This window comes from Cupressus sempervirens, chromosome 3 (genome assembly GCF_028749045.1).
Source record: "Cupressus sempervirens isolate cs-2001-9-10 chromosome 3, ASM2874904v1, whole genome shotgun sequence".
NCBI classification, from domain to species: domain Eukaryota; kingdom Viridiplantae; phylum Streptophyta; class Pinopsida; order Cupressales; family Cupressaceae; genus Cupressus; species Cupressus sempervirens.
The window spans coordinates 785,051,102-785,195,280 of NC_143120.1; the positions used below are offsets into that span (position 1 = coordinate 785,051,102).

General features: G+C 33.5%; 1 protein-coding gene and 1 long non-coding RNA gene across 2 annotated transcripts; one reads left to right on the top strand and one right to left on the bottom strand.

The window, feature by feature from the left end:
* Positions 1–69,500: 69,500 nt before the first annotated feature.
* On the bottom strand, positions 69,501–70,671 carry LOC149569142 (uncharacterized). The gene is made up of 2 exons (XR_016361723.1): positions 70,595–70,671; positions 69,501–70,512 (listed from the first exon to the last, which is right to left on the bottom strand). It is a non-coding gene; the product is annotated as an uncharacterized LOC149569142 (long non-coding RNA).
* A 4,526-nt stretch (positions 70,672–75,197) lies between these two features.
* LOC149569143 (uncharacterized) lies at positions 75,198–118,382 on the top strand. Its single transcript, XM_089821916.1, has 3 exons — positions 75,198–75,429; positions 116,859–117,066; positions 117,186–118,382. Exons 2-3 carry the CDS (start codon positions 116,883–116,885, stop codon positions 117,986–117,988), a joined length of 987 nt encoding a protein of 328 aa, XP_089678042.1. The 5' UTR covers positions 75,198–75,429; positions 116,859–116,882; the 3' UTR covers positions 117,989–118,382.
* Positions 118,383–144,179: the final 25,797 nt, after the last annotated feature.

Here is a 144,179-nt window from a genome sequence, read left to right on the forward strand (position 1 = left end):
ATGTGTGCAAATAATCCATCTGAGGACAACAGACTGATAGGAACCAAAATAATTATTTTAGGCACACAAAACCCTATAGAATAAAAAAATAAATATGTATAGAGTCTTAAATCAATCTATATTAACACTTCCAACACAAAAATTTCAAGATCTTATCTGTCTACATGCAAAGAATACTCAAAAACATAAAACTGCTTTTCAGATCTTACTGCTCAGTCCATACAATGCAAAAAATCACCTCTCCAACCCCTTGAACAGGTTGAGAATGGCCTCATATAGGCTTGCCACCCACACTCCTAAATTTTCCAGATAGTTAAAACACTCTAACTGAAAATTTTCTTCACGGCAAGAAAAGTTGTCAAAATGTTGTCAATGACAACATTCACAATTTTGAGCAATTTTTACAATTTTGATCGCTTGACCCTCAAACTTTCTCTAAATGATGTCAAACCATTCCAAAGGAATTAAATGGTTACAAAAAACATAATAAGGTCCTCCAAAAACTTATTTGACCTTTTTAGCCTTCAAAACCCAAAAATGCTCTATGTAACCAAATTAGCAATTTTGAGCAACTATGAACAACTTAGCCTATACAAACTCACCTTATGACTAAACTAGCCCTATTATTTATCTAGTGGTGTGGCTAGAACCACTACAAGCCAAAATATCAAAGGGATCCCTAGGTCTTCCTTAGCCACCTAGGTGCCCTTGCACCATAATTCCCTATAGAGAAAAGTCATGTCACTCTTGTGGACAGTATGTTTTTGTTGATGCCCAATTTCTTGAAGTCTTCCTCAAAAATCCATGTGGCTTCTGTGTCTAGTCTATTCTTCCAGTTGAGAAGGTGCTCAATGTATCCTTTGTTTCTAGTAGTTTTCTTGACTCTAGAGTCTAGCACCTTGTGAACCTCCAACTTGGTAGTGGAAGGAAGTATGGTAGGGTCCAAGTCATTCTCAAATCCTTGACTACTAGTAGCATCAATAGGCAATGCTCCTTTAAACTACACCAAATCTTGCACATTAAATACTAGAGATATGCCCAATTTTGATGGAAAATCAACTTTGTATGCATTTACCCCATATTTTTCTATGATCTTGCAAGATCCTACTCTCTTCATCTGCAAATTAGTAGGGACACCCTTTTGCAATTTGTTCTTGTTTAAATGTACCATGACATAATCCCCAATAAAGAGCTGAACATCCTTTCTCCTTTCATCTATCTTGGCTTTGAGCTTCTGTGTATTGTGTTCTATAGTTCTTTTGACTTGGTCTTGTATCTCTTTTGTGGTGTGGGAAAAATCTTCATCTTGTCCACTCCTATGCTCCATTCCTCCAAGATCCTTCAACTCACACACACCTCTAGGATGCATGCTCACACACTCCCTTGGGAATTACTACTATGATTTCCATGATCACACACTCCCATGGCCTATTAGGGACTGGTAAGGGCTGATAAAGACCTGCATTACTCATCCCTCCTTTAGCTTTCATACACACTATGCATTGTTCCACATACTTGCTCACATCTTTGACTAGTTTAGTCCAATAATAAAATTTGTGGACTATTTATAAGGTTTTCTTAACCCCAAAGTGTCCACTTAGACTCCCATTGTGTTTCTCTTGTATTAGGCTCTCTCTTATGGAGCCCCTTGGTACACACAATTGATTTCCCTTAGAGAGAAATCCATTTTCCAAAATAGATTCATAATACTTGCTATGAAAGTGGTTCTCAAAATTTGAACATACCTTGTATACCTCTACAAAGTCTTCATCCTCCTTATAAAGACTCTCAAAGCTTTCTATTCCAATTCTATGCAACTATGCTTCTTGAACCATCAACACTCTCCTACTTAATGCATCTTCCACTATATTCATTTGTCCTTTCTCATGCTTGATTGTGAAAGTGAATGCCTGCAAGTACTCCATCACTTCAAGTGCCTATTACTCAATTTTTCTTGAGTGTTGATGTAGCTTAATGCTTGATTATCAGTAAATACAAAAAATCCTTTGGGTAATAGATAGTGCCTCCACTTCCTAAGGGACTAAACTAAGGCATAGAGTGCAAGGTCATAGGAAGAATATTTCTTTTTGGCCTCATTAAGTTTTTCACTAAAGATGGCTACTCACCTACCTTCTTGACTCAACACTCCCCCTAATGCTAGGCCACATGCATCACATTTTAGGGTGAAGAGTTTTTCAAAGATAAGTAGTTGCACATTAGGTTGGGTAGCTACTTGTTTCTTGAGCATTTCAAATGATTTTTCAACTTCTAAGGTCCACTTAAACTTAGACTTAACCCCACCCTTTATGGTCTATAACAAAGGTGCACATATGCTACTAAAGTGTCTAATAAAATTTCTATAGAATTGAGTAAAACACCTAAGAGAGAGCCTATTGATTAAAATAAAATAAAATTTCTATACCTTTTGATTTGACTAACACACCTAGTACTCTCAGGAGATTGATGAATGAAGTTCTCAAGAGATTTTTGGGAAAGTTTGTGATTATATATTTGGATGACATTATGATATTTAATAAGACTAAGGAAGAAAATCTTGAGCATGTTAGAAAAGTATTGCAAAGATTGAAAGAGGGGAAGTTGGTGATTAATTTGAAAAAAATATTCTTTTATTCAAGAGGAGATTGTATATTTGGGATTTGTGATTTCAGTTGATGGTTTGAGAATGGATCTTGAGAAGGTTAAAGAAATTTTGGAATGGCCTACACCTAAGAATGTGGGTGAGTTAAGATCATTTCATGGTTTGGCTAGTTTCTACATAAAGTTATAAAGAATTTCAGTTCTATTTGTAACACTATGACTAAGACAATTAGAGGAGATAAAAATGAATTCAAGTGGACACATGGAGCTGATAAGAGTTTTGAGAAATTGAAACAAAAGGTTGTTGAGTTACTTGTATTGGCTTTTCTTGATTTCAATAAGGTATTTCAAGTTGAATGTGATGCAAGTGGTAGTGCAATAGGAGCTATGTTAAGTCAAGAGGGTAAATCTATTGTTTTATTTAGTGAGAAATTAAATGATGCTAAAACAAAGTATTCTATGTATGATCAAGATTTTTATTCTATTGTTCAAAACTTAAAGAAGTGGAAACATTATTTGATTCCTAAGGAGTTTGTGTTCTATACTAATCATAAAGCTTTATAGTACTTGGGAAGTCAACATAAATTAAACCAGAGACATACAAAGTGGGTTGAGTATTTGCAAAATTTCAAATTTATGATCAAGCATAAAAGTGGAGTTAATAATCAAGTTTTTGATGCATTGACCAGAAGATGTTCTTTATTGACCAAGATGAAGGTTGAAGTTCTTGGTTTTAATGAAATGAAAGAGTTGTATGGTGCTGACCCTTTTTTTTTTTTCTAAGGTATGGAGAGAGGGCATAGCACCAAATCTATTAGATCATATGAGTGAGTATGATGAATATTTCATTCAAGAAGGTATGTTGTTAAAAGGAATTTAGTTATATATACCAAGAAGTTCCATGGGAGTTAAGGAAAAAAATTGTGGTAGATTCGCTGGACATTTTGGAGTTGATAAGATATTGAGTTTGCTGAAGGATAAGTATTATTGGCCATAAATGTATAAGGATATTTAGAAATCTATATAGAGTTGTGGAGTTTGTCAAGTTGCAAAAGGATCAAGTCAGAATACTGGATTGTATAAACCTATTTTTGTTCCTGAGAAACCTTGGAGTGACATCAGTATGGATTTTGTTCTTAGATTACCTAAGACAACAAAGGCGTATAATTCTATATTTTTTGTTGTGGATATATTTTCTAAAATGGCTTAGTTTATACCATGTAAGAAGAATCAAATGATGAGCATGTTGTTGAACTTTGCTTCAAAGAGATTTTTAGATTGCATGGATTACCAAGAAGTATTTTTTCTGACAGAGATAGTAAGCTTGTTGGTTATTTTTGGAGAACTTTGTAGAAGAAGATGGATACTAGATTGAGATTTAGTTCTACATTTCATTTGCAAAGAGATGGATAGACAAAAGTTGTGAATAGAAGCTTGGGTAATTTGTTGAGATGCGTAGTTCGAGCTGAACCACATAATTGGAGATGGTACTGAGAGAAGATGAGTTTGCATATAATAATTCTATGAATAGGAGTATTAGAAAGACACCTTTTGAGATTGTTACATGAATGAAGCCTAGAGGAGTATCAAATCTAAGAGATGTTGCTAGTGAAAAGAAGAGAAATATTGTGCAGGGGAAAAATTTTTGATTTTATGGAGTCTTTGCATAAGGAAGTGAAGTTGAAGTTGGAGCAAAGTAATCAAAAGTATAAGAAGAATGTTGATAAGACAAGAAGAAATCATGTTTTTGAAGTTGGCGATGAGGTGATGGTTCATTTGAAGAAAGGAAAATTTCCTATTAGAACATATAGCAAGTTGAAGATGAAGAAGTTTGGACCTTGTAAGATCTTGAGAAAATTTGAAAGTGAAAATGCTTATGAAGTTGAGTTACTTGATGACATGGATATACCTCCTATATTCAATATTGCTGATTTATACAAGTACCATGAGTCAACAAATATGATAAACTGAATAGCATAGCAGTATAGCATCTATGATACTGAAATCAAAGTATAACATTTGACCCTCAAGTCATCTCAAGGTACATATAATAAGAGTATCAAGTATCTCTCAAATCAAAATAGACAAGATACAAACTACAAAGATGAGAGGCACTACAATAATTATAAATTATATCGAATCTTTTTGTTAACTGAAAAATTAATCACTTTATAAAAATAAATTTTAGAACTTATAAAAAAAATATCTCAATAAGATTTGATGAGGTTTTTAAAAGTTATTTTACTTGATTTTGGTTAGTTCGTAAATATTTTTAAATTTTATTATTTATATTCATTTGATTTAATATTTCAATATAGATTATTTTTTCATTTTTTCACTATTAATAAAACAAGAACCAACCATTAGATTTATAAATTTTAAATAATTGAATTTAATAAAATTAATTTTAAATATTTTTATAAAAATAATTTCTTAAAATAATTTAAATTAATATATTTTTTGATTTGAAATCTCACTTATTTTAATTATTATTCTAAGAACAAGAAGGGTTTATCTTAGATAAATATGATTTATCACAACAATGGTATTTTTTTTTTCATTCTTATATTAGGCTCGTAGTCACTAGATATAACCCTATGAACCATCAAGTTGGCCAAAACATTGTCTCATGTCAAGGGATTTCCTTTCTCCATAGGCTTCCTTCATTGAGAGATCAATTGGACAGTTTACCTTGTTTAGGTTATTCTATTGCTTCTCCAAAGGTAACACATGCACTATGGTCAAATCCCCTCTATTTTCACCTATAAATTCAAATTCTAAATGTTTAATTAGAGCTATCAATGTTAAGATTTGAAATCATCAAGCTTTTTTGATACACCAAGATATTGAAATTATCTACTAAACTACTAGTTTGTATTCGGTAATTAATATTTTTGTTTAATGAAAAGTCATGTTGAGGTTTAGTCCTAAAAAAATTAGGGAGCCATAGATCAATGACCTTGATTAAAATATTTTAAATTGATCTCACATTAAAAATAATCATGATCTATTGATTTACATGCAAGTTTTCCCAAATGTTTTTGTCGGTTGTACTATAAGTATAATTTAGTTTTGATAAGAAAAGTCAAGTTGATAGTAAGGAAGTTTGTCAAAGTCGTGTCAAAATACTCTCCCAAATATGGTGAAGCTCATTGTCCAAGGGGGTATTATCAAATGTTAAGGACAACTATGTTATTTTCGAGAACCCTTCTAGTAAAGGTTAAGTTAAATTGACATGGAGTTGTGAGATTCAACTTTTAACATGGATAAGGAATCAATAATGTGGCAAGTTCAAGCAAGCCAATGCCACAAGATAGTTAAATCAAAACAAATCTCAAGCATAAATCTCACTTATTTCTAAACAAAATATTAAATATACCAATGATCATACTTCAACAGTTGAATCCATGGGTTTGAGACTGAAATTGGAGAATTTCTGTTTAGGTGTCCAAGCTGAAGAGATTAGAAAAGGAAGTTTGATGACACCTTACTTAATTGTGCAAATTTGAAGAATTTTTACAAAACAAAGCTTATTAGATCATTCCTTCAACTATGAATACAATCTTTCTCACCCATTTTTCTAGCCAAATAAATAAATAAATAAATATATATATATATTATATATATGTATGTATATATGTATATGTATATATGTATATATATATATATGTATATATATATATGTGTACATATGTATATATATATATATGTATGTATATATATACATATATATATATACACATATGTATATACATATACATATATAAATACATATATATATACATATATATGTATATATGTATATATATACATACATATATATGTATGTATGTATATACATACATATATACATATATATGTATATATATATGTATGTATGTATATATATGTATATGTATATATATGTATGTATATATGTATATGTATATACATATGTGTATATATATATGTATATACATATGTATGTATATATATATGTAGGTATATGTATGCATATACATATATATAGGTATATACATACATATATATATACATATGTATATATATATATATATATATATATATATATATATATATATATATATATATATATGTATATACATATGTATGTATATATATATATATATGTATGTATATGTATGTATATACATACATATACATACATATATATATATACATACATATGTATATACATATATATATGTATATGTATATGTATATACATATATATGTATATATATGTATGTATATACATACATATACATATACATATATATACATATACATATATATGTATACACATATACATATATATACATTACATATATATATATATGTATATGTGTGTGTGTGTGTGTGTGTGTATATATATATGTCCCTTTTACAAAAAAGGACGGGTAGCTCTTGTAAATGATATTATCACTTTACAAAAAATGCATAAGAAAAATATGTAAGAAAAACAAAATTAACAAATGCATTCCTTTTGACAAAGAAAGAATTGCACTTACATACCATAGGTAGATCTTTATTCCTCCGTAAAAAACTATCATTTTCCATTAATTATTGATAATGCTTCAACTGGACAATACTCTCCTTTATGAATATCACACCATCTTTTACAGTTATATTCTTCATATAATTATTTTTCTGTTGCAACTGAAAAGGTTTTTGGCAATGCCCATTGGAGTCTCAAATTTAAGTCTGGCTTTTTCTACTCCTCTATTAGTAGATCCATCTATAAAAATGAATATGAACTCTGCAAATGATAGGAAACCCACTAATTATTTCGCAGATTAGATCCTTTGAAAGAAATTATAGGTCAATTCCTTCATTCCCTCTTGTTGATGTACTTTTTTTCTAGGGAAGAACATGAAAAAACTAGATATAGTATTACATTTAATGTGCTTAACAGTCGTAGTACATTATTCTTTATAAATCCCATTACCTCGTCCAACTGATAATAAAAGATCCAAAGTAGAAAACTAAATTTGATAAATTCAATAAAGTAAGAGGGGGAGAAATTTATTTTATTTTTAAAGAAAATAACTATAATTTAATTTTTGAACTTGAAGAATAATAGAAACACCATAGTAGGACTCAAGATAGAGTTGAAACCTCTTTGATATCTATGAAAAAAATTGACTTGTTTAAGATGAAATTTTTTACCCCACTGGTAGATCTAATGAAGAAAATCCATCTTTTCACATCCTTTTAGTTCCTCCATTTTAGTTTGCTCTATCTTAATTCTTCTTTACAAAATGATTACCAATTACAAGACTAGTTGTTTAAATTAAAAACATGCTTCTCTTAAGAAAATGAAAACCCTGATGAACTTTCACATTTAGTTGTTGCATCATCCATCTTTTAGCTAGATCCATTAAGAAAAGATTAGAAGTTCTCTAAGGAGAATAATTGGGCATAAGAAAATTCTTCTTAGAACAAGGCCATCAAAGAATATTTTAATATGTTGGGATACTCTTTAAGAATGGCAGGTGAAACTTTCTCTTTTGTGGAATGATGTCTTGATCTTGATATTTAAAAGTTATGTAAGTGCTTTATGTCATTGGATCCTTCTACTGATTTTGGGTTCTAGAAGGAAATGAAATTTTGTGATTATTTTTCTATCTTTGACTTATCCTTTGAAATGCATCTTGATAACTTGATCTTGAACTTGGATTTGCATCATAGATTTTGCCTCAAACCTCATCTAGATTTTATTCTTGATGTAAATGGTGGACCTCTATATTTTCACCTTATAATTCCTTTCACATGCAACTCCTTACCTTTTCCTTACTTGAAATCTCAAAATGAAAGGCCTCAATTGCATCTTCTCAATCCCTCAATCTTGAATCCACACCACCTCCTTTTGTTGAGAACCTTGTGAAAAAAGAAAATATTCTTATGCTAAGTTTGCAAGTGTCAAATACAATAGAGGTAAGGCCTTGTTATGGAAAATTTAACTTGATACTAAAGTTGTATCTATGTAATCTCTATATTGATACCTAACAACTTTCAATTTTTACTCGATTGGTATTACGTTTACTTCCTCTCACCAAATCCTACTCTAAATTCATCAACTTCTATTTGTTATTTTCCTCGTTTGTTACTTTATTGATTTTGACTTGAAATGATTGAGATTGACATGAAGTTTGGATTGCCTTCACATATTGTGAGGCCTCGCCCCGACCCTTCGTAGCCTTAGATGTTACTTTATCATTTTGATACTCACAACTCGAGATGTCGAGACATTATCTAATACTTAGAACATATTATATTAAAACATGTTGTGTGATGCTATTTTTAGATATTTGAGTTCATCATTTAATGTTTTATGTATATGTATGTTGATGAAATTAGTAAATGTAGGATTGATATTTTGGTTTAGGATATTTTAAATGGTTAAGAATTAAGTAGGATGAAAGAAACCCTTATTTATGTATGTTTCAATTTATGTAAATTTTTGATATGTATATATGTACATGTGAGTCTCGGGACTACTGATGTGTGCAATGAGTGTGCAGATATTTTAGTTGAGGAAACCGACGGAGGAATAGAACTAATCGCTATGTGCTAATTTTGGAAACCTTGTTGTTCATAATTCTAGTATTGTATTGTGAGATGTATGTATATATCTGTCTGTGTTCAGTGAATGTTAATGTTCGTAACTATGTTCTTTTAGTGTCGCTTGACACTCATAAATTGTTTATGTTCTTCAGTATATTGATTTGGGTTAGTTTTTTAACCTTTGGACCTAGGTCAGATTTAAGTTAGTGTCAGTTTGCTAATTGGGTTCTTAATCGAGTTTAGTCACCCTTAATCTGGATTAGTGCTTAATCTGCATTGTTAGAGTTGTTAGACGGTCCTATTTTATTCCTAGATTTTTTTTGGCTCTAAACCTTTTTCCTAAGGCTTAAAACATGAAATTATTATACCCAAAGGGTATGGGTATGGGTTAGGAGTCTTTTCCAACCCCTAAGCCCCTTTTATTGACTTTTGAGGCCACTCAAAAAGTCTCATTTTTCCTTTGTGCGAAAATTGCAAGTGGTTATCTTGAGTCACCTCACCTCACCTCCACTTAGTGTTTAACCATAGCATGGGTTGAGTTAGGAGTTTCTAGAATTGTAAGTGGGTGGGAGAAGTTATTGATCCTTTTAGGTGGTTGAGCTTGAGGCTTATTTAGAGGCCTTTCTTGGACTAGTGGAGGTTGTTACCCAATCTCTACATTTAGAGAAGAGTTCTTGAAGATTGAAGGAAGGAGAAGGAAACTCTACTCAAACTTGTTCATTGCCATTACCTTTTGGTCAAGGCAGGAATTGTCATCTCCCTTGTTAAGATTTCATTCTTGTTTCATGCTTATGCTACCTTGTTGTTGTTTCAATGTTTGTATGTTTTTGGGTATGTTGGGAAGCTTTGAAAACCTTGTTATTTTTGGATGATTTCCTTTCATGTTTATGTTTGCAATTTTGAGATTTTTCTTGCATGGGTGTTTTGGTATTACTCACCCTTGGAGAGGGCAGAAGTGACCAATTTTGGGAAAGGTCTGTTTAGTCGGACTCCAACCAGTGTACAGTCTCTTCTCAGGATGAGAAGAGGGAGAAAGGGTAGGGTGTTATGGGCCCCTACCTGTCAGCACAAACCTTGTATGATTATGGTATGTTGAAATGGAAGAATGGAAGTTCTTTGTATATAGCCCCGATTGGGCATCTATTTGGTGTTGTGCTTGACTTCTCCTAGTTGGAAGAATCCACCTTTCCCTAGTGCTGATTCACTGTGAATCATATAGTGATAACCTTGTATGATTTTGCATGTTTGATTTGTTTCTTGGTCATGCTTGTTATCACCTAATCAGATTTTGTTTACTCCACGGTTCGTAGAAATGTGTTGTTGAATTGGATATGGAACCCTTGTTCAGGGTCATGAAGGAAATTTCATTTAAGTGTTGTAATTCAGGATTGAAATCCTATGTAATTTGTATCTCAAAAATTTGTTGGTTTGGCAACGAAGTCAAGTTTTCTTCCTGATTCTTTCCCAGCTGAGCCTTTGAATCAGGTTTGCCAATAAAATTGGTGTTTGAGTAAAATTTTTTATCTTGTGATTTAATCATAATTTCAAAATAGATGGATGCACAATAGGAATAAGATGTTTTGATGATGGTTTAATTGAGAAAATTTTCAAGTTTCCTTATATGTTCAAAATGAAAATTATGTTAAGAAAAAGAAAATAATGGATATGGTTGATATAATTTAATTCAAGTTTGTTTAGGAAATCAATTTAATCATGCATTGTTGTGACACGATCATTAACTTCATGTTTAAATCCATTCAATTCTACTCCCTTGTATAAATGATAGAAGGATATTGCTCAAAGTATGATCTGTGAATGCTCCTACATGAGTTCAGGTATGAATTGAATGACAAATTTAGTCCTTGGTTTAATCTATTTTAGATGTGATAGAAAATTGTATTGAATCCTACCTTAATCATCTAATAGATTTAAGAGATGCACTATTAGTTTTGTAAGCCATAAGAAAACTTTAGGAATTAAATTATGGGGTAATATTAGCAATATGTTAGCTTTTCAAATTTTGATCCAACTTAAAGAAGATTAAATTAACTTTACATACCATCCCTAAGAGAAATTCATTTGCAAAAAAAAAAGAGAACAAGAAAAAAATTTCCAAAACACCCACCTGCAGGATGCTGGAAATTGTATGAGAGAAATAATTTATTCTCTTGTTGAGACAAAGAATATTCCTTTTGATTTCTTTAAGAAAATAAAATAAAACATTTTTTTAATTTAAATAATCTCTAAATTAGTTATGGGAAATTAAATGGATATCCTAGAAGACTATCTTCTTAACTTATACCCTTACCTTTAATATCTCCCTTTCACCTAATAAACTTTATGACTTTATTTCTTAACCATCTCTTCCAACTTGGACGTCAGTTTTGGAATGATTGTTTAAAAAGGTTTTGATGCAAAGTTTGAATTGCAAAGTCAATAGTCATCATGAACGATGATGTCACTGCCTCCCATGTCCCATGTCCCATCTCCTTTCCTCTTTAAGTTCTCACCCTTTCTTTTCCTTTATGGAAAACTTGGGCATGTTTTGTTTTATTTAAACCTGCGCTTCTCTTCCTTGGGGGGGATATTACTGACGCAGGTCAGTACACTCGGGCAGTGTGCAGGATTTGAGCGCTTGGGGAAGCACATGGCCTGAGAGTTGACGTGACATTTGGGGGGGGTGTGGTAGAGTAGGGAAGTAGGATTAATGTTAGAGTTAGGTTTAGTTAAGTTAGTAGAGTATGTTAGTTTTTGTTTAAGTTTTTTTTATTATTAGTAATATTTTGTAAGTTGTTTTAGTTTTAGCATTGTTAAAATTTTAGTATATATATTTTTCTTTTTAGTAGTACTCTCTAATAACATTTTTTTTAGTTAATTAGTTTTAAATTTTAATTAAGATTTAAAGTTGGGTTAGATTAGTTAGAAAATTTAGTTTAAGTTTAAGTTTTTAGTTTATATGAAAGCTAGATAGTTTATGTTAAATTTAGTTAGTAATTTAGGTTAGTTGAATTATTATTTTAATGTTAGTTGTGTGTTAAGTTGGGTTAGTAAGTTAGAATATGTTTTATTAAGAGCTATTTTTGTAATTTTTTCTTATATACTTCTAATTAAGTAAGTTTTAAATGTAAATTAAATTAGTTAGTTGATTAATTAATTTTTAGTAGGGTTTTGATAGTTAATTCTTATGTTAAAGTAGTCGAAATGTTTAAAGTTAATAAAGTTTAGATATTTATATTCAGTTTTAACTTTAGTAAATTGTGTTTTTCTTTAAGTGACTTTTTAGATTGAAAATTGATAAATGTTGAAGAGTTTTATAGTTGATCTTGATTAGATATTTTTTAAAATTAATTTTAACCCGTATTCATGAACATTGTTATTTAAGTCATTTTCGCATATCTTTATAAGTTAATGTAAGAACATAATTTTGTCAATATCAACCTAATAGCGAGAGCATCAGATTTTAACGATGTATGCCTTCTCAAAATATGTAACTTAAGATGTAATGATGAGAATCTTTTCTTGAGATGTAATTTTAACTTATCAATGTGAGCATTATAATAATTTAAAAAATTTAAAAAAAAAAAAAAATTGTGTGTGTTTTTGCCCTGTAGCTTGGGCATGACACATATGCATCTTACTCAAGAGGTAGGTCTCTTCGAGCTAGGCAAACTTTGTTAGAAATCAAATTAATTACAAATTACAAATCTCATCATGATGTTGACTTGATTAGGCATTATGATTAAACAAATAATAAATTGCCCTTACTATTTTTGGATATTATATATGAGTTGGGTCATTGTGTTGGGCTTATTCATCCTTATGATTTTCATAAATTGACTTGGCTTGGAAAATGTTGCTTATACATTTTTGGAAGTTGACATCTTTGTTGGGCTCAATATATGGAGCAAAATTTGTCTATTTCTTAGGTGCCTTGTCTTAGCATTTTTCATAGTTGTTTACTTGTTGGGCTTCATGCACTTGGAGTAGAATATGAATAGTCTTTGAACTCCAAAAATTTTGGATTTTGCATGGTGGTTGTGGTTGTGCCTTTGTAATTTGGGTGGAATTTGTTCACCAATTTGGTTCACCTACATGCTTGGTCTAGGTGGACTATATACTTGTGCTGGGCTTCATACTTTTGATGAAAATAAATTTGTTTCTTCAGTACAAGGCTTTTGCATAGAAGGAAGATCAAAGATCACTCTCTTGTAAGGGACATTGATTCAACCTATAGCTATAGCTTTTGTTTAGTAGATATATATGCCCCGTGAATACTTTTGAAATTTAAAATTTCTAGAAATTTTGAGAGAGGCCTTAATAGTTATCTTGTAATAGCACATATCAAAATTATACACAAATGTTTATCATACACATTTCTTGTCTTCTTTATTTTATCTAATAAATCTACAACTTCTTCTGAGAATGGATTCACTGCTGACCATTTTTATGTTCAATTAAGGCCTATTAATTGGTGACTTTTATAGTGCATTAATAAAAAAAGATATTGATATTCATGACATGTCTAGTTCTATCAAATTTTTACGACCCATTCTATGGAGTATCAATTATATGGAATTTCATAAGGAAACATTTTTTAAAAAACATTTTGCCATGTATTTTGCTTGGTGGAACAAATTTTTCACTTGAATGTTTAGCTGACATTCTATAGCTTCAAGAATTTGGGTTCATGTATTAATTACAAGTATGCCAATTCCTAGGCCTGTAACAACTCTCAATCTTCTCATGTCTTTGGCATATATTTCTCATCATTCAAAGTGCTACAATGAATTTTCAATTTATACACTAGTAAATAAATGTTTGGCATTCAATGTATAGTTTGATTTGTAAGATGATTCATAACCAAAGCAATACCAGATGCTAGAGTGAATGCATACCGATGAGTTTCAGATGATGTGAGAAGAATTACATGCTTTCATACACAAGAAAATTATTTGGTGTCACAATCCTTCACAATTCTTCCCTTGGTTGAAATGTTGAAGTTTTTCTTCATAGGTGATAAATATTCACCACTTTGTACAACTCTTTTGAAGATTGTCACATCATCATAAATCTCTTTTTCAGTTGCTAACATAACACAGAGACATTGGGCTCCTAGGATTGGTCAATGACTTTTCATCAATGCATTGACCTTGTTATAGCTTCCCTCCTGATGAATGTTGCTGAAATGGAAAGGAACTCCTAGATGCTTGGATCATGCTAGAAACTTGGTTAAGACTATCCCAAATTTCCTTATATCTTCTTTCAGTCTCCTATATTTATGTTCAAGCTTGCCAAACTATCTTGCAGTGTTCCAACTTCTCAAAGTAATAGGACATCTATTCTTTCCATAATTTTATGAATTCTATAATGACTTCGGAGTGTGATGGAAAAAATATTGGCCATTTAAGACCCCCCAAAACTATACCAAAATGAATCATAAAATCTTCAAACATCCTTTTAAACATACATATCCATTGTGAATCTCTACACATCTCAAATGACATTTATGAGTTCCAAAATTTCTACTTTTCTTTGTCAAACTAGTCTCCTTCTTACCTTTGAAATTTCCATATCCATCTTTATCTTTTTTATATGGCTATCATCTTGTTTGCACTCTCATGACTTCTTTAAGTGTTGGCCACTCTTTGATGCATCTTCTCCTAGTTGGTATTTCTCTATGACTAGCTGATTTTAGAAGGTCAATCTTTAATCTCTTTTGTCCATAACTTATGGTCAATATTATTTTCCACTATGATTTGAAGAGACCATCCCTTTTTATTTGTATCTTTTCCTATGTTTTATTGCATACTAACACTCTTATATGTTTAATTTCCTCCACTTTATGGCTTCAATAAATTTCAAGAACATTTGCAATCCTATAATTATAAAGAAACCTTAAAAAAAGGCTATTGAGAAAACATGTCTAGAGTCTTTGTGTTTTCATTAGAATGCTCACCAACACAACATGAAAATTACTTTGGAATATTGAAAAACAAGACTGATAGAAATAGTTTTCTTTGTTATTGTCCATGAACTAAATTTTCTTTACACGTAGTAGATCTTGGACTATCAAACTCTTAAATATTTATTTTCATTGTCTTTGCATATTGATTGTCATTGTCATCTTGAAATCTAACACTTTCTAATAGCCCAAATGGTTGATATCTTATTGAACTATGATGAGTTTGGCCTAGTAGGAGATTTAAAAACATGCATTCTATTATTATTGAGGTATTAAGAAATATAGATGAATATATATAATCTCTTCATAGGAATAATTATATCCTTTCTCATTATTCTCTATAATTGTTTAGATTATTTTGTGGTATCCAACCTTCTGATTTAATTTATCATTTGAGAATTTCTACAATAAATGTAGTCTCATGGACTACAATGATCACCAATGACTTACATTTTATACTTTTGTTGAAGTTATTTAGATCTACTTTGTATGTGATTGAGTAAAATATAACTTACCATATCGAGATGTATAGTAGAATATAACTTATTATAAGTTCTATAGATCTTATGTACATTCTTCTTGTTTATTAATCATTTCTATTATGATTTGTTTGATATAAGTTTGAAGTCCACACAATAGAGGATGTTTTGTATTTTTACCATGATGGAATATGAAGAATAATTAGAATTCATAGTTGAGAACTTTTGTGTGGAGAAACATCATGATATTTTCTAGATTTTTCAAATGATGAAGCTACACATAAACCAATTCCTCTTACCAAAGAAAATTAAGAACTTGGAACAACAGTAAATTATCATCCAAAAAATTTAGACTTAGTTTTCTCCCTTGTTTGCACAAAAAATTGTCTTTTTTTTTTGTGCAACTTTATTCTAATAACTAGAATAAACCACATGTAATGAATTTGATAATGAAAATATTGTCTTAATCTTTATATTATGCATTTGATAATATCACTACTCTTTAAAGGGTACTAGTTTAATGTAAGAGCACCTACTTTACAATTAGGAGGGTGGTGGTTTAATTCCATCATGTCCTAGTATGATTAAATAAACTACCAAATAAACTACTGCATAAACTACCAAATATACTACTAGATAAATTACCAAATATACTACCACATAAACTACCAAATCAACCACCAAATATACTACCAAATAAAATACTATTTAATAACAATCAACTACCAAATACATTACCAAATATAACACCAAATAAACTATCAAATAAATTACCAAATAAACCACAAAATAAACCACCAATATACTACTATTTATTAACAATAAACAACCAAATAAATGACCAAATATATGATTAAAATAGTTTAGTCATGAATTTAGTTGTGATATTAATGACTAGCAATAAACTACCAATGGTCACATAATCAAGATTGGTCATACATCTACAAATTTTAGTGGTTTATTTAGTCGTATATTATTATTTTTGTACTAGTGGATGTATGGGCTCCATTGTTGATTGATGGAAGTATAAACAAAATAACAAGATACTGAGAGGTGGTGGGGTGAATTAGAATCTTAAGCAGTTTTAGTTTTCACCAATTCATTCCCACATTCACTAGTTAACTTATGCATGTAAAACTTGTAATAGTAAACTTGTTGTAACATGTACACATGATCTATCACATGTATGAAAATTTAATACATAACACAATATTTGTTACTCAGAAACCCTCCAAGGCGAAGGTAAAATTAGAGTGGGGATGACACCCATAAATCTTAACTACTATAGTAATAAAGTTAACCTATTATGGTTGCAATATTTGATCATAAAATATGATCTAATGTGTGAGGTATCTACCCTGTTAAAAGATTAAGAGACTTCTAGGTCTCACCTTGTTAGAATACTTAACACTTACAATAAAGTAAGCACTTTTTTAGGAGATTTACAAAGATCTATTAGGACCACTCTATTAAGAGATTTACCCTAATTCAAGTTGGTTAGAAATGATTTAGTACTTGACTCTCACTATGCTCTGTAAGTTAATTTTGAGTCTTCTCCTTGGTAACTAGTCCTCTCCTCTGATATTATAATACTTTTCATTTCCTTTTTACTACTATGATTAGGTCATTTTCTCTAGTAAGAGATAACATAACACTTTCACTGACTTCTAATTTGATCTTGATCCTTCACTTCACTATTTGCATATTACTCCTTGTTCACATGCATACTCTTCACATCTCCATTCCATTTCCTCTCTGTCTTGACCTCATTATATGATGTAGGTTAAGATCTTTTCTATTTAAAGAGTTTTCTAGATGCTTCCATAATTAGCCTCTCCATCTCAATCATTGATCAAAAAACACAAGGATATGTAATCCATGTCATTAACGCATAAAAATATCTATAAAAACCTCTACAAATATTAAATATTCTGTAGTGCCTTCCCCTAGTTCACATTTTGTTTTAATTGCCAAACTCTTTTAGGCTAGTTTTATACTTGATGTTTAGTAGCATTACTTTCAGATTATAAGATATTATTTTACATTCAATTTATTATATAGTGAGATTACTTGGTACTCTATATTTCATGTATGTATATTCAGTGTTTTCAATTATCGATGATGATTAGTTAGATGGTTTATTATCACGTGTCTTTTTATGGATACTTACCCCATGCTACATGTGTATGGTGTGCGTGTTTGTTTTCTTTATGTATGGTGTTTCTGATGTGGTTAAGGAAGGGAGTCGTAGTCACCTGCTAGTCGGGATCTACACGATGCACCACTTCCTGCCATTGCTTATTTAGCTTAGAATATTGTGTCTGTACATGCATGGATTTTATGTAGGTTGCAGGTACCAGGTATCGACTTCCCTGAATTGCCAGGATGAGTGTACCCTATCGCATTATCTCAATGGTAAGAGAGGGGAGATAAAATCTTAAGTCCAAATCCTAAACCCTTTAGCCATTTGTCCTAATTGATAATTAGGACAAGTATCCGAGTTGAGTACACTCCGAATGCGTCAGATGATGTTAATTCGTGATTATAACCCTTTGTTTTATTTAGTATGTGTCTTTCTATGATGGGTTTTCGTATGTTGCTTTATGAGTCCTTGGTGTATTTTCTATTAATTAAGTCTAATTAAAAAGATTAATTAATGATTTAATTTAATGGAAAATTATTATGACATTTTCATATTTTATTATATTTAATTAATTGAGAAATTAATTAAATAAAAGAATTAAATTTGGAGATAAAAGTTTAAAGATAAATTTAGAACGTGATAATATTTATTCAATTTAATAATAATATATTTAGAATTCATTTTTAAATAAATGCTAAATATTATTGTTATTTAAGTTAATTAAATATTCTATCAATTAAGTTTCTAAGATAAATTAAAAAGTGAAAATATATTAATTATTAAAAAGTTGTAAGATTGCATGATGCGAGCATGAGTTGAAAATATAAAAGAAATTAATTAAAAAGATAAAATAAGAGAAAATTATAATGTTGTTTTAATTTCATATAGTGCGCATGGGTTTAAAAGTAATAAAGATTAAAATAGAAGTCAGTGGAATATTAAATAAATTTATTTAATAATTCATTTAATGTGCATTAAAAAGATAAAGCAAAGATTAATACAAGTTAATTTTAGACTTAACTCAGTTGATCAAAGAGTCCTCTTGGGTGAACGCACAATTAGTGCCCCGATTTGAGTAGAAAACTCCTTATCACAACTTGGGGGTTCATTTTTCAAGGGACCGTGAATTTTGGAGACAGGAATTTTGGGGAAGAACTTTGGAAGCAAATTTCAAAAGGAGAATTCTAGGAAAGATTTTCAGAAGAAAGTTATTGAAGAGGAGCAAGTTCTCTTATAGTTTTTGGGGATTGCGTATTAGCATCAGATTTAGGTAGGGTTTGGTATCTTGACCCCTAATTGATTTAAGAAATTTAATATGTTCTGTCTACTTCGTGATTGTAAGAACTTGTCTTCTCGAATGTGTGAATTATTCGTTCTAGATCTGTTGCTATTCGATTTCATCTGTAAATCTTGATTGGAAAACTAATTAGAAAACCTCATTCATAGGTAAAAAAGGGAATTTGGATTAAATCGGGTTTTGGGTTGAATTAAAATTGAATTGAAAAATTTAATTTTTAAAAAAAATGTTTGATCTTGGAAATGAAAATCTTAGAATGAAGATTCGATTGGTTCGATTTATTTTCCTATCAGATTAAATTGTAATCTTTTATAAAAAAATTATATATATATATATATATATAAATAACAATAATAATAAATTAATATTATTGGAGAAGCTTGAATTGTTATTTAAATAGATAAGAATCATTTTATAATTTTTTTTTTTTAAAATTTAAAAAATATAATAAAATAAAATATTGTATATTTATGGGGGGGGAGGGAATTACCCCGTACCCCACCCCCACTACCGTGGCTCTGCGCAACAGTACCTGCATCGCAAGTACTATGATGTTAGGTACCAAGTACCTGCGCCGCAGGCCCTGCGACCGCAGGACTGCGGCAGGCCGCAAGCGGTCCTTTGTTAAGCCGGCGGGCTTATTAAAAATCCACTTTTTTTTATATATATATTTGATTTTTAATTAACATATAAATTAATGTTATTTATAAAAAGGTTTTATTATTATTTAAAATTTTTATTAATAAATTTTAATATGTTTTTTTTAAATTTAATAATGTTTTAATAATAATCTTTATTAATATTTAATAATTAAATATTAATGCATTTAATATAGTTTTTGTAAGTATTAATTTATTAATAATTTTTTGTTAAATATTAATAAATTAATAATTAACAAAGATATTAAAATAAGTAATTAGAATAGTAATTATTGATTAATTTAATTAAAATTAGGTTAATTAAAGTAAATTAATAATGGATATTATTTGATTAAATTGTAGATTTAGATTATTGATTTAATGGAAGTTATTATATAAATGGGTTAATCGTAAGGGGTAGTTGTAAAAACTTAGTTACTTGAAATAGACGTTAAACTGGAACATAAACCTTACCTTAACTCAACAATATATTATCGTTCAGACCCAACTGTGTGATGACTCTGTTTTTCTATGAGATTATTTTGTTGTCTATGTTTTGAAGTTTTGGAGTTTGTTCTAGTATTAACTAGTTTAGGTTGTTACTAGAGGCTCGGGGTTGTGAATGTGATGTTATGATGATTTGGTCTCGATCTTTCTTAACCCGACCATGGTAATGAGATGGAGTGCTCTATGATATGGATGTTTTTACTAGTTGTTATTGCTTTCCAGTTTCCTTGTGTGAAGCAGAGGTGTATGTATTTGAGTTACCTGACTTGACCATTTTGGAGTCTTCGATCGATTTTGTGTTCTATTAGTGGGATTCTTTCTGGTTACTCATTGGAGAACCATTGGATATTGTGATTTATCATTGATGCCTTCATTTGCTGATAGAGATTTGTTGTGATCATTATGATTATTATTTGATGCTATTTAGTTGCTCATGGAGAACTGATGTAATGATTGTGGATTATAATTATGATGTTTTCAGTCGCTTGTATAGGATTGAGGTGATTTTATTATGATTCTTTGATTCGTGATTTCATGAGCATAGGGTAGGTTATCTATGTGTAGTGTCAGGAAGTGGCTTGCAATGGGGGTCGGGGCCCTAAGAGGCTACCTAGAGAAACCCATTGTAAGTTGTTTTAATAAGTGAAAACATCTCACCTAAATACTGACTTAAATGAACCTAATAAGATAACTGCATGTTCTCTCCCATGCCTTGAGTGCTAGTATAGACTAGGATGGGGTAGAGAGAACGCTTGGTTACAACCTTGCATTCCGTTGTATGCCTCATCAGTACGAGAGGATACTAGTGGCCGCAGGATCACAGGGGACCCGAGATTCCTAAGGGATTGCTCAGGTAACTTTCGACGTGACTTTTGTGATGACACTTTTTCGCTTGCATAGCAGGTTTCCTACGTGTCTTTGTTGTGCCTCTGGGTCTAGATGTCTATCTATGTTGGAACCTTTGAGTTAGTGTACTTTTAGGATTTCCCAGACTTAGAGAGTATTTGTGCTTTGTGTAATGTGATTTGTTATCCTATTTGGGACTTGAGACTATCTCCTCAGCGCGGTGGGAGTGGGCCATTTAGGTTCCACGCGGTCAGGTGGTAGTGCTTTTTACTCTTACCATTGAGATCCGTCCGTGGTCACCATAGCTGAAGCTTTCTTGGTTGGCATTTACTTTCATTCTTTTCATGGATTATTATGATGGATGGTTAGATTTTGTGATGGATGTTATATCATTATGGATGTATGGATGTATCATGTATATTATTAGTTTCATTTATTTTACTGCACTTTGTATCATGGATTCAAGGATGATTTATCTTTATTTTTATATATGTATATTCTTTTAAGCCTTTCATACCCTGTGACATGTGCAGTGGATGATTGAGCATTCCGAATTAATTTGCCAAAAGGCATTCGGAACAAATGTATATTATGGACATTGGACTTTATTATTATTCTTTCATGTGGATGTGGTAGTTGTTAGAATTAGAATTAATTAAATTTAAAAGTGACTCAATGTCTTGGGATCCTTAAGGAAGGTAACCTGTTATGTATGTTTGTTGATTATTACATGTTGTTGCTCCGCTACTATGTGTTTGATGTGTATGTTATACTTTCTTACTTTAAAAAAAAAAAGTTTAGCAAACTTAGTAAAAAATTTAGGTTAATTCTTTTGGGTCCCTTGGTAGGATGTTACATATTCCTTCCATATTGGATTGAAATCTATTTACCTCAAAATATGTTCCATTCCTAACTTTTATGTAAAATCTACATTTCTCAACTTTTACTATTTTCTAACACTCGCCATTATTGTTTCTCAATCTATATTGTGCTTGACACATACTATGTACCTTGACATTTGTGTGCTTGAAACTACTTAGTTGATACTAAGATTTACTCATATAGAAAATACTATGTGACCATACACTTACTCCGTTCCTATAGAGCTTGGTACATACTTGTGTACATGATGCAACCTATATAGAGTAGCTCAGTCCTAGTGATGACTGTCTAGCTCTAACTTGTAAATGACTAAATGTTTGACACTAATAGACAACAATAGTTAGAGATACCAACAATCACCCCCTTTGACATTAATAGAAAAAACACTTTGTCATATTTACATCATTACAAATACAGTCTGATATAAAATCTCCCCCTAAATCTTATGACTTATGCCAAATATGAATAAAAAATAAACATGATAAAAAATTCATTTCCCCCTTATTTTTGAACACTTATGTCACAGCTACTTGGGTCAAATGGGTGGAAGAAATACATATTTGTCAATGAATGTCTTATGAACTTGGGTGATCATGGACGATGCATGATCCCATGTGGTTCTTGCTACTTCCAAAATATGATTGTGCAAATATACTCTTGCAACTAAATCAGTTAAGTTTCCAGCCACTTAAAGATTATGATCTTCTTTGATAAGATCCTAGGCTAGTTGCAGCTCCCTTTGCATGGCCTCCAAATGAGGTTTCAACATTGCTTGAATAGAGATCAATTTAGATCTAATGTTTCTATTAGTTGACTAAATCTTGGTCAATGTGCCTTGAGCATTCAGTAAATTATTGTAGTGACCAATGCTAGATCTTGCTAATTATGAAATAATGTGGCTAGATCTCTTAATCTCATCTTGAATCGGGTTGATTTGTTCCTGAAAATCACTTGTGAATCTTGGCACATCTAACAAAATATTGTACAAATGGTGTACCTTCTATATTATTTCTATCATAACCTATATATTCTCTTGCAATTGCAGTTTCTTCTCAACAATTGTTATGGAAACTTTGTCTACAACCTTATTCTCAAATTTTCTTGCAAACTAATCCATCAATTTTGTATTTGACTCCATATTACCGTAATTGACTTATTCAACAATATTTACAAGCTGGGTAATGATTGGGGCCTCTTCATCAAGATTTTGTATATCAAAAGAATCAAGAATAATTTTGTTTTACTTCATACAATACCTTCTTTTTCTTATGTTCTCTTCTTAGTTCTTCTTGGTGTTTCTTCTTTGCCAACACCTCTTGTAACAATTTTTTTTCTCCAAGGTAAGATTTACCAAGTCTAATTGTGGCATATCAATTATTTCATCTAGACTAATTTCAATATCTAGTGAAGTATCCTTTATTACTTTACCTCTTCTACTCAATGAAGAAGTGTTGTTGCTTGACAGTGCTTTAGGAGTTGGTAAAGGAGTTTCACCTCTCGGTTGTGCTAGTACTTGAGTGCATAAGACAATAATGGTCACACCTGGTTCAACTCTACTTATTTCTTTGTTTTCCTCAATGTGAGGTGTTGAAACCATCTGACTAATTATACTTGTATCTTTGAGCCTTGATTTCTTAGCCTCTGGAATGTCAAGGGTGTTAGCATATGCTGGTGATATGCTGCCTTACAGACTTGGCACACCTCAACTTTCTCCACTGTTGTAATCATCTTCAATGTTTATAGTTCTAATTTCTATCTCTGCTCCTTGGTTGATAATACAAAAATTATTTTCCAAAGCAATTCATCCTATTGTGCTACAACTTCCATTTTATTCTATAAGATAAAAAACATTCTATATTTAGGAACAAATATACTCCTATACTTTACAAAAAATGCTGCCTATTGATCCTAGGATAGATCAAGCATGACCGTGACCAATGTGTCAGTCCTTATCTTTTTCTCTTCTTCTTCTTCTTACTACCATCTTCTTTCCAATCTCTCATATAAGTCCTTATGTATATTATTCTCAATTTCACTAGTAGCTAGCTTGTAATTAGAAATCATATCCACAATAGCCTCCTCAATTTTGGTTCTATCATCATTATCCAATGTATCATAATTTACAAATCTAAAGCTGGATAATCCTAAAGATCTTCTTAGATCTGTACATATCTCCTCAATAGTCATATATATCCCTTTAGGTGGTCCTTTGACCAATCTTCTTCTCTTAGGTTTAGGGGCACTCAGCTCAGTAGTCTATACTACTATCTATTTTGTTGTCTGCTTGACACTAGTAGTTGCCTTGGTTCTTGGCTTATTTGGTGGTGGAAGAGAGAGGGGTGTCACTACTGACTTCTTCTTAGTTCCTTGAACCTTCTTTCTTGGTGGAATGACAACAACTAGGGCTTTACCTTTGTCTCCTTCTGCTTCTTCCTCTTCCTTATCACCACTATCTTCATCCTCTCCAAGACCTTGTATTAATTGTAGTGTTTCCTTTCCATAGCCTAGGGTGCCTAATTTTGCTTCTAGGTCTACAATCATTTTTTTCCTTTTCTTCTCCTTAGAAGCTATCTTGATATTTATAGTTATTCTTTCTTTAGCTTCCTCATATTTCCCAAAAGGTTCAACCTTAGTGTCTATCTCTTCAATAGTACAATAATGTTTACACTCACCAAATCACGATCAATTTCATAGTCAAAAATTTGTAACTAAGCCTTCCTTAACTTCACTCCCTGCACAAATTGTTGTCTATATCTACAAGAAAACATATGTCATTGTAATACCTTGTGACTAATTCTTCAAGTATCCTCATCCTCATTTTTATTCTGTTCTTAAATTCCTCAAAGTAAGCATCCATTATATTCTTAAAATTTTCTCCTAATTGAGCAATGTATTCATTTATCAATCTCATTACTTGTTTTTCTTGTTCCCAAACAATATCACCAACATCAAGAAAATACTTCTGGATATAAAAGAAAATATACACAATAAAGGATCTACACTTAACACATTGAATTCTTTTCTTTTCTTATAGATGACAAGTTCTATGCTAGTTAGTTTTTGCAGCTCAACAAGATCATGTTCATGATCTTTCATCACTATCTTCCATAATTGATCTACTACCATAGATGACACACTAATCAATCTTCTTGACTAATAAAATTCATGAGTAGTAACTCTCACTGTAAATTTGATTAGTAGAATAGAAATGTTTGTAATGGATAGACCTCGTCCATTCCACTTAGCTCCTATATTTTCCTCAACTTATTCTTGACTCAAGCATCGCATGGTTTTCTTCTTATCTAGGACTGAATAGCCTCTCACTCTATGAATCATCTCTTTGTGATCTCCACGGGTCCATTCTCTAACCAATACTTTATATCAAGGAATTTTCTCAAAATAATCTTAATCCATTCAATCTTGAAATTCTTCAAAAATTCTAGGGCACAAGTTAACCCTTTCCTATCAACAACTTTATATTCATCCTTCAAGATTCCTCCTTTGCATAACTTTTCATATGCCTCTTTGATCTCATAGTCTTCCACTTCTCCAATCTTACACATATAACAACTCCTAACATGATGGATCATAATAACTTTGTGTGGTATTGAGGATAACACACCCATTGAATATCCTTTCATTGCAATTTCTAGAAAAGCATGAAACTTTTGTGGAGGATAACCATCACTCTTCACTAATTTAATTTTACTAACCTCTTGGCTCATTATAGTGGTAGATGAATCTATTAGGGTTTGAACTCTTTTATTTCTTCTTCTAAATTACTCGACCCAGTCCAGATCTTCACTTTGTTCAAGCTTCTCTTCCAAATTGCTTTTGAAATGTTTTGTTAGTCACTCTAATCGCTAAATCGCTTTGTGCACTTTAAATCTTAATGCAAGGAATGAGATAATATCTTCAAACTTTGATATATACCTTATGTTGATCATTTTAGGGTCTCCATTAATGATGTTACTCAGGTAGGTGGAAGCCAGTTGTCTTGGTCGATATTGGTACCTTTTGAACTAGATCTTTGCTTTACAACTCAGTCTCTTCCATATCACTTGGTCTCTATTGTTTCATCTAATCTCTACCATTTCACTATAGAAGTTATTGGTCTATGTTGCAATGCTCAGTCAACATAAACAATTTTATTGATGTTCGACAACCCTCCATAAATATGTTCTTATGCATCTTCATATATGTAAATATGAACTTTGGCACATTTCATGTAAGGAACTAATGTATGATATATCAATTAAATATAAAGTTCTATACATACATATCTTGCTTATTTTTAGATGACACAATCAACCTCTCCATTGGATTGGATGACCTCATCTCCCTTCGCTCCATTATTTCCATCTTCTTCTTCTTCTTTTCCACTTTTGATTCATTTCCTTCTTAATTTGTTGAATGTCCTACTTGCCTTTACCTTTGTCTTTTTTTAATTTGTGGAATGTACTTAAGTCCTACAATTCTTTCTTATATGTCCAAACTTGTGACATTTGGAACATGTATTGTTAGGTACATTACTCTTCCTCTGATTTTCCTAGTAGGGTTCTGTCTATGATCTACATTCATATGCTTTATGCCCATACTTTTGATAGTTATAGGAATATTCTTCAAATCTAGGTGTAGTAGATGCATTAATCATTCTTGACTTACACTCATGTATTTCATGTCATTTCTTCTTGCAGTAAATATAGTAACAAGTAAACTTAGGTTTAGGATTTTGCATACCGTGTTTATTCTGAAAAATGTTTGTAGTATGACCAAGTTTTCCATAATGATAGCATGTTGATTTGTCCTTTGGATTTGCATTCCTTAGCTCTCCATTCCTAGATGATTCTCCTTGTTCAGTACATGAATGTCCTGGCCCATCAGAACAACTAGATGACTTCATAGGTTCTTCAAAATGCTTTATTGTATCTTTTGGTTTGTTGAATCTCTCCATAGATTCTTTCTCATTTTTTAGTTCATTCTTCAGTATGTCCTTCTAAGATTTGATATTTTCAATTTCCACATCCTTGTGATTCAATTCCTAATTTGTAAGCATTAGTTGATTCATCATGTCCAACTGTGTTTTTGTGAGCTTGCACATATGATATCCTTTCTCCAAGTCTGGTATCCATTACTCTTTTTTCTTCCCCAACCATAGTCATGTCTTCCTCAAAATTTCTTCTTTAGTTCAATCACTTCACATAATCTTACTCATTGGATTTCATGTTCTCTTTTTAGTCCTCTTATTTCTTCATTCAAGAGTTTGTTCTTTTCAAGTAGATCTGTAGATGATTTTTCATTTGGATTGATTGATTCAAATAGTCCTTCAGTCTCAACTTCTTCATAGGAAAATTTATTTATCTAGATGGCCAATTCCTTTCTCCTTTTTAGAGAATCCTTCAAATCTTTTCTTTCTTTCTCAATTTTTTGTAGGATGAGTTAGATGTCAATCACCTAATTTTCAATAACCTTGTCCAATTTAAAAGCTTCCATCTCCAAGATATAATCTCCAAGAAATTAAGCTTCTCTTAGAGAACCAATGCTCTAATACCAATAATTGATTGATGGAATTATAAAAAAGATATCAAAATACCAGGGGGGGGGGGGGGGGGGGTGTTGGGTGGGTTAGGATCTTAAGCACTTTTAGTTTTCACCAATTCATTCAAACATTCACTAGCTAACTTATGCATGCAAAACTTGTAATAGTATACTTGATGTAACATGTAAATCTAATCCATCACAAGCATGAAAATTTAACACATAACACAATATTTGTTACCTATAAACCCTCCAAGGTGAAGATAAAACTAGGGTGGGGATGACTCCCAAAAATCTTCAATACTGCGGTACTAAAGTTAACTTGTTATGGTTATAATGTTTGATCATTAGACATGATCTACCCTATGAGGGTCTACATTTTACTAGGTCTCACCTTGTTAGAGGATTTAACACTTATAATAAAATAATCACTTTGTTAGGATATTTACAAATATTTGTTAAGACCATTTTGTTAAGAGATTTACCCTGATTTAAGTTGGTTAGAATTGATTTAGTACTCGACTCTCAGTATGATCTATAAGCTGATTTCGAGTCTTCTCCTTTCTAAATGATCCTCTCCTCTAATATGATAATACTTTTCTTTTCTCTTTCACTGCTATGATTATGTCACTTTCTTTGTTAAGAGATAGAATAACACTTTCACTGACTTATGATCTAATCTCAATCCTTCACTTTGCTATTCGCATATTACTCCTTGTTCACATGCACACTCTTTACATCTCCATGCCATTTCCTCTCTATCTTGACCTTGTCATATGATCTAGGTTAAGATATTTTCTATTTAAAGACATATGTAAAGAGATTTCTAGATTATTCCATAAATAGCTTGTCCATTAGAATCATTGATCACAAAACATATGGTTCTATAATCCACCTAATTAACACGTAAAACTATTTGTAACAACCTCTACAAATATTAAATATTCCTTCCATGTTGGCTTGAAAAATATTAACCTCAAAACATTTTCCACTCTTGACTTTTATGTAAACTCTATGTGTTGCTCGACTTTTATTGTTTTCTTACACTAGGCATTGATGTTGCTCGGTCTGTATTATGCTCAGTAAAAACTATGTGACTCAGTATTTTTTATGCTTGAAACTGCTTGGTTGATATTGAGTTCAACTTGTATAGAAAATACTTGATGATCATACACTTACTCAGCTTCTATATAGATTGGCACATACTTGTGTACATGACTCAACCTATATAGAGTACCTTGGTTGCAATGATGACCATCTAACTCTTCTTTGTAAATGAATAAGTGTTTGACACTAATAGACAAAAATAGTTAGAGATACCAACATCCATGTGCCATTATTCTTTTGATAAAATAGGGGTCTTAAGGGGAGTATGGATACCTAGCCAATTGGGAGGCATAAGGGTGGTTGTTATATAATAGCAAGGATGAGTTTTTGTTGGTTGCCTTGTAAAGTCATGTAGTGCATTATTTACTTTTCATGGCATTCTCCCACACCTTCACCCATTTTTAGAACTTTGTAGGTCTTTTGTGGATCCTATCCTTGGGTGGGAGTTTCATGTTAAGATTTAAATTTTTTTTGGTCTCTAGGATATTCCATGGATGATCCTACATTGTTTCCTTTTATTTATGTTGAACTGCAAGTTGTCAAATAGTTCATCCTTTCTATCTTACTACTATCTCTCCACCTTTAATGTATTGGGACATATTATGTACATTATTGCTGTACTTTTGTAAACTAACTTTGATTATTAATACAAATTATATGCTCAGTGTGGACATAGCCACAATTATGGTGAACCACGATAAATACTTGTGTCTTGTCTCCTTGTGTATTATTTATGTTTAAATCATGCAATTGTATATTGTGGTTGTGTAATGATTACATGATCTCATGGATGCACCTATGTTGTATAATGAATTTCTTGAAGTGACAAACATATTAGATGTACATGAGTATGCTATTTATGAAATAGAGATTATTTGTGTCTTTAATTATAAACATGTATATTTATTATTTTTGAGGTAGTGTGTATAAATATATTACATGAAGAGCCTTGATTTGCACTTATATAGCTAATCATTGTTGCTAAGTTAATGAGTTGGTGTTGTATGTCATTGTGTTTAATTTTATGTTGCATTTTGTCTTTAATTTTTTAATAAAAAAATTGGTGTGTCTTCTCAAGAATTTTTGGCATGACATGAAGAACAGAGCTGAAAATGAATCTAGATTAAAGATTAAGTGTTTAAGATATGATAGAGGTGGACAGTTAAGTTTGAGTGAGTTTAAGAATTTTTATGAATTAAATGGCATTAAAAGACAAATTTCAGCCTCTAAGACACCTAAGTTGAATGGTATAGGAGAAAGGAGAAACATGTCAATAACCTAGGTAGCAAGAGCTATGATGTTTGAGAATAATGTCTCAAAGATATTTTGGAGAGTAGTTAATACAATAGTATATACAATGAAAGAGTTAAGATTAGACAAGGTACTAGTAAGACCCCTTATGAGATTTGGTTTTGACATTCATCCTAAGATAAGTATTTCAAAATGTTTGGAAGTAAGTGTTACATTAAGAGAGAAGATGTCATTTTAAAGTTTGATGCTAGAAGTGAAGAAGGTATGTTTATTAGTTATTCATTGAAAAGAAAATCATACATATGTTTTAATCAAAGAACTAATACTATTGTTGAGAGCACAAATGTTAGAGTTGATGCAAAGTTTGGAATTCAAGAAAGAATACTTGATTTTGATTCTAATGAAGAGACTAATCCAAAAGCTAACCAAGAGAATGTTGAGCTATTTTATGAAACTGAGACATAATTGTAGAATGATATGCAGATTGTGGAACAGAGAGAAGAACCAAGAAGTGAACCTACAAATGAAGCAAAAGTTGAGATAGTGACACCTAATAAGAACCTGATAAAGAATCATCGTCGTGATCATGTTATTGGTAGCAAGGAAAAAGGTGTGATGACAAGGAAAAGGGTACACAGAGAAGAACTATATTTGATTTATCAAGTAGAGCCTAAAAGTGCAGATGAAGCTAGTAAAGATTACGGTTGGATTTAGGTTATTAGAGAAGAACTAGATCATATTGAGAAGAATGACACATGTGAATTGGTTTCTAGACCTAAAGACAAGATTGTTATAGGAAATAAGTGTATTTTCAAGAATAAAATAAATGAACAAGGTGAGGTCTTGAGAAATAAAATAAGACTAGTATGTAAAGATTACTCATAGTAAGAAGGTGTTGATTATGAGGAATAATTTGCACTTGTTGCTAGAATAGAAGTAGTTAGAATGTCTCTAGCATATGCCACTAATAAGAAATTCAAAGTGTATCAAATGGATGTGAAGCCAACATTTATGAATGGAGAACTTGAAGAATAAGTTTACATTGACCAACCTGAAGGTTTTCTTTTGACAAAAGGAGATATGGTCTGCAAGTTGAAGAAAGCATTGCTTTGATTGAAACAATCACCTAGAGCTTGCTATGTGAGGTTGGACAAATATTTGGAAAAATTGGTATTTTCTAAAGGTAATGTTGATAGAAACCTTTATTTGAAGGAAAATGAGAATGGTTTACTGATTATTAAAATTTTCTAGTGAAATGAAGAAGGAATTTGAGATGATCATGATTGGTGAGATGAAGTATTCCTTGGGATTGCAGATTGTGCAGAATAATGAGGACATTTTCTTATAAAAAACTAAGTATTTGAAAGACCTATTGAAAATATTTGGTTTGGAAAGTTGTAAACCTATTGGTACACCTATGGTGACTAGTCATAAGCTATCTAGAAAACATGAGACAGCTATTGTTGAGTAGAAGAAGTATAGATCTATAATTGAAGGTTTGCAATATTTGACTCATACAAGATTGGATATAGCTAATGAAGTTAACATTATTTCAAGATTGCAAGGTGACCCTAAATAATCCCGTTATGCAATAGTAAATAGAATTTTCAGACATTTGAAGGGTACACCTAAATTTGAGTTATGGCATGACAAATCAAATGACTTTACCTAATGTGCATATACCAATGTAGATTGGGTAGACAATATGGATGAAAAAAAGAGTACAAGTGGTGGATCATTTTTCTTAGGAGGAAGATTGGTTTCTTGGCTAAGAAAGAAACAAGGTTGTATCTCATAGAGCACATAAGAAGAAGAGTATTTATCAATAGTAAAAATTGCAATCAGATCATGTAGATGAAGAAGATGTTGAAGAATATTGGAGTGGAGTTTACCGAGCCTATTATCATGCATTGTGATAACACAAGTACAATGAGTATGTATAAGAATCTTGCATTACATTGTAAGAAAAAGCACATATCTATTAAGTATCATGTTTTGAGAGAGAAAGTTATAGAGAAAGAGATCAAATTTTTGTATATCAGTACAATGGAGAAGATAGTAGACATATTTATAAAGCCTTTTCCAAAAGGATACATTTGAGTATTTCAGAGGTATGATTGGTGTTATGCCATTGCCTACTTCTAAATGGATGATGTAGAGATTGCATTAGTCTAGAGGTACATATCACCATTTTTCATCTAGATTGGATGCTAGATGCTTCCTTTATGGGGGAGTATATGTGTTTGAGTTGAGTCATGGAGTATTCTTAGTAGATGGTATTTAATAGTATCTTTCGACACTTGAGAATGTTGAAGATCTTATGCAATGAATTAACATAATGATACCTTTTTCATTGATGTCAATGAGGGACATAAGTACATGACAAACATCTTCTGGTCATCATGAGGGAGAAAAGTACATGAAACCATCTCCTAGATATGGGGGAGAGTTTTAAATGAAATGGATAAATTATTGATGTCAATGGGGGAAGTATATTAATGGAGGAGAAACAATATTGATGGAGAGTTGTTCCTGAGATTCAGATTTGATTAATGAAAAAGATTTGAAAAGAAAGAGTATAACAATAAAGCGGCATGTTTGGTATTTTTAGAGCTTATATGGTTTTCATCTATGTTGTCATAAATGCTAAATGGGGATATTGTTAGCATGAATGCTAATGATATTCCTATGGGGGAGTACCCTAGCATTGTTGGAAAATTTTGAAGATTGTTAGTATAATCATATGTTGCATTTATGGTAGTATTTGTCATTGATGTCAACATACTGGTTATTTTTATGAAGACTAATAGAGTGTAAAACAATGATTGAGATCATGTGGTTTAAGGATTGGAGACGAGGTCATGTGTAATGAAGTACATGTTCTACAAAGTGTCTTCATTCCATGGTCAAGTGCACATGTAGAAAGTTAAAGATTGACGACATTTATTCAAGATTTACGAAAGATAGTATATAGACAGAGTTCTTGAGAAGTGGTTTATGCTAATTGGATTATATCTCCTAGCAAGGATAGAATCTGGTTGAGCATAGGTAGACAAAGGTAGAAGATATCACATTAATGACATTGTTGAGCGTACAAAGTCCAAGGTTGTAGGTGTGAAGATTTGTGAAGACTATGAGCTGACAGTATTATGTAACTATGAAAAGATGTAATGTAATGTGTATTGTTCTATCTTAATGAGGTCCTATTGTTATTGTAAATTGAGAAAGAATCAAGGCTAGATCAATAAATTAATTTGAGGACTTCATATAAAGGAAATTTATTTTCCTTGTGATTAAGTACACAATAAAAAAATTGAATGTAAGTGAATTGAAAGTGTGAATTACATGCGAGTAAATGATCTAAGGGATTTATGAGATGCAAGTTTGTGGATCTGGTATCTATATTTGAGAAGTGTTTGGTGCAATAGAGGCATAGTGAAATAGAGAAATAATTATATTTGGTATAGAGTGCTAGTGGACACTTGGTCATATAGTATTGTTTTGAAAAGAATAATCTAAGGACAATTGGACAGTGAGTTTTGTGGTCTTGCCCCTGAATTTGTTTGGATAGTGGGTCCTTCTACCTTCCACACCTCCTAACAAGGTTGGAATCTCCTCATAGGGATTCAAAGTCTCATAACAAGGACTGATATGTACTAAATGTATTTAGTTGACTCCTAACAATGTCTACCCTTTTGTAAAGAACTTATATATTAGTACATCATTTTGTGGGTACCATCCAAACTAAGGTTTTCCCTATAATCAAGGGTTTCCCTAGTTAACAAATATGATGTTATTATATTTGGTTATCTTCTCATGGTTATTTCTCTTGATAATTACATGTTTGAGATTTATAAGGTTAATAAAATTTAGTTTGATTGGATAACAAATTCACCCCCTCTCTCATTTATCTTGTTGGAATTTACTTTCTAACAACTTGTGTACAAGTTACTAACAACATGTAATACAAAAATGATGTCCATAGATAATGCATAAGTCTAGAATTATTATATTACAATATGATAGAATTTATTATCACTCGATTAGAAAATTGGGATGTTAATTTGTCAAATAATGGTCTTTCTTATCCCCTGGTATTAAACATTGGGATGATTGTAAAATATCTTCCATCATTGTTCATTATTTTTAGGGCAAGATTGAAGGTTTCCTTCACCCATCTCTTTCCTATCAACGCCTCTATTAAGTTTGGTTGTATATAAGTTTTAAATAATATAATATTTTGACAATTACCTATTACCTACCATTTTTTGTGTGGATATTATTGAAGAGATCCAAAATGAAGGAACAATAATGAAAGATCTAAGTGTACCCCCAAGATATTCATAAAATGATCCACTTTTTATTTTAACAGGTAAAAGTATAAAGTTGTGTTACCTTTCATGTTGACTTATCAGAAAGGTAGAATTTGAGCATTTCTATCTAAAAATTAATTTCGTTCAAACATATGATCTAGATAAATTCATTCTAGCTAATTTATATATGTTCTCACAAATTGGAAATGTCTATTAAATACATGTTTTATACTAGTTTGTGTTCAATTACTAAAGGAATAAAATTATGTCAAAAAAATGACATTTCAATAACTCTTAGTCATTTTAATGATATTTTTTTAATAACATATAAAAACTATCTTATAGAGCTCAAATTTAAGAATATTTTATAGTGTTTTACTTAAATATATATGTTGTAATTAAAAAATACTACATGTATTTTAACACTTGAGAAGGTGGTGATTTTGAGAAAGAAAAAAATAGTAAATCTTATCTAAAATATTTAAAAGGAATATGACATTCTAGAGAAGAAAGTATCCTTCCAAAATATATAATTGTTCTTTTGGTTAGAATAGCTTTGTTTTGAAAAATGTGGTGGGAGATGAAAACTGTTGATTTTGGGTGAGTTGAAATTTATATTGTTATAAAAGAGAAAACATAGGTAAAAAGCCAATTTTATTTTTGATTGATCTAACTATATATGGTATCTACAATATAATGTGATATCAAGTGAAAAAAAAAAGTTTATTTCCATATAGTTTTGTGAGACCCCTAATTTTCATCATTTTTTATTAACTAAAAAATTATCCTTAAAAATAGGAAAATATTTCAATTCTTATTTCAAATAATCATTAAAAATAATAATCCTAAACTTCATTTATTTCTACATATTTCATTAGTTTACTTCATTTTCAAATTCTAAATAATAATATCAGTTTTAAGTCATTGAAATTTAAAAGTCATTCTTTTTTTAGCCTTTTCCTTAGTAAAAGAGTGACACAGCTTTGTGCTTTTACCCTTGGAAATAATCTATTTTTGCAAAACATACATCTATTTTATTTTTTATTCCTTATTTGGGAACTTCTCATGTTAACATTAAAAAATATCTTAGATAAGATTGTAGAATTATCTACTTTTTACTTGTAGGAATAATATTTTGTTTTAAAAAAACATCTATTTTTTCCATCCTTGTGAATATATCATGGCAACATTTAAAAATTCCTTAGATGAGATTTTTAGATTTATAGGGTTAAAGCTCTACTTGAGAAATCCTTTATATAAACCATGTTATAGTTCTTGTATAACATTTCACGAAAATAGTTACCAAAAAGTAGACATGTATGATGAATAATGATTCTTTCTTCCTTAGAAAATTAATATTTTACCGTCGATTTCTTTTTTTTTTTAAATCATGGGTTTATAGTGCATGTTGAATCTTTAAACACAATAAAATTAGTAATAACTAAAAACATTTGGAAGTTAGACTTGCAAAGAATATTTTAGACGATAGGAGTTCAAAATTTTAAATTGTAAAGCTTTATACAAAGCTTAACTGACTCAAGATCAATTCTAATATACAAAAGACTCATCTAAGAGTGAAGAAAGTGTCTCGTGATAAATAATTGTGTGGATATGGGTGACAATGTAAGATAATAAATTATGTGTAAATGGTGAATAAATAGACATTTCAATCAATAGAGATGAGTGAAGTAGATAGGAATAATCATCAAATTTAGCATCAAACATCATATTAGTGTATTGTAATATAACTATATCAAGACATTCATATATTATATATGAATTTCTTAGATTACTTTCTATAAATGGAAAAAAATTATTGATATAACAAATATACATAGTGCCCACAAATGAATATGAATATTTATTTTGAATGTATGTAGGAAAGAACCAAACATTTCTTGGTGTTGTCATTTATGTGTGATTTATGCATTTGCTTGAATGGATTCAATTTTTCCACTTGATTGAATGAATTCAATTTTATACTTGATATAACATTTATTTTTATGTGTATTAGGGAGCCTTACACCATTTATTATATGTTGAGGTACTTGTAGTAGATGAAGTTAAAGCATAAAGATCTAAGAGGAAGTGTGGGAGAATGTGTAAATGATATTCCATAAAGTTGATAAGGGTTTGACACTATGACAAATTAGGCACCATTAATTGTGTGTGTGTGTGTGTGTGTGTGTGTGTGTGTGTGTGTGTGTGTAAATATGGAAGTATAATGTGTGCTGAGTTTTAGGAAACTTGAAGTGATAATTATAGAAATAATTAATATATTTTTATTAAAAATGTAATTAAATGTGCAAGTTGTATTAAAATAAAGATGTATCACTAATTGCTTAGTTTGATTGGTCAAATACCCTCACATGTGAACATGTATTGGTGCAAGATGAAAAATTTTGTGGGTCTCTTTAAAGTTTTATAACAACTAAGGAAAAACAATTTTTTTTGGAGGGTTAGGTGTGCATGAAGCAAACAATAACTATAACTTGGGTGGGAAATTCCCCTAAAACATGACCAAGAGTTGGGTTCCTTCCTTGAACCTTCACCAACTTGTCTTGTTTTGGAAAGGGAGATGTATGAGTGGTTGTTTAAATTTACATTGGTCAAATGTACCTTCACGTGCTAACATGTATTGATGAAGTGTTAGATATGCATGGAATTTATGAATCTTTTTAATGTTTTTTAATAGCTTTTTTTTTTGTTGTAGGATTATATATACATAAATTTTATTGGTCATTTAAAAAAAATTGAGAAGAAAACAATAACTATAACATGGAGGGGTCCCATCCCCTAGAACATGGCCAAGAAATAGGATCCTTCCTTGAACATTCCCCAACTTGTTTTGTATTGAAAGGGATATGTATGAGTAATTGTTCATTTACATTGGTCAAATGTACCTTCATGCGCTAACATGTATTGATAGATTGTTATATATGGATGGACATTGAGTCATTTTAAAGTTTTTTAGTATTTAAAATACAATTTTTTTTGGGAGGATTAGTTATACATAATTTTTTTGGTCCTTTTAAATTTTTTTTATAACTACAATAAAAAACACAATTTAAAATGTTATGAATTGATTAAACATGGATTAATAATAAGCCTCGATTCTTAGAACCCATCTCCTTAAAAAATCAACTTTAATTGGTGTATTCAATTTTATTTTTCATTATTACTAACTGACACATGACACCTATGTCACACCACACATTAGGTATTATTGAAAAAATCTTGCTTTCAAAGTTGGCAGCTAAAACATCTTCGCTTATTGCCATTTACATTATTAATGAGTATTAATAAGCCACACATTCATGGTCATTAATGATAATTTCCTTCTATAAAATGGGACAAGCTGAGCTCCAGACAATATGTCCATGCCTAAGTCTCATCCATACCATACATAACCTGTGCTTAAAAGGAGTTGTCTATCTTGACACAAAAAGCGACATGGATGGGCATAGAAAATAGATGATCGTACTGAATAATATGTTATGTTATGCATGATCCCATTCTAGATATGGTGTGTGCCAGCTAATGACTACACTAACAGAGTTAATGGAAGTATTTCAAAATAGAACTTTGATTTTTCACTTATTTATTCGGCCAACAATTTAGATTATGGATGTCCTTAAAATATATATATTTTTAAATACTTTACTCAAGAGCTACTGCTAGCACTGATTATGTTAATTCGTCATTTGATGTAATATTTTTTAAATAATTTTCATATTAACAATATTTTAATAGTGTTTTAATTTAATTTTAAATATAAACAATAATTTATATACATAATATTTTATGTATATGCATAAATATATATAAGTATTTAGTTTTTACATATACAATTTTATGTTATTTAATAGTATTAATTGTATTTATAAAAATAAAATAAAATTAGTATGGATATTATATTCTTATTATAAATTAATAATAACAATAAAAGTAATTAGATTCTTGTATATTTGGTAATATTATAATATAAATATTTATTTGATATTTTTTAAAAAATTAATTTTATATATCATAAATAAATATTTTTATATATTTTATATTTATAGTTATTATCTATATGAATATTATATTATGTATATAAGACTATATCATATAATTGTGATATTGCTATCAGATTTAAGTGTGTAGTTTTTTAGTCTAACTCATTGACCCAAAAACTATAGATCATATTTTTTTAATATAAATTTACCATTAAATTTCAAAAAAAAATTGAATATATATTCAAGATAAAAATAAAAGTATATAATGTGAATGAAAGTAAATATTCAAATGATGTTAAATTAAAATAAACTAACTCTTACAAAATATTAATAAGTTTTCTAGTTATATGATATAATTCAACTAATATATCTTATAAATAATAATGATATATAAACTATTGGTGTTATTATTAAAATTTAGATTAAATTATTGAGTACAATTTCTATAATTAAAAAATAAAGTATAAAATATAAATACAATATAATAATGGTTAAAATAATTCATAAAATTGTTGTTTCAGATGTGGTTAAGAGTGGCAAGTCTTCTCCTCAACTCGACATTCTGCAAAAAGATGGCAAGAAGGGGGTTTCAGAGAAAAGCGATAAACTTGGTAGGAAGAAAGATTTGGAAAAGATTAAGATGATAGGGGAGACTTTGGTAGAGGTAGGGTATGTTAAGACCTTGGACTCTCATTTTTTGACTCCTTTTAAATGATCATTATTTCATGGAATGTAAGGGGCTTGAACATCAACCATAGACAAAAAGTTGTTCATGAGTTGGTAAGAAGTCATTCTCCTAATGTTCTTTTTCTTCAAGAGACCAAGTTATCTGTTGAATGCAAGATGGGTATAGCACCTAAGCTGTGGAAGAATGGTCAATGCCAGTGTGTTGGGGTTCATGGATCTTTGGGGGGTGTGGCTTGTCCCTAGAACCCTTAGAAGATTTAGCCTCTGTGGTGGTTATCTTTTAAGTCCTCTTTATCCATGGCCTCTCCATGTCCCAAGTCGAGAGAGTCTATTCTTTTCTCAAATGTCTATGCTCCTATTGAGTTCCAAGGTAAACTTCTTGTTTGGAATAATATTTATCTTTATTGTAGCCTATTTCCTTATCTGCCATGGATCATTGCTAGTGACTTTAATGCTACTACTGACTTAGCTAAGAAACAGGTGGTAATGCAAGACTTGAGCCTTCTGTGTTGTTGTTTCAAGATAATATTTTGGCTCTCAATCTAGTGGACATCAAACCTAGCAATGGTCAATTCACTTAGAACCATAGAAGGGTGGGAGATAGTTGCATTGTTGAATGACTAGATCGTTTCTTGGTCTCCTACTTTTGGGTTGGGGGACTGTGGTCCTCTAGTTCTGAGATATTAGATTGGAGAGGTTCAGATCACTGGCCTATAAAGTTGGTTATTTCTTCTGCCCAGATGCCTTAGAAATTACCCTTCAAATTCTAGCTTATGTGGCTGCAAGACCCCGACCTTTATGATTGTGTGGTTGTTTGGTGGATGAATGGCAAGCCTGCTTATGGTACTGCAATGTATATTTTTGCTAAGCTCCTCCAATATGTGAAGTATCAACTTAAATGGTGAAACTAACAATGCTTTGGAAACATTTACCATGTGAAGCATGATGCACAAGAAGAATTGTATGGTATTATCAGATTGATTAGGGAGGATGGGGTGTTCGAGAATTTGTTGCAGGATGAGGCTAGGGCATTGAAAGTTCTGGAAGAATGGGAGATGAGGGAGGAAATATATTGGAAACAAAAGCCCAAATTGAGTAGCTTTAGGAGGGAGACAAGAATATTGTCTTCGTCTTCAATTCGGTGAAGGCCAGATGACATGGTAATTGTATATCAACTTTGGTGACTGACAGGGGAGAGGTTCTCTCTTCAACTCAGGATATCTCAAATGAAGATGTATAGTATTTTGTGTCTTTATTTAGGGAGGACTCACAAGGGGACTTAGTTAAAGAGGTTCAAGTCCTCTCTTGTATTCCTTCTTTAGTCTCTTAGGAGATGAAGGAGCATCTATGAGTGTTATTTCATTGGAGGAGTTGGACAAGACTATTTTCTATATGAAGAAGGGTAAAGCTCCTGGTCTGGATGGTTTCTTGATTGAGTTCTTCTAGGAATTTTGGGAGATTATCAAGTTGTATTTATTGGCAATCATTCAAGAGTCTCAAAAGAATAAGAAAATGCTTTGGGTTCTAAATTCTACCTTCCTTTCTCTCATCCCCAAGGGTGAGGGGGTTGATCGGTTGAGTCAATTTTGCCCCATTTCTCTTTGCAATGTTATTTATAAAATTATCTCTAAGTTGATTGTTGATAGGTTTAAAAAGTGGCTTGTGTGGATGATTTCTAAGGAACAGAGTGGTTTGTGGCAGGCCATCAAATTTTGGATAGGGTGGTTATTGCTATTGAGACTATTCATTCTATGGCCAACTCCCTAAGGCTTATGACAGAGTTCAATGGTCCTTCTTCCAAAAGGTTCTAGGGGCCTTTGGTTTTGAGGAAGAGTGGATTTGTTGGGTTATGAGTTGTGTGACTTCAGTTTCTTTCTTTGTTTTGATTAATAGGGAGCACTCTAAACTCTTTGGTGCCTCTTAGGGTTTACGGCAAGGGGATCCCCTCTCTCCTTACTTGTTTGTTCTTTTGTTGGAAGGTTTGGGTTGATTGATAAAAAGGGATGCAGAGGGGGGTTCCATTTGGGGTTGGCAATGGGGAGGTAGCTTACCTATGCAATCTCACTTACAGTTTTTGGATGACACTGCTTTGATAGGCATGGCAACCATTAGGGAGGCTTCTAACATGCACAAGGTGTTGGATGTTTATCTTGTTGCATTAGGCTAGTCAATTAATGAGGGAAAGTCTTCCATTTTTTTCTTCAATACTCGCACTCCATTAAGAGAAGAATTGCTCATATTTCAGATTGGGGACCTCTTGTTGACCTACCTTGGGATTCCCATTTTAGTTGGTAGGTAGTCTAAGGAGTCTTGGCAGGTTATTCTAGAAATCTTTTGTGTTAAAGTCACTCATTGGACCCTTTGCTAGTTGTATTTTGTTAGTCTGGTGCAGTTGCTCAAATTTGTGGTTCAGGCCCTCCCTCTTTAAAGGAGTATGATTTAGGTGGCATCGATGGGCTTTGTTAAGGATCTGGATTCCTCAGCAAGATAATTTTATGGGATGGTAGTCTATTATCTTCCAAGTGGAGTCTTGTCAGATGGGATGTTGTTTGTAGCCCTAAATAGTTTGGTGGCCTTAGGCTAAGGCAGTCCTTGATATCTAGTATGGCTCTAGCTGCTAAATTGTATTGGCACTAGTGTGTGGAATAGGACTAGGCATGGGCCAAAATTTTGACTCAAAAGTACTTTCCTAGAATTCCTTCGAGTGATATCCCTCGTTATAGCTTGATAAGGAAGGGTTTTGTGATTTGGAATACTCTCAAGAAAGGGGCTATGCTCATTAAGGGTGGCTTATTCCGAATTTGCAAGAGTGGGTCAAAGGCACATTTTTGATATGGTTCTTAGGATGGCCACCTTCCCATTGTTACTCAGTATCCTCATTGTCTTACATTGTGCTAGTGGTTCTATGAAGTAGGGTGGTCAAGGGTGTGCGAAATTAAGTTTCTTTCCTTTCAAGGGCAGTTGGTGGAGGTGAGATGGAAGAACTCAAAGGAATGGCCTATTGTTGATTTGGAGGAGGAGTGCACTAAGCTTCATTGAATTATTTCTTGTTGAAGTTGTAGCACCCTCATGGATGAGGATGTGATGGCTTGGTCTCCTAACCCCAAGGGTGCCTACACAGTTTCTTTTGGGTATCAAGTGTTGCTATCCCAACAGTTTGCATAGGAGGAGGTTATGTGGTGGAAGAAAGTTTGGAATAAGTTTTCTTGGCCAAAGTGTAACTGATTTATTTGGACCTTGTCCTGTAATATGTGCTTGGCTTGGGATAATATATAGAAGAGGGGTTTTTTTGGTCCATGTAGGTGTGTTCTCTACAAATGTGGGGAGGAGGACTCCCCTTACTTGTTCTTTTGATGTTCCTTCACCTTACAACTCTGGCATTTTTGGTGGGGTGTTTGGAAAAGCACATTCTTACATGCCTCCTCCTTGGTTGAGTTTTGGACTAGTTTGGGGAGGCCCCACTCCTCAGTCTCTTTCTTAGAGGATGTGTGGTATGTTGGTCCCATCTTTTTGCTTTGGCAAGTTTGGTTGGAAAGGAATTAGAGAATCTTTCGTGGCAAAAATATGGGGGTCCAACAGGTTTGGTTTAGAATTGTGGGAATGACCCAGGATACTATTGAAGCTAAAGGAGAGCTTGTGTTGTCGTTAGAGAAAGGTGATATTGAGATGGTGGATCAGTTAGGAATTCAGGGGCTATCGTCAACATCTGCTTGTGTCAGGAGAGGTTGTTTTGTCGTTAGAGAAAGGTGATGTTGAGATGGTGGATCAGTTAGGAATTCAGGGGCTATCATCAATGTCTGCTTGTGTCAAGAGAGGTAGGGGTGTGAGGAAAAGAGTTCAAAGGGAGGGGATTTGAATGGCCCCTCCTATTGGCTTCTTGAAAATTAATAGGGATGGATCTTCTAGGGGAAATCTTGGACCTGCTAGGATTGGCAGCATTGGTAGGGATTCTTCTGGATCAATGATTTTTATTTTTTCTGCTTATGAAGGGATACAAACTATCAATAGGATGGAAGGCATGTCTATCCTCTATGCCTTGAAGTAGGCGTATGCTTTAGGATGGAAAATGGTTACTTGTGAGTCAGATTCTCAGGTCTTGGTCAATCTAGTTCTTGAGAGGAAGACTTCTGGTGTTAACTAGTAGCTGGCTATAATGGTGCAATATATATTACATGTTAACTCTTTGATGGAGTTAGTGTCTTATGTCCATATTCCAAGGGAATGGAATAGGGTGGTTGATTGTTTGGCCAAATGGGCATCAGAGAATATAGTTGGTGGGAGGATTGATGGGTGGGAGAAAATTTCTAGCAAGTTATGCCAAGATTTGGAGAGGATTCTTATGGAGGATGTGAGTGGTATTGGGGAAGGGTGATTTATTTCATGGTTTTTCTTGTGGTTCCTTTTGGTTCTTGGGGCTTTGGCCCTTTGTTGTTTTGTAATGTTCTATTTCGATTTTCAATAAAGTTTTTACCTGCTCTTTTGAAAAAAAAAAACATATTAAAAAATTCATAAATAGAATGATCATTAAATAGATCAAAAAGTTTAAGATTGGTTTAAATTTGTGTAAAATATTTATTATTATAATATTCATGTAATGATTAGATCAAAATTTGATTCATTATTTGACACAAAATAGTACTTTACAATACAATTCAATATGATACAACTTAAGAAAATTAGGATACATGTGAGCTAATGGTAAATAAATAATATGGGTAAGTACACTATAGTATAGATTCAGATTATCCCATATGGATATATGTGCCCCAACAAAAGTTATTCTTCATTTTGTGTTTTTGTAGGATAGAGTTTCAGTGGACTAGGAGGGTTTCTATGTATGGCATAGAGCTAACTCCTCCCTCTTGAAGGGACTATGAATGTTAAAATTATTAAGAGAGTATTCTAGATGAAATATTAAGAGGTAATTACAAAGATGATATTTACTCTGGATATAGAAGTCAACACCTTACATCATGCTATTTACAAGAATAATATGGATATAGAAGTCAACACCTTACATCATGATATTTCCAAGAATAATATGGATATAGAAGTCAACACCTTACATCATGATAGAGCTAAATTTGTGTATCTTGGAAGACATAAGATGTAGTTCACCTTAGTAATTTGTATTTACAACCAAAACTGATTGAGGTGCGCATACCTCTTTTATCTAAAGAGGAAGGTTGTGATATCAAACTTTTAATATGAGTTAATATCAAATGAGCAGAAAAAGTACATATTACCAACCAAGAAATAAGTTTTGGTATGATGAAAAATATGTCTTGGAGTATAATAAATAACTTCATATTTATAATGAAATCATGTCAAGGTATGCATAATTCATTTCCTTGAAGATAAATGTTTGATATCTAACAGTTAATTTTAGACATCCTAGTGATTTGGGGTTCTCTCTTCTTTGGCACTTTCAACCAATGTTGAGAATATTAGAAAAGCATGTATATACCAAAAACCCTATAACCATAATCCCTAAAATCTAAGTCATCTCTCTCTCTCTCTCTCTCTCTCTCTCTCACACACACACACACACACACACACACACACAAACTCTACATCATCCAATTTTTCTCTCTCTATATACCTCTATCCCTTTCCTTTCTAATATCTCTCTCTCTCTCTCTCACACACACATGCACACTTACTCCACATCATCCTATTTTTCTCTCTATATATACCTCTATCCCTTTCCTTTCTAATATATCTATCTTTTTGACCTTCACTAGTCATATAGGAAACAAAATAAGAGATGATGATAAGGAGTCTATAAGATATCACCTATCAAAGGTGGAATTACATGTCCCCCAATAGTTGATCCTCCTTCATTTTTTTATTTGAGATAACATCCAATAAGAATAAAAAGTACATCTCACCAACCATAATATAATTTTGCATAGGTTGTACAATACAATGTACGTAGTTCAACCTAGTACTTTATATTTATAATGAAATATCATTGAGGTGTGGATACTTACCTAAAGAAAAATGATTTAATATCCAACCTTCAATATCAAGTGAAACCAGATGAGTGAGTGGTACATATTACCAACCACTATATTTCAAAATATATTATTTTTCAAAACACATCTCTCTCTCTCTCTCTCTCTCTCTCTCTCTCTCTCTCTCTCTCTCTCTCTCTCTCTCTCTCTCTCTCCTATTCTCAACTTAGATCACATTTTCTCCTTCTTTCCCCATTTCTCTATGTATGTGTAATAAGATAAAGCTACAACTTGGGGGGGGGGGGGAGACAGAGAATAAAATAAAGAGAAATGGGGAGATAGTGAGAGGAAGAGAAAGAGTGGAAAGAATATAGGGAAGAGGGGTAAAATATTTAGGATTTAGGGTTTACAATTATAGGGTTTTGGTTTTAAGCAATGTTATGGATTATGGATTAAGGTTTAGGGTTGAGAGAGAGGTGTCTATGATGTATTAATTTGAGTCATCCTTTAGCAGGTGTATATATTTACTTGTATTGTATTCATAACTTTTTGATTCATTATTATTATCTGTTCAACATGTGCAGTGGAAGTTGCATTATTGTGTATACTGTGATGTATCAATATATCTTATTTGTTCTATCTCTATTTACATTTCTGATGAAATCTAAAGCTAAGATTAGGGTCAGGTATGGGATTATGATTAGGGTTTGTTATTATGGTTCAAAGTTTGGTTATGGTAAATCTAATCTACATGTATACTAAAAGAATCTCTTTCTATAGGATGTCTCCACAAATACAATAGATCTACTATTGCCAAATCATAGACCCATGGATATAATTATACTCTTGAAAGCTTGAAGGGTTGAATACTTGAATGCTCATGCCTAGTTGATGAAGATCTAATTCTTTGATGAACCACTCCACTAATGAAGAAATAAGATAGATCTTTTTCTTCCTCTCTTATTCTTCGTATTTATTTTCTCTCATTTTTTTCTATCCCTCTCTCCATTTGTATATATCTATCTCTACTTATTTATGTTTTCCTATCCCTCTACCCATCTCTCCCTTCAACTTCTCTCTATATCCTTCTCTCATTACCTCACACTTCCTTCTTGCACTTACTTGGCCTTACTATATTTGATGTCATACACTCTTTTAGGATAATATAGTATATACTAGATTCTCTTCTCTCTTATTCCTAAGATATCATATAGGCCTCTATCATAATTGGGTCTAGAATTCAGGGTTTATGGTTTGTGGAGAGAGAGAGAGAGAGAGGGAGATCTACCTACCTCTCTCTCTAAACCTAGAACCCTAAGACTAAGACCCTAAACCTTATAACCATAATCCCTAAAATACAAGTCTTTCCTCATTTTCGCCTATTTATTTATTCCTCTTGCACTCTCTTCCTCTTCCCTATCTCTCTCTCCCTTTTCCACTTTATCCCTCTTTCCTAGCCTCTCCACCTCCCCCTCTCTCTTTACATTTCAATCTTCTTGAAATGGGCGAGTCTACTATCACATATATCTAAGATACAACTTCCTTCAAGTTAAAAATCTCCAATACATGACCAAATATAGCCATATTTGGAACTATTTAACAATTTGGTTTTCTTAAATGATATTTGGGCACCTTTATTAGAGTTGGTTATGAGACCACCCAACCATTTCACTTTCCATCTCTCTAGCCTCCCTATATCTCCTTATATATCTATATCTATCACTCTATATCTTCTAGAAACTCCTAAATACACTTCTATTTCACTCTCTAGATACATATAAGTATCAACATAGGGAAAATCTGCAACCTTGTGCACCTTAACTCTTGTACCCTAAACCATATAAAAAAGAGGAAGAGAGGGAGATATAGAGGTTATGAGATACAAAAGAGGAGGAGAAGGGTAAGGGGACATGAGAAGAAGATCTAGAGAGAGGGAGAGAACTAGAGAGGGGAAATAGAGAGGCGAGAATCCTAAAGGGAGGAAGGGGGGGTACTTAGGATTAAGGGTTTCGGGTATAGTTTTTAGACCTACCTCTTCTATAGGGAACATTTCTTGTTGTGGCACCTATCTCTCTTGATGAGTTATTACTGATTTCTTTGTTATTAAACAAGAAAAGTTTGATCTCTTTCAATTGCCAAACGATAGGGATCTTAGTACTTCAAAATTACAACATAAAAGTTTTAAGGGTTACTAATATAAGTTTCAAAAAAAAAAATCATAACAAAGTCAATAACCATCCTATGACTTTCAAATAAAAAGGCTTATTGGATTTCTATTACCATTAAGAATTATTTATATGCAATATCAAATAAGAGAATTGTTTATATGCACTAACCTTGTGAAATTAACATTAAACCCTAAACCCTATCAAGAAAGGGTGAGGGAGATATAAAGAGGTGATGTGAGAAAGAAGAGGATGATAGGGATAAGGGTTTTGGGTAGGTAGGTCTAGAGAGAGGAAGATAAATAAATAGGGGGTAGATAGATAGGGAGTTCTATGTGGATCTATCCCCCTCTACCACTCTCTCCTTATTTTCATTTCTCTCCCTCTTCTTTATCCATTTCTCCCTCTTTTCTATCACTCTCTCCATCTCTTCATCTGCCCAACCACTTTACTTTCTCTCTCAACCAATTTTACCATTGATTTGGCATAGAGAATGGAGAGAGTGGGGGGGGTAACTAGTGTTAGGGAGATATATAGGGAGAGAGTAATAATGGGGGAGTAAAGTTGGAGATGGAAGGGGGTATATTTACAAAGTGTATTACATGATACTCCCCATAATCCTAACATATACTCCCCCTTCCTCCAAGATCCCTTTACACATGTTAACAAAGTGTATTACATCTCCCTCCAATCAGATTTCTCCCATCTCTAGGTTTCTCTATATATAAAGATGAAAATATGATATGCACTTGTGTTAATTGGGTTTGAATCTCCATAGTAAAAATAGAATGGAAGAGTGTATGGAAATTGTTTTCTTCAAAGAACGAGGAAATGTTGGTAATCAAAGACCAAGAAATGGAAGTAAGTGTGGAATAAGTGAACTTTCCTATGGAGTTTAAATTTTATTACCAATGCAAAAGAAAAAATAAGAAAGAAAGAGAAACTTATAGAGAAGAATGAAAAGGTTACAAAGATGACTAGATAGTTCAAATTTTTTGTGGATTCCTTCTTAAAGAGAAAGGATTTGATGTCCAAACTTTAATTTTTGGTGGAATCAAGGTAAGAGTATGCGAGAGGAAAAGAGAGAGGTGTAAAGGTGGAGGGGAGAACTTGACATTGGGTGGGGCCTATCTCTTTTCACCTCCCTCACTCAGTCTCCTTTTCATTCTATCCTTCTTTCCCACCTCTCTCCCGTGTCTCAATCTCTATTTATATATGTCTATGTCTAGTTATTTATGTTTTCCTATTTTTCTATATCTCTCATGATGAGTTACTATTGGTTTCTTTGTTATTAAAAAAGAAAGTTTTGATCTATTTCTCTTGTATTAAATGACAATATTTAACAATTTTGTCTACTTCTTCAATAGAAAGGATAGGTAGGGAACCTTTCTTGGAGTTGGTTATGAGATATGGTTAGAAAGATGGGTATGTCATTCCCTCCATACTACTCTCCCTCTATGTCTATTCTTTGCCTATTTACTATCCCTCTCTCCTCTTCCCCATCCCTCTCTCTCTCTTCCTTTCCCCAACCTCTCTCCCTCTTTTCTTCTCTCCTTCTTTTCCACATAATTTATACTATCCCAATCTCTCCCTCCTTCCCTTATCTACCTCTTTCACACCCTTCTCCCCTCTCTCACTCTTTCCCTCTCTAACACATCCCTAAATCTTAAATAATTTCTCTATTTTCCCTCATCTCTCTCTCACACTCACTTTCTCCTAATTTCCATTCTAGCATTAGCTCCCTCTCCCCCACTCCTAATTATTTCTCTCTCTCCTATCATCCCACTCTACATATTATTTAGGATTATGGTTGATGGTGCAAGGTTTAAGTACATAAGGTTGAGTCTCTCTCTCTCTCTCTCTCTACCATTCTTTTTACCTCACTCATTCTCTCCCCTCTTCCCAATCTCAAACACCCCTTTATCACTCTTTACCTCCAATCCTCATCTCTCTCTCTCTCTCTCTCTCTCTCTCTCTCTCTCTCTCTCTCTCTCTCTCTCTCTCTCTTCCATTCTTTTTACCTCACTCGTTCTCTCCCTCTTCCCCATCTCAAATAACCCTTTATCACCCTTTACCTCCAATCCTCATCTCCCTATCTCTATATCCTCTTATTCTCTCTCTCCCTTTCTTTCCTCCAAGCTCCCTTTCCCTTCTCTCACTCTCTCCCTCATCTCTCTACAAAAATCCCTTCACATCCTTAGGCTTATGGATATGTTCCTACCCTCATTATATTTATCTCTCCCAATACATCTCTCTATCGATCTCTTCCCCTCTCTGTATACCTCTATCTTTGTTTATGTCTATCTATCCATCTCTCTATTACCGACACTACATATTCCTATCTCTTATTATCTATATTCTCCCAATACCTTTCTCTATCTATTTCTTTCCCTTTCCTAATAGATTTATCTACATTTATATCTCATTATCTATCTTTATCTCTAGATGCAATTTGTAATTTGACATCACAACATGGTAAATAATATAGCAAGGATTGCATTCATACAAATGAATGATAAATGAAGCAAGGGGGATAGAGAGAGGCTTGAAGGTGAGGGAAGAAACAGAGAGTCATATGGGCCTCTCTTTTTTAACCTCCCTTACTCTCTCCCTCTTCTGCTCTCTCTCTCTCTCTCTCTCTCTCTCTCTCTCTCTCTCTCTCTCTCTCTCTCTCTCTCTCTCTCTCTCTCTCTCTCTCTCTCTCTCTCTCTCTCTCTCTCTCTCAATATCCAAAATATAAAACCTAATTCCAAACCCCTAGTTAATCATAATCCCTAAATTTTAAATCCATTATCCCCTTCTTCCTTTCCTCACTTTCTTTTATGTCATCCCTCTTTCTAAACCTTAAACCACATAGTCATAGGTCCTAAAATTTAAATCATTTCTCTCTTTTCCCTTGGCCACCAAGAGTCAATCATCCTCCATTATATAATGAAGTATGTGTCATATGATGAGGATGATAATGGGATATTTTTACTAAAGGTGGATATTCTTAAAACCAAAACCCTATAACTATAAACCATAAACTCTAAATATTTTACCCCTATGTAGAGAGTATTTTCCTTCTTCCCCCCTCTCACAGTATATCCATAATTTTGTGTAGGTAGTACAATAAAATGTGTAGTTCAACCTAGTACTTTATATTTATAGTGAAATATCACTGAGGTGTGGATACTTACCTAAAGAAAAATGATTTGATATACAACCTTCAATATGAGGTGAAACTAGATGAGCAAGGTTAACATGTAGGGAGTGAGGGACCTTCAATAATCTCTCTCTCTCTCTCTCTCTCTCTCTCTCTCTCTCTCTCTCTCTCTCTCTCTCTCTCTCTCTCTCTCTCTCCATCTCCATGTACCATAAATATGTATCCTAAACCCTACATAGAGAGGGAGATGTCGAGATAGAGAGGTGATGGGAGCAAGAAGAGGAGGAGAGGGATAAGGTGGATGGGGAGAGATGACCAAGTACAATCATCTACTCTCTCTCTCTCTCTCTCTCTCTCTCTCTCTCTCTCTCTCTCTCTCTCTCTCTCTCTCTCTCTCTACTTGCCTATCTCTACTTATTTATGAAATTTTCTATTTCTCCTCTCCATTCCCACTATCTCTATATCTCCTTATGTCTCTATATATCTATAACTATATCTTACCATATATATATACTATGGAATTAAAGTGTTAGGATTATAGTTAGAATTATGGTTAAGGTTAGGGTAAGGATTGGATTTAAGATAATTATTGTGTTTACTGTAAGGAATGGGGTTAGAATGAGGATTATGTTTAGAGTAAGGGTCTATGTTATGGTATATCAAATTATAGGATGATATACATGTTCCCAAAACCTTGTACCATCAATCTTTTTCCCTAAATAATATGTAGAGAGGGAAAGGGGTATATAGAGAGCTGACAGGAGAGAGAAGATGAGGAGAGGCTAAGGCTTCAAGAGATGGAGGTGTAGAGGGAAAAGAAAAAACAAAGAGGGGTTCAATAGAGTGGGATATCTATATGGTGTTGGAATGTGAGGTTGATGGTTATTGTTGATCTTAAATCTATTTTGGTTGACAAGTTTATGGCAGGTGTTTGAAATATATGTAAAATCAATTCAACATGGATGCATACTTATCAATTTATAACATTGTATTTATGCAATAGAAATGTAAAACTACTCAAACAATTGATCAAGGAAGTGAGGATAGTTTACAAAGTCTTGACAGTATATTTTATTTTTGTTTCATTTTCACTTTGTTGGTAGTGAGCCAAATTATATTGACAATTAACCTTGTTATATTTCAAGGCATAGCTACTTAAGCAATTGGGCTATTAGTAGTACCCTTGTTCAAGTAGTTGGCCTTGTTGTAAAAAATTACTCTCTCATCCCCAACTTTATTTCTCTCTCATCCATAAACCTATCATACTCTCTCTTTTATCCAAGATCCATTTCCCCTCTTTCTTTCTCTCCCTCTCCCTCTCTTCCCCCTTTCTCACTTTTTCCCTAATCTCCCTACCACTTTACTTTCTCTATCAACCAATTGTACCTTTTATTGGCATAGAGAATAGAGAAAGAAAAGTAACTATTGTGGGGGAGATATAGAGGGAGAGAGAAATAAGAGAGGAAGATAGGGAGAGGTAGAGAGGAGGAGAGGGGGAGAATGATGTATAGAGGGATACATTGACAAATAGAGGGAGAGATGCACAATCATAAAAAATACTAGATGAGGGGAGAGAATGAGTTGCACATATCCTTGTTTCAAATGTATATGGTATTCATACAATAAAGACACCTCTCCATGTATCTATCAAGTTCTCTCTCTATTACCAACACCTATATTCCTATCTCTTATTATATGATCTCTTCAATTATTTCTCTCAATCTATCTCTATAAATTGTAAGTTTTTTTAGAGGGAGGTCTAGATGGAGGCAGAGAAATAGGGAGGGGGTAGATAGTAGTGGCTATTTTTTTATCCCATTCAACTCATCTACATAACCTTCTATGTCTCACTCTCATGCCTCTATCTCTACCTCACTCTATTTATCTATATCTAATTATGTCTAGGTCTTGTATTCAATCCATCTTTCCCTCTATGTATCCATCTCTCACTCTATCTTTTATCCCATTCAACTCATCTGCATCACCTTCTTTCTCTCACTCTCATGCCTCTATCTCTTGTACCATGGGTCTTGGACCCTAAAATATATGAAGAGAAGGTGAGGGAGGTATACATAAATTATGGGATATAGAACAGGATGATAGGTGTAAGTGTTTTTAGAGGGAGGTCTAGATGGAGGGAGAGAAATAGGGAGCGCGTAGATAGTATTGGCTATTTTTTATCCCATTCAACTCATCTACATAGCCTTCTTTGTCTCACTCTCATGCCTTTGTCTCTACCTCACTCTATTTATCTATATCTAATTATGTCTAGCTCTTGTATTCAATCCATCTCTCCCTCTATTTTTTATCCCATTCAACTCATTTGCATCACCTTATTTCTCACACTCTCATGCCTCTATCTCTACCTCACTCTATTTATCTATATCTAAATATGTCTAGCTCTTGTATTCAATCCGTCTTTCCTTCTATTTATCCATCTCTCCCTCTATCTTTTATCTCATTCAACTCATCTACATCACCTTCTTTCTTTCACTCTTATGCCTCTATCTGTGCAACATGTGCAGTGGAAGTTGTATTATTATGTATACCATGATGTATCACTATATCTTATTTGTTGTATCTCTATTAACATTGATGATAGAATTCTAAGGTTAAGATTAGGGTTAGGGATGAGATTATTATTAGGGTTTATTATTATGGTTCAAATTTTGGTTCTAGGATTAATCTAATATAATAAATGACCTAATCTACATATATACTCAAAGAATCTCTTTCTATAGGATGTATCCACAAATACAATAGATCTACCATTGGAAAATCAAATGATAGAAAAGTAAACACCTCTCCCTCCTTCTAAACTTCTCTCCCTTTCCTTTCCTATATATATCTATCCCACTCTCTTCCATGCAAGTCATACTTTCTCCTATTAACAAATGTCTTAAGTTTTTATTGGTTTTTTTAATCTTATTCAACGCATCACAAATAATCAATCTATTTTACTTTTAGCCTACAAATCTCTCTAGATATTTATACCTCTCTACCTTTCTCTTCCCATATATCTATCCACATCTTTCCCCCTCTACCACTCTCTCCCTATTTTAGTTCACTCCCTCTTCCCTATCCCTCTCTCCCTCTATCTCACATCATCCTAGCATACACTCTCTCTTTCCTCCATGATCCTGTTATGCTATTTCTTTACCCATCTCTCACTCTCTTGCTCTCTCGCTCTATACCCCATCATACTACTAAAGAACATATAAAGTTAATGAATATCAAATGAAATAGGACTTTATTGCATATGTAGTGTTAGTGCTTATATTTTTCTTGCACCCTAGAATGTTTTAGTCCCAAGCTTTCTTTTCCTGAAGTTGAACTTGAAGTTTTAGTTTACTTCAACTTCAAGTTCAGGTCTGCCTCAGTCTTCATGTGTCAAGTCTGATCTCTTTCCTCGAGTTGTTCTTAGTTAATTTGAAGTTGAAGTTGAAATTTGGTCACCCAAATCTTCAACTTCAACTTCAGTGTCAATGTTGTACACTAATGAAAGTTGTATGCAGGCTTTAAATCTTCGAACCAAATCAAGGTGGGTCCTAGTATAGCATTTCTTAAGACATACAAAGTTATGAATGGAAGGATTTAAGGCAATATGTGTTTGGCTATGGCAAGATTTGATTGAGGGATAAATTGTCATGTCATGATCACTTAACATACAGCATACGTGTGAATTTGATGGAGTATTTAAAACAAAGCACACGCGACATCTTTTCCAATTCACGCCACATGAATGAGTAATTATTGCACTTACTTGTCAAATCTATCATGCGATCTCCCACACAAATCATTCCTTAAATGCATTCATTTTAGCCCTTTCCCACTCATTCCACTTTCTCCAAAGAAATTTCAGCATTCTCGGGTAAGAAGGGCAAGTTGCAGGCTTTGTCTCTATCAAAATGTAAGTGCATTATCATAACCCATTGCATTTCAAATTGTATTTGCTTTGTTTTGAGATATTTCAAGCCGTATCTTGTAAACCTATCTTTATTAGAAATCATGACGCTTTTCTGCCCAAAATTGCCTAAGTTAGAGAAACCATCTTTGCTCAGTTCACTACCTGAAATTCGTGACATGTTTTTGGTAAATAAGAATTTATCTGAGGTGATTGAACGAGCCAAGAATACCCAGTCAAGCCCTATTTACCAAAAGCTATTTGATAGTGGATTATTAGAAGCCGCCGCTTTTCTCGCTGCTATCACATACCCTAAACTTATCCTTGAATGTGCAAGCCATTATGACCCTATTTCTAGGTGTATTAGGAAAGCCTTGGGGGAAGTGATGGTTAGAATCAATAGAACCAGTGTCCATTCGGCCTTTAGGATTCCTCACAAGGAACCCTATGAGCCATGGATGTTCAAAGAAGCTGAGTGCCTGTACACTGAAAACAAAAACAACTATGACAACAAGATAACTCAATCCTGGCTTTTGAAACCAGCAGAGGGAGGTTCTAGACTGCCTAAGCCATTAACTATTGAGCATTTTATAAAAGAAATTGTAGATATTGTTCTTTTGCTGAATAGGGTTAAGGGAAATGAGCACGTATTCCACTGGGAGTCATGGATGTACTTTTTCATACAAAATATCATTGAAGGGGTTAAATTCATTGATTGGTCTAAATTGATAGCAGAAAACCTGCATAGGGGTTTAATAATTGTTAACAATTGTGGTCCATTTTACCTATCTTCCTATCTAATTTATATCCTAGTGGCATCTAAAGAATGGGACTATCTTCCACATGCACCTTGGGTTGAGGACATGCCCATTTACCAATATTACGATGATCTTCAAGAGAATATATTATGCAAAGAGTTTAAACGGGTAAATGATGTTTTTCTAGGAAAATTGGTATTTGAACTCCAAGGTCGGGAGAATGATAGGATGTTAGAAGAAGCTATGCAGGTTGTGCAAATCTATCGTTTCTATTACATTCAGTTCCCCAGATTCACATATATCAGAGTGGGTGGTTTTTCTGAGGAACCTTTAAAGCTACCGCGTTATTGTTCATACTCTATTGTGTTATTTGAGATGTGTAGAAAATTTGTTTTTGTGATTGAGTCTTTTCAGATTTCAAAAAGATCTTCTTTAGTATTCTTCCCAATTGAGATTGGACACTATAGATGCCCCAGTCTGAAAGAAGCCATATTGTTAGCAAAATCATTAACTCGCTTATGCTTTAAGCCTTTCATTCTTCAGTTAGATTTTGACTATAATGGCTTTTTTAGAAACAATGTTAAGAATGCGGTATCCCTGATTCATTCCCCTCAATTAGAAGATTTTTGGACACGATTAACCATTAAATAGATCACTATGTTTAATGTAGAATTGGATACTTATGGATTAAAGGATGATGATTCTGAAGAAGTGCTTGATCAGTTTTATATTGACCAGATTGAATGCATGCCCATTCCTCAAATTGACTGGGAAAAGAGGGAAGAAAATGATGTCTATGCCTGTACTAAAGATGTAATAGCTAGAACCACCAAGTGGATAAGGTTAAAGGCCATGGATACTCCAGATCTTTCTGGGAAGTTTTCAAAAAGCAAAGATAAAAGGATTGTTAAAAAACAAACTAATCGAGATGTTCTTGATTCTGTTGAAGGTCTAGCTGAAGTTGAAGTTGAAGCAATTCCTGAAACACTTCAACTTCAAATTCAAGAGGCAACTCCAAAAGGAAAGAGAATAACCTGTTCAAGCACAAAGAAGGCATCAGTTGTCAAAAATAAGAACACCATAATCGTGGACCTGGAGGTAGCAGAAGACCCACCTATAGCGGATAATGTACCCGAATCCCAAAATTTGCTAGTAACTACTGAAGGTCAGGAGAGTAGTCTCTCCTTGGTCAAATGTTCCCCTGCTACCGTAAAAGATCAAGCTACGCCTAAATGGCTAGATACATGAATGGAGAAGAAAATGAACATAGTCCCAATATCCATGCTTATTGACAATTTGGTTAGTAAGTGTCTTGGTAAGGCACCTAAAGTAAAGAAAGCAAGAATCGAGGCAAGAATCAATTTTGATAAGAATTTAGGATGATGGGCAGCAGAGATAGTTACACCACCAGATGGAAGCTCTTATGATTCCGTGATTCCTCAAGACTTCTAGATAACAAAGGTTGATCTGGGAAAAGGGAACCACAAAGTAGACATGGAGTTCTTTGAAGTATCTAATAAAAAGATCATGCACAAAGTATGGAAAGATGGACAGGATAAGCAGGAAATGAAGGAAACAATAAAAAACATGGCACAATATATCAATGCTATCCTGCACCCTGAAGCAAAGCTAATCCATGAGATGTCAACCATCATTAATGTGTCCTCTGCGACCAATTAGCAATCATTGGAGAATCTACATATGTGCAAAGCAGTAGCTAAGGTAGTAGATGAATGGGTTTAGGATGTTCTACATGATACTGTGAAACACATAGGTCACTCGGATCATGCCTTAAAGGAAATATTGAATATTACTAAAAAGGTAGACTCAAGCAATGAAGGATATGAAAAAGAGAAGAACAACTGGACAAAGGTGGTGATGTGGTTGGAAGATGTGTAGGAACTTGGCCTATAGAAATTCCAGGCTGAATGTCCCGTAGCTGGTCTAGACGAAAAGGGCCTGTATGTCATCAAAGATTGCATCGAATGGAGGAATGAAGCACTGACACAAGGAATAACTAAAATTAAAATGTGTCGCAAGAGCTTAAGGTTATACACCAAATTATTCAAAATGACCTTAAGTGGTTTGCCAAACAGTTCATGGGAAAAGAAGATGACTCCATTGCCTAATCAGATGAAATAATCAAAGAAGTTCAAAAGAAGTTCCAGGAATGGCAAGACAAGAAGGTGCCAGTTAAGCAAGACTTTTCTAACATGGCACATACTGAGGCTATGTTAATCATCAATCTAAAACACTTGGAAATGCACAAAGAGAAGGTTGCTGAACTGAAAAAGATGAAAGAAATCTAGAAGCAAAGGTTCGCCTATATTGGTTTACCTCATCAATCTGTTATCTCAGCCTTTTCGATTGCCTATGAAATGTGGAAGATGATGAAAGGCATGGAAAGTGGAGACAACGCTACCTGATCAAGACAAGTAGTTACACTTAATTGTTTACTTATATTTTCTTTTCCTGGTTACGTTTTTCTTGCATTTCAGTTAGCAGTTACTTTAACAAAAGATAATTAACTCCTAGCGGGGTAATTTTGGTGATAGTCCAGCCCCATGCCTATATATATGTAATAATTAGTATGATAGAGGGGTTAGAATTCTCCAGCAGATCGATAGAAAAAACTATTTTTGTTTGTGGTTTTATTCCAAGTTAGAAGTAGCATTTCAGAATTTCTGCAGATACAATGAAACTCTACAGTTTGATTTATGGTTAAAAGCTCTGTAAGTGGATACTATTGTCTTCCTATTTAAATCAGTGTTTCTAAAGATACTATTTAGGCTTTTAGCTATGTTTGTTATTTGTTTTGAAATTGTCAGTTCAAGACTTGGGATGCTGTGAGAAGTTAGTTTTATCGAATTTGCCTACTCGATAGTTTTAATTTTCAAATATGTGGATCATCTTGATAATTAAAATCGAGTGGTTCTTTTGTATTAAAATTTATTTTGTATTGATGAGATAAAATAAGTTGATTCAACACTTTTAGCAGATCATTTTCCTGAAAGGTCATTCTATTGAGTCTATTAGATCAAAAAAATTCTCATTATAATAAAGGTAGCTGCGCTTGTTTTCAGTGAAGAAACATCAAGCAGAGAATTCCTGAGCCTCTTCTATAGGAATTCATTTGTTAGTTTACACGCTTTTCTCTGTTCTTACACATGAACATTTATGAGAAAAATTGTTTACTAACATGTAGTATAATTTAAGTCTAGTATTGGCTAATCATAGGATACTCTGTTACTCTATTTTTTAGAGGTTCTCCACAAATTCACTAATAAACCAGCCAACAACCCCAGAAAACATGTCAACCTATTGACAATCATTTGCATCCTCACACTTGAAAATATTGTTAAGGCACATACATAACCAATGTCTTTAAATGATATGTTAAGTCACATGCATAATCAATATTAACCTAAAGAGAGATGAATAAGGGAGAAAGAAACCTAGATATGGAAGGGAGGGAGAAGAGGAGAGACAAACAAAAAAAGATATAAAAGAGTAATAAGAGATTAAGGAGAGTTATTATTTAATTTTGAAAAAAAAAAACTATATATGATGTCATCCACTTCCTCTTCCCCAACTCTCTCTTCTCTCTCACACACTTCCTTCTTGCACTTACTTGGCCTTACTATATTTGATGTCATCCACTCTTTTAGGATAATATAGTATATACTATATTCTCTTCTCTCTTATTCCTAAGAGATCGTTTAGGCTTCTATCATAATTGGGTCTAGAATTTATGGTTTATGGTTTGTGGGGAGAGAGAGAGAGAGAGAGAGAGAGAGAGAGAGAGAGAGAGAGAGAGAGAGAGAGAGAGAGAGCAGGGAGTGGGACATGTTAGAAAGAGGAGAAAATAGAAAAAAAGGGAGATAGGGAGAAAGTAAGAGGTGGGGGGGAGGAAGAGAGAGACGGAGAAAGGGAGAGGGGGGAATATAGAAGGGGAGGAGAAGGTAGATATAGGAGAGAGAGATAGTGAGAGAGGGGAAAAGAGTGGAGAAGGGAGAAAAAGAGAAATGTTTTAGGGTCAATGGTTTATAGTTATAGGGTTTATATTTAGAGAGAGAGAGAGAGAGAGAGAGAGAGAGAGGGGGGGGGGGGGGGGGGAGATGTTAGAAAGAGGAGAAAATAGAACAAAAGGGAGATAGGGAGAAAGTAAGAGGTGGAGGGGGGGGGGGGGGGAAGAGAGAGACAGGGAAAGGGAGAGGGGGGAATATAGCAAGGGAGGAGAAGGTAGATATAGGAGAGAGAGAGATAGTGAGAGAGGGGAAAAGAGTGGAGAAGGGAGAAAAAGAGAAATGTTTTATGGTCAATGGTTTATAGTTATAGGGTTTATATTTAGAGAGAGAGAGAGAGATCTGCCTACCTCTCTCTCTAAATGTAATATTTGAGTCAATAATAGATTTCACTCATACTTATTAACTTAATCTTATACATTATGCTTGGAAATTATCATACATCTTCTCTTTCATCCATACTTACACTTTTCACTACACAAATACTTTCATATTTATTTAAAATTCATTATCCTTAATCATGCATAAGGTCAACCTCAATATTATGTCAATTACATAAGGTGTCCCCCATTAGACACCTCTCTCTCTCCTCATTTTCTACTATCTCACTTCCTCCCAATTCTCCTATCCATCTCTTTATTCTTTTTAGTTAAATGTAAAAAAATTAATATTTAAATGTATTTTTAATAAATATTAGAATTTAGAGTTGTTTCTACAAAAAATTAATTTTAAACAAATATTTCATTTTTTATACTCCCCACCTTTCCCCCTCTATCATTCTCCCCCACATTTCTCTCTCTCTCTCTCTCTCTCACACACACACACACACACACACACACACACACACACACACACACCTCTAAGGGTCAGGTTGAGGGTTTTCATTATGGCTACAAAAAGGATTGGGATTAAGATTAGGATTATGGTTAATGTAAGGAATGAAATCTGAATGTGGATTTTTGTTGGGGTAAGGGCCTATAGTATGGCTGGGCTATCTAAAATTATAGCATTATTTATATGACTTAAACCTTGTACCATGGATCTTGCACCCTAAAATATATGTAGAGAAGGTGAGGGGGGTATAAAGAAATGATGGGATATAGAAGAGGAGGATAGGTGTAATTATTTTTGGGAGGGAGGTCTAGATGGATGGAGAGAAATAGGGAGAGGGTACATGGAGAAGGAAACTACATGGGTCTATCCATATCTTTCTCCCTCTCCCGCTCTTTCCCTACTTTCCTTCTCTTCATCTTCCCCATCTCTTTCTCCCTTACTCCTTCTCCCCAACCTCCCTTTCTCTCTCATCCACCATCATATCATACTCTCTCTTTTATCCAAGATCTATTTCCCCATTTTCGTTCCCCTCCTCTCACTCTCTTCTCCCTTTCTCACTCTATCCTCAATCTCCCTTTATCACTCTATCGCTTCATACACCTAAGATAACATATAAATAATTTACCAATTCAAGATAGTATATAAATAATTCTCAATGGTAACATAAAGCCATCAAGCCTTTGTATTTGAAGGCCATAGGATGGTTATTTCCTTTTTTATGAGAATGATCTCAAAAATTTATTGTTGGCCATTTTTGCCCCCATTCAACCTATCCCTGACAACCGATCTGAGAAATCTTTAATGGGTTGGATTCTTTGTTGTAGGTTAACACGCGATTTAGGGGTTAACATTGCATGTTAACTAATTTTGCTATTTCAGAAAGTGATTGTCATGCCCTTTCTGAAATAGTAAAATTTTCTATTTGAGAAGGCTTCCTTTCTTTCCTTTCTAAAATAGAAAATTCCCCTATTTCAGAGAGCTTCTATCCTCACCTCCACGAAATAGAGACATTAGGGTATGACAAATGGGCTTGTGGCATGTAGCGATGTGCAAACTTGCGTGTTGTCCCTATTTTTGCCATTTTGCAAGGGTAATTTTTGGCGACCCGCAAAGTTGCAAAATTGATGCTACCTCTTCTACTATGCATTGGGAAATGTGCCAACCAATAGGTTTGTGCCACATGGCATTGGGAAACAATTTCATGTTATCCCATTAATGCTCCTAGTGAAATGGCAAAACTAGTCAGGCTCTTCTTTCCTTATATGTCATAGGTGGGTTAACATGCACTATTGGTGGTTAACATGTTGGGTGTTTGATTTTCTCAATTTTGTAGTGCTACTTTCATGGCCTTTGCGAAATATAGCAAAAATTTTCTCTTTCATGAAGCTTCCTTTGTTGCCTTTTTAAAATAGCGAAGTTTCACTATTTCACAAAGTTTCCTTCCTTATATGTCATAGGTGGGTTAACACGCACAATCGACGACTACCATGTTGTGTTGTCTATTTTCACTATTTTGCAATGCCACTTTCATGTCCTTTGTGAAATAGAATTTTTTTGCTATTTCGCTAAGCTTCTTTCCTTGCCTTTGTGAAATAGTGAAGTTTCACTATTTTACAAATCTTCCTTCCTTATATGTCATAGGTCGGTTAACACACACAATTGGTAGTTAACATGTCATGTTATCTGTTTTCGCTATTTCATAGTGCCACTTTCATGCCCTTTGCAAAAAGAATGCCAAAATTTCACTATTTTGCAAAGCTTCCTTCCTTTCCTTTGTGAAATAGTGAAGCAAAGCTTCCTTCCTTATATGTCGTAGGTGGGTTAACACACACAATTGACAGTTAACATGTCATGTTGTCCATTTTTGCTATTTTGCAGTGCCACTTTCATGCCCTTTGTGAAATAGTGAATTTTTGTTATTTCACGAAGCTTCCTTCCTTGTCTTTGCAAAATAACAAAGTTTTTCTATTTCGCAAAGCTTCCTTCCTTATATGTCATAGGTGGGTTAACATGCACGATTAGTAGTTAATAGGTCGTGTTGTCCATTTTTGCTATTTCACGGTGCCACTTCCATGCCCTTTGCGAAATAGTGAAATTTCACTATTTTGCAAAGCTTCCTTCCTTGCCTTTGCGAAATAGCAAAGTTTCACTATTTCTCAAAGCTTCCTTCCTTATATGTCATAGGTGGGTTAACATGCACAATTGGTAGTTAACATGTCGTGTTGTCCATTTTTTCTATTTCACAATGTCACTTTCATGCCCTATGCAAATTTTTCTATTTCAAGAAGCTTCCTTCCTTGTCTTTGCAAAATACCAAATTTGTTTCGCTATTTTGCAAAGCGAAATTTTTCTATTTTGTAAAGCTGCCTTCCTTGCCTTTGCAAAATAGTGAAGTTTTGCTATTTTGCAAAGCTTCCTTCCTTATATGTCATAGGTGGCTTAACACACACAATTGGCAGTTAAAATGTTGTGTTGTCTGTTTTTGCTATTTTACAATGCCACTTTCATGCCCTTTGCGAAATAGTGAAATTTTTTCTATTTCGTGAAGCTTCCTTCCTTGCCTTTGCAAAATAGAGAAGTTTCACTATTTCGCAAAGCTTCCTTCCTTATATGTCATAGGTGGGTTAACATGTACAATTGGTGGTTAACATGTCGTGTTGTCCATTTTTGCTATTTTGAAGTGTCACTTTCATGCCCTTTGTGAGTTTTGCTATTTCAAGAAGCTTCATTCTTTGCCTTTGCAAAATAACGAATTTGTCTCACTATTTCGCAAAGCTTCCTTCCTTTCCTTTATGAAATAGAGAATGGGTTAATATGAAAGATATGGAAGATAACCTAAAATGTTAACCCAGATGCTACAAAAATCTCAAATGAATGATTAAAACACAATTGTTGATGAAGGAACCTTTGAAATATTATGATTGGCACATTTAGAATTATTTTTTGATAATTTTATTTAGTCATTCAACTTGATCAATTCTACACATTATTTTCAACTACCACTAAATTAAATCTATAAATGTTTGACAATATTATGTTTTTAAATTTAATAGTTTAAATTTAATCTTTGTTAAAAAATAATTTAACTTTCACTATTAGATATAAAATATAAATTTTATTGTAAAAAGTTTACACAACTCTAAAATATTTATACCTATCAAAATCTCTTTTGTCGATTGTGTAACTACCTCTAATTAGTAGAAGAATTTTTGGGATGTGATAGCATGCAATGTTAACCTTACCTAGAATAAACAATGAAAGAACAAAATGCATATCTTGGTCCTCCATTAGTGAAAAATCATACAAATGTGTAGAGAGGACCATGAATGCATATTGTACAATATCTCTTTATATCACCCTCTCTCCCTCTACATCTCCTTTTCTATATATTGAGCTATGTTTCCCTTTATCCACCCCCATCTTCTCTATTTCCCTCTCTACCTATCTCTATCATTCTCAACCTCCCCACTCTCTTTCTCCCTCCCTCGCTCCCTCGCTCCCTCTCTTTCTACCTCCTACCTCTTCTCTTTTTATCTCTCTCTATTTCCCATTATTTCACTTCCTCCCTGTCATCCTATATATCTCTCTCTATCTATATAGGTCTCTCCCTTTCCCTTCCAATATATCTTTATCTTCCTCTCTTGTTCCTCATATTTATTTTCTCTCCCTTTTTATCTATCCCTCACTATATTTGTATATGTCTATCTCTACTTATTTATGTTTTCCTATCCCTCTACCCATCTCTTCCTTCAACTTCTCTCTATATCTTTCTATTTATTTATCAATTCATCTCTTCCTCACCCTCTCCTCTTTAGCTATTAACCACCATGAACTAAGTTTTTGTAGGTCATAAGTATGATTTCTAAAGGTAAGCCCCAAACTTCTTACTTATAATGAGATCATGTTTAGCACACATCTATTTACATAAGAGAGAGGTTGTGATATAGAACAAGTTGAATTTGAGATAATTTAAAATAAGCAGAAAGTATATTTAGCAATCCAACAGTAAGCTTTTCTACATCTATTTTAATATCTAATTTTAAATTACAATCATAAGAATTTACTATGTCACGTCTAAGTACATAGTAAGATCATGGCTAGTGAAAACATAATTAGAACAAATAATTTAGTTTAATGGAAAAAAATCTACTTTAATACAATTGGATACACAATTTGAAGAACCTTTTTTCCCATTATTATAAAGATATAATATTCTTGAGGATCTTCTAAAACAAAACTAAATTATTTTCTTTTCCAATTTCACAAAAATCATTTTTTTTCATTTCACATGATTTTTTGGTAAGTTAATAGAACTTATCCCAATGTGTTTCATTTATTATGTGAAATATTGCATAATTAATTGATAATTTTATGCTATGAGAATAGGGATCACATATGGGTCAAATATGTTGGAATAAGGGTGAATAAGAGAGGCTATGTGAATGGACAAAAATTCACATAAGATTGTATTATTTTTTATTATGTAATTGAATTGCACAACCTCTTTAAAAATGTAACAAAATTAAATATAAAAATATCATAAATATCATTATTTAATAATTATGAAATTTTAGATGTCATATGGGTATCTAAATTTAATTGTGTAATTTTTTAGTCAAACTCATTGACCTATGTTTCATGAATTAGTTCACAAGTATCCATCTACTTATCACTATAACTTTAATTTATAAATTATTTCTAACTTCATAAAAAATAAAATATTTAAATATTGATTAACGTTTTAAAATTGGTCAAAACTATTTTTAATAACTACACAATTAAAACTTGATGATAAAATATATATTTTAAAACAGTTTGTAATTCATACTTCAACTTTTAGAGAATATTGTTGAGTTAAGATTAAAAACAAACTTCAAATAGTTTTTTTTGAAAAAATTGTTAAATAGTTGCCTTTAGACGCTTCATTTTATGATTTTTATAACTCCTTCCTCTCCATCCTTCACTCTTGAAAATTAGTTTTAAATTGAATGGTAACTTGATGGAAACAAATAAATTAGAAACATTGAGTGTCCCATTCACAGTAGGTACAATAAAATCGTCTTGGAAAATATGAATTCATTTATCAAATTTCTAGAATACTATTTAACTGTTATTTAGTGAATCTAAATCTGGAGTCATTTCATGTGAATAATATTCATTTCATTTATCTATTGAGAAATATGTTGTTGTAAAAGTGTTGAATATTGTACATAAAGATCTATGAAAATTAATACAATAGTTTTTTGATAAAGCCTCCTAAACCTAGAATATGCTGTTAGCGGTGTAATGCAAAATCCCACAACTCGTGTCCACCATTTCTCTTTCCTTGTACATCTTTGTCACGCAGCTATGATATTTCTGCACAAAATGGAGATAAAAAGATTTTAGAAACTGATTGAAAATGCAAACAATGGATGCATGCGGATAATCATTTGAGACCAGTGCCAATGCCACCCCACAAAAAGGAAAAAGAATGCTCAGGAACATTCACATGCCCCGTCCACTCAATCTTGAAAGCAAGAGAACCAAATTTTTGAATTTACTCAGAATGAAAACAAAAAAGAGAAGAAAAAACAACTGCATATAATATTTAATGGAAACGAGACAAGAAATGAGCATCTTTCCTTGCGCTGCATTGCTCTTCTCTCTCTGTGCTTGCTCTATGAGCTGCCCCATAATCTCGCCAGTCCATTTGAGTCACATTCAAATGTGCTTTCAAATTTGTTTCTTTAAATTTTTAAATCAATATTATTCAAATTCGGAGCGGGAGAACGTTTTAAAATTCTATAATGAGGGGGAGAAACTTTTCAAATTCTATAATGTATGGACCAAACGTCCGTCAAATATCCGTCCGCCAACTTCTTTCGATTGGATGGATCTTATGCTATGACATGTCATTACGCCGTAGGCGTTCTCTATTTGAATGTGAGGAGCTCAATTTGACATCCAATGGTTCACAGCCATGAAGAGCAAATGACTACCATTGGAACGCTTTGAACCGTAGATCTTCCTACATTTTCACTGTTCACCAAAGAGGATACTTTTACAAAAGAATGCTTGAGTGATAATAACTCATTCTTCTCGAAAACATAATCATATGCATTGTAACGTCCACTCAAGACAATGTTTTGGACAATCACAGATAATTTATTTAATTCTCTGTAACTACCTCATCCATTTTTTAATAGTAAATAGTCTTGTTCATGCGGACATTTTGGAATCAATAAATGGGACGCACGTGAGATTACCCCCACAGAGCTCTCTATAAACGACAGAACGCGTGAAGATACTGTGAACCGTTGTAATCTTAGTTACGTCAAGGGGCCGAGTTTAGAAATCAATGGTCAAAAATCATTAAGCGATCGTCTAAGAGATCTCTGCCATCCATTCCATGTCGTAAATGTCATGTTGCGTCACTGTTTCTCGACAAGCCTGCCATGGAACTTTTTGATAACGAATTAGAAATATATGTTGAACAAAAAGATATGAAGAGGAACGAAAATAGCTGAAATGTTACTTCAAAATTGAATATAAATATAATTAAATAAACAATTAAAATATTTGAGAAATAGAATTCTATTTAAATTGATTGAAATTAAAGTTTGGATTTTACAATTAGAAATACAAATAAATATAGAAAAATATATGTTTATGGGAGTGAAAATTTAATTTTACTGCAGCAAGAATGTCCCTGAAAAGAGAAGGAAAAAATCGTGAATGCCCTACATTGATACGGCATAGCAATTTCATTGCAAAAAGAATCTAGCGACAAGGAAACAAAGGGGAATTCCTGCTACGCAAGAACTAATAATGCAGAGTCTTGCCCTTTTTAGCAAATGTAAAACATTGATATATCAGGTCCATTTAATATAAAAAATGCATTTGCCCTGATAAAAAGATCGATGCATTAGATGAAATTACAGCTTACAGCTATATTTGCATGTCTGACATCCGTAACAATTACGAACAGTTTGAGTCGAAAGAATATGTTTTTGTTGACTCACGGTGCAAATCCAATAAAGCTAATGAAAACCTTTTACTATTCATATGATAAATTGAAAGCTATTGGTATTACATCGGACTTACCAACATTTCTTTAAAAACAATTGTCCATAAAGCTAGTAAAAGCTTTTAGTAGATATGCAGTTTAAGACACGCACCTTAAATAAACAATTAAGTTTGACCATCTGTAACAAAGCTTTACAAGAAGGGACATTTATGCGTAAAACCCCCAATTGAAACTATACAGTGCAATTTTCATTTTTCTATTTACAATAAGATCTCACTTTTCTCCATGAGTATTCAACATGCGCTGCGTTGAATGAAATTTGTAGTTGTGAGTAGAGATCTATCGTGAACTATAGTCACAGTGTCTAGCTGGGATTGAACTTGATGCCTCTGTCACAGTGTCTAGCTGGGATTGAACTTGATGCCTCTGTACCAGTTAACAAATGGTACAGGTAATTTGTGTGGCTAGTTGCCTTTTGAGTTATCAGATTAGGTGTTGAGGATAATCATTTTATTGATCTCAATCCTCAGATAATTAAAAACTAAAATCCATACCTATCATATTTTTTAAAACGTCCGTAAAACTTTCACCTAGCAAACAATGGATGCTGTTATCCTCCTTATAAATTGTAGAGTTGACCAATTTTTAAAAAATTAAAAACATCATGAATTTTTCTGAAAATTTCAGCATTTGATCTTCATGACTGCATAATTTGTAGTCGAAAATAAGAAAAAATTTGTAAAAAAATTACTACGTTTTTGTGTTGAGTCAACAGAATTCGTATCTTTCATAGTTTTTTTCTTGAGAATACAAGCGGTATTTGCTCTTTTTGTTGGTATTTAAAGTAGCAAAAACATGATTCAGACAGTATAAGAGCTCTTTCAGACTGCGAATTTTACTTATATTAGGAAGCCTGGAAAACGTTGACCAGTTTATTTAGGAAGCCAAAGCAGCCTCCTAGAACCCATCTATGCTTGGGATGGAACTGAACCCGTTTGTTTCCCCACCCCTGTGACTCCCTTTAGCATTTCAATTCAATATCTACATCTGTTTGCCTAAAGGTATGAACAAAAACAACTACATGATTTCAATTATTTCAGGCTGTTCTTAAATTTTGTAGCTCTTATTATTGTCATTTCTTTTCTTGTTATTCGAATGCATTTCTGTTTATTTTTTGAAACACAGATTTCATTCCAAGCAAGCAAATATTACTTGACCAATTGCTTGAGGTGATTTCATTCCAAGGAAGCAGTATTATTTGACCAATTGCTTGAGGTCAACTAAGAGTACTTGAGTGATTTAAAATTATCTGCTTGTACGTAATTGAAAATTGAGAATGAAGCGTATTTTTTGTGATAGCTTAAACCAAATTGAACTAAGTTTGATTTAAGAAATGGAATTCTCAACTATTATTGAAATAGATAGTCAGAAGAATAGAATATTTATTTAATTTATTAATTTATAAAACTTACTAATAAAAATGTTGAACAGCTGGCAATCTCCCTTACTTTGGTGAGTCTTGTCCTCGGATTTTGCTTACTCGTAGCAATATGCTACAAATTTACTTCCTGGCTGGCTAATTATATATTCTGCCCTTGTTTGCCAGGGAAGAACTCTATTCGAATTTCAGACAATGACAAGCTGTTCAGCCCTGGCGTCATAACTTTGAAAGTTTGTGTACTTCAACAAAGAACAAAGCAAGTACCTTCACAATGAGCTCTAGCTATTCTCTACATTAAATGACACAGCTACAAAATTTTAAATCCACTGTGTTTTCACTGGTTTTTTTTTCACTTGTACAGCATTGTGGAGGTAGCTTGTGAAGATCAGATGAGTGAAAATCTACCACGGTATGCAAATTTTGGTCTTTGTATGGACATGTATATTTGCATGCTATTCTGTGGGGAGAATAGCTGCATCCTTCAAAATGCTGTCACAAGACATCTGGTCATTTTCCAACATCTAAAAGCTGACAATCACAATGATGAGATCTTCCCTACAAAATACATCTCTAATAGACACAATTATATGAAGGAAAAAAAAACTTGTGGACCTGATGGTGAAAGTGTGCGCACTGCAGAGGAGCAAAAGTTCAAACCCAATAAAGGAAGAGTTGTAAATGTCTTGTTGAACAATTCATATGGTAATGGAAAAACAATCCCTCTTGCACGCATTGAAGAGTCTTTTGCACCAAAGTGGTAGTCTTGCTCTGCAGGGGACCTAAGAACTACCTTTATCTTTCTGTCACAAAAATTTGATGAAGATAAAACCCTTGTATGCAATTAGACACAACTAATGACCACATCTGATTGCATTACCGGAGCAGGGTTTTTTCAGATTAATTGCCTTGAAGATTTCAGATCTGAACTGTTGTTTGTTTCGTCTTCATTCTTCCATTTAATTGATTGCTATGTTTGTTCTTTGTCTACGTCCATTGATGCTGCATGTCCTGGCCGACTGTGATTTCGACAGTTTCGTGAGTGAATTTTTTTTTTGAATTGGAAAAATCTATAAATTGAATTTGGGAGAACACAGCTCATTCTCTTTCATAAATGTTTCCGTTGGAAAGCTAAAATATTTTAGATCCTTAGTTCACAGACATGAATACAGCAAAAGATAACATGTAAACCAATAGATCAATAAAATTTCTAGCTATCCTCTCTAGCTTGTTTGGCTTAGAAAAAGTCCCAGACTATGAAACTAAAAATCTTATCAAAAGACCAACAGTTAGCGAATTAACAATGCCACATTTGTTAACCAATTTAAGCCCTCTTCAAGTGATCAACCAATAAATTAGAAATCAGTTAAGATTAGAATTGAATAAATAGACTAACCTGTTAATGGTACTCAATTATCAAGTACTTAAAAGCAGATTTTTAGCATTAGATCTCCCTTTGAACTAAGAAAAAATCTGTCACTCAGACTTCAATTTATGAATAAGGGATAGAAAATACAACATTGATGCTTCCATGGTGAATAGCCAGAAGTATTTTCCTTGGAACCAATTACAATCATGAACAGAGCAATATGAAATGATGCTAAAAAGGAGACCAAACCCCCGAGGTGCATACCTTCTTATTTCTTACAATGCTTTCAATTGTGCCTCTCTTACAATGCCCATATTTTCTCACAAGTCGTGAGAAACAAAATTGGTACTTCAGATACAATCTAAGGATTCTGGATATCTTATTTATACCCTCTGAACTTTAATAAACTGAGAGAAAAGAAAGTTTGTATATAGGGCATAAATTTATGCCCAGACTTGCAATTCATTGGCAGATGCTACATACTGAAGATAGGTTCGATCCCCTGAAATTGAGTATCAAATGTTGCTTTGTTAGATATCAAATATCTACGCAAAATGTATATCCTCTCCTCTACTGAATGCAGAGCTCAGAACCACCGTGGTTGCCCCATTTACAACTATCATCCACCATAACCAGCATTAAACAAATGTGTCTACTGCCTAAGTCCTTGAATATTTCCAATTAATTTCAACCAATTAATTTAATTCATATTTAAATAACTATGCAGCACATTCTTTGACATCTAATAGCTGCTAATCCCAATCTACAAAACTCCAGACTCACTGAACAAGACCAAGAACTTAACCTACACAGTAAAATCTTTTGTTGATGGGGAGAATTTAAAAGCATGCATGATTTCATGCACACATCAAATTTGACATCTAAAGTTTTAATGCAAAATACAGAGTGACCCTTGCTTAATTCATCTTGATCGAACTTTACGTGTCTGTGCATATTTGACTCTGGTAAGCTCTATTCGCCGCTTCCTTGCTTCAGCAGCAGCAACAACTTTGTTCCTTGAAAGAAGCACTTCTTCATGAAAACCATTTGCAGCTATATCACCTATAGCTTCAGTAGGAGCATTTAAATCTGGTAGGCCTACTAAATAGGAAAGATCATAAAACATAAAAATGAAACATAAGGCAAAAACAGATCAAAACCATGTTATCTTATCTCGTACCTCCAGAAATATCACACGTTTCTTGCACCTATCTCGAACAACAATCTCCTGTACTGGCATGAAATGCAGAGGGTAAAAGATACCGTAGACAAAATAAAAGGAAAGTCGTTCAAGTGAGCATTGTCTACCTTACAACCTGCCCCGCAACCATTTTATACGCAAATGCACTGCCTAACCCGCGTTACAACCGACTTAAAGCATTTATTGAAGGTTTATGGTTACAGCGATGCATTAATAAGATTCTTATCACTTGCACCGATCCAATACAGATGAAGAATTTTAAGTGGTCCATGTATCCAGCAATATATTTAACAAATATGTATGTTAGCAATTATTTTCCTCCTTTTTGGTTTGGGAAAATTAATTTACACCTTGCCTAAATTCACCATATCCAATGAAATATGAAATAAATAAGATTTTGTAGATTTGAAAAATAGTTCTTAAAAAAAAAACATTAAAGTAGACTATAGAAGTGGTAAAATATGAAACATTAAAGTAGACTATAGAAGTGGTAAAATATTTTAATTTCATTGGTGAAATAGAAAAATTAAAAGGACTTGCATGAATGCATTAGTATTCCTGTCTATGACAGGAACTAAAAATAAAGGGCAGTGATACTTGAGTTGATTGCGTACGCTCCACAACGATGAGTAACATAGAGAAGTGAGATATTTTTAAAGGTTTTGTAATATCTCATCGACTTAGTATTTTGTTTTAGTTTTATAATTCTTTCTTACCTTTTTAGTCAATTAATTATTATTTAGTTTATATAATTTTATATTATAATTTAATAAAGTTTTTAAAATTTATATAATATAAGTATAAAATAAGTTTTAATCAATTATTATTTAGTTTACATAATTTTATATTATAATTTATTTCATTTTTTAAATTTATATAATATAAGTATTAAATATGTTTTAATTGATTGTAACTCTTTTTTCATAATATAAAGAAATATTTAGTGTAAACTATTTTTTATTATTTCATTTGGTTTCTATTAAATTGTATTTTATATTGCAATGTTTACAATAGCATGTAAAGTGTGGGTGAAAATGAGTGAGCAAAAATTTTGGCACAAGGAAAATATTAAATTTCATTTCTAAATACGAAAATAAAATCTATTAAATGAATAAAAATAAAAAATTGAAAATGATGACATTGAATATAGTAAGTAATGAGGATTTCTAGAATATTAATTAAATAATTAGAATAATAACGTACAAATATAGGGTGGTTGCATGTGAATGAATATAGTAAAGTCACATATAATGCTTTTTAATTTACTTATAAATAAATTTGTTATGTTGAATGGGATTATATTTAACTTTATTTTATATAAAACCATTACTTGATAAATGGAAAAAGAGAATAAAGTAAATTTGAATAATGATATAATTATTATATTATATTTGATTAATTGTGTAAGATTAATGTTTGATATTTGTAAATATATTTCAATAAAAAAAACTAGCTAATATATATTCTATATGTAAAATACGCCGAGTTGCATCGAGGCGTTGAATTTTTTTTAATATTTTGGTTAACATGTATGCAAAATGTGGAAACATAAACACTGTACATGAACTGCATGACCAAACGCCTCAAAGAAATGTGGTTATTATATTGGAACGCTTTGACTACAGGATACACATAAGATGCATTTGTTAACAGGGATTAAAAAAAATTCCAAGCAACGTCCCAACCCATATGAAAATGGGAGCTTTAGAGAAAGCTATGGACATCCATCACCGCATTAACTTCCTCATATGTTGCATTTGAAACTGCCCTGGTAGACATGAATGCAAAATATGTTATCTTTGATGAGGCATGTAAAGTATTTGGGGGAATGTAAAGACACATGTTTTTGGTGCTGGAGTCAATATACATAGCAGGACACAGTTCATACAAAGAGGTCATACCTCCTGTCAAGTCAGCCAGTGCCAACATTAATTTTCGAATGCATTTTGTCCGTCCATTATTTTTCAGAATAATTTACAAACAGGAAAGAGCAAGTTGCACTTTTTACTCCATTTTCTTCCTGCATTGTCAACGTGACTTCCAACCTCTTGTTTGATGTTGATTGAAAGCAATTTAGCTGTTGGAAAAAGTGAAGCAGAGGAAAAACAAAGGAGCCGACATTGTCCCATCCACCACCAATAAGCCCCTCTGTAGGCCCGTAAGAGGGCTTTTCCATGGACGTTGCTACTGCTGCATCGTAGTAAGCACCGCTGAGATAAGAAGCATCAAGGTTTCCTTATATGAATCTGTAGAAGGAGAATTGGTCTAATCCGTTTAAATATCATTTCTGCCCTTGAATGGGGAAGAGCTCCAATTGTCATTGCAAATAAAACTGTTTCTTTGAAAGCATCGAATCCATTACCTTCGATTCCTGCAACCACACCCAGACATATTTCTTTATAGACTGAGAGGATGTGAGACAAATAGATAGAGAAATGGAGATAGATCAATAGATAATAAATAGAAGTGTAATATACATTTAATATAAATTAAAATTAATTATATATGTATAATAGTTAAATAATACTATTACTTTAAATTATCATAAATTATATATTAAAATAAGTTATTTTATCATAATAAAATGTTTAGTTGAGGACAAATTCTCACACATCTAATGTATTAATAATATGTTAGAATAGTTATTAAATAAATTTAACATATTGGATATTTAATTATAATATATTAAAAAACTATTATGTTAACTAAAAATTTAAATTAATTCAGCAAAATAAAAAACAATTAAATTGAACATAAATATAATTATTTCTTTTTCATAGGTTTAAAAAATCTAAATAAATTATTAAAAATATGAATAAGTTGTGCCTCTCTCTTGTTAATTATTCTATTCTTCGACCTTCCTTTTTGTCTCCCTTCATTCCCCTACTTTCACTATCCTTATCTTTCTCTACCTTTATCTCTCTACCCTTATCTTTCTCTACCTTTATCTCTCTCTCCATATCTTTATTACCATAGTCTTATTCAATAATTTTAAAAAGAGAGATGGTAAGGGCACAGTAGAAAATAGTTAGGGATCTTACATCTATATATAGCAGAAATAATTATTTTGTTTTTAACAATCTTGGGTTTCTAAATTCCTTCCTAGTGAGAGATGGAAAGTGATAGATATATGTAGGGAAAAAGTAAAGAAAATAGGGGGGAGGGAGGGAGAGAGAGAGAGAGAGAGAGAGAGATGGGCAAACAAAGAGATATTGCAAAGAAGAGAGAGAAGGAGGGAGAAAGGGAGAGATGTGAAGAGATAGGGATAGAAAGAGGGAGATGCTTATATGGAAGAAGAAGAGACATGGGTATATGTAGATGAAGAGTATAGAGGGAGAGAGTGAGAATGGAAGATATACATATATAAAGAAGGTAAAATGAGTAAGGAAGATTGGGAAGCAAAGGGATATAGCGACGAGAAGGAGATATAGAGGGAGAGAGGGGGGATGGACAATATAAATATATAAATAAGTAGAGATGGGGATATATATAGGCATAGAGAGATAACAAGATATACATATAGATAGAGATAGAGAGAAAGGAGGGGGGTTATGGAAATTTAAATATTTAAAGGTCTGGGAAGGGGGTGAAGGAGAGATGAATTTAAAGTGAGAGGATGAGAGAAAATTAGATATATAGATAGAGATAGATCATTATCAAGTGTACATGAACTTAGAAACCTCCGCATTCAACCCACATTCACATTTGAAAGATATGGAAGGATGCAACAAAACCCATTTATTGCAAGAAGGAAAGAAGAGGAGATGCGCCTACAAACATTATCAAATACAAGTTCTCCAACAATATCAAATTTGAAACCACTACTACAGGCAAGCTTGAATTACTTTTTGGATACATACATTACAAATTAGAGTCTACAAATTCAAAGCTGATTAAAATTCTGTAATCTACACAGGTGTAAATGACATTGCATACACACAAAAAAAAAGGACCAGACACTGGATGGATTGGGAAATCAAAGGTCATTGAAGAGTCTTGCACATTAATATTTGCTACTTTCACTCTCCCACCTAATTATCAAGGTGCTTGTTGATTACCAAACATATTGTATTAAATGTGAATAACAAATAAAATGTCTCCTTTGTGTTAGTTAAGCAAATAAATTTACACAAAAATATGACGTACCTATTGCACACTAAAGTGCGATTGCTAATATACAATACATACACATACATGTCGCTTTTGCATTAGAATAGCTATCGCCTGCTTAAAATTACTGAATAACACTAGTCCATAATCGTCGTGAGTGTCAGAGGAGCCAATATCATCGAGTGCAACTGATGAGGGACATGCAATGCTAAAATGACTGCTTTTCCCAAGAACTATTTTTTGGGTGTCCCTAACTGTAGCGAGAAATAACCACTTGTTGACCGTAATCCGTTGATTATAGACTGTAGCATACCATACAACTACGTGATGACTATAACCAGACTGACTTTCACCGTAGCATACCTTACGTGGTTGGGAAACCACAAGATGACTCTAACCTACGTTCTTAAGAACTGTGGTTAAGTTAAGTAGGTAACTTGACCACAAATCAATATTTATGCATTTTTTATTAGTGCTTTTCTAATTTTATGTTCTGCTTAGGATTGTAAATCTCTCAGGATTGTAGACCAGTTACAATTGTTATAGAGACTGCAGATCTAGTGGATTGTGTTAAGGAGATATCGCAGAGGCTAAGGAGATCGAAGATCACAGAGTTTAAGGAGATCACAGATCACAGATCATAGAGTTTAAGGAGATCAAAGATAGATCACAAAGGTTAACGAGATCGGAGATCGCAGATCCGGGTATGAGAAAAATCCTTATTTATCTGAATGTTATTGTAGGGTTTTTTCATAGCTCTCTAAATAATTCATTATTTTTCACAAATTCAGTCCAGGTTAGACTCAAATCTGAGATAGGATAAAAATAATTTATCATTTTTTACTAATTCAGCCCCATGAGATTCGAACCTGAGACCGTGTAAAATTTGAAACCGTAGTCTCCCCCAAAATTCATCTTTTCCAACAAAAATTGGCTCCAGTGAGACTCTAAACTTGGACCGGTGACTATCTTAAACCCTAACTCATCCTTTGCCCATTTGAAACCCTAGACGTGTGCAATTAGTGGACCCTATCATTACTCAGTGAACGGGTTAGATGGTTGATGTGAGAGATTTCGTATTGTATACTTGACCAATACTTTCCTAAATCGCATGCCTCGTGTGCAGGCAACCACCAAGGATATGATCCATACTCTTAACTTATAATCCAACCACATGCCTTGTGCGCTATGATATTTGCATTGTCCATTTGCAGACTAGGAGAGAAAACATTTAACCTTAGGTTGCAATGAACATAGAATGGTTTAACCTTAGGTTATAAGCAAAGTAAAAATTGCAATAACAAATTATCATAGCCATGATGTACATAGAGATAACCAATTTTAGTTCTCTTAATTAGTTTTTGGTGTCAAGGTTAGGGAAATCTGGAGTGGGGATTTGCTATTACTTTGTTAATACTTTTGTTAGCATAAAAGTGAGCAGCTTAGTATAAAAATAACTATGGAATGTCAAAATTTGTGTAAATTAGAAGTGCCCAGGTGTTAATGCAAATTCATTGAAATTCTTACTATTATGATGACTGAAATTATGTTTGTTGAAATAGGAGTATATTAAGAGCTTCCATTCCATTTTAAGTGCAATGTGCTAGATTGGTCCTTACTTTTCTTGACTTGCAAATGAATTACACTTGATATGCATGTTAGAATTATACCTCTTACGAATGTTATAGAAGAAGATGTGTGTTCTAGGATTATTTCATGAAGTGTTTCATAATTCAGTGAGCATGTGACTAATTGATTGCCTATGGGCTGATACTCTAAAAGAGATATCTTGTTTTCCAAAATCATATTATATTCATTATTCATTTCATTTTTGGCATGAGCTATATCCTTGTGGATGGATATCGAATGTGGATTTTCAAGGAAAATAAGGTGTTTTATAATGATTATTATCATTCGATAATAGAATCTAAAGCCATGACATGGTATTGATGCTTCTACTGGTTTTAGTAAATCATAGTATCATTTTATTTTAAAACAGGGTATTTTTCAATAGCAAGACATGGAATGTATGAGCTATTATTAATTTTTATCATGCATTAAGAATGTTGTTGACAAATGATTAGTTCAGTTGAAATTTTGTATGAACTAAGAATTAGAATGGAAAAATAAAATCACTTGCATTACTCTGGAAATGTTTAGAGCTTGTGTTAAATTGAAATACATGTGTTGGACAAGGGAAATAGAACACATGTTTATTCATATCTCTAATGTGCAAGTTATTGTGGATTGGTTGCACTATGATGTCTTTTATTTCAATAATCATCGCTAAATTATTCATGGGTTGAAACTTGATATGGAGTAGATTCTATAGAATGGTAGGAAGTGGCAAAGATGATGTTGTTATTCCAATACGATAAACTATGGATTGATGGTAGCTTTTTTATTATATTGTACACATTGTGTTACACGATTCTATTACTTTTTTTCCCCTTGGTTAGTCTATCTCAATGTTGGGCAATGTATCTTTTGTATGGGGAAAGATTCTAGGAGAGCTTAGCAGCTTTATTTAATCATTCCAAATAGATTGAGTGTTGATGCCATTTAACATATTTTAAACATAATAATGATTTTGCATCTCTAAAAGTTATTTCTAGCATTATTTTGACTCCACACACTAGCTTTCAGTTTTTGATTAGATAAACAGGTTTTACAGGAATCCTGAAACTTGAGAGTTAATACATATCAGGTTGAAAATAAGCGTTAGAAGCCTAGCCACAAAATAAACAAGTCTAAAGGCTGAAATAGCACAAGGCCCAGCCAAATAAACAAAGGCCAAAGACAAGGCCAAACTGAAAAGACAAAACAGAACAAACAAAAGTCAGAACGAAAAGCCAGCCAAAAAGGAAAAAAATAGGAACTACTCCTTGATCTTTCTTTCCAGCTCCTGCATGACCTGAGCAGCCTCCTGTGCCATCTTGTTCTCCTCGGTCTCCTGTTAGTGAGTCCTGTGATCTTCCTGGTCCAGAGTAGAAAAGGTGATACCAGTGGTATTATCTTCATCAGATCTGGCTTTACCCTTGTCTTTTCCATCCACATCCCCCTGCATGCCTCTATCTTTAAGCCACTTAGTTAAAGATAAAATGTTGTTATTGATCGAGTTGAGCAGTGAGATTTTCTGGCTCGACAAATTGTGTTTATAATTTTTCAGATTGTGGATCCTTCTTTCTGCTAGGCTATGCCTATCATCATAATCTGTCCCTTTCTCCAGACCTTTAAGATTCCTGGCTCCTTCCATTTGAACCACCTTCTCCTTAACCTCCTCTAGTTCGTGAAAAAGCCACTTGATTGACCTAAAATTATCAATCATGCTATTGCGGGCATTGTTCAAGAGTTTCATCCCAAATTCCTTGGCATTATCCGAGATAGCCACAATCGCAGGGTTAATGAGCTCTTCAAGACGCGGTTCCTCCTGATTGTCCACCAGGATTTGGGGGTTCATCACTTCCCTGAAAATACCCATTTTCAAAGTCCTCACATTAAAATTTCTCCATGCTTTGCTCCTTTCTTTGGCCAACACCTCCCCACACTCAGCACCAAAACTATCCTGTGTTTGCTCCTCTGGATGGGCTTGGGGATGGACAAGGGAGAGAGGGATCGAGGAAGAGTCCAGGTCCTGCTGCAGCCTCTCATCCTCCGTGCCCACCCTCTTGCATTTCTTCCCACCCTGGGATTCCACTTTTTCCTCCTACCTTTCCTTTTCCTCATCTTCAGACTCCATCGCCTCCTCTTCATCACAGGTGTCCTGTTCCTCCTTCTCACTCTTCTTGTGACCATGATCTCTAGCTTTCAATTACTATGGCTACATGCAAACAAATTAAAGAGCAGGCCCCCAAATGAAAAATTTCCTAGTGCATTTTTGTAACATATTGTCCACACCTTTCTTGTATAGAAAAAAACATTAGTGAATGAAATGGTATGTACAAATAATTTATTTTCTTGTCAGAAGTGCAAACAATCAAAACATAATTGTATAAATTGTTGATGCTAATGTCACTTCTTCCTCACAAATAACACATCCATATGTCTATACAACAATGGGAGAAGGTGATTGATAGATGCAATTTACAATTATGCTATCAATTTGGTTTTAAATTGATTGCATGTATGAGGAATCTGTAATTGTATCCATGATAGGGTGAGATGTTCTATATGGGTAGTCCCATTTCATATATCCGTCAGAGTTGATATCTATATTTCTCTCCAACTACAATTTTCTTCAAAGATATGGGCTATTCCAAGAAGTTACAATGGCATATATGAAGGAAGTTTATATTTTATGGAACACATCAGATGATGCTTTAAGGGGTTATGACTTGTACAAGGGCTAAGCCTTGATCGGTGGTATAGTGCCTCGAGAGATGGTTGGTAGTGACTCTAAAATTAGACGAGTTCTGCAATAATACATGCAATCTACAATATTGTTGGATGATGGATTTTCCCAAATTGGCATCTAGAGCCATGGTCAAGGGTTGTGTATTTTGATGATTGAGGACATGACAAGGAGTTATGGATATATGTTATTTCTATTGAAACAAAAACACCACAAAATTTCTTTGGCCATTGAGTAGTGTGTAGAAAAATAAGACGGAAGTTCAGATGAGTTAGATGATACTGGAGATTCTGTTGATGCTAATGTTCAGCATCACCACATGCCTTCAATTAAATGTGAATAGCCTTGTTTGTGATGTAAGTTGGATTGCTTCCTTTGTCCTTTCCTTTCCTAAGGACTCAGTAGGTTCTCAGCCTATTAGGGATCCCCTTTGTTACTCTAACCTTAAGAGGATATCTATCTTACTCTCTATACTTCACTCTCCAGTTACACCAAGGTTTTCACACTTCCTTCCATCTTAAGGACATCTTCCTTAGTCCTTCGAACTCGTCATTTCTTCAGTCTTACTCTTCACGCCTTCAGCATGGAGTGTGGGGTGCATCGTATTGTTTCTTAGGCTATCCCTACCCTCCTAGGCTCATTTTTCATAGGTTTCCTTTTGATTTCCTCAATCTTGACAAAATTGTCCTAGAAAGTCCTAATAGAATTATGCCTCCAAAGTTAGTTTTTCAGCTACAATTCCAAATTTTTCTTAACAAGGTTTTCTAACATTTCGAAACAACACTCATTGGGGTCTTATAAAAAATATTTCAAAACTAGTCTTGGAACCTTCCCCTTTGGCACAAGGATTCCTCACACATCCATCCTCATTCTACAAGTCTCAAATTGAAGTATCTAAAACATTCAATCTATCAAAACCCACTTGCTACCACCGTGACCACCTAGCCATACATCTAAGGCTCGCCTAGGGCATCACTTTAAAAATAATTGCCAAGATTTTCCAGGCCTCTCCTTTGCTATGTACACTTTAAAAGTGCTCCACTTCCATATTCCCAAAAATCATGATGATTCTACGATGGGGGAGCCATTTTAAAAAAAACTATCAAACCAAAAACTATGAATATTCTATGTACAAATGATTTCCTAACTATGCACAAATAAACTATGATCAAATTGAAATCTAAAATGAAAAGTTATATAACCACATGAATAATAGGAATCAAGCGGAAAAATGAGCCTTTCAATCCATTAATCCATACATGCAGTCATGAAACTCAAAAAATGTCAAATTTTGAACTATATCTCATGGATCCACTTGAAAACTTTGCTTATTACAACTCCCAACCCTTGGAATGGGTTCATTTCCATGTTTTATGGGTTTCCCAAGAGGTTGTAGATAGTTAGAATAACCATCAACCTCTTTCTTGCACTATGCAACTTTCCTGTCAAAAAGTTGTCAAGCAATTTTTCAAAGTTGTTGACAACTTTGACAACTTTTTGCATTTCTTAGCAACTTTGACTTCCTTCATTCAAGAACTTCCAGTTTTTTCCACTATGATCCATTTATGATGTCTAGGCATTCTTTAGCCTTCAGAGCACCAGTTTACATAATTTTGACCTATTTGATAACTTTTGCACAATTTACATATTTTTGACATCTTTCCCCAACTTTTTCCAAATGACAAGGTATAGTCTCCAACCTATGCACAAGGATGTTAAAATATCATAGAGGACAAGATGTCTCAAAGCCACACCTTTCTCAGGTTGCTAGGGTATAAGACCCATAACCCTAGTTTAGCTTCCCAACACCCAAAACACAAGCAAGCAAAGCAACTCCAGAAAAAATTAGAATGGATTGAACCTAGTCAAATCCATCTAGGAGTAAACATGCCTGACCCTCTAAGGTCCAAACATACCCAACTGACTTGGCTAATGTTAGTACAACCCAAAAACTGAAAGTGTAGAGTTAGGACTAGGAGTTAGCGTAGGTGCTCCTGCACTAGTGTGCTATTGTTTAAAACATTTGGGGGCGAGGTGAATGTGTTTGCATGGTGAATTAGGGATTAAAAAAATGTAAAATAATGTTAACTTATTTGAAAAAGTATTGTGTGAGGCATGTTATATGTATGTGTGGTCATTTGTTTGGAATTTGACATTTCGTATGAGAAATGTATGCAAAAATCTTTGAGAGTGCAAGCGAATGATACAATCAATTGGTGGTATTCTTGAAATGTTTTTAAATATGAATGTTCCTCATTTTGTGGTTTGCATTATCTAAATGGTTGATATTACTATTGAAATCCAAATACATAGTTAGTGTCATAGTTGAGATGTATGAAGATATGTAATTTGCCTCTTATGAACTAGTATGTTTTATATAATGTGAACAAAAAAATGTGTTGATTCTTTGATAATATTGTAGAGGTCCTTAAGTTAATGTTGAACTATTTTATAGATACTTGTGTAGCATACATTGTTCACACACCTTAGCTTTAACTTTAATATATTTTGCAAAAACAAATTTATGAATAATTTGTTTGTTTGTTTATCTCATTAGAAGACAAAATTATGCCAAATGATGGGTTTTCCATAAAATGATTACATTATCAATGGAAATGTGAGTCATGGTTTGGAAGTTGTTTGGTTGTGCCTAATAAAAACAATACCTTATAACCACAAGAACTTATTATAGAGGTGCTTATTTGATAGCATACTAGCTTGTTTAACTAAATGGATTATCACGTGCATAAATTTATTGCCTCTCTATTTTGAGAATCCTCATATAAATGTGTACGTCCCATCGTAGTAATCCCTTTGTAGATTCACAAATTATAATAAGTTTAAATAAAGATAGATACAAAGATTGGATTAACTCCAGATTTAATTTTGTAGACCATGAAGCAATAATTTTTAGTGTGTTCTATTCAAAGCACACATAATGGAACTGTTGGGATTTTCAGGGCACTCAATGTATCATGAAGTTGTGGCTACAATAACAATCCTATTATATTATTGTAGAATCTATACGATGGTAAAATCAGGCGGAAAATTAATAGAAATCATTGGTTCAGTTGAGGTGCCCTACTCTGGGGAAAAAATTAATCTTTATGTGGATACAAAAGAGGCACCCTACATTGGGGAAAGAGTGAATACTTATGTGGGTACGAAAGAGGTGCCTTACATTGGGGAAAGAGTGATGCCTTATGTTGATACAAAAAAGATGACAGATACACCCCAACAAAGATTATCCCATGAGTATAGAAAATAGTGTGAAAAATCTCTAATACATTTTATTTACCTTCTCAGGAGACCAAGGTTGTTTTGACCATGACTTCTCCCAGGTTTGTTAGAGGTGGGCATGTGAGTGTAACAATTAATGTGTCTATCATTTATGGTCATTTCAACATTATATAGTTCAAATGAATGGTGTGTGGATAGTTCCATTGTCTTCTAGTTTATTTCAGAGAGAAAGTAAGGCATCCACTATGGTGGTTATTCTATCGAGGGAAGTAGTGGGAGATATTGCAATTGGTCATGGATCTAGTAGGTGAATTAAAATTGAGAGTGGCAGATATTATGGTTACAATGCTAAGTACAATAGTGATGTTGTTGGTGGTAAGGCTGTGACTAGTATTGAGATTCAAAATTTGTATTCAGTGTTGATAAACAATGTAATCTGTATAAATATTGCACTCTTATGTTTTTTAATTACATGCTATAAGTTGTCTTTGTATGGTAATGTTTATATTTTTTTTTGGTCTCGTCTATGTAAGGTGGGGTCAATATAGAATTGAAAGGTGCACCCAAAGAAGGATATTTTACTACCTATTTGAAAGGTTTTTTGTTGATGGAGGAAAGAAGTTTTGGGATATTGCAAGGATGAACCCGCATAGGATGCAAATTCACAATCTCCCATTTATTAAGGCACCTAGCCATGGGAGACCTTTCATAAGTAGTAGAAAATGATGTCGTTATGAGTCAAAATCAAGTGGATATGTCTATAAGAGGGTGATAAGTATTGACTACTAGATGAGGATCAAGTCTAAAGTGTAGAGAAAGCATTTGGAGAAGCGCATATGCAGACTCTACAGGGTCTCCTCAGCTGACCTCCTTCCAGAAGAGGGTTAGGATAAGATTGAAGAGGAAATGCTTTATTACGAGAGTGATGAGTTGAGGAAGAAGAGCTTGAAAAGGGTGGTAGCAATGATGAAGGGAAGAGATTACATCGTCTGATCAATTTGATATGATAGTTTGTTCTTTATGTGAAAAAATTGTGCAAAAATTTCTACCACTTTAGAGTAATTTGCTAATATTCAGTAAATTTGTCATTGATAGGGCACTTCATCTTTACCCAATACGGGTTGTTTGGATGCTGTTCTTCAAAGAGTAACATGTGCATCATCTTCTAGCCTAGTTGTAGGTGACAAGAGTTGCATACAACAATCTCGTGAACGACGGAATAAGTTTGGTAGAAGGAAAATAACCAATGTAAGAGTTGGAGTACAATAAAAATAATATTGAGTTTGAGGAGGATAAAAGGGGGATCCCCTAAGTTGGGAGAAGTAAGAAGGTGGAAGTAAGGAGGAATACAAAAGATTCATTTTCTATTTCTAGAAGATTGAATAACATTTTATTATTTTTTTAAATTTTCACCACTTATGCCTTTTGTTGTTGTGAACTTGTTGGTTTGATATCTATAAAATCATAATGACTATTTTATTCTATGTCAATCATCTGTTGAGAAAGATAATGTTGCAAGAGCAATTGATGGTGAAGATGGGTATGTCCTTGCACTCTTGAATTCTGCAAGTTAGGGTGCTAATTCCACATCGATGAAATACAGGAGTGAATGTAAGTCAATGTTAGGAAAGTACATATAAGTAATGTTGGTTGATAAAAAAAAGATTGAAGATGGGGTAAGTATTATCTGGTAGCTATAGATTATGGATTCTTCGGCATATATGTTTTTAGTGTACCACACCGAGTGTTGTGAATTTCATTATAACCCACTCTTAATGGTAATGGTGTTGTTCAAGGGTGTGCAGGAGAGAAACCTACATTTGAACATCTCAAAGAAGTGATATATTTACATAATTTAATGATCAGTGGAGACTTTAGTGTATGGACCGTTGATAGTGGCATCCATAAGATTTAATACCCATATTGTTTGGCTATATATAATGCAGGCCGAAAGTGCTAGGGTTTCCTTTAACACTCCATCCACAATGGAGGCCCATATGAAGATGTACATAATGTATTTTGGATTAATGCACAAAGAAAGATTAGTTTTGAGTTAGTGTAAGTTGAGAATTCTAATTTTTTTGGTCTAGGACATAGTGAGGAAATTTTTTACAATGTATCATAATTGTTTGGTTGAGCAATCGATAAGGCTAGTTGCAACTATAAGCTCGCTCGCATTGGACAATCCAAAATCAGTACCACTAGATACTCCCAAAATTGTAATTCCCTCTTTGCATTATACTGAGCTCTATATATTTCAAAGTGTGGCAAATATTCATTCACTTTCCATCTTTGTACAAGATTGTGGCATACAATAAGTGACGTATTCAAATAGCGGCTTGGGCATTGACATGATCGGTGAGGATGCACCTATGGAAATGAGAATGGAAAGTGAGATAGCTTTGAAAGATGAGTCTAGTTTATTGGATAAGTTGCAGAGTCCTTGTGAATCAATAAATGTTATGGTTGCATCCTTTCTTTCGACTTTCGAGCAACAATATAATTATAATTCAGACAAAAAATGTAGGTTTCCTCTAAGTATATTTAACAATTGCAGGGAGCGAATGATGATGAGCAAGCCAAAGAGGAAGTGGTTTTCTCTTATGGTATTCGTAATCATGTAGACCTGCAATCTCAGGGTGAATTGGTAGGTAAAGCCACCATCAAAGGTGTAGGAAGAGATGTGACGTGCCACAAGAAAAATATGTGTTTTGGGGCTGCAAAAGTGAAAATTGTAGAGGTTATTGACCCGAACGTTAGGTTGTGCTATGCTGAAATGTCCCTTTTCTGATTTTGTATGATATTTCCAACCTCTAATCAGATCTTTAAGATCAAACAACTAATATCACAAAGATCCACCAAATTTCTCAAGAAACCCCAAATCGGGTATGCTGAAAATAGTGCCAAAAGCTTCACAACTTCACAAATTATTAATAAATCTGAAAATGGACATTTTTACAGAAATTTCAGCAGCATAACAGCCTAAAAAATGACATTTCCAGATCCGTATAGCCTTTACACAACAGTTCACAAATGTAGGACAAAAACTATGCTCATCGGGCTTCCGAAATTAACACAAAAATGCCCGGAAACACCACAAAAACACTAATAATCTATCTCAGAAGTTTAATCACGTCCCAATACATATATATAGCTCTATTTTAACACCTTAAAGTCTGAAATACAGCAGCAACCCAAACTGATATGAAATACTCAACTGAAAACACCAAACTCATACAAAAAAACACACCCAAAAACCCACAAATCTGCATTGTTCAGCACAAAGGCAAACTCTGTATGAGCATGCACATGGAATGGCTTCAAACTCCCGTCCTTAGCCTTCCTGGACCTGCAAACTTCCATTCTTGGGTCTCCCTGGAAACCTGCAAACTCCCGTTCTTGGGTCTCCTTTTCCACAGGTTTTGCAGCCTCTGAAGAATAACAAAGAATGAGCAAAAATCCAGTTCTGGAATCAGCACAAAATGCCTCAAACCCCTTAAAAGAGGGCATAACCGTAACTCACATGCAAGAGAGGTTAATGAAACATATTTTAATAATAATTTTCATTTATTAGTCCAACGGTTTCCAAAGATTAACCCCCCTTTTTCCGAAACTTCACTTTCTTGGGCCTGCCTGCCTTAGCAAAGATTATTATTTTTTAATTATTTGAAAAGGGGACATGACATATGCTTATTCTTTTTCTAAAGTTCTAAGCGAATCATTAAATTATTTTGAAGCGTGGAACATATTTGACCTATCCTCGAATACAAATTTGATGCAGAGTAAGGTATATTTTATGTCTTTTTATTTTTCTTACATTAATATTTTATTGATGTCTGGATAAATTGATATCATTTATTTGGAGGCTACACTCATCCAACTTTTATGCATAACTTTAGGCTAAAGTGTTGGACACATCGAAGGTGGTTAAAGAATCCAACAATTCCCTTCGTACCCTTAAAATACGTAACCTTGGAATTAAAATCTTAGGTATCACCTCTCTAGTGGTGCACAAGGACCCCAAGAGGCAACATATATTTTATGAAATTATTTCATTACTTTCTCAAAAAAAATAGTGGACACTAGTACATTTGGGTCCCATTTTCAACCTAAATTTTCGACGACAGGCCAATTTGGCTTGTCAAATTCACTTATTTTTAAAAATATGATCCTAAAAATGGCAAAATTTCAACGATACTTGAAATGTTTGTTGAAAGTTTGACACAACTTAAGTTTGTTGTCTAAATTTCAATGAAACTTAAGTACTTTTGTCAAAACTTTGACATTGTCGAGATATAAAGAAGAAAAAGAAAGTGAAACTTTATTTTATTTTGACATGGCATATTGCGGACATGCGGGAAGGTTGAATGGGAACCACTTCTAATTAGCGTTGTTGAAGGTAAGTTTTGTTTGATTGTGTTAATAAATTTTGTTTGAATGAATTCTTGTGTTTGAAGAAGTATTCTTGTGTTTGATTCCCACTGTGAGAATGGTTTTTACATATGAACCTTTTTTGAACTAAGTGGGGACCCTTCCACTACCAAATCATCGCAGATCAACCAAGCTCTTTCTTTGAGAATGACTGACTTGACATTAATCCTTTCCTATGTGATAATTCACCCATTTCATATGTTGCAATCCCCTGGAATCAAGAAAATCCTCCATTGATAATGGTAGATTGCCAAGAATTCTTATGCAAAGTACCCTGGTCATCAATAGGCTAATGATGTAGCCAAAATTCCTTAAATTATTTACAGAAATAGAAGAGAGAAAGAACACAAAAATAACTATTAAAACTCCAAATTATTCTTTGTTATTCTTCTAAATCCTCCTCGTATCAAGGAATAATAACTATTAAAACTCCAAATTATTCTTTATTATTATTGTTTTTTGAATCTGTATAGCTTCTTTATCTCAATTTTAGGAAGGCAAGAAGTTTTAGTAGAGTTTTCTTGGTTTATACTGGATGTTGAGAGGATTGCAGCTTCTGCATTGGATTTTCATAAACTCTTTAATTTGGCTTCTTTTGTAAGGGCGACTCTTTCCTCAAAGATATCTTTTGTCTTTGTCAAATTTTCTCATAGATATGAGAATGGAGAACAGTTGTTAGCCCTGTTTCTTCTAAAGCCAATAAGAAATCAAACAAGCCTGAGATTTATTACCCTTTCAGTAGAAGTAATCTAAGCTCAGACCATTCAGACAACTCATTAATGAATAGGCCTCTTTGTTCATAATTAAGATGCACAGATGCGCAAAAACACAAGGGCATGAGTGTATTGGATTCATAGAGGTGACATCTTCTTCTTGTGAGAACATTGATAAATGTGGAGGCTATGAAGATAGTGATCATGAATTAAGCTTGTGATTAAGCCTTTGGGTTGGTGATAATGTTCTTACAGAGTCCATTGGAACAATGCAACATGCAGGAACAAAAAGAGAATTTAAGAGTAGTGATACTTTCTCTTACGATAGAAGCAGAATAAAAAGATTAATTGGGGTGAAAAGGAGCTACAATGAAGCCATTCAGGATGGTGGGGTTTCAACTGGCATTATAACTAATTTATGCTGGGAACAAGGCAAGCTCAGGACTTGTTCAAGAAGACCAAGCAGGAAAATCATGCATTGAGAGGAATAATCTGTCCTTGTATTGGAACACATGTAGGATGTCTCAACCATTTGAGCCTCGTCCAGTTGCTGGTGAACCTCCTACAAAGAATCAAGCAATTGGTTGGCCTCCGATTAGGGCATGTAGGAGAAATTTGGGAACTCTTTTCTTAACAAAAAACTACTGCTTACAAGATTCTGTAGAAAGCAATGGATGAAAATGCAAATGTATTGGAGATGATAAGAGAGCACTTTCCTGAAATGGTGATTGATCAGTCACCCCAAAGTCCAGAGAGTTACAAGATTCGCCTTCCACAACTTGTGAACAAGATGTCCAGATATCGAGAACTTAGAAATGCTCTAAGAGATTCCATGTACATGCCCAAAGAATGTGAAACTGAAAAATATAAAATGAAAGAGCAAAAATATAAAATGCTAAAACTACTGATTCAGATCATTCATATACACACAGACTTGATACTGAAAATGATATTGAAACAATATTGAATAATATACTGGAATGATATTGAAACGATATGAATAATTTACATTGATGTCTGAGCATCTTTATATAGTTTTATTTTCCCTTGCAACAACTACTTACGTGATACTTACAGGAATAACTTCCCAGCAACTATATATTGAACTGCTTTTATTTATGTAACCTAAACACAAAAATTAACCTAATTAATGTAATAAACCTAACATTCCTGCCTTATTACATTAATTCAACAATCATTCTTGCTTATTAGAAACTAACCTAATTAATGTACTAAGCTCAACATTCCTAACCTAATTAATGTAATAAGTCCAACATTCCCCCCCTTATTACATTAATCTAACAAAATTGAAAAGCCTTCACCAATATTATAAACCTTGATGAAGCTCCTTCACCAAATTTTGAAAGTAGTCTGCAACTTCAGATTGCAAATTCTAATCCTGAAGTTGAGTTCCTTCACCAATGTAATGCCCCTCCCGGAGATCCTTGGAAACAAGGATTCAAATCAAGCCAAGATATTTTTTTTTTACAAGTATGAATGCGCATGACAACATCATACAGGGATCACAACGATCACAACGAAATACTTCACCACAATCCCGACAACCAACGAATCTTCGAACGCCACTACCAAACGACACACGCGAACAAAAGCCAACAACCACCACAAACCAGATGAGGGCTCAAGGAACGACCACTCATAAAAAAAACACCAAGTTGGGGTATAATGCAGAATCTTGAAATTTGGCTAAGCCTGAAATCTTGAAGCCCTGAAAATTGGCTAACTCTGGATTTTTGAAGCCCTGAAATCTCCTAGAATCCTTATCTCCGAGAGGTCTGAAACCTATCTCAAAAGATTCGTCGCATATATTAAAATATATCTTAAGTATAAGAAATTAAATATGGATAATTCACTTTCATGTGTTAATTCTTGACATTAATCCTTTCTTATGTGATAATTCACTCATTTCATATGTTGCAATCCCCTGGAATCAAGAAAATCCTCCATTGATAATGGTAGATTGCCAAGCATTCTTATGCAAAGTACCCTGGTCATCAATAGGCTAATGATGTAGCCAAAATTCCTTAAATTATTAACAAAATCCGAGAGTATTGATTCTACACGAATCCAAATGATGTAACAAGACCAAAAGTCATGAACTTACTCAACCGGCTCTCAATTTGAGAGTATGAATTCTACATGAATCCCAATGTCCATGAAACAAAGCAAAGGTCTAAAAGAAACAATAACAACAGGTATAAAATCACTCAATCGAACACAATGTCGAGAGTACGGATGCAGCACGCATCCCAATGCAACATAAAAGTGTAGAAGTGGTCTGACTGATATCCAAACGGATCATCCAAGTCCACGACCCACATTGTGCCAAGAAAACTTGAGAAAACAGGGTGGCACACAAAACGAGGTAAAAATTTCAAAATTTGAAAAACTTCAAAATTAAAACCCATTTGGCCTTTGGGTTAAAAAACCCCAAAAATCCAAAAATAAAAGGAATCAAACACCGTATGAAAAAATGGCCAGCATAACGGCCCAAAAATCCAAACCCTCATTTCGAAAAATAAGGAAATGTTCGTACCCGCCCAATCGGGTAGAACTAGCATACAAAAATGGAGGGGAACACTAGTTCTCAGCCTCCAAACAAACGGCTACCAAAAACAGAAGCAGAAACCGAGTAGAAACAATAAAACAGGAAAGCCCTACCTCACAACCAAAAGGGCAAAACGAGAATATGAACCATAAAATAAATATCTCGTAGAAGTAGCTGAAAATTGCGACAATCCAAGGTTTCCTCGAGCTGGATCCAACGAGCCCAACCTCGCGACGATCCCACGCCCGTAGCTCCCACAACGAACAAAACGGTAAATCCTCCTGAAGAGGATTTTGGGTTTTACTCTCCAACTTTCTAATTCAAAAGTGAGAAGTGAGGAATTAAATTCTTTTTTGGATACTTATTCACTTTTCGGGTGAATAATCAATTAGGGCAAATAACTAGCCAACCTGGTTAAACCCCGAATCAACCCAAATGAAAACAGGCTATTCCTATAAATAGGAATTCATCTATGGCAAAGCTGCCAGAAATTTAAATAAATCAATTAAAAAGCCCGAAAACCCAAAAACACATAAATCTCTTTAATAACTTTTGCGACAATGCGAACCTCTAAATCCACAGACACACTCACTGGTCTAATCACATAATGCAAATGAGTTCGGATTTAATAATCACCGAAAGGTTTAAATTAAACACTTAATTAAGGATACGTCGACCATATAAGGATGACATTGGTAAAATATGAATGGCTGAATCACTAACTCCATGTGCCAGTGCCAGGGATATAAATCCTGCACTCTAAACAACACGATCAAGTGCAATTGCATATAATAACATAGCCGATGCAATAAATGCATTAAATCACCTAATTTAACAATTTATTTAATTATATTAAAATAATCTATTTACATCACTCACGTTCGCATAAAGCATAACAACGCAGGAATGAAGTAAATAACCATAGCATTAAATCCATCACATAACGAAATCAAAGGTATGTCCAAGTACTAGATAACCAGATATCATCATAAAAACACACTGTCATCTCAAAATGGCATCATCATGCAATATGATTAATTGAATAACATAGTAGTCTAATATCTATGATACTGAAATCAAAGTATAACCTCTGACCCTCGAGTCGTCTCAAATGTAAAATATCACATAAGAACAGATATCTCTTAGAGCAAAATAAAATAAGGTAAATGTCCGCAGCATATAACCAAATAATCCCACATGAACAATCCATTTCTAATTACTTAAGCATTTAATAATGATTGATTAAAGAATCAACAAAAAGGCACTTAAAACGCATAAACAACCATAGTCATAAACATGACTAACCATTGCTACAGGAACTTAGTCCAATGTAGCATGGTAATAGTACACAATGCAATCTCTACACACATCTCAAGGTAATCACGGAACAACCTCATGATACCACATCGATCCTAGTAACCACTGGCATAACTTCAGTGAACCATCAATCACAATCTCATAGATCAGACAAAAGCATAAACAAAGCAATTGATATAGAAACATAAATCCAAACACCTCAACGGTGTAGACCACTTAGGGTCACAATCATGATCCCATCTCAACAAAAGATCAACAAAGTTGCATCCATCAGGATGACTTACAGAAGTCAAATGGGAGAGGCACTACAACCAATCTTTCAAAGTAGTCTCCAACTTCAGATTGCAAATCCTAATCCTGAAGTTGAGCTCCTTCAGCAATCTTTGAAAGTAGTCTACAACTTCAAATTGCAAATCTTAATCCTGAAGTTGAGCTCTTTCACCAATCTTTCAAAATAGTCTACAACTTCAGATTGCAAATCTTAATCTTGAAGTTGAGCTCATAAAAACGTTGTTTCTACCTCTTTTACCCAACGAGACATAGTTCCTCCACAATTTCACATCTCCATGGAGTGTGCCCGATACCTCCTTTGGTGTTGCACATGAGACGCCTTTCCTTCGAAAGTCCACATCTCCTCCGAGTGTGTCTAATGCCTCCTCAAGTTCCGTAGAAACAATCACCACTAATATGTCTAGACGTCTTTCCTCTGAAAGTTGACATCTCTTTCGAGTGTCTCAAATGCCATTTTTGAAACCCTGCCCCCCTCAGTCAATAGAAGGACAATCACGTAGCCAAGCCCCCTCTTTTCTTCAGGGACACAAATCTATCAATTCCCCTCTTATCTTCAGGGAGGAATTAACCAAGCCCCAACTTTACAGGGACACAAATAGTGGCTTCTCATGCAGTAATCATCTCTAAGCGAGAAGCTAGCTTGAGATGATAAAAATCCCCCAACCTCCATTTCCTCTAGCCTCCTATTTTATTCACAAAAATTAGGGGGTCATCCAAAATCCATTAAAAGCACTCTTCTCTCCATTTATCAACCCGCTTTGATACCACTGTAACAGGCCCAAAGAATGTGAAACTGAAAAATATAAAATGAAAGACCAAAAATATAAAATGCTGAAACTACTGATTTAGATCATTTAGATACACACAGACTTGATACTGAAAATGATATTGAAACAATATTGAATAATATACTGGAATGATATTGAAACGATATGAATAATTTACATTGATGTCTGAGCATCTTTATATAGTTTTATTTTCCCTTACAACAATTACTTACAGGATACTTACGGGAATAGCTTCCCAACAACTATATATTTAACTAATTTTATTTATCTAACCTAAACACAAAAATTAACCTAATTAATGTAATAAACCTAACATTCCAGACCAGCATGTCCTCGCTATCACCGAAGAAATACAAGATTCAGATGCTTCGACAACAACACTTCAAAGGCTTTGCAAGTAAGATGTAAATGTTTTGACTATAACGAAGACCACTTTATGTTGGGTGGGAAACTATATATGAAAGACCAGAGCCTCATGGGGAAGTCGGCAATTGGCGAGTCATCGATCACAAGGCGAAAATGAGGAAGAGAAGATATTCAGTTACAAATTCTCATGAGGTAAAATGCACTGCAAGATGGCAGGATTTTGCACGTCCTGCTAGACTTCTCAGCAGAGGAAGAAGTGATTTTAATGCAGGTTATCATTATCATGATAACCCACATCCTTTTACAGGAGAGTTAGGTTATTGTGAAGAGCAGAGGTTTCCACAACGAGAAAGGAGGCTAACTTTATTTGATTATCACACTAAATTTGTTTATGCTTTTCCTCGTCAGCCTGCACCTTATGGAACATTACCGTTGTTTGCTCGAGAGAGTGTTAACTTCAATCCATATTCTTCTTATAGGCAAAACTTGATGACACCACAGTTTACTTTGCCAGCTTCTTCTTCTTCTTCAGCTTTACTCATGTCTAGATCTTCTTCATCTTTATCTATTCCTGCTTGACGTTTTTATGATCAAGGTGGTACTGTTGTTTCACATGATAGAGCACATAGAAGGTCTGGGAAAAGGAGATTTTTGTGGTTGTGTAGTTTTGAGTTTATGTTTATGTAGGTTGAGAAGAGGAACTAGTTTCCTAAAGACTAGGTAGAGAGGATAAAATACCTAGGTTGAGGGACTCGTTTGAAGAATTAGATTTGTTGATGAAGTATTTGCATAAGAGGAGAGAAGAAAATAAAATAAAAGAGAGAGAGGAAGAGATGAGGTTATTAGAGTTGGAAAAAATGTTAAAAAAATTACAAGAAAGTTGGCAACAATTAAGAAAGCTAATGGAATTAGAAATGTAAAAATGGTATCAACCAATCAAGAAGATCACATGGCCTATTCAAAAGATTATTTAGAAGAAGAAAAGGAAAGAAGAGATACAAAAAATAAAGGAAGATCCAAAAAATGAAATGGTGAGTATACAAAAAATAAAGGAAGGTACAAAAAATAAAGGAAGATACAAAAAATAGCTATTAAGTAGGTAGAACTTTCTTCAATTTTGTCAAATCTTGAATCCTCCTACACAAATGTAACATCTCTTAACTTTCTTCAATTTTGTCAAATCTTGAATCCTCCTACACAAATGTAACATGTCTTTTTGCTAAGTTATGTGATGTTACCAAGTATACAAAGGAAATTATGGGCAAATTGATTAAGATTGATGAGGATTTGAAGGCTAGTGCACAGAAGTTGCAACTTGACCCCAGTTTAAGCTCTGCACACTATATGAAGATCAAATTCCTATCGGATATGCAGGCAGAGTTATTGAGAGAGGAAGCAAGGATTTGGTCTACACTTATAGACATCTAGAACATGATCCTTCCTATCATGGATACAATGCAGAAGCACATTGCTTATTCTAAAACATTGATCCATAACAATAATTTTTCAATTGTAGATCATATGATTGAACTCTCTGTACAAGTCCAAGTTGCACTTCAAACCTACAATATTTTGCAAGAAAACTGGGACAAGACCTTAACTCTTATTTTTAAGGTACATTCTGAGTTTCTCTCACATTTTGGTGTCTCTATATAAGTAGATTTTAAATCTTTGGCATTATTGTCAAAAAGGGGGAGAGAGACATGTATATAAGGAGGAGCGATATATGCCTAATATGATATGTACATTGTATGGGGGAGATATATGCAAAATGTATATGCAACAAAATTACAAAGACAAATTATGAAAAATAAAAAAAATCAACATGCCATATCAAGTTAGTATCACACTATGTTATACATAAGTTTTGGTTGATTAGTGTTTTTGTCACTAATGCCAAAGGGGGAGATTGTTGGCATTAAGTCATGTTTGTTATTAGTAACAACACTTATTTAGACTTTGTATGGTTACCAAGTTCTTCGTTCAATATTCAGTGGTTTCAAAGTTTCACAGTTCATACCGAGCATTTCGGTGGTTACCAAGTGAATTCAGGCAAAGTGAAGTCCAACAGTTCAGATTGAGCAATTCAGTTCTTACCAAGCAGTTCAGTGGTTACCAAGTTTCATAGTGTCTACCGGGTCATCAGTTCTTGTGATGCGAAGTTAGTGTTAACTGAGTAATGAGAAGCTAGTTTTTATCGAGTGCAGGCATGGTAAACATGGATTTCAATTTCTACCAAGTGACACAGTATCTACCGAGTCTCCAGTGCATACCAAATTCAAAACTATGTTGAAGTGATTAGTATGGACCAAGCCTTTACTTCTACTAAGTGCATGACGATGCTAAGTAATGTAGTGGATGCCCGTGTATCAGAAATTCACCAAGTCAGCTTTCAAAACCTGAGTTTGTACATTTGGGCCAACTCAATAATATTGGTGTTAATTTGTGCATTGGCCGACCTTGTAATTATGTGAATTGGGTTGGTATATATGTAATGTATTGTATCATACCCAAGTGTAATGTTTTGAAGTGATTTTTAGAAGAGTGAATGCGAAAGAAATGAAAAGCATGAAAAGGTGAATCGACAACAGATTAAAGGACATTGCAAGGTCAAATCAAGAGCAGTCAAGTTACATCCATCACATAGAGGTGATCAATACTTCAAGGATCTTAATCAACAATTCAGTTGTAAGTCTGATCTACTGTTTCATCCTAACAGGTGAATCAACTTCAAATCCTTTATTAGGGTAGACTTAACAGTCTTTCTTTAAATCTTTTTATCGAGTGCATACTTCATTGTATGTTTGTAAAACCTCTAACAAGATGGACCTAGTAGTCCTAATTGCTCCTAACAGGGCATATCATCAGAAGTGATCATTGTAAGCCTTAACAGGCCAACTTTATACTGCAGTATTGAAGTTTTGTGGGTATCATCCCCACCCTAGTTTTACTTTCTATTTGGAAGGTTTCTAGGTCACCAAATGTTGTGTTCAAAGTGTTTAATAGTTTCAGTTTCTCATGCATGCAATAGATTAGATCTATTGATGATAATTGGATTATGTTATTAAGTGTTGAATTTGTCAAAAGTTTTGAGGTTACTGATTCACCCCTCCCTCTCAGTAACCTAGCTAGTCTTGATTATTTTCAACATTATCGACAGAGGAACATAACTAAAATTAAAAAAACTAACTTTTCAAAGCTGACGGTGAAATTCTAAGAAATGCAGTAGTTTCATGTCTTATTCATAAAAAATGGGTATGTATGGTTGTACAATTTTATTCCTTAGGGGAACTAAATTTTTCCAAGTTGAATAACTCATTTGTTTGAGCTGTTTCTATCAAGATAAACTATTGTTAAATTAAATTTATCAAAGATGCTTCATATATATTTTGATCTAACCTTTTTGTAGGAAGATATTTTAACAAAATTTTCAGATAATTCCATCATTATCTTTATAATAAGTGTGCTAATTATCTAGAAATATTATAAGAAATTTATAGCTATGGTAGTGGTCACCGAGATATGATTTTTATTTGTAGATGTGAAATTTAATTGTTTTTTTTTCATGCTACAAAAATGGAACATAGATAGGAGCAGGTGAAGAGAAGAGGGTTTTTCCTTCTAAAGGAAACAAAGCTAACAATGAATTCTTTCTTAAATGATATAGTGCTCCACATCTTTTGTTCCAAATAGTAGCATGTCATCAAATAGGACTAATTTAACACATGAAAGGCAAGAACCATCAAGGAGTGGGAAATTACCTATTATGCGGAGTAGAAGCCAATCTTGTTGTTGTTTTCTTCCTTTGATGTCTGGTTCATGTAACCAACAATTTAAGCATCAGAGATGATTGTGGAGATCAAGTGACATTGAAACAATACATGAAATGAAGATGACTATACCCGTTCGTATTTATATGAACATCAATCCTTGGCGGCAACATCCCCATTTGGGGGTTTCATAGCAATCAGTGGCGGTTGAATTTTGACCTATCCCATGCTCGTAATTCTAGAGGCAGTGAAGATAATTACATGTTTTAACCTATCTCCCCAGGTGATGGACTCTTGGTCTCTGATTCTATATGTGAAACACCTTTGTGTTAGTTGGCATATTATTATGACAAATGTAGGAGTAAAAAATTTGAATAGCTCAAACCTTCTCTTATATGCTGCTACACACGAGGCCTTGCTAGATAGTGGTGCCTCTGCAAGCATCTCTGTGTCAGGTCTGAATTTTGACTTAAACCACTTTGTTTTCCTTTTCCGCCTTGAACATGACATTTCTTGGCCGAGGATCCTCAAATAGATAGCCGATTGGCTAATTACAAAAACCAATTTTTCATTGTTCTACTAGTTAAAAGAAGGAATTTTTAGACTTGTAACCATGAAACTTAAATTAAGGCAAGAAGGAATGCATCATTCATGTATTTATATTTAAAAATTAGAATAAAATTTTTAATATATTTATATTTTTAATTTTTTATAATTAATTTTTTACTTAGTAGATGTTAGAGGATGAAACTAATGTTACTGTTGTTGGTCTTGTCATATCATTCTCAATTGTTGTATTTTTTTAATTTTTATTTAAAGCTTTGTAATGTTTATTTTTCTAATTACAAAATATTTTTTAATAATCCTAATAACATTTAATCCTATAATTATCCAATACTAATAATATTCTATTTGAAAAAATTATATTAATACAAAATAATAATTCTCTTAATAAAATTGGTTTTTTAATATAATTTATTAAACCAAAATTCATTACATTCAGTATAGTATGATATTTTTGAGAAATGACAACTATTTCTTCATAATTCAAAAATTTTGAATATTGAAAGATTAAGAGAAAACATAAATCACCTTTAATGACCCGCAATGGCTATAGAGAGATTAGGATACACTATTCACTACAATTTCTTATTGATTTCAAATCTTAAAAATTGTGTTTGTAAAATGTTAGTATTATTAGTTATTTTAAATTCATTTTTGTATTATTTTCAATTAATTAAATGTTTTGGTGCATAACCATTTACTTATTCATGTCAGCGACTAAAATCATAAGTGGTGGACCGATTCCTTGAATTACTAAATTTTTATATATTTAGTCAAAAGGCTTAACATGCGAGGTTGCTTACGTATGGTATGCTCAAAAACTTGTCTTATGCACACATACCACTATTTAGCCAGTTTTCATTTACCACGAATTCACTAGTTTTCGTGGGGAAGGAATCGTACTTGTGGATGACGTTCCCGCTAACGTGATCTGGCCGCATCTACATTGGAAAGCATGGCCAAGGCATAGGCAGGGTAAACAAAATAGTTTACTCTTTAGCTGTTGCCTTTATGTCCTTGCATTGGTGGTGGCAGCCTATCATATGGGTCAAGATTATGACCAATCATGTCCTAGCATAGAAAGGGGAGAGATATCGTGTGTTCTCGAGGCAAAGAAGTACGGGTCAAGTCATCATCTCATGGTGAAATAGGATTTTATTATTATTATTATTTGTGTCCGCTAATACCTAGGTCGACTTATAACATGGTATTATATATTATATAAATTTGTCTCTCCTTTTATTTGATGTGGCACATGTATTTCAACATATTACTTTCAATTGTTGAATATTGATATCAAAAGCTAGATTAATTGAACTTGCGTAATGCTCAATCCTTGTTTCGAGGTACCCTTCGTAGTTGATGGATGAGTTTGAGGTAGATGATGAATGTGGAATACTTATATCATACATGCTACTCAATATATCTATAATTTGGTTTTGAAGTGGATAATTTGCCATGACCTATAAAATATTTGCAATGTTAAATATATGATGGAATAGAAATTGTAAAATATTTTGGGTGAATGGAGTGCAATAAATACATAACTATAGAAAAAATTAAACTATATATATGGATATGAAAAAGAAAATTTAAAAATGTAAAAACAACATTTTGAGATAGCTTCTTGTAATTCATATAATCAAATATTGTAATGAAAAGAACTTATTGAACATAGGACTTGAAGATCAACATTCATAACCAACATTTCTTCCTATCAAAACATCATTTACCCATATCTAAATAATTTGTATTTGTAATCAAACCCCAACAATGGTAATAATATATTTATTAATTGAATAGAAAGTAAATTTTTTGATACGATATATAAGTATTGATCTAAAATGAGTAATTTTATATAACTGTTGTGTCCTATTAATAGGGCACAAAATTATCACATGATTATTGTAATGTCCATAACACATGGATAAATAAGATGTACTACCTTCCTAACCTTTGGTTTTATGTTGACAAGCCTACAAGGATACCCAATTGACATCTATGCATCTTTAGATCATAATTGTAAATGATAACCATAACTATGATGCTAAACGTAATGGAAATATAATGGTTAATCATAACCCAACTTATATTAATTAATTTAACATACAAATATATACCCTAACTATAATCATAATTGTAGTACATACCCTAACCATATGTATAAATGCAAACACAAGTCTAACTGTAATGGTAATCAAAACCTTGACCCCAACTTGACCCTAACCATAACTATCGACCTAAGTATTCTATCCTCAATCCTAATCAATCAAATATAGTCATTCAAAATAAATCTAACTTAACCTATCAATTAATAGAATATTTAAGATTCATATTACTACACAATTCATTATTCATCTATTTAATTAGAAAGTTTTTTTTTTTAAAAAAAGTATATTTTGTTTTAAATATATACATAAAGTGAAGAATTAAATAAGTCATTAATTACAATAAACATTTTACATTTTAATTTTACTACTTAAAATATTAGCATTTGATTTTTAGCTTTAATATTTTAGATTAAGAATAAAATTTTACATTTTTGAAACTAAAAAATAATTATTTTAGAAGTACGAAAAAGATAGTATGCTAGTTAAAATTTTAAATATTGTGTTGAGGATGTTTTAACAGTCATTTATAATTATCATTGTACACATTAATGAGTTAGTTAAAATATTATATATTTTTCCACATCTAAAACTTATAAATTATCTTTAGCTTTATTATAATAATAAAAAATTGCATTAGTACTAAGTGATGTTATACCCTAACCATAACTTTTGGCCTAAGTATTCTATCTTCAATCCTAATCAATCAAATATAGACATCTAAAAGAAATCTAACTTAACCTATCAAGTAATATAATATTTAAGATTAATATTACTATGCAATACATTATTCATCTATTTAATTATAAAGGTATTTTAAAAAAAGTATATTATGTTTTAAATATATACATAGAGTGACGAATTAAATAAGTCATTAATTACAATAAGCATTTTACATTTTAATTTTATTACTTAAAATATTAGCCTTTGATTTTTAACTTTAATATTTTATATTAGAATGAGTGGTCCAAATGTCGATGGCATGGGTGGTGCTCTACGTTCCGAGCTAGGGCATCCGTGCCCTAGCTTCATTTGTTTTCTGGTTCTCTGTGCTATGCGGGTGGGTTCTTGGTGTTTGCAGGGTCGGACATTGGGCGGCTCATCTTCCTGTGTTTGGGGCGGGCCGAGCGGTGGGAAGGCGAGTTTTTGTGGATGCACAGGCTGTAGCTTACGCCTGGTGCGATCTGTTGCTGCGTACGGGAGGAGGGGTGTCATTGCCACTTGTGGCTTGTTGACTCACCGCCTCTTGTTTTCTGAGTTGAGTGGGAGGGAAGGACTGCTGGTGAAGGGTTTCCTGGATTTCGACTTAAGGTGAGGGGTGGATTGCCTCTTCATCGTCTTGGTGGGGGTCTGTTGCCCTGGCATTATGGCAGAGTCCAAGGTTGAGAGGATTGGGAGGAGCTCTCACTTGGATTTTCGAGCAGCAATAGGCTCGATGTCTTCGAATCAAGGGATGAAGACCTTTGATAATAACTTGTTTGTGCAGAATTCTGGGAGTGTTGATTTGGAGCCATCTAATGGATCAAGGGTTACGAAGACTAATGGATGTCTCGAGAGGTGCAAGGAGAGGCCAAAATTGGTTATCCCTATTGCGATGATTGCTGAAGATGTTGAGTATTTTTCGCATCACTCATTATATTGCAAGTTTTTGGGGATGAGGGTATCATTGCAATTTTTGGAGGTTTGGGCTCGGAAGACTTGGGAGCTGGAAGGGGAAATGGAGATTATGTTACTAGCAAACAATTATTTCATGGTTACCTTTAATTGCACTGTTGATCACAATCGGGTATTTGAGGGGGGGCCTTATTTTTATAATAAGGTAGGGTTGTTTATCAAGCCATGGCATGCTGGATTTAATCTTGCAGAGGAACTTCCAAACCGTGTTCTGGTGTGGGTTCGTTTACCACGTCTACCGGTGGAGTGCTGTTGAGAGGATGTGTTGCATCTTTTGGCCTCGGTGCTTGGTAACCCTATAGGAACGTCATCGCAGACCTTAGGCAAAAAGGTAATGACTTTTGCACGTATTTGTATTGAAATTGATCTTAGTAGGCCTTTACTAGATGCAATAGAAATGTGTGCGGGTTCTTATTCTTGGGTGCAGCAATTAGACTATGAAACCCTCCCTTTTCGATGTCGGCTCTGTCGAGAATATGGCCATTTGCAATGGAGGTGCCCAAGGTTCAAGACTAGGGAGATCCAACCTTCACAGCCTGTTAGTAATCTTCCTGTAACAGATAAGGGAAAGGGTATTTCTTCAGAGGAGGCTGGGGATTCTAATGGTTTTGTACCAGTCAAGCCTCGAAATCAGAATAGGGGTCGAAAGAGGCCGTTTAATGAGAGGTACTGGTATCCCTAAGTTCTAGATGTTAGATTTTCTACCATGAAGAAATCAGAAACAAAAAGATTGTGCACCCAAATAACTTATTTAGACTGCACACCTGTAGAGGTTATTTTAAAATAGTCTAATAAAACATGTAGAATCTCTTCCTTCACCAAGAGTTTGCATCGAGTCCATATAATGAGTTATGTAATCGCTTATGTTTTTATGATAGCTTTCCAAATACGACATTAGTATGGGAAATATTTCTTAGCAAGATTTCTTCTGCTAGTTGATTTGGATTTGTACTAACCCCTTTCTTTTATGTTGTTTTGGTTTTTGCACCCTGGTGCGTGTTGAGTTAGAAACCTTAGCTTGGGTGCTTATGTTCTTAGTTAAGTGTTATTTTATCTCATAATGAATCCACTTAGATCTCTTCTTTCTTCTATTCCTTCACCAAGAGTTTGCATCGAGTCCATACTCTTGCTAAAGTGGAAGAACTTCCATGTTAAGAGCATTTAGCCCTTCAAGTGAGTGGTCTAGGGTCATGTCAAGCACCTTGAATGGGTCTTTTGATGGATATGAGTATTTTCCCCGTGTTCTTCTTCTCTCTCTCTTTATTTGCAACCTTTTTTGACAAATTGCACTATGAAACTGAGGACTATGGCCTTTGGATCGAGGACAACCTTCTTGATTAAGGTTGACCTCAACCTCAACCTAGGTCAAGGACAACCTCCACCCTAACCTAGGGCAAGGTCGACCTCATCCCTAACCCCAGGTCCCATTTTGTAGTTGTTGGAAGTTTGGGATCACGGGCTCTAGATAGTTTCTTTTCCTACTTTTGGGTCGGTTGTTTAAGGTTTCAGAATGGTACACTCTTAAATTTAATTTAATTTAGGCCCATTACTAGGGGTTAAGGTTATGTGGGATTTAGTGCTCCTATGTCAGCCTTCTCTAGGATTTTGAGCTCTAGATCTCTATATAAGGAAGCCTTCCCTCGTATTGACATCAACTTATTATGAGAGCATTTGATTATTATCTAAGCACATCTACGATGACATCTATTATCTATAAGAAGCTATCTACTTTTCAAGATCAAGCAAGCATTCTATCATTAAAGCATTCAATTTCTCCATTTAAGATCAAGGATTGATGCTATGATGGGTTGGGTGAGGCCTCACAATATTTTCCCAAAATAATAATTCAATTTGGAATAGAACAATTTAATTAAATTTGGTCTTTGATAAATTCATAAGTAGTTGACATCCAAGCAAGAATCCCTACAATTTATATATGTAATAAAAATAGACTAAGCATAGGTTATATTTCTTCCCTATAAGAACAAAACTCGCAAATATTTACATGGAAGAAAAAAACTACTTATATCCTAACAAAATTGTAGTGATTTTATCATTTGAGGTTAGATATTTAAGAAGAAAGAGTTAATTTGGTATAAAGTTATTTTATATTTTGAAGTCTCATAATACCTATGCAATAGGATCTTGGTCAATTTGGCCTCTTTAATATTTTCTAGGACACAAAGTGCTATATCATTTGCAAAAAGGATGTGTGTTAAGAAATATTTATATTTATGATAGTTAGTCCTTACTAGAAAGAAACATTATAAGAATATTGAACCAATCTACTCATTCCTTATGCTAGGATTATGGAAAAATCGGGGATACTTGATCTCCTTTCCTTATCCCTTTCATCTAAGGTAATTTGGATATAAAATTAATAGTAGATTGGAGAAGAAGATGTCAAAGCCTTCAATATTATGTTGTATGATATTAAGAATATATATGAATCCGTGTAGGATGAGGTATTGCAAATTTTTTTAATATTTAAGAATGATGGATTTAATTATATGTAGATAAATATTGACTAAGGATGAAATAAAGAAAGAGGAATTTGATCTACAAACAAATATGAACTTTGGTCCCAATTGACTTCCTTTAAATTTATATCAAATAAGTTAAATTGCATTGAAAAAAAAGTGTGTGGATATAATATACCTTGGGCCAATCTCCTTGTGCAACACAGTTAAAAATATGTCAAAATAATTTTATAATAGATAAAAGATGAAAGAGGTCACTAATAGAATTATTAGTGCTATTGACAATATACAAAAGAAGTTTAGATAATATCAAAGGTATGGATATAAAAAATAAAGTTTGTAAATATTTTAACAAGTTTTTTTGGTAAGGTATTTAAATTTTTTTTTGAAAGAAGTCAAAATATGGGGGTTGACCCAAAGTACATGAAGATGAAAAATAACTAATCAACATGCCCCTTTTTTATTTCAATATACCCATATTAATGCATCCCAACTACAATAAAGAAAACTACAAATAGTATACAACTTAAAATAGAATATAAGAACTTCTTAATAACTAGAGTCCATAAAAGAACCATTAAAAAAAACCCCATGGGTTGAGTGTTGTACTAGTAATAAATAAAAAAAGATACATAAACAAAAGGGGGTACAAGTTCTTCTTGTTCTTCTCCTTTCCTTGCAACTTGTTCAGTAGAAGTTGGAGCTATTTGTGTTGTGTGGGGCTAATGAGGAGGATTCAACCCACCTATTCTTTCATTGCTCTTTTGCCATGCAGCTTTGGCACTTTTGGTGGGGTGTTTGGACTACTCCTTGTGTTCATGCTTCTTCCTTGATTGAGTTTTGGCAGAGAATGGTTCGACCCCCTTCTGTGGCTCTGTTTCTTCAGGAGGTATGGTTTGTGGGGCCTATCTTCTTATTGTGGCAGATTTGGTTGGAGCGTAATCGACGGATTTTTCGTGGCGAGCAGAGGCTAGTGCAACAAATCTGGCAAAGGATATTTGGCATGGTTCAAGAGACAATTGCGGCTAAGTGTGAAGTGGAATTCCCTTTGGAGAAGAGAGATACAGAGTTGGTTGAAAGATTGGGGATTATGGGGTCTTCTATGGCCTTGATCAGGACTAAGAGAAGACATCGTGAGAAGCAAAAAATTGACAGGGTGGGCAACTGGCAGGCTCCCCCCTTTGGAGTTTTGAAGATCAATACTGATGGATCTTCAAGGGGTAATCCGGGTCCAGCCGGTATTGGTGGGATTGGTAGAGATTCTCGGGGCTTTGTGATCTTTATCTTTTCGATCTATGAAGGGGTATAGACCATCAACTTGGTGGAAGGCTTGGCTATTCTTGTTGCTGTGGAGAGAGCTCATGCTTTAGGGTGGAGAAGGATAGTTTGTGAATCTGATTTCCAGGTCTTGATCAATCTGCTTATTGAACAAAAGGTTGTTGATGTTAGCTAGCAGTTGGCTAGGATTGTGCAGCAAATTTTATGGATTAGCTCTTTGATGGAAATGGTGAACTTTGTCCATATTCCAAGGGAGTGGAATAGGGTTGCTGACTGTCTGGCAAAGTGGGCTTCTGAGCATGCAGAGGGATGGAGAATTGAGGAGTGGGAATTAGTCCCTCGAGAGTGTCGTCAGGACTTAATGAGTATTCTGGATGTGGATGGGGTAGAGAATGGTGATAGAGGATGGTGAGGGTTGTTTTTTCTGGGTGGGGAGGTGCTTGGACATTCTTGGGACCTTAGGTCCTTGCTTTCTTTGTAATAATGGTGCTTTCTGATCTTTAATAAAGTTTTTACCCCATTTTTTTCAAAAATAAAATAAAATATTATATTAGAATAAAATTTTACACACTTTTAAATTAAAAAATAATTACTTTAGAAGTATGAATAAGATAGTATGCTAGTAATTTTTAAATATTGTGGTGAGGATATATTAATAGTCATTTATAATTAACATTGTAGACATTAATGAGTTAGTAAAAATATTATATATTTTTCCACATCTAAACCTTATAAATTATCATTAGCTTTATTATAATAATAAAAAATTGCATTAGTACTAAGTGATGATATTTAGTTATACTATAACTAAAAACAAAAATTATGAAGTATAATTTATTCTAATTACTAATTTGAAATGTGAACTATAATTTCTTCTCATTTCTAATATTTGTAGGTTCCTCTAAATAATAAATTTAAATGGATTAATTTGATTTAAAAGAAGTATAATAATGATTATAAAATTAAATTATTTAATTAGCATATTAATAAATCTTGAAACTATTATATATATTTTTTAACAATTTTCAATGTTTAACAATTGTAATTGTTGAGAAACATGTGTCTCAACCTTGCAATCCTTTCTTGGAAAATTCCAGAATTTGTTTCTGGAAGTTTTTCACTTGTTTATGCATTGGAAAATGGTTAGTGAGTTGTTAAAATGAGTCTTGTTTATAGTAGAATATAGGTAGGTCATTTTTAGAGCCTTGATGACTCATTTTGTGACTTTTATGGGGCTCTAGACTAAGAGACAAAATTGTGGACGAGATTACTATTTTAACCTGGTTGTTTTTCCATATTGGAAATGTAAATGTCAAAAATGGGTAACATGTGGCATGGTAGTTTTGCCCATGGTTTTGTAAAACCATAAGTGGTTTCCAGGTTGTAAAATCACTATAAAAGGAGGGCTTGGGGAGGTGTTTGAGTAATTGAGTTTAGTTTGCAAGACTGGTGCTAGAAGGAGTGTCTCCAAGTTCGAGTTGTGGTGATGCGCTCCTGTAAGAACTTGCATTGCAAGTGTATTGTAATCATCTTGGTTTGATAATACATTGTGCGAGTTTTGGAGGGTGGGGTTTTTCTCCCGGAAGGGTTTCCCCACGATAATCATTGTGTTGTGTATTCTTTGGTTTTTTTTTATTATGTTATTATGCATTTCTTGAGATCTTTGCAATAGTTACTTTGATTTGCATAATCGTCCTCTCAAAGATTAGCGTAGGAAGCAATTCCGCGCACCTTTGCTTCCTTACAAGTGGTATCAGAGCCTGGCCAGTTTTGGTTCTATTTGTTGGGTACAGGGATTTTTGAGCTAATCAAGGTTTGAGTGGGAGCTTGTACAGAGCATTTCATTTCTATGTTGCAGGATTAAAAGATGGCAAGCATGTCAGGGAGAATTGATGTTGAAAAGTTTTCGAGCACAAACTTTGAGATGTGGAAGCTGAAGATGAAAGATCTGTTGATTGATCGGGATCTATGGGATGCAATTGATGAGAACAAGCTGAGGCCCACAGATCCGACATTAGTTGCACAATATGATGTGACTGATAGAAAAGCTAAAGGTCTCATCAGATTGTGTCTTGCAGACTCAATTCTGATTAATGTCCATGAAGAACCTACCGTGAAGAAGCTTTGAAAAAAGCTTAGTGAGATCTATCAAGCGAAATCACTTGTGAATAAGATTTTCTTGAGGAAGAAGTTGTATTCCTTGAGAATGGAAGAAGGTGGACAAATTTCTGAGCATTTGGAAAGGTTTAATATGTTGGTGACTCAGTTGACCTCAGTAGGGGTGCCAATGGATGAAGAAGAAAGGTGTCAAATCTTGTCATGTTCGTTGCCAGACTCATGGGATAGTCTTGTGATGGCTATAGGGAACACTTCAGTTGTCTTGAAGATGGAGGACGTTGTTGGTTCTCTACTTTTTGAGGAGATGAGAAGGAAGGTCTCTCTGAATGTCAAAGAGGCTTTGAGTGTTCGCGGAAGACCAAAAGAAAGAGGCAAGAACGAAAAGCAGCATGGCCATTCTAAGTCCAAAAATAAGGGGAGATCGAAATCCCCTAGTAAGTCCAAGGCAATTTGCTGGAATTGTAGCAAACCTGGACACTTCCGAAAGGACTGCAAAGAGGAGAAGAAAAAGAAGAAGAAGAAGAAGCAAGATTCTGATTCTGAGTCCGAGAAGGAAGATGGAGATGCTTTCATTGCAGCCTTGGCCACTCATGCAGGTGAAAATGCATGGTTAATAGATTCAGGTGCATCTTTCCACATGACTCCTAATAGGAACTGGTTTAGTAAGTATGAAAATTTTGATGGTGGTAAGGTGTATTTGGGTGATAATTCAGTACTTGATATTGTTGGTCGTGGAAGTATTCATGTGAAATTTTTTGATGGTAGAATTAGAAGATTTGATGGTGTCTTGCATATCCCTGGACTAGCAAGGAATTTGTTATCTGTTAGTAAGCTAATAGATGCGGGTGTGCATGTACAGTTTTCTAAAGCAGGTGTAAAAATGGTGAGAGGCGCTATGGTAATAGCAAGAGGAAGTAGATTGGGTACATTGTACCAACTTGATGCACGCATAGTCGAGTGCAACAATACTTTTGATAAGATTGTGAAAAAGACTACTCAGTTGGAGAAGGAGAGAGTTTCTCTTTCAACAAATGGTCGTGGTTTTTGGGTACTCAAGGGTGCTCTGTCTACCGAATCAAAGTTGCCTGCAGAGAAGACTATGTTATGGCACCAGAGACTTGGCCACATAGGTGAGAAGGGCCTACGAACCTTGAAAAATAAGAACCTTGTTGATGGGTTGAATGACTGCAATCTTGAGTTTGATTTTTGTGAGCATTGTATCTATGGTAAACAAAACCGCATTCAGTTTTACTCGAGTTCTCATAAGTCTTCATGTATTTTGGATCTAACTCATTCGAATGTATTTGGTTCAGTTGATGTTCCTTCTATTGGTAGATCAGTTTATTATGTTTCTTTCATTGATGATTTTAGTAGAAGAACATGGGTTTATTTCCTTAGGAGTAGAGTTGAAGTTTTCAGTCGTTTCAAAGAATTTAAAGCAATGGTTGAATTGCAGACTGGAAAGAAAATAAAATGCTTGAGAACTGATAATGGTGGTGAATTTTGCTCCAATATTTTTGACACATTTTGTAAAGATTGTGGTATTAAAAGAGAGAAGACAACTCCGTATTCTCCATAGCAAAATGGAGTTGCAGAAAGAATGAACAGGATCTTGATGGAGAAGGCTAGGAGTATGTTGAGTGGTGCTGGACGAGAACAAAAGTTCTGGGCTGAAGTTGTAGCCACTACCTGCTACCTGATAAACAGGTCTCCTACATCAGCTCTTGTTGATAAGACACCAATGGAAGCGTGGTTGGGCCACAAGCCTTCACTTAGACATTTGAGAGTGTTTGGTTCTGAGGCATATGCTCATGTGCCAAAGGAGAAGCGAACAAAATTGGACAACAAAGCTGTCAAATGTATCTTCATCAGATATAGTTATGGTGTGAAAGGATACAAGCTTTGGGATCTTGTTACACAAAAGGTATTTTATTCTAGAAGTGTTATTTTTAGAGAAACTAAGCCTTCTTCTGTTACAGTGTAGCTAAAAAAAATAAAAAAAAAGAAAGATGTGATTCAACTTCCTGCTACACCTGAGAAAGTTGAATCAAGGCCCTTAGAAAGACGAGATGTAGAAGAGAGCTCTACGAGTTCTGAATCATTAGAGGAAGAGGGAGAACCTAATCATGAACCTGAACCTGATGAACCTGAACCAGATCTTGTTAGAAGACCTACTAGACAAAGGAAACCACCTGAAAGGTATGGGTATTCTCCTGATGATTGGAGGTGCATATTTGCATTGAATGCTAACATTGATGAACCGAGATTTGTAGAAGAGGCTCTTGGTATGAATGAATCAGAGTCTTGGAAAATAGCCATGGATAAAGAAATGGCAGCTCTTAAGAGGAATCGAACATGGGACCTTGTACCATTGCCTGAAGGACGGAAGCCTGTTGGTTGTAAATGGGTGTTCAAAAGGAAGATGGGTTCAGATGGAAGCATTGAGAAGTATAAAGCACGTTTGGTTGCAAAAGGTTACTCTCAAGTTGAGGGAGTAGATGATGGTGAGATTTTTTCTCCAGTAGCCAAAATGACATCCATTAGATTTTTGCTTTCTATTGCAGCAGCTTATGATCTAGAGATCGAGCAAATGGATGTGAAAACTGCTTTCCTTCATGGAGATTTGGAGGAAGAAATTTACATGTCACAGCCAGAGCGCTATGTGGTGAAAGGTAAAAGTCATTTGGTCTGTAAATTGAAGAAATCCTTGTATGGTTTAAAACAAAGTCCTAAGATGTGGTACCAGAAGTTTGATACATATGTGTTGAGTTTGGGATTTGTGTGATCTAAATCTGATCATTGTATATATTTCAAATCTGATGGTGATGGTTTCTTGGTTATTGCCTTGTATGTCGATGACATGTTTATTGGCAAAGGAAAAGGTTTGATTGCAGAGTTAAAATCTCAACTCTCAATAAAGTTTGAAATGAAAGATCTTGGTGCAGCTAGGCACATTCTGGGAATGGAGATTATACGAGATAGACATAACAGAAAGCTTTGGCTAGGCCAAAGTAATTATGTTGGTACTATTTTGAAAAGATTCAATATGCAGGATGCAAGACCATTGAGTGTTCCTGTTACTATGGGGACAAAGCTTTCTAGCTCACAGTGTCCTACATCCCCATTGGAGATGGAAGAGATGAGTCGAGTACCATATCAGAGTGCTGTTGGAAGTTTGATGTATGCTATGGTTTGTACAAGATCAGACATTGCCCAAGCAGTGGGAGTACTTTCCCGTTATATGTCTAATCCAGGAAGAGCACATTGGGATGCAGTAAAAAGAGTTTTCAGATACTTGCGGGGTACCTCAAAGTACTCAATATGTTTTCATGGAACAGGAAGTGAGCATTCCTTGGATATTCGAGGATATGTGGATTCAGACTGGGCTGGTGATGTTGATAGAAGAAGATCCACCAATGCATATGTGTTTACATTATTTGGTGGTGCAATCAGTTGGAGGAGTAAGTGACAGGCTGTGGTCGCTTTGTCCACTACTGAGGCAGAGTATATGGCAGCTACTCATGCCTGCAAAGAAGCCATCTGGCTAAAGAGATTGTGTTCAGATATAGAGTTCAAACAGGGTGCAGTGACAATTTATAGTGACAGCCAGAGTGCAATCTACCTAGCGAAGAACCCGACTTTTCATGCGAGGACCAAGCACATTGATGTACAATATCATTTTGTAAGAGATATGATCGAGGACGGCAAGGTGAAGCTGGAAAAGGTAGAGACTTTGGTGAATGTTGCTGATGCATTAACTAAGCCCGTGAGCATAGAAAAATTCAGATGGTGTTCAGAGTCTATGGGCCTCTAGGCCCCTAGCAATTAAGTCCATGATATTTCGGATCCCCTGACTCTTGCAAGGTGTTCGACAAGTGGGAGAATGTTGAGAAACATGTTTCTCAACCTTGCAATCCTTTCTTGGAAAATACCATAATTTGTTTGTGGAAGTTTTCCGCTTGTTTATGCATTGGAAAATGGTTAGTGAGTTGTTAAAATGAGTTTTGTTTATAGTAGAATATAGGTAGGTCATTTTTAGAGCCTTGATGACTCATTTTGTGACTTTTATGGGGGTCTAGACTAAGAGACAAAATTGTGGACGAGATTACTATTTTAACCTGGTTGTTTTTCCATATTGGAAATGTAAATGTCAAAAATGGGTAACATGTGGTATGGTAGTTTTGCCCATGGTTTTGTAAAACCATAAGTGGTTTCCAGGTTGTAAAATCACTATAAAAGGAGGGCTTGGGGAGGTGTTTGAGTAATTGAGTTTAGTTTGCAAGGCTGGTGCTAGAAGGAGTGTCTCCAAGTTCGAGTTGTGGTGATGCGCTCCTGTAAGAACTTGCATTGCAAGTGTATTGTAATCATCTTGGTTTGATAATACATTGTGCGAGTTTTGGAGGGTGGGGTTTTTCTCTCGGAAGGGTTTCCCCACGGTCATAATTGTGTCGTGTATTCTTTATTTATTTTTTATTATGTTATTATGCATTTCTTGAGATCTTTGCAATAGTTACTTTGATTTGCATAATCTTCCTCTCAAAGATTAGCGTAGAAAGCAATTCCGCGCACCTTTGCTTCCTTACAGTAATGTCTATATAGATGGACTAAGTTATAGATGTTACATTTCAATTGTTTCTGAAAATAGTATAAGTTCTATAAAATTTTGAAAAAAATTAAAATCTCTCTTAACAACAACAACAAATCAAAAAATAAAAAAGCATAAAAAAATCATCATTATAATCATGAGCTTTAAAACAAAATATTAAAAATAGATGGTGTAAAACATGCACTCAAAAATACCTAAACAGTAAAGTATTATACAATAACTGATAAAAATGGATGCACATAAGAGCAGCATACCTTTCTCCTTTGCTCAAGGTCTGGAATGTCCCACTGTTTACTTCATAAATAGCCTCTTTAAATATAGTGCTTAGATGTATCTTCTTTCCACAAGTCTGATACATATTACATAGTACAAACATTAGGAAGACATAGTTAAAGTCTGAAACAAACAATTTTTTGAAGGCAAAGGAAAATATTAAGCTGAAAGTAGTAGTTACTGTAAAAAATAATTCAAGTATAATTAATTGAACCTGAGAATGTATACACTTTTGTAAAGGGCAATGAATAGTTTGTGATCCAGCGTGATCAACAAAATAGTGTGTCTTTATCCATACTAAGGTTGGGCTTTTTATACTGCGGCTCTATAGATATCCACTGTCGACATGTCATGCATCCCTTTATATTTGAATGCAGACTACAATTATCAAGACGTGTAGTGTAAACTAGTACTTATGGTGCGATTCAACATTTATAACCAAAGCTTATCATAAATGGTTAGAAATAGTTAGCTACAATGGTGGGCTGCTCAGTCGAAATGGTACAGATCTTAATTAGAAGAGAGATCTGGTTGAAGATTTCTCTATTTAGATGAATTCAATAGTTAACATGTTTTTGAGTTCTGTAGTATCCAGCTACAAAGCCAGGAACAAAGAGTTAGTTCGAGCTGAAGAAATTAGGAGCGGAGCCTTTCTCGCTAATGCATCCCACTTAATCAGGGGGCCCCTTGCATCTGCTATGCATCCGGGTGGATGCAGACGATGGGGTCGCATGGCTTGAAAAACTTATTCATTTGAGACTCTGACTGAGCATAACTGGCAGGCAATAAATTCAAAAGTCAACAAGCATTGGAGAAGTCAAATATAGCGCCTTCTCCATTCATAATACAACTATCCTATGAGATGAATGGTAGTGCGTTCCCACTCATTTTGACAAAGCCTTACTCAATAGCTAAATGCTTGAACTAGGAAGACCTTTTCCTCTCACAGTAGTGAAGATTGAGATACATACGCTGCTCCTGGAGATACCTATTTATGCACTCAGTCTGAAGATTAATGCCGAGATTTACTCCGGACTCCTTGTTTCCAACTCCACTTTCACCGATTCCACTGTGCTTCCAACTCAATTTTAACCGTATTTCATGTCGCATGTAGTTTGTATCTGATCTAATCCCACTCAGCTATTCTTAGATTTTCAACGCATTAGAAGTTAATTCCAATTAGGATTGCATAGTTTAGTCATAATTTATTTTGAATAAAGTAATTCTCTACCGTAAGCTTAGTAAAGAGGTTTGCATAATATATGGATACGCGTCTTCAACCCAAGACATAAGGCAAACCGTCATTCTTCTAGATGTCCGTTAGGTCAAGACTACGACGGTTTGTTTAATTTAAACCTTAGAAATCAATAAAATAATTGTGTGTTTTTTCAATTGCTTTTTCCTAAGGAGTTTGACAGACGAGATCTATTTATTCTAAAAATAAAAGCAGTCCTCGTGCTTTATTATGATGAGGTCATGGGATATGTATATACTAGAATCCAAGCAGCCTATTTATGGTGCTCTTCTTCGTACAAGATACAACTCATAAGATAATGGGCATATAAGAACATACACCTTTCAACTAATTGTGATCATGATATCTCAATTGCGTATAGCTTTTCTCCACCTACTATAGAAGATTCCAGAATTTTTATCTCAGTAAATCATGATTTGTTTTCTTAAACAAAATCCCCACATTTGAAATTCTGCTACTTAACTTCTTATCTTTCATCGTTAATAACCAATCACACTCAAGTGTAGGGTAAAATGAAATCTCGTCAGCTGACACCACCACAAATAAGATGTGTATAATAGGATACAACTCTAACAATTTGTGAAGAAACATTCCGAAACATACCAATTTTCATATACAACTCAACACGCAGGGCCCAAATTACCTAACAATTAATCTGTTTTGTTGAGATTTTAAGAACAAAAGTCTCAATTAGAAATGCAAATTACGTCGTCGACTGGCTAATGTTAGAAAGGACAACAAATTGTACACAGGACACAGTCGTTTAATATAGGGCCTTTTGCATTGCTAGATCATTCTCAAAGATAGATAAATGCTTTGACCTAAAGATATAAGTAAGTCTACAAATTTGGGTTCTCATTTACTATAAGATTTGAACCATTATGATAATTTTAACATACCATTTTAACCATCACAACATATTGATGGGGCATTCCCATTGAAGATATAATGTCAACTAGCTTTTGTAGACCATATAACTCTCAAAGACATGGAAGTCAAGGAATAGATAACAAACAAATGACCTTTTTACCTTGAATTAGTTGTCTATTAATTGTGTGAGACAACTGACTGTATGTGAGACACAAAAAAAATCTATTTTAGAGCTATCGCTCCAAAGGAGAAGCCTATCGGCTTAATAATAAATACAAAATTAATTATGTGAATGGAGATGATGAGCTAAATGAAAACCTTCATAATTCAAAGTTTTTCATTTTTATGTTCTTATTTCAGTTTAAACAAGTGATTGTAATAAATGGTTTAGATATGGGCATCAATTCATATGTCATGTCATAGAAATCGATTTACAGTTATGAGAATAATGATGGTAGTAAGAACCATTTAATATATGATAAGTCTTGTGATATAAAATAATACATTAAATAAGACCTATAATCATAAAATACTTATCACTTGTAGTCAAAAGATAACACCCTTAAGGCAATACTTGAATCCCTTTAAGCAATAGAACCTTTAATTGAAATTGGGCATGTCCTCCTAAAGATCAGAGGGCAAAGAGTTTTCCTTGATAACTATGACTTTGACCAAGAAAACCTTGAGTATCATCTCTTCTATTGTGAGTTGTATCTTCCTCTACACTGCAACACTCACAACACTATCATATGCACTTGTATGATCATAGAACACACACACACATACATATGTATATGTATATTTATGTGAATGTATGTATGTATATGTATGGATATGTATATGTAATATGTGTGTGTGCATGTGCATGTGCGTGTTTACACACACATAATCACATGATAATCTAACATTCACTTTATATCATTGAACAATTCTATATAACTCATCTTTGTTCTCCTATAAGTCAATTAACCTCCCAAAAATCAATAAAAATAATAATTTTGTATCACCATAAACTCTTTCAAAATTACTTCAAAACTCTTGCATATAGCCTCTAGTGTTACCAAAAATAAAACTTTCAAAATTACTTCAAAACTCTTGCATATAGCCTCTGGTGTTACCAAAAATAAAACTTGATGTTGAATCACAAACGTTGCCGACAGTTACACCTGATGTTAGTTATAAAAAACTACTCAAACTTTATTCTTCGTAAGTCTGCAATAATATGTAATAAATAAATAATAAATAATATGGAATGATCATAGTTGACAGACCTAACCAAAATCATATTTATTTACTCACGCCCTTAATTGAATATGTAGTGCAGAAATGAAACACGCCTCAAAGCTAGAACATGGACACAAAGCCATGATCACTGGACATGAAAAATACATAGAAGGGAAATAAATGTAAATCGCTAGAGAATGAGCTAAGATACTAATAGGAGACATGCAAGAATTTCCTGAATTGAATATTCTAATAGGAATGTCCAAAGATCTCATTGTTAAGGAATTAGGATCATGTTATAATACCTTTTTTCTATTTGTATGCTTATCAGATGAGTCAATCTCAGAGAATCTCCTTGATGATATGACTGATTTAATTTCTCTTGCAGATTTGTATAGTTAGGTGTGGCTACTAAACGTGTAAGTATATTTTGTATTTGCTTGAATATGAAGTGCTCTCACATATATGACTTATATTTCTACAACTTGTAATAACACTGTTCTTATATCTGTGCGTACCAAGTGTTGTTGATTTGAATGTATAAATATGTATAGAGAAGTCATGTCCATGAAGAGAGAGACATGTTTCTATGTGGCCCCATGCCATGTAGGGATATGTTCCTACATGGGACATGCCTAATAATCCCAAACGCTACAATTCATGACAATAATAATACACACCATTTCATTAATAGGGACAATCTTGTTTGATAAGTGACAATCAACACATGGAATATTTTATATATATAATCAATTCAATCAGATTGATCATTCAAATAATATAGTAATGATTAATGATTTGACATTGATTAATAATTATTAGATATTAATAATATTAAAAAATATGTGTGTGTCTGTATTACAAAATGATCATAAATTTTGAGTGTGCCAAGGCATTGAATAAAGATAAAATAAATAAAGCAATGGTTTCCTATTAATCAATGAATGTTTTGTCTAATAAGTGTTACGAAAGGTGATTTGATGACTAGTGACCAAACACTTATTGAAGCTCGTGAATGTGCACAAAACCTTTGAGCAACATGCAACACTAACTTTTCAGTGAGTTAGGGCATCAAATAAAGATAAAAGAAATAAAGTGAGGATTTCCTATCAATTAATGAATATTTTGTTGAATAAGGGTTAGAAATGATTATTCAATGGTGGGTAAGAATATGAAGTGAATATTTTCTTTAAAGAACAATAGATGTGAATCATCTCATTCGACTGACATTTGAATCTGTCATGACCATTTGTAATTTGATAGCACATAAGACAATTATTAAGCCAATCTCTCATATTTACCAAAGAAAGACTTCTAGTATTAAAGAAATATAATAGATATAAGATTTATTGTAAATAAATATTTTGAAATGTCAAGATAAAAGAATAACATTTCACATAAATGTTTTTATAATAATTTTTAATAGATTCTACTATATATATATTTTTAAATAAAAGTGCATAAGTCTCCATTGACTTGACTTAGTAAATGGTAAATTGCATATACTATAATTTATAATTTATAGAAGTAGATAGGTTGAAAGTCGAGCATTGTAAAAAAAAATGGAGCATTGTGCGCTCCGATTTCTTCCACGCGGCCATTACACGCAAACACTACGCTTGTTAATTTTAAAATAGAATATTAAATTTAGTACCTCCAAAATGTTGATTTTTCTGGACTTTTGATACAATTATAAAGATGGGGCCCCGCCCACTCCAAATCCGCGGGTTCGTTCTGCTCTAGAAGCTTCTCAAGACAACAAAGAAAAACATAAACAATTTTAGATTATTAAAAATTGTCGAGCTCTATGATCTTAATTTCCGCTATAAAACCGTCATTTTATGCAGAAAAGCAGCATACAGAGGCTTGACATGGCGAACGCTTCCTCCAGGCCGAGTCGGCCCATTAACACAAGAGATCTCTTAGCTTGTTTGATCACCTTACGATTAGAATTTCCTTGGCGTCGGCGTCTCCACGTTAAGATTCGCAGAAGTGAAATTTCAGCTGGCAATCACATTTACACTCCGCGTGCCCGTGGTGTCTATGATCATCACGGTACGCTCATTATGAAGATTTTTACAGACTTGTTTTAGTCTGCTTCTAAACTCTTCATTACCGACATTAATACCATTTTTCTCTAGTAATTGTTTTTGGGAGATTTAATTTGTACACAGGTATTTATATTGGAGAGGATCTCGGTCTGGTGATACATTTTCAAAACTCCTTGGACGACAACGCGACGCTTGGAAGCTCCATTCATCGATTCGGCGTTTGCCCTGAGTGCGGGCACCACAGCGGACGAAGTGGGGTCGTGTTGAGTTGCTTGAATTGCTTTCTTCGTGGCGGAATCATTTACAGATACGAATATGGGTGCTGTGATCCATCTATACCAATATACTGCATGAAATGGTGCACGACGGTGGATTCTGATCCCCCACAAACCGTGATTGATCGGGCAAAGCTGTTGCTTACTGATGGGTTTGGGGAGTACAATCTGGTGAGGAACAACTGCGAGGATTTTGCTCTCTTTTGTAAGACTGGTCAGCATATTCGAAGTGGGCAAATAATGCTTCCCCTCATTCAGCCACTAGCGATTTTTCTAGAAAAGTTGGAATACAATTTCTATTTTCTGTTTGGTTCGTCACTTGGAAGAGGGAATAGGAATACGTATTCCCATTTTGCCTCTAAAATGAGCTTATACCTATTCCAAAAAATATCTGTTATTGTAAAAGCATGTCTATTCTCCATTCCTATGCCTGCGACCAAACAGACACTAATCTACCACCCCTGGCTGCTACCCCTTTCGGATGCGGTTGACTTCGCTGATTGGGACGCCTTGCGCCGAAAGAAATGGTACTCATATTACATACCCGACCCACGACGAATATGGAATTGGCCCTCACATTGCAAACGCTACCTAGGAAAACGGAAGAAAAGGGTTACAGCTGGTAGAAAAAGCCAACCGGATTCACTTTAATGAGTTCTACATGTATGTCTTATGGAGTTTTCGTTTGTCAGGTCATGTTAGCTGTGGAGAATTCAGTTAATTTAACCCTCTCGCTTCTAACTGTTCGATCTCAAATGGACGCTGCTTTCCGTGATTCAATCTTTAAAGCTCTCCTCTCGGAAGAGGTTTGAAGGTATTTCTACTTTTTTAACAAAAAACTGTATCTTTGTTGTCGTGTTGGTACAAACTGAAAGTTGCCTGAGAGGAGAGAGACCTGTTGGAAGGAATTTTCAGTAGAATTGTAAAATCTGTAGAGTATGAGGGATATTTATTCTGGCAAGTACTGTAAATTTTATTTTGTTGTTTAAGCGTATGGTGATTTTGGATTAAAACGCTTTCTATTATGATAAAACGATTTCTGATATGATTTTCAGTCTTGATCTTCAAGAGAATGACTGTTTTGATCCATTGGGTGGCTATTGTGTTCGGATCCCCTGTTATATACTGGAGATGCATCACACAAGTGGTTTATAACCCAAAAGGATTGGAATGGAGGTTTTCTGCTTTCTCACATTATTTTTCAAATCGAGGAGTTTTTGAAGTGTTATTTGTTGAGGTTGATGCGTAGCTCCAGAAGTCATGGACAACCTGGGCGAGGTTGTCTATTAGGGATGATCTTAAAGTTGTGTGGGATCATAAGATTGCATAAGTTATCATATGTGCTTATTTGACTTAAGATGTTTTGCGTTCTGTTTAGCAAATTTAGATTTTTGTTATTTCAATTTCTGCTCTCCAACAAAACTTAAGCATACCAAGAATTTTCAACTTTATACAGACACAAGCTTTAAAAAATAAATTCATCCTCTTTCCTTTATCTGGTTCAAATTTTTGAAATGTGAATCTATCCTTACTGCCCTTCATACAACCTAACTAGGTTCTTGACAGTAGAACCAATATTGACAAGAAAAATGGGGGACATAGACCAAGGTTTCATAGGCCCCAAGTAGTTTTTGTATGTTGTAATTATACCCTAGACTCACTTATACAAAGCGAGCAAGGATTTAATCAGGGCAATGCTTTAACTTGTAAACAAAATAATGAAACATAAGGCATTCATAAGACGTAGTACATTATAAATGAGGCTCCAGTATATTTTTATTATTAAATATCATTCATATGTTTTCAATCGATCTGTTTGTCTCCCTATTTAAATCGCCTATCTTTAACTTATCGCATATTTTATCTTTTCTTCACATATCTTTTGTTATCTCTTTTTAACCTTATGCATTCCCTTCTCTTAGATTTTTGTGCTTGCAAGTTTAAATGCTTCTTTTTGGAAATTTATTGTGCGTCTCTCTGCTTCAATTTATTTCTAGTGATCGCCTTTCTGTGTGATTGTGGTATCCATTTTAAAAGTGTTCATTTTCTTTTTAACGTGACAAAATTCTTTCCATTTAAAAAGTTTATTTCTCAATTTCTGCTCCTTTGTTGTAAATTTTGAATGCATTTATGCCACAGTTATGAATAATTATAAATGTCTTTCTTTATTTTCTGTTAAAGCATACCTCAGTTTTGATGAATTCAGAAACAATATAGACATCTTTACAAAATAGAAACAATATGTCATCGTGAGAGCACATTCCCTCAATCTTCTAATACTCACATTTAGAATCAAGTTCCACAACCTATTACGTCTCGACTCTTGAGATCACATTCCTGTCCCAAGCCTAATTCTTGCAACAATCATCTTACCATTCATCGTTCCATGGTCTTGCCCTTACCATTGTCCATCTATTTCCATATCATGTCATTGTTCTGCACACAAACTTATGATCAGTTTTGATTAAGGAGCCACATATGTTCCTTTATCTTCGAGTCCACCTTTTACCAAAGTACGATATCTATTTTCAATGTGGGAAGAAACTAATAGTTGGCTTGGTTATATCTGTTACGTTCTGCACAAAAGAAACAGATGAAACATAAGTTGGTTTTGTTATATCTATCTGACTATGATATCACTTGGCGTCTTTTACTTAGATTTTTTAAGAATAGACATGTTAGTTATATCCATCTATCTGATTTTGCCCAAAAGAAAAGAGAGGGGAACTTCATATTTTGGTTATATGCATTTGATTATGAACATTGATTATGCACTGAGAGAGTTCTCTAACAATGAGACTGATTGAGACTGATTCTTAGAAAGTTTATACCATTGTACAATTTTCATAGTACATGAGGATGTATAGTAGATTATGCTATTGAACTTCATATTGACCTTTATAAGTTTGTCAAGGTGAATGAACTAGATCATCACCATCACATATTGCAACAAAAAACTCAAACACCTGTAGACGATGCAAACACGTGAATTAATGTTTCTTCAGTCCATTACTATTCACTCGATTCATTTCATTGCTTGATCAAAAATGGTTTTACATCCATCTGTCTGAGTCTAGACAAAAGAAAAGATAGAGTTTCATAGTTTGGTTACATGAAATCTGATATTGCACTAAAGATTTTTATAACAATGAGACTTATTCTAAGAGAGTTTATACTAATGTAAATCATTTAACTTTCACAACCAATGAGGATATATAGTAGATAATCTGTTGTTGGGTTTCATAATGAGCCTTATAAGTTGGCCACTATTTCAGTTCTTGTTTAGTGTCATCGTGATTGATATTTCTTGACCTTTGTTTTTTTGTTTTTAGAGTGGAACTACTCCTGAAGTGGTGGCACTTCTGGATGAGATGATTGAGGGCAACATGCATGGGAGAAGGTCTCTGACTCTGCGATAGGAGCAGATCCGGAGCTAGATCATTTCATGTTGATTTTTAAATAATTTTTCGAGTTCTTATATTGCCAAAGTAGGTGGAAATGAAATTGGAGAAATGGAGGAGAACCCTAGTTTCTTAGATTGCAAGCTTTTCTGTTTAACAGAAAGCCTACTACAAAATGTTGGGGATACATCGATTAGAACTCTCCAAGACCTACAAAGAAGCCATGGTGTTTATAAACAATATGGAAAGTCAGCTCAATTCATTAGCCATAACTTTTCCTCCAGCTATGCCTTCCTCTTCTTTATTTTGCTTTAATGAGTGAATGCGTGCAAGTATTTTAATGCTTGAGGTCAGGTCAAGCATTCCGCAATCTTAATGCATCCCTAAGTTCCAGATGTTAGATTTTCTACCATGAAGAAATCAGCAACAAAAAAATTGTGCACCCAAATAACTCATTTAGACTGCACACCTGTAGAGGTTATTTTAAAATAGTCTAATAAAACATGTAGAATCTCTTCTCTTATTCTTAGAACCCTTACATTTTGATCAATCCCTGATAAATTCATACCAAAATACTATTTTAACACAAACCTTATTGCACAATCCACTTTCAAATGGATTTATTACTGGGTATGGCCATTAACTGACCATGCAAAAGGACGAACTTCTACAGGAAATATTAAAATAAAAAGTAAAGCAATAGGATAGCCACTAGCCTTGCTGCTACCATATAATATAGCTATTCGAAATCCCCATTGCTTGTAGAAACTCGTGATACCAGTAGCATTTACCAATTCATTTTAATATACATCGAATCTTTCTTTCAGAATATTATTATATTCCTTTAGTCTTCTTCCCTGAACTCTAAACCCCATAAGAATATGTTGGAAATCATTTATCTATTATACCGATTTGAGAATTCTCTCCAACAACCAATTGTATTTGAACTTCCTGTGGAGCCCAAAGATCTCTTTGGCTATGGTATTATAAATTTTGATGTTGCCATGATGTATAATAGGATGGCAATTCTTTTTCCTAATGAACAAGAGAACAAGATGTGTTGGTTAACAAAGATTTTCTGTGGGTACATATGGACAGAAAGAATGAAATATACGTTAGTAATAAAATTGAAGTAAGATTAATTGAAAGATGGAGGGCTAGTCATTATCTTGAGCCACTACAAGTAAAAGAAAAAAACAAACTATAATACTAATTATATATTACCAATATTTACTCACTATTGCATGAACCTAAAGTATTGTTTTCCACTTCCTTGGCATGAAATCCCTAATTCTAGATGAGTTTGAGCTGAATCAAATCTTTTAATTGAAATAGTGATCAACAATTCAATCTGCAGAAATGACTATCTAGTCCTAAATAGGTGCAAATGCATAAATTACCTGTTTATATCATAATTTATACATTAGCACATCCTTAAGACTTGATAATCACTTACCCATTCTGCAAATTAGAGAAAGAAAGATCCAAGTGCTTTGACAGTGCCTTTTATTCTGAATATTCGTAGCGTATTGTAAGCAATTTTTTTTTCATTAGGTCTTCCCAAGGATGGAGCTTTGTAACTCTTAATAGAAAATCTTTGCATCCCTTCGTCAAATAGAGAAAGTTGAAAGTATAGCTATAGAAGAATGTTAAACTTTTTAAAATATAGCTATTGGAAATTACTAGTAGCAGGTGCACCATAATGGTTGTTATGTAAATCATAGGTAATTGCAGGGCGAGGGACCATGGAAAAGAAGGGACCCTTGCCCTGTCTTATTCAAGTGTTTGGGCTCATATTGTGACTATCTCACACGTATGTAGTGCATTAAAATCATAAATATCTCTTCTCTCTCCCAATGCTAAGCCATGGGATTGCACTTTATGCTTATTTTTTTTCCACAAGTAACGGTCATGCAATTCAATTCACAATAAAGTAGGTGCCCAACTTCCTATTTAAGGTTAGGGTTACCATTTCCCTTGTTTTGTTTGCTTTCTAGGGACTGGTTTGCAATCCCACTTCCAAGTTGAGTATACTCTATCAAGGGAGGAGAGAATCATAGTCCAGCTTGTAGCTTTTCATCTGCACGTAGATTACAGTGTGCTGGTAAGTTGTATTGGAACTAAGCTTGTGGGTGTGTGGATTTGTTATTGGTAGATATGAATGATTTTCTTTTTATGGTAATATTGGATAGGTACTTGACTTTTGTTAGCTTCTTAGTTTTTTGGTTTGATCTTGTAAATATCTTGTGTATGAATGTAATGTTGTACACTATATTTCATTTGATTAGGCTAATGTGATATGAATGATTTTAAATGTCCTTAGAACTCATTAGTGAAGAGAATGTTTGGAAACGATACTACAAAAGATTCCAGACCATACTGTATGAGAGAGAAGAGAATGGTGAGAAATATTGATAGAAAATATTAGACCATACTCTATGAAAGAAAAAAAAGACAACATCAAGAATATTTCAAAGACCGCTCTGGTGAGAATACCACCAACTAGGTTTCCAACAACATATCCAAATCTCAAAAAGATCCAACCATAAACTTTCGAGTTATGACTTTTTCATAGAGACTGTTTATGCTATCATAAAAAAATTCAGTAAGTTTCATGGTTTCCTTTGAAACATGTCCCACATCTCTAAATCAATATATGTCAATACATGTTCATATGATGCCTCATAACTACCATCATAACCCATGCAATGAGGCTGTCATTAAAGCTATGGGAATTGATTTCCACACCTGCTAATCACATATTCTTGGGTGTCACTAAAGATTCTAATACATTTTGTGAGGCGACATGTCTTTTGAGGTATTCTTGTAAACTGCCGTACTATGCCATATGTGATTACTTCATCTATTCTTTGAGAATAAATATCTTAGACAGATTTACTAAAACAATCTACATGTCACCTATTTTTATGAGAACAATATAGGGAGCATAATGCGTCTTTCCTTATATCCTCTTAACCGTAAAAACAATGAAATTTTATTTTGGAATTTATCTACAGGTTCCAGTGGCTATTTTAAATAGGCTTAACTCCTATCCACATTTGTGGTTAAAATCTTGCAGCTAGAAAAAAATTGGCAAACCCAAATTTTAATAGACTTGGACAATCTTGGCAACATTAGACAAAAGTAGTTTTTCATTTATTCATATATATAAAAATTTAATACTTATGACTGTCTCAGTTTGATAGTAAATTGTTATTGTGTTTAGGAAGGGTAAAAGTTGTATTGGTTCCAGATATTTTGAGAGATGTAGACTGCAGTATTTGAAGAGTCTCCACATTCATTTGACGAATATTTGAATAATTATTTAACACGCATTTTAATAGATTTTGTATTTATCCTACACTCTTTGAAGGTTTGGCAATAGTGCATATTTTCATGTTTAGGTGGCCTTTATTCAAATGCTGAAAACTCTTATTATGTATTTATCTTATGTTACAACCCTTTCTAAAATTTGTATTTTATTCCATGCAACTTAAAAAATTCTTAATTTAACCATTTTCAGTGCCAGTTGCAACCTACATGATGGTTGTGATTTGTCATACTAACAAATCAAGATGTAACTTGTTTCTCAACATATTGCTGGGTTAGTATTGGAGTCCCCATTTCTTCTTATGGGGATACACATTTCAATATAGTTGGTACAGTTTATCAGGTTACAAGTATATTTACAGAAGTTCTTCATTTGGTATTAACTCAAGTCCTACTTCAGGAAAAAAAAATGCTCGACTCTAAATCCTGTCACCAATTTGTACTAAATAACTCCTTCCAGGCATTGTCTTTCTGTTGAGAACCCAATTGTTTGGAGTTTGAAACTTTGGCATTCCTTTGTTCTGCTATTGTAGTCTTTTCTGAATATATAATTTTCCTTTCCTTAATGATATACATACATACTTACTGATAATGAATTAATAAGTTGACTGTCTTCATTACTTCAATAGTTTTTTAAATATTTATCTTTCTAGATGGGGAGTTCTAATTTGTGCAAATTTGTAAATCCCTCCATGGGCCGTGAAATGCTCAATAAATATCTCTTTGATAGATTTTCCTCCAATAAAACTCTATTCTATTTTGAAAAATGATTAGCGTAGATGATGAATGAAACTCAAATGACATTGTCTTGGATGTCCACAGTCTTGTAATATCAAGAAATAGTGAATGTCTTCACTTTTGGTTACAATTTTAGGAGCACCCCAATGTAAGATTGCTAGAATATTTCAATGACAGTTAATTGACAACAAGCGATGGGTTATATGGGGTTTAAGTCTCTGAGTAGAGTTGGAAGTGATGATAGGGTAGCTTGAAATTTTTTTTGGGTGCTATCTAGTAGCGTACTTGGTAGAGCCTTGATATGTATTGAGGGCTTGCTGCAACATATTTGGACACCCCATAGCAAATTTAGGCAAATCTAATATATCATATTTATCAGCAACATATCTAGATCTGCTATATGAGTAACTCCTCAGCGACATTTGATTTAATTGCAATAGATTTCCACAATCCATGATATTCTATATTCGAGCTTTTGGTTAAGATTGTGTAAGATTTTTTAGCATCAATATTTCGGATCATACTCTATGATCCATCATCAGGTTGTTAAAGAGAGAGTTAAGAAAGTAGAAAAATGATATGTTGCAGACCAGCCTGAGTAATAAGAGGAGAGGGAGGGGTAAGGAAGAGCCACACACAATTCAAGAGAACAAAAAAGAAGAAAAGAAAAAATAAAAAATAAAATAAAAAAAAAACACTTTAAAGTCAAGAAAGACCAAAAAGAAGTACAAATATCAATTAAAGAAAGAAATAAAACTTCAAATAAAATTAAAATGGAAATATAAAATGAAAGGAAGACCAAAAAATGAAAAACAAAAACGAAAAATATAAACCAAATAGATAAGAGAAAGACCAAGAAGAACTCACTTGAAAACGGGAGGCAATTAATAAGAAATAAAACTAAAAATCAATGAGAAAAAACTAAATAAGAGTAAATAAAAGTAAGTAGAGGTAACATAACACCACAAGGAGAGGACAAAGAGGAAAACTAAGAATGGAAAGGCAAAGAAACTCACCTAATAAGGAACTACAAATAAAATAAAAAATAAGAATAAAATAAGAAATGCGAACTCACTGACAAGACGACTAAGAAGATAAAGAAAATAAAAATAAATGAATAAATGAAGAAAGACACAAAAAAATGAAAAACTAAAGGGAGATCAAAGGAGGGAGAAAATAAAAAAATCCATCAACACTAAGCCTGAGGAGAGCGAAGAGAATGGAAGAAAAAGAGTGACAAATAAGTTAAAATGAAAGAGATGAAAAACCAACCTAATAAGGGTTAAAAAGGAACATAAAAGCAAAACAATAAGAAGTAAAATACAACATAGGAAGAACCAACAAAAGCTCACCTAGGACAAATAAAAGATTAAAATATATATATATATATATATATATATATATATATATATATATATATATATATATATATATATATATATGCAAGAAAACCAAAAGAAAGTTTAATAATAATAATAATAATAAAAAATAAATAAATAAATAAATAAATAAATATACACACACACACATACACACACAATCACATATATATATATATATATATATATATATATATATATATATATATATATATATATATATATATATATATATATATATATATATATATATATATATATATATATAGGGAGAAATGAAATAGCAAGTATATCGTTATGTATATAACGTGTGTATACATGTAGCGACATATAGACACTAATATAAATAAATATGAAAAATGCAAAAGAGAAAGAACAAAATCAGGTGAGTATACGAGAAATAAAAGATAAATAACATAAAAAAAATAAAAGAAAACAACCAAAAACTATATATATATATATTTCTATAAATATATATATATATGTACACACAACACATATATATAAAGAAGAAATGAAATAGCAAGTATATCTTGATTTCTTGAAGGGTTGGAATTCTGTAAATGTAGGCTATAAGGGAAAGATGGATTTTGAAAGAATCAAAGGACAAATTTTAGAGGTGTGTTAAGGATATATGATAGATCTGTTTTCAAATGAAAAAATAGAGATTATAAAACGTAAAATAATTATACACTGAATGCTATCAAACTTCATCTTCCCACACTTAAATAATTCCATTTATTATTGACATTAGAACACATAGCTTTAGAATTTCAGTTTGAGCTCTTGGTCAATTATTTTCAGCACCAAAATTAGGCCAATGGACAATTGTCTTATTTTAATTGTGATCTGATTTGAAAAATCATTTTACAGGACCCCATGTAGCAGCGGCCATTGCCTATGATAGTGCAGTTGTGTTTGGCTAGAAGGGACAGACACTCCATGAATGCTGGTGGTGTATAGAGAGAGCTTTGGACTGGGGTGCTGGTGGTGGCCCAGATCCGATTGTTGATGATGGAGGGGATGCCACCCTTCTAACTCACGAAGGGTCAAGGCTAAGGAAGAGTTTGCTAAAACTAGCAAGATTTCTAATTCTACTTCAACTATCAATCCTGCGTTTCAAATTATTTAGGGATTGATGAAGGATAGTCTCAAGGAAGATCCCCTAAAATATCACAAAATAAAGGACAGGTTGGTTGGTGCATCTGAGGAAACCACTACAGGAGTGCACAGACTGTATCAGATGCAGGCTAGTGGCTCTCTATTGTTCCCTTCCACCAATAGTAATGACTTTGTTATGAAGAGCTAGGTATATATATTTGAATCTATGATCTTTTCAGTTTAGATTTAGTTTTTAAAGTGTTTTTAGGTTTTGATTGATACAACAAGTTGGTGCTAGCTTTTATTGATGCAGGAAGTGAGTGTTAGCTTTGATCCAGTTCTGATTTTAGAGAGTTCATTTTGAACTAAATGGTATGCAATGCTTTGTTTTATAATTTTTTTAGGTTAGTAGGCATCTAAATATAGAAGACATATTGCATGCGAAGAATGTGTGGCTTTATATTTAAACTTGATAACATAGTGTGACTGGGTAGTTTATTTTTCTTGCTAAATTCTAGATATTTATATTTCATGGGTGCCAGCTAACTTGATAAGGTGACAGAAAATGCTTTTGGAGACCATGAAGTGTGTCTAAAAGCAATATTATTCAATTGTTATTACGTATTGTGATCGAGTTATGATTTATTTTACTTCAAATTTACTACTGATTTGAGGGGACTTATTCATAAGGCTTTCTAGTGTGTTTGGGAAGCCATTCCCACTTTAATTTTTTCTTTTCGGTTTGTTGGTATCTAATACTTGGATTCTGAAGATCATTACTAGTTTTGTTTTATTGTTTTGTCTGTACTTAGAAACCTATATAGTTGTAGATTATATTTGTGTGGATGTGATATATGAAAGAATCTTGGGTTGCTTTTGGGAGGTTATTGAGATACTGATGAATCCCTCTTATGTGAGGATTTATCCCATCTTGTTGGTGCTGCTAAGATCTAGGGCTTCAAACTTCTTCAATCCTATTATATTGAAATAGTAACCTTTTATGTTAGAATACATATATTTGTCTCTTCATGATTTCATCTAGATTCCTCAACAAATGAATATCTTGCATCTTTACTGGCTTATGTGGGAAATTATGATATTTGATAAGGATTTCTTACCTATAAAGGATCTTTGTCAATCCCTACCATCTCCACTATGGATACTTGTTACATTGTATTTGTACAAGTTCTTTTAGTTTTACATCAATGGCCATTAACATGAATTAATCTCTCATCTCTAATAAATGTTATGATGGTGACACTATATCCGTACAAGTTCTTTTAATTTTACACTAAGTTACCGATTCGGAGGTGGATTCCGAAGTAGATACAGGATGTAGAGATTTATTTATTTTTGGATTCGGAGGAAACGTATACATATATAATATATGCAAAGAAATGCAAAAAATATACAAAAATAAATCATTTTCAGGATAGTATGACTATGATGATAAACCCTTTATCAAAATTCAAGATATTTCAAAATTCATATGATATATCAATATGTGCTTGTCCAACATTAGAGTTTAGTCTTAGACAATAAGTTCAAATAGGTCATGTTCAAGATTCCAACAAAATAAAAACTTTGTTAATGATTGAAGATTCAATCAACTAGCATTAGAGTTTGACTTTGAATCATAGAGATTCGTAAGAAAATCCAAATTGTCATCATCATCTCCAACTGCTGAAAGATCATTTGAACCAAAATATGGTTCCACTTATGCTAGATGCACCACATGCCACATTATCATCATCACCATCTCCAACTGTAATAAGATCATGAAGTGATAACCAAATTTGCACACTCAGGGGCTACATCCCAAAGCGTTGTTGCCCCTTCTTTGTAATGATCATTCTTACGTGGCAAAAGACGCAAGTTGGTGTGGACAAAGACCAAGTCCTCAGCTTTCTTGAAGCCCAACCAATTCAATTTCACCGAATGGATAAAGGAGTATGTAGTCCATACTCCAAATCCTTTGAGTAGTAGAAGAGCTAGCAACCTAGATAGTTGTCACAAAACATACAAATGAACGTTAAATAATGTGTGAAACACTAAATTCTAGAATGCAAGTGTAAACATACAACTTAAAAAATTTAAAACAAATTTATAAAACAAAATAAAAAACAAATTTATGATAGGACCTTGATTGCAAGAGGTTGAAGATGCTTGAAAGGGTGATCATACATGTACCACTATGTGATAGCTCCTATTCTATTTTGGTCCTTTAGTGCAAATGGAGAATGCCTAAACCCCAAAGCTTAACAAGTTTGAAGAGATTCCTCTGGGGCTAAAATGTTTAATGCTTTAGATCGATGATATAACCATTTACAGGGCTTGGAAATGCATTAGTGAACTTACCCAGATGTTGATTGTCTTTGTTCCCACAAATCTTGCTATTAATGACTGCAGAATATTGACACCCTTATAAAATTGTTGAGAAAGGGAGCATGTCTGCACAATGTCATCTCCATCCTACAAAACTAATAAATAAAGATCACTGATTAAATACAATATTGAAAGCACTTATATCATATAATTTTAAGGTATCTAGACAAGTGTGAAACAGGGAATCAGTAAATGATTTTTAACATTATCAGATTTCCACAATCCACAATCCATTTGGCATGGGACTTTTTTTTGACATACAGTACAGGTACTTGAGGTAAAAAAATAATTTGAAGTACTCGATTCCTCTACTAGTTTTTCTCTGATTCTCTACATAATATCCACATAAATTATGTAGCACAATATTATCACAATAATGGAGGCTAATTATATTACTTTAGGTCATTAATTATCCTGTAGGCAAAACTTGAATGTTGAAATTTGCATCCGACAATATTTACAAGAATTGAAACTTGGTATATACAATTAAACAAAACAATTACTAATGGATATGGATTTTGACTCTATATATTAGTTCCTAGGAAACTCTTAAAGAGTTTATATCTGTTTCTTCACGTTATACTTTGTCTCAACGATTCTTACCTCAAAGGTAACAGTTTCTGGATTATGGATTTTTTCTCTTAAAGGTTTTAGCAATGGTTGTGAACGAGTCAACTCCTACATTTCACTGGTTGTTTTTTAGCAGATGTAATGCCAACTGAACCAGCTTTTAAGAAAGTCAGGAAAAAGGGAGACTGAACCTTTTGACCTTCACAAAAAAATTCAATTTTCTTTTCTGTTTCTAATACTTTCATAGTTTGATTACTGTAAGTACTTGGGTCTATGTTGATGGTGTTACACCCAGTTCTAGTGAACTACCAGATTTTTGTTTCTAATACTTCCACAATCTGATTATTGATAGTACTTGGGTCTATGTTGATAGTGTTACACCCAGATTTTAGTGAAGTACTATAGCCTTCAATGGTTCTTGTGGTCTTCTGTACTTCAGAAATCTTCTGCTTGTTTGTGTTGAGCTGAACTGTGAGCTTAGAAAGGTTTGATGTAACAACTTGAATATAGCATGTTTTTTTCTTCCACCATGCTTCATGGTGTTTTTTGGCATGATGGCAATCATAATGCAGATTAGTATATAAGATTTGAATTTGAGCATTGAAGTGTTGCTCAAGTTGTTGAATGAGCTGACTCAGAGAAGAGATTTAGGAGGTAGAGAGGCTCGTTCAGCCTAAATATAAGAGAAGCTTTCTCTTGTTCGCTTCATACTTCTCATCTGTCATCAAGATGTTCTGTTTCTGAATATAAAAGTTAGTCCAATTCTACAGACTTTAACCACTATTGGTATTGGTTGGGGATTTCATAGGAACCACCTCCTCTAAGGCCAAATAGTGGCTTTGAAGGTGACCTTGAGTGGCATATTTCAAAAATCTTAAATTTGGGGAATAAACCCTCATGATAGATAGGGCCAAATGGAATCTAAACACTCGTCATTGTTTTCTTTGGAAAATTCAACAATTGCTCTATAGAGCATTCTTATAAGGATTGCACTCCCAGTTTACTCATGAAAGTGTAGATGGCATCAACAATATTGCAAAGAACTAAAACCATCTTTGATACATTCTGGGTGAGGAGAATCAAATTTGGAGGACCCAATTTTCTTTTTATATGCACCTAGATATATTTGTCTTTCTTTGGGGATCAGTGAATAACCCTTTTTTGGGAAAATTACTCACGATTAGAAAAGGATGATTGATTGGGAAAGAAAGACTGTCCAGGAACAAAGTTAGTGGAAGAAAAGCTTAAAAAAGAGATGGTGTACTTCGTTTGAAAGTAATCTGAGCTTGATAACAAAGTCAATTGCTTGAGAGATCTAAAATTGATTCCTGACTAACTTATGAAAATGAACCAGCCATTAGGTATTTTTCCATTGTAGAGACATGACAAAGTGGAACATTTGGAACTAAGATTGTTAACTAACAACATTGTAATGTTAAACAAGCAAAAAACAAGATAAAAGTGTAGTGTATGGTTAGTAACATTTCATGTTGAGGTCTGACACTTGAAATTGTTGCATATATTGTCTTATAACCCCCCTTCATATTGTAGTGGTTATAGACCCACATGTCAATATACAAATATGATATATTTATGAAAAACCCTAATTAGAATGAGAAATTCCTTTCTTGTTTCCACTGCACCACATCTAGACTTCTCTTGGGGCTCGTTTGTTTTGCGGAATTAGCAAAATTGGGTTTTGATTCAAACCCTGGTTTTGTCAAAACCAGGTTTTGAAAAAAAAAATTGTCCTGTTTGGTTAACCTGGAAGATGAGTGGGAAGATGCATCTTCTGCGTTTGGTTCATAAAATTGGAATTTGAATTAGAATTTTTTTCCTTTTTTTCATAAATTTTAAATTTTTTATTTATTAAGTTTGAATTTTTTATTTAATTTTTAATTTTTTTCTATTTATTAATTTTTTTAATTTATTAAATATTAATTTTTTATTTTATTTATGAATAAGGTTAATTTTTCCAAGTTATAAATAAAAGTTAAAAAATGTTATATTAATTTATTCTTTGACACTTTATCAAACAAAAACTCCAAAAAACTAAAAAATGTTATATTGATCATACAAAAACAAGTTATAAGTGAAATAGTATATTAATTTTATCTTTAATATTTACCATACAAAAACAAATTACGAAACATTTGTCCAATGTGATGGAACCCATAAACAAGTTTCAATAGAAGTCATATTTTAACAGTTATCCACATACGACACATTACAAAACATTTGTCCAATGTGACAGAACCCATAAACAGGTTTCAATAGGAGTCATATTTTAACATTTATCCACATACGATCGAATTATGGTTCAAACGAAGAAGTCAATCTCTACACAAAATCATAAGTTTATGTGCATTTTTGCATATGATCCCAACAAAGAAGTCCAAACATAATACAAAGAAAGCATCGTAGAAAGACAATTTCTGCCTTCGTCATAGAAGCAACCATGGCCCTATCCACCTCTTGAGCCTTACGTAACTTGCACTCAAATTCCTCGATATGTGGTACAGTTGTAGCTGGTTCATCCTTGACTGGTGCGCCCTTGACCTAGTCAAAGTATCCGCATCCATTATTCCCCTACAATATCAAATCTGCATTAGTGCTTACAATAATATTAAACTTGACACAATATTTTTAAACAAAAATACATTAACCACCTTTTTTCAATTTGAACAACACCAAAATTGACGTCCGAGATTAGTTGGGGTGTTTGATGTTTTTAATAAGCATGGGACACCACAACGACACTTTGGCACAGTCAACATAGCCATCAACCTATTATAATTATTGCAATTTCAAATATTACATTAGATATATGAATATTATGAGGGAAGCATCAATATAATACACATACACATATTAAAGATTTAACATTTGGCATATTACAGACGAACTTATAACCCAACTAAGCTATTTCAAATAGCATAAGATATGGAGATGTGAAACTTTAGTAGTGCATTATATTCATGTATATAAATCTCATACAAGAAACCATTGAAAAAATATACAACTAGATAGAGATACATCCAAAAAAACGGACTGCATTAACAATGAAAAATAACATGCAACATAAAACATTGAATATATGTTCATCATGTTAACACAATAATCAAAAAATAAAGCCAAATGAAAGAGATGATTAAAAAGGGCAGATTGTGCACATTCATAGACAAAATAAAAGCACATGAGATACCAACTAAAATGGATATACCATCATACGAAATGAAACTCAAGCACAATCCAACCAACTATAAAATGAAAAGCACATTCATAGACGAAATAAATAACCATGTAAGAAATTGATATTGTTAAAGACAACAACACATAAATGTTGTTGTGGATGTAGTGCTGTCATGTCAAAAATAATCACAAATACTGCTGTTTTGTGATAGTGAATGTAGTGCTGTCATGTCAAAAATAATCACAAATACTGCTGTTTTGTGACAGTGAATGTAGTGCTGTCATGTCAAAAATACGACTATTAAAACATCAAAATTTTTTTTTTTGTGATAGTGAATGTAGTGCTGTCATGTCAAAAATAATCACATGAAATGTTAGAATAGTCTCAAGAGTTTTAATCCATGCTCAATCTATAGTCCCCCAAACTTCAGCTGTACATATCTCGCTCTCTCCCCTTCAGTCATTCTTAGGAATCCTTTGGCTCTTGCGCTTTCATGCAAAAAGCTATCAAAAGCCTGTAGCATGATATCTTCACTGAGATCGGGTATAACTTTGAGGGCATCATACACTTTATCATAAAGTGAATCTAAGTGTCCTTCATCCATTCTGATATTTTGAGTTTCCTTTAGACCAGCATTTAAACAATTGATAGCATCAGATATAACATCCATGGAACCAACCATGCTGGCCTTTTTTCTCTTTGCCTTCCTTGATGTTGTTGGTGACACAAATTGTTTGCCGGTTGCACTAGATTGATTAGAAGTCTTCATGTCATTGTCCAAATCCGTAGCATTATCCATTGTCGTATTATTCATTGCTGCATTAAAGTCCCCATCATCATCTAAATCAGCCACCTCATCCATAAAAAGGTTCCCTTCTTCATTGTCATGCGCTGTTGCAGCTGCTATCCCTTCAACTATGTCATTGCCCACAATGCAGGCTAACTCATTGAAATACTGAAATGGCTGCCTCTTATAAACTTTCACATTTTTGAAATCTTTTCACTGCATGTTGGCATAATCAATGAATTAGTTTTTGAGTAAATACTATATAAGATAACTTATACTTTAAATCATAAGAATTTGAAATAACATATTACCTTGAGAAGCTCATCCCAGACACTTTCATCAGCATCCATACATTGAGTGGCCTCGTTCCATGCGAAGCCACTTGTATTTTTTAATTCTTTCATAACTCTGTAGGCAAGCTTCCATGTTTTCAACTTATTTTTGAAGTTATCTTTTGATAGATGAAGGTTCAATTCTACATTGAACTTCCTTTTGATAGCAGTCCATGCATCTTTTCTAAATCCACCCTCTCCTTTTCTACCAAGGTGGACTTGCTCTTGCAATAATTCCAAATATTTGTGTTCCATTTCCCGTGTCCACAATACCTTCCTTGAACAAGAAGGTACATGGGTTGAATGAATTTCTCCATCCATGCTATTGACCAAAATTACAACTTCGAATAATGAGTCAAAATTGCATTAAAAAAATTGCAATCTCAGTCATATTTTACTTCCAAATGCACAAGTCCTAAAACAACAAAGCCGACCATAAACCATATAAAAAGACAGTACACCAAACTTACAAGGTTTCTTGTCACAGTATGTTTGTAGCAGAACATATAAAAAGACTACTGGGAATAAGGCTCATAGCCAATGAAAAATAAGAAAGTAAATATGAATAAAATCATTTTAATAGGAAATCTTTCTTACACCATAGATTAAAAAGGGAATGCACAATGGCCAAAAAAGTAAACTAATATAGACATTGAATTATGGGAAGACTGAATTGGTTTCCTCTATTAAGTCAAATAACATATAATAAACCTACTCTTAATAAACCTGTCCGTTAGATTGCACAAGTTAGAAGATGGAAGAATATAAGATCTATTGTTTTGTCATTAGTCTATAAAAAGCATTGGTTGGTGCTGATCGGATGAAGAGCTATATAAAGAACTTACAATTTGATTTCGAGATATCACAAAAACATGTGAACAATGCCAAGAACTTATTATGGACACTACATGTGAACAACACAATTTCAAGATATCACATAAACCCTGTTGCTTGACATCATTAAAACATGTTACTTCTAAATATCGCAATTTCAAATATGGAACAACACACACACATCCTTTAAATCTCTCATCTCTACATGTGAACAACAAAATTTCAAGATATCACTGAAAGCCTTCCTATTTTGTATGTTAACATCTATAGTAGAACAGTAGGGCAAATACATGTAAATAGCAGGACAAATACATGTGAACAACACAATTTCAAGATATCATTGAAAGCCTTCCTATTTTGTATGTTAGCATCTATAGTAGAACAACAAGACAAATACATGTAAACAACAGGACAAATACATGTGAAAAACACAATTTTAAGATATCACAGAAAGCCTTCCTGTTTTGTACGTTAACATCTATAGTAGAATAGCAGGACACTACATGTGAACAACAGGACAAATATATGTGAACAACAGGATGAATACATGTGAAAAAATTGAGATTACTAAGTACATGTGAACAACAGGACAAATAGAACAAGACACAAATCACTTACATGTGAATAGTTGTTGAAAAAAAAAACCATTACTGATCCATCATCAGGACAAAAACAGTAGGACACAAGATTTAAAATAGTATTATAGAAGTTACCTTTAAAACATCATTGCATTATACAAGTTATATTTAAAACATATCAAGCCAAGAAGACCACAAAGTCATACTACAATTGACAAGAAAATAAATGGCCACCCAATTCATGTAGCAATGTTTGATCTAAAACGTTCACTAACAAAGTGCAATGTTCATGTTTTCTTTGACAAAACTATGCATGAGGTCTGTAGTCTTCCCACATTCTTCGTGCTATCTCATCTCGAAATTTTCCCCAATCATCTCTATCTCACTGAGTCATTCCATACGTCTCAAGTATTGGTACATTTATCGCATTGCGATCATCATGCTCATCAATTTCGATTTCAAGTGGAACACAATCCTCTATTGTAATGTAGTTGTGTAGAATGCAACATGCTAAAACAATCCTAGTTTGTGTCATGATTTGATAAGATATTGCATGCCTCAAGATAGGAAAACCCTGCTTCAAAATCCCAAATGTACGCTCAATTATATTCCTAAGCGAGGAGTGCCGGTGGTTATATAACTCCTGTGGAGTGTTTATTGGGTTTTCTCTAGAAAACTCCTTCAAATGATAACGTGTAGACCGAAAAAGGGGCAAGAAATCCTGGTACATTTGGATATCCAACATCTGCCAAATAAAATTTTCCTACAAAAATGCACAAGTTGGGTTACTTTTATAATCATTACCTCATTTATCATAAATGTGACTTTATAACCATTTACAAGATGATTTGACATACTGGGGGGAACTACTAGCAGATTTGCTCTTGATAGAGCTGAAGCAAGAACATGACTATTTGCAACAGACCCTTCCCAATCAGCAAGAACTTATTGGAACTTATAATCAAATGAACACACACCCAAAACATTTTGTGACAAGTGACCTTTTCTATCACGATATTTAGCTTGTATATCCACATCAACAGTAACGGGTATATAGGATCCATCAATTGCTCCAATGTAATCCTATAATAACCACTAGGATGTTCAAATGTGCAACAATATGATTAAATGTAAAACAAACAAATCTGTGGCACTAGGCAATTTACCTTGAAGTACGGATCAAAACGATCCCTCCCAAAAATCTCTGTAGGAGTGTTAGGACCAGGGGGAACCAGATAATCAACATGGAGACTTAAGATACCTTTCAACACTCTATGGAAATATTGACTAACTGTCTCTCCTGAGTGACCAAAGTTGTGAGCTATCTTACGATTCCTCAAATTTTGGCCAAGGGTATGGAGTAACATTACTAGTTGTTCCTCTACCGTTATGTTTAGTGTATCTTCAATGCTTCCTTTTTGCCTTAGAATATTGGCTAGTTTAAAGAAAGCTCCTTTGCTCATATGAATTTGATCATGACAATCTGTCTCATTGGAGTGGACAATTCTCTTATAAAAAGGAATTTCATCTCTTTGGCGCTTACGCCTCTCTTCTACCTTCTTGTGCAGATTTTGCTATGACTACTGCAAGGTAGGCAAGAATAGCAACAAGAACACGAATAAGCCTAGTCTTCCTAACAATGACTGCTTGGATTCGTATATCTTTAATAGGAGCCATCAATAACTTGAAAATAAGCAACAAATGATATCAGAGACACTTAAACTGCTCACAGTTTAGGAAAATTAGGATGACTTAGCTTACAGCTGCCCAAAGGGATCAACATCACCCATACAGAAACTAAGGATTAAAGAGTTATTTTATAAATTTATGTTAGTTGGATTTATGAGCCACGCGCATGGTTAAGAAAACATCTATTTTTGGAGGTTTAAAATGCAGCATTGTACTTTTTCATTAGAGACAAGGAAAAGTCTCTAAACTTGGAACCTAAATCGGTAACCAATTTGATAAGATGTAATTGAAGATTGAAACTTCTTAGGCTCCATGTACAATTACAAGTGTTCCTATCAAAAGAATCTCATTTGATGACTCAACAAAGATGGGAGTTATCAAATGTACAGTTACAAGTGTTCCCATCAAAGGAATCTCATTTGATGACTCAACAAAGAAAGGAGTTATCAAATATATTCTTGAATGTATCACCAAGGAAAGATTAATTATCACAGAGTAATATTTAACTAATATAACAATCAAAATCCATTAAAAAAGCATCAACCACATATAAATGTCAAGTGACTATATGAACTACGGAGTAATATTAAGTTTCCCACAACAACAATAATTATTTATGGAGAAGTTAATGCTTATCAGGCCAATGAATTAATCTCTACCTGGTACCAATTTATATTTCCATGTCAGAAACTTAGATGACAACTTTGAAACCTAACATGTCAAAAACTACGTCATTGATTAATCAAAATTCCTACAATGATCGATAATGGTAAACAGGTAGAACTTGAATTAATGGTACATTGCTCAGAACAACATCTAATCAAGTTATCCCATAAATACTATTATGAATTCATTTTGGGTGTCTTTATGATGGATCAAGTTGCCCTATTTATAATTGTATTCCCTGAATATCTGGATGATTGAAAACATTTGATACAGCTTTAAAATAAGGAAAAAATAGCAGCAGATAGTGTCTGCAAGATACAACAATGTCACTGATACAGATGTTGAAAGGACGTCACTGTTAATGTTACAAGAACTACAAAATCTGCAATTGAAAGAAGTCACCAGCTACTGTTTACAAAGTGTAACAAACTGATAGACTAACAAATAAATCTTTGACAAAACCCTAACATTGTGAAAAATATTTCTCACAGTAATATATTATAATAATACACAAAATACATCAGTACGTAATGGGAACTATTCATTGAGCATCAAAGTACTTGTTATAATAATACACAAAATACATCAGTACATAATGGGAACGTCTTGATACTATTTCTACATATCTTAAAACAGTATCTATTGAAGTTATCCTACAGATGTTATTATGAAAATAGAAGTTATTATGAATTCATGGTGGATGTAATTAAGTTGGACCAAGTTGCCCATATTACAATTGTATCCCCTGAATATATTCTCTGTATACAGTGGACGACAGAGAACATTTCTTCTCAATATCATTTCTACATTGCTCGGAACAACATCTATTGAAGTTATCTTTTTGATGTTATTATGAGTTCATAGCGAATGTCTTTATGCAGGACCAATTTAAGTAGACCAGATATGTATCCTCCTCATATTCCCTGTGCATACTAGAATGACACTGAACATTCTATTTGTACCTTCCCTTAATGGAAATTGGTATATATTTGATGCTTAAATCCTTACAGAATGCCTCTATTTCTAGAGGGCTTAGAATAATTTAAAAATCTTTAGTAATACAATCACTATGTATGTGAATAGCATTAATGCGTGAATAATATTAATGTTTGTAGGTCTGGACAGTGCTAGACGGTACTAGAAAAATCTATTTTTAATGCAGTTGCTGAAAATACATTTATGTTCGATTGTGGCAATTAATACATACCAACAAGGCAATACATAAATTCAGAAAGTAGAAATTTCATCATAGATGAAACCAGAGAAAGAAATAGACTAATAACCATAATAAAAGATTCTATACACTAATCGTGCCAGAGAGAATATACAGTTGCAGAGGATAACAAGACCGATACGTAATCACCTCCTAGATAGCAAGAGAAAGGTGTATAATATTTGAAGGAAGAGTAAAATAAAGTGTACATATATATACTACAAGTGATAAAACAAAGGTTCATGGTTATTAAGAGGGAACCGAACCAAATAAGTAAAGTACTGAGAGACAATCAATTTTTATTTCTTAGCACTAGGAATTCAAACCTTAACTTCTACGGGCCCTAAATCTATGTCACTCTTCTGTAAGGATTTAAGCATCAAATATATACCTTTATATGGCATCTAAGGGATGATACAGTCAAATTGTATATAGAGAAAGCATCCCTTGAAGTACAAACATTCATCGATGCAAGACACAACACTAATTGCTTCTATGTTCTAATCAATTACTTTCCATTGCATAATGTTATAGATATATCAGATATCGCAGAGTTCTATAAGCAATAAATATCAATTTTATATTTCCATTATAAATCAGAAAGACAAGAATGTCAAAATATTTGATTTATTGTCTCATTATTGTAAACCAAAAAACAAAGACAAGAAAGTTAAAATATGTAAACCCAAAAACAAAGACAAGAAAGTCAAAATATTTGATTTACTGTCTCATTATTGTATCGATATAATGTCCAACTTTTTTGGTACCATAATCACTGTAACACATTTCTCTACACCAGCCCCATTCCTCTTTAAAGACTGCTGAACTTGACGTATTCAATTTCATCTCAGAAAATCACAGAGAATTTTTTTACATTTATATTTATTTAATTTTGTCTCGGTGTTTGTTCTCATAATCTCCCACACACCTGAAAGAAATCTCGAATCCAAACAAAAGGAAATCATCTCACCCGTATTCATAAACAATGAACAATCTTAGAAAGAAAAACAAACATCAGATCTACCTATGGGAAAAGATCTAATGGAGCTGCATTAGGGCCTCAAGACGAATCCCCCTCTGGTCTGATTTACAGGTTTCCAGAATCTTTGTTGAGGGAAGACACGTCTCAGGAGTTATATCATCCTCAAGTCCTATTCTTGGGTCTTTACCATTTCAAAGTTAAGGAGGGATCGTCTATCCAGACGGAATCCCTCAAGTCGAAAGTGGCAAGAGACAGCTTCCATAGAGCGTCCTCTTAATTGGAAACGATATCATCCTCTGATGACAGATATTGTGAAGGATATGCTCAAGATGGAAAACCAACTACCATTTTGGGCCTTGGAAGAAATCAGGCCGGATATTGAGGACTGGGTTGAGTTTGCACTGAAAAGCTTATCCCATCATGGCACTCAACCCTAGCATATTGGGACTTTTTGAAAAGGAGAATAGCCTAACAAAAGCTGCCCATGAACTATGTTTCCACTGTGTAGTAAAACCTTATGCAAATAAATAAAATAGCCTAATAAAAACTACCCAAATTTGTGGAAAACTGCCCAAATTGAAAAGGAAGACCGAGTACTTGTAATGCTCCAGAGAACGACGAAGAATGGCTGGTAAATTTCAGGAAAGAGACTGTAAATACCCAACAAATACCTGCAAAAAAAATAATAACACCCTTCAAATACTAGTTAAAATCAACAATGCCAAGCAAAAAATACCCGTTATAACGCTAACCAGAGGTGAACAATGGAGTCGAGAATTACTTCATGTCACAAACAAAATGCAGTCACAGTCACAATCTCGTTGACATGGTAAGATAAAAAAACATGGTAAGATAAAACACCTAATAAGATAGCTGTGGCCAGTTTTCACGGATGTAAAAACAAATTTCATGTCACTTTTCATCTAATCCTAAAAAACAAAACCTCGAATTGAATTCTTAATTCCACCTATTGAGATGGAAGACTACAAACCTCATTTTGACCAAAAATTAGAATACTGGAATTCTAATTCCGTTTTCAAAATTTCGCCCCCAAAGACCTAGTTTGTTAAAACTAGGTTTCGCGTATACCAATTCCAGGCTAATTTCGCGAAACAAATGGGCCCTTGAAGAATTAGTAGGTAGAATAGTTGAAGAAGGCGTTTAGGGCACGATTGATATTGCGACATTCAGATTAACCTTGTTAAAAGCAATAATCATGCAACACGGGTGATGCAACCGTCTAGCCATGACAGATGATGCTTGATGTTCTACATGCTGAACCAATACCAAAAATCAACTCAATCTACGCACATTTTTTAGGGCGAACAAATGAACAGGGGGATGCTCCAAATGGGTCTTGCTATTGTGCTCCCAATTAATAGGGTTTCACTTTCATAAGAGTTGTTTGATAGACCTAATGAACCATGAAAATCATGGGCATGTAAACATTGATAATCACCAAACAGAACACCCTAGAGCCCTAATCCAAGCTTTTCCCCTGAGCCCTATCCTTAGCCGAATGTGAAGTGGTTGCTCCTGAAGTGCGAAGGCTTATGAGAAAAATGTGAGATATTGATTCATGGCCATATACAAGAGCCAACACTATTTCACGATATATAAACAGCGAAAGATCACTTCCCGCCATGCTCTGCATGACTATTGTTGCCACTGATAGATCCATTTCGGTCATTTCACAGTCTGCAATGGAGGAAACGATGAGTATATTGAGAGGAGGTAATTAAAGAAAGGTTATCTTTAAAACCTACTTTTGGAAAATATCTAAACTTGAGGCGCTTAAAAATTAAAAATATATTTTTAAATATTAAACATGTTATTAAGACGAAATTATAATTTTGTCTAAAACTAATGTCTTTAAACGCCCTATTATGTAGTAGTGTATAATCACGTATAAACCATGATTAAGTTTTGATTCAATACATATTTGTTACGTAACTATTTTGATTCATAGTTATGTATAAATATCATAATAATATCAATATTTTATAGATGTCCAAAAAATGCAAACCTCTTTCAACTAATTATTAAAAATTTAACTATACAAATATACATAAAGTGCACTCAAAATATTTAAACATACTTTTAACTATCATGTATTTGCTTTCCTATAGGGCTTGTTTGGTTGCAGGCATTGGAATTGAAAATTAGAGTAGAAAATTGGAATAGGAATGGAAATGGGGAATGGGAATGGAAAATGGTAATCCCAATCTTGTTTGGTTCACTTGGAATTCGATTGGCAATATGTTGATCCCTTATTTGATTGTACAAAATTGGAATAAGATTATTATTTTTTAAAATTTTATTTTGAATATTTTAATTGGTTAAGTTTTTTTTTAAAAATCGGTAAATGGTCAGAGCCTTGATTAAATTAATTAATTAAAGAACATACATTAGAGTACCTCCGTTCAAACGAGCATTGGTTGGAAAGAACAGAGAAGAAAACCTCCAGTCTAGCCCGGGACCATGGTCCTATATTATTACAACATAAAAGGGGCATACCCCAGTAGAATTTTACAAATTTTGATTGTTACAATTAGTAGGTCTTGGTTCTGCAAATACACTTTATCTGTTACCAAAATTTATCCTCTTGTCAAGGGAACACCAACCAATATTTTCTACTTCTGTCCTTTGCTGAGATTTGAAAACAACAATGCCTTTTAACTAGCAATTAGAGATTAGTACTAACATATAGGTTAACTTCCTGGTCATATAAAAATAAAACACTGGTCCTATTTGACTATACAATTTGTTGCTTCATCCAACCTTAAATACTCAAGGCCAACATTCTAATATAGAAATAAATAGATTACCATACCCCATTGGTGGGTTCGTACAACATATTATCAAAATTCTTAATAATGACATCCAAAATGGAAAAATAGAACCTTAATTGACTAACTCAATATTTAAAGTTATTATTCAGTACAGAACTAACTTAAACCCATCATAGTATGTTGAGAGGATCCTAAATAATTCCCATAATATACTGAGCAAAATGAGTTTCAAGGCCAAACAAAGCATGCTAAGATGAGTAGAATACCAAATGGTAATCCAAAATAGTATATTAAAGTTGATTAACTCACCCAAGATTTGATCTTTTATCTAATCATACTATAATTCATAATAGGAAGTGTCTTCCTTAGTTTTTATTTCTTAAATTTAGAAATATGAGGTAGTTATCTTCCATATGTTAAATCGATTAATGGGCCTTCTCAGATTTTATTAAACTTTAGTTCTTATTCTACAGACTATGAAGTTAATCTTCCCCTGCCAAATTATAACTGGTACTTTGGTTCAAATACTGTATAAATTAGGAAAAATGAAAAATGGCAAGAGTACCGAATGTTATAGTACCATTTGGTCTATAGCTAACTCCACCTAATAAGGTTAGTGAAATTTTAATTTGAAATACTTAGAATTATAGAAAACCTAACCAGTCTCGATACTAAAGATCCACTATTCTGTTTGCCTTGGGAGAGTACAACACTTCAATATCTAACAATCAGTTTCGCATACCCCAGATAAGCTCTACAGTCTGAGCTAAGAAAAGTCATATCTAATATCTGAAATTACCTCCTTAGACTACTCGAATAAAGATAGAAGAACCAGTCTAAGAAACTCCAAGTGACCGAGAGTCAAAGCTAAA

Bases quoted from the DNA above. Each gene is read 5' to 3' on its own strand.
- LOC149569143 (XM_089821916.1), top strand. From the start codon at position 116,883: ATGGCGAACGCTTCCTCCAGGCCGAGTCGGCCCATTAACACAAGAGAT. The intron at 117,067-117,185 runs GTACGCTCATTA...ATTTGTACACAG, and splicing joins TGGTGTCTATGATCATCACG to GTATTTATATTGGAGAGGAT.